This window comes from Gopherus flavomarginatus, chromosome 4, assembly GCF_025201925.1.
Source record: "Gopherus flavomarginatus isolate rGopFla2 chromosome 4, rGopFla2.mat.asm, whole genome shotgun sequence".
Lineage (NCBI taxonomy): Eukaryota > Metazoa > Chordata > Testudines > Testudinidae > Gopherus > Gopherus flavomarginatus.
In genome coordinates this window covers 185,158,271-185,302,449 of record NC_066620.1, presented here as the reverse complement: position 1 = coordinate 185,302,449, position 144,179 = coordinate 185,158,271, and positions in this window count along the sequence as shown.

Below are 144,179 nucleotides of genomic sequence, written 5' to 3'. Positions count from 1 at the left end.
GGTCAATAATAAAAAACCGCAATGCCTTTACTAACTGGGTGCAAGGCACTGCCATGCCTCTCACTTGCCACCTAGGAGTATGGACGCTCCTCCTTATACACTGGCTTTTTAACTTGGCTTTTCTGCTTATTACAACATGTTGGATAAACATAAGGTTTTTTTCTTTTTCTTTCTGGAGGGACTTAGTACACTGATTACACTGTTACACTCATTTAATAGTATCAGAGGGGTAGCCATGTTAGTCTGGATCTGTAAAAGCAGCAGAGTCCTGTGGCACCTTATAGTCTAAGAGACATATTGAAGCATGAGCTTTCGTGGATGAATACCTACTTTGTTGGATGCATGTGGTATCTACCCACGAAAGCTCATGCTCCAATATGTCTATCAGTCTATAAGGTGCCACAGGACTCTTTGCTACTCATTGAATAGTACCTTACTTCATGAATAGTTCCATTCAATTCAAAGGGAATTCTCATGGGGTAAAGAACTACTCAACATGATCAAGGTTGGCAGAATGGATCCCTTGGCCCCCAAGAATAAATGTCTCAAGCATTAGACCAAGAAAAAGTAAATGCTACCTTCGTTTTTGGTCAAAGATTCACCTGTTCCCTTATGCTTCATCCTTTTCTTCCCTACCTGTTCCAGGCTATATTCTTCCATTCTGAAAAGATTAAAAAGCTTAAAGGGAAGCCCATATAGGCAGCACTTATGGCCCTGTGTCTTTAAAGGACTGCCGCCTCCTCTAGCCAAGACTAGCTTCCCAGGAGTATGCTCCATTAAGGTATATTGCCTGTCACTAGCAGCAGCTGATGCTGAGCCTGTTCCCCTCTCCCCTGTCATACCATCCAAGCCTTAGAGGAGCAGCAACAGTGGCCAGGGACAAGAGTGACTCTCCACCACAGCTCTAGTCTGGCCACACACACCCAGGCTGTGAATTTTAGGATACCACTCTCTGTACCTGTGGCAACAGCCAGGGTAGGAATCTCCCACTCCAATGTGTCTGTGACCTGGAAATCCCCATATCCAGGAATGGCTTTTTGGGGTCTCTGCCCCTTTAAGAGAGCCTGATGTAATGCCACTGTGCTAGTCAAAATGGCTAGTGCTGGCCTTGACCGATCTTTCTTCTTTTGAAGTCAAATGCAAAGCTACCATTGATTTTTTCCAAACAGGAATTTACATACGGTCTTTCACAAGGCAGATCTCTAAATAGAATATACTGTGCACACATTCTGAGGGGTGTCTTTAATTTAACAAGATTGGCACTGTTCGGGGATACCTGCACTTCTGATCCCCTCGGTGGTCTCTCTCTGAGTGCATACCCTCCAAGTGTTAGGCCTCACACCGTTACCTAGATGTTGTAGAATTTTGTGATTCTTCCACTCCTGGATGGGGAGCTGGACTACAGCCCCTGTGTATCAACTCTGACTGCTCAGCAAGCCTGACTGGATTTTAACACACAACCATTTCCATGCATAACTGTCTTTCCTAAGGCTTAGGTAGGCCTAACTTCTCCCTAGCATCCCTACTTTTGAGCAATGGGGTTCAGTCTGCTTCCCCCCCAGTCCTTGTGTCTCCCTTGTGTTTTGAAGGGCTCTCTGTTTACCACTCTCAAAGTCTCCTGCCTAAAGGCCCCCTCTGGTTTTTCAAGTAGAGCTAGCCAGAAATGTTTTTCCCATTCTGCATCAGGACAAAACTGAAAACTTTGAAATGTTTCAGCAAGCAACACCTAGAATAGCCACCTTTTACTTAGTGTCTTCACCACCATGCTCTAGAATTAGTCAGTCTCTGTCTCTCTCTGCTCTAATGAATATTTAGTAATTTATACATAGGGCCCTAACAGATTCACCATTTAAAAAATATTTTGCATGGTTTCAGCTATTTAAGCCATACCATACCATGCCACCCTTACTTCTGTGCTGGTGCCTGCAGAACTGGGCCCTCAGTCAGCAGCTTTCACTCGCCAGCTGCCAAGTTTTTTCTAGATTCTGCTGTTTCTATAAATCAATCGTATCATTCTCGCCTCATAATAAAATTGACATTTACCTGCCTGATGTAATCAGCAATAGGGTTTTTGCTCTCTCCTTTTCCCCCTCCATTATCTCCTAATGCTAAAAATCACAATTTAAATTGCATTTTATCCTTTACAGACCTCTGTTTCAGTTCATTTTAAATGATTAATTTACTTAAATAGCCTTCAATTTGCCTTGGAACTTTTTCAGCTGAACTTGGTAGGAAAATAAAAGAATGCATGCGATCTATTTAAATAATTGCCCCTTAACATCTCTTAAACTATGCAGAATAGTTTTCTAAGCAGCTGTAGTGCCCAGTACTCATTTTCTTCCTATTTTTGTCCTTGTCCTCATTCTTGTAACTGAGCACACTGTCATCTGGTAGAAATATTTACCAGTTGGATCTGAATTGGCCTGGTAACAGTGAGAACACATCTGGAGTCTAGACTCAGCGGCTCTATGGGCAGGGTCATATCTCTGTGCTACATCAGCCCCAGCGCCTATTGCTGTTTACATAGGTGGTGTGCTACATCATCTGTTTCAGCTGTCAGACGGATCAAGCCCCCCACTCCCCCATTCCCTTCATTCTGGAGAGCCACCAAGGGAACAGGGCCCTCTCCTTCTCACTGACCCTCCTCCTTCCAACTATTATCAGCTGGAGACAGGAAACAGGGGACCTCTGGCATACACAAACAAGAGAGAGCGAGGAAAAAAATCCCCCAAACCTATAAATTGTAGCATTATCAGTATATCAAAGCTGTTCTGTTTAAAACTATTGGATTCAATTTAGAAGAGTACCTTTGTCTGATATATAAATGAGCCTGCATAAAATATGTAAGTGAGAGAATAATCTCCTGATATATGGGAAAGTATTTTCTAAATTAATTAAAAATCTATATGCTCTTCCCCACTCTCCAAGGAAAAACATTGATGCCCTGAATCAGGAAAGCACTTAAGCATGTGCCTAAGTCCCATAGCTTCAAAATTAAGCACATGCTTAAGTGCTTTTCTGAATTGGGGTGCTTGCCTGATGTGGGGTGCTTAAGAAACAGGTACATCTCTGTCCTGCTATAACACAGTCATAGGGAGCCAAAAATCCCTACTGCATTATAGCTGAAACCCCATTATATTGGGGTAGGGGCAGCAGGGCTCTGGCGATTATGTAAAGAGCTCCAGGCTCCAGCTGCTGTGAGGAGCCCCAGGCCCTTTAAATCGCTGGTGGAGCCCTGCTGCCACAGCCCTGGGGTAGGGGCAGCAGGGCTCCAGTGGTGATTTAAAGGGCCTGGGGCTCCCCGCAGCAGCCGGAGCCCCGCGCCCTTTAAACCGCTGGTGAGCCATGCTACCGCAGCTCCAGAGTAGCTGCGGCAGGGCTCCAGTGGTGATTTAAAGAGCGGCGGCTGTGGGGAGCCTAGGCCCTTTAAATTGCTGGTGAGCCCTGTTGCAGCAGCCCTGGGGTAGCAGTGGCAGGACTCTGGCGGTGATTTAAAGAGCTCCGGGCTCCAGCCGCTACAGGGAGCTCTGCTGCCGCAGCCCCGGGGTAGCGGTGGCAGGGCTCCAGCGGGATTTAAAGGACCTGGGGCTCCCCACAGCAGCCAGCGCCTCGGACCCTTTAAAGCACCGCAGGAGCCCCGCTGCCGCAGCCCCGGGCTAGCAGCGGCAGGGCTCCAGTAGTGATTTAAAGGGCCCAGGGCTCCCCACAGCAGCTGGAGCCCTGGACCCTTTAAAGCACCGCTGGAGCCCGGCTGCTACTGCGCTATATGCGAATCCATGTTATCTTGGGTCACGTTATAGCGGGGTAGAGGTGTATAAAGGAAACTTTGAAATGGCATAGTAGTAACTTATTCCACTATTGTGACAAAGGGGTTTCATGTGTTTTGCCCTGGGTAGCTGCACTTTGGTGTTGACTAAGGTAGTTTCTGTTTGTGTGCAGTACATAGTTCGGGAATCTTTGGGATGAAAGCCTTTATGTAAGCATAAGAGGGTATGTCTACACTGCAAAGAAAAACCCATGGCACCAAGTCTCAGAGTCCTGGTCAGCTGACTTGGGCTTGCAGGGCTCCAACTACAGGGCTAAAAGCAGCCGTGTAGAAGTTCCCATTCAGGCTGGAGCCTGCACTCTGGGACCCTCCCCTCTTGCCGGGTTACAGAGCCTGGGCTCCAGCTGAAGTCCGAACTTCTACACTGCTATTTTTAACCCCATAACCTGAGCCCCATGAGCCTGTATCAATTGACCTGGGCTCTGAGAGTTGGTGCCGCTCTCCAGCTGCCCAGCTCTGAAGACAGCGCCATTGCCAGCAGCAGCAGCGCAGAAGTAAGGGTAGCAGTACTGCAACCCCCTCAATAAACTTGCGACCCCCCCAACTCCTTTTTGGGACCCCTTACAATTACAACACTGTGAAATTTCAGATTTAAATTTCTGAAGTCATGAAATGTGCAATTTTTAAAATCCTATGACCGCAAAATTGACCAAAATGGACCGTGAATTTGGTAGGGCCCTACCTATAGAGCTAACACAACAGTGGGAGGATTGTGCTGAATACTATTCTGGCTTATATGCATCAGCAAAGTTGAAAACTAAGTTCCAATTGCAGGGCCAAATTCTGTCCTCATTGTTTACAGTTGTCCACTCTCATTAAAGGCAATGGAGTTGCCCACACGAAAATGAGGGAAGAATTTGGCTTATAGAATCATAGAAATGTAGGGCTGGAAGGGACCTTGAGAATTCATCAAGTCCAGCCTCCTGCACCGAGACAGGAGCAAGTAAACCTAGACCAACCCTCAGGTTTTTTCCAACCTCTTACTAAAAACCTCCATTAATTCCACAACCTCCCTTGAAGCCTACTTCAGAACGTAACAGCCCTTATAATTGGAGAGTTTTTTCTAATATCTAACCTAAATCTTCTTTGCTGCAGATGAAACCCATCTTCTTTGCTGCAGATGAAACCCATTGCTCCTTGTCATACCTTCAGTGGACATGGAACAATTGATCACAATCCTCTTTATAAAAGCCCTTGCCATATTTGACAACTGTTATCATACTCCTTTCCACTCCATCTTCTTTTCTCAAGGCTAAACATGCCCAGTTTTTTTTAACCTTTCCTTACAGGTCAGGTTTTCTAAATCTTTTTCATTTTTGTTGCTGTCTCTGGACTCTCTCCAGTGCGTTCACTTCTTTCCTAAAGATTCCTAAAATATTTATTTTTGGTAATAATGTAAAAGTCGGAAATAAGTCCTTTCCAACTTGGCTTCCAGATTCCAGGAAGAATTTGCAAAACTGGCAGTATTAAAAAAAATATGTATTTGTAAATGGATTCTTTTGTCTCAGTGACTCCATGATTAGTTTAACTAGATGCTGAGTTAGGCTATTGCTGACCATTTTGAAAATCCCACAATGTCATTTTACTAGTAATTTTTTCAAAGTGCATTTTTACAAAGAACCTAATTGGTTTTTGAGATTGAGGATAAAGAATTATCAACTTTACCAAAGACTTTAAATATCAGTTGTGAACCTTCCTTTCAAGAACACTGTGATTTGCAGCCACCAACCAAAAGAGCTGGCTGGACTCTTTGCAGAACAGAAAATCTCTCTTATTATGAAAAGCTAGATTGTTTTTTACTTAGACATAATGTGAATTTTATTGTATAGTCATCACAGTATTTCCATGAAGAAGCATTGCAATTGGCCACAACAAATAGGCACTCAAAAAAAACTTCCACTTCCAGAAAGTGGAAGCAGACGTGTTAGAAGTTATCGTATAAACTAATACGCAGTAGTTCTTTACCTTATATGTGATATGATATATAATTGGCAGAAGTAATATAACAACCTACAAAATTTTCCAATGACATGGAGATCATATCATTACTAAGAACAACTATCGTGACTTGCTTCCTAGTAGAATTTTAATATCACTAGTGTGTTTAAATTAGAGATTATATGAACAGGGTAGGAAAACTTTGAGTACTACCAAATACAAGGACATTTGGATTTGGAATTAATTTTCTAGGTACTTGTTTATCTGTATTTTTTGTGCACTATATATGCAACTAGTTAGTACTGCTAGTAAAACATAATTAATCATTAAGAGATGTAAAAATGAACCTATTGTGGATACAGAGATTGTCAATTCACTCATGCTCATGTGCTTTTGTAGTTTATTCCTGACTTTAGTAGCAAGTATGAGAAATCCCCAGGATCAGAACCATGCCTTTTACCTTTGCTTATTCATGTGTACCAATTTCTCCCAGATGTATATGCTGATTGCTTTTCTAGCTAAATTAAACATAAATTTAAAACTAATTTGCCGGTATTCTAAATGTACTAAATATGGGCCTGATCTCTGTCTCTGTATCTCGTTCCCTCCAGAGAAACTTTGAGAGCTAATAAACATCTGTATTTTTTTTCTTTTTAAGTAAAATATTAAGCACGTATGATATGAACAAATGATGTGTGTGTGTGTGGGGGGGGGGAATTTGATAATGGGTTCTACAATCTAGCAAACAAAGATATAAGAAGATCGAATGGCTGGAAGTTGAAGCTAGACACATTCAGATAGGAAATATGGCGTAATTTTTCACCAATGAGGTTAGTTAACCATTGGAATGCTATACCAATTATATTAGACCAGTAAAAACCAGCAGGCTCTTATTAAAGGGGACAAGACAAAGATGCCACATTTATTATGATAACAATTTGATTTATGACTAATAACTAATATCTTAATTCTTATACACACACATTATACCTAATACCTATACACACACACACACACATTCACACACACACACACACACACACACACATCCATCAGATGTTCTGCAGCTGCTGCATAGTTACCAGTCCTGAAGATAGCTTAAGTTCATAGCTTGATTTTGTAGCTTGGGTTCGTAGCTTGTGGCGGCTAACTGGCCAGGAAAGCCAGGCACAAGGGCAAGCTGGATCTCTGTTGGGCAAGCACTGATGTCCTTCCATGTTGGCAGCAGAATGTTACCCAAAGTCTCTCATCTCACCCTTCTTTTTTATAGGCTTTTAGTTTGGATTCAAAGTCTATAGGTCTTGCTGTGTCACGCTGCCTTTGGGTTTAGATTGATCACCCATCAATTGCAGGCGTGACTTTCAGCCTTGAACCTGGCTTTGATCTCCTTCTGTTGTTCTGTTGTCCTTTTCTTTTTAGGGTGGATGCTTCTTACTTTGTTTAGGGCTGTAGTCTAGGTCTTCAGCCGTTAGTATTTGAACTTTATCTCATCAGGACAGGCTGGGGCTGGAGGTTGATTCCGTCATTCATACGTACCTCATTCACACATCTAAACTAAACTAATAAGATTACAGCAGGGTTTGCAAAAATGAAGGTTGGAGGAAGCTTTTACAAAATGGAGTGAGTGTTTTAAAATGGGGGTTGAATTACAATATGGAACAGAAGTTACAGTGTAGGCAAGTGTAGTGAATGGTGAACAGAAGTTACATTAATAAAGTGAACAATTAAAAACAGTTTCATTTATCAGTTCTACAGGAACAATTTACCAATGGGTCATGGTGGATTCTTGATCACTGGCAATTTTAAAATCAAGATTGAATGTTTCTTTTAAAAGATCTGTTCTAGTTCAAAAGGAATGATTTTGGTATAAGTTCTATTACCTTTGTTATACAGGAGGTGAGAGTAGGTGATCACAATAGTCCTTTCTGATCTTGAAATCTATGAACCAATGAGAATCCCTCTGATTAAAAAAATCCATCATGCTTCAAATAATTCAAATGGGAAAAATAGTAGTTTGGCATGAACTAAATGGGAGATTTTCTGCCATATACACCTCTGCCTCAATATAACACTGTCCTCAGGAACCAAAAAATCTTACCATGTTATAGGTGAAACCGCGTTATATCGAACTTGCTTTGATTCACCGGAGTGCACACCCTTCCCCCCTCCCCCCCGAAGCACTGCTTTACCACGTTATATCTGAATTCGTGTTATATTGGGTAGTGTTATATCGGGGTAGAGGTGTAACATGCAAAGAATTCAAAATTCTACAAACCACATCAGCTCCTTAAGTAACATATGGCCTGATCCTTGTCTAGCTGAAGTCCATGAGAATTTTGTCTCTTCAGTAGGTGTAGGGCTTGGAAGTTAAGGCTCAGTTTGGCCTTTAGTAATGTGAGTGCAGCTCCTGTTAAAGCTAATGAGAGATGTGCTCCCATAATTGTGGACAAGTATGAGCCCATATAATTTTTATACCCTCTGGTAAAGATGGTAGGAGCTTATGAAAGATGCTGGCCTTGCATTACTCATCTCAATTTTTTGATAGAACAGGTTGATGTTTTCTGGTTTAAGATTAGCGTATGCTATCCAAATTCTTGTTTGAAATATTATAGCTAGCATTACATACCATAAATACTCAATTTACATGATTTAAGATCTAAAATATTCTCACTGGAAGATCTGAATCAAATAAGAGAGTAAATATGTGGCCTGGGGCATAATTGTGAAAACAAAGTATCAGAAAATAATTAGTTCAGTTTTGACTTTCCTTAGCAACTAAATACAAAACATCCCAATTTACATAATCCACAGATTTTGCTATTTTCCACAAAATTGAAAAAACTGATCTCTGCAATAGATGCAAAATGCAAGTTATTAATATAGGACATATGTTATAGCACTGTTGACATCTGAACTGTTATTAGAATTTTTAGCTCCTCGTGCTTTCCTAGTTTTACTTGGGGATGAATCAGATGAGAGTGAATCTTGTATGCATATGAGTAGAAACATTTATACCTCATGTCCTGGGGAAGAAAAATCATTTTGTGCAGATAGGAAAAGAGAGAACCCCAAAAGAGTGAATAAATGAAATCTTTCATAGCGTTCACTGTGTCATTCTGGAAAGTGGGATATTATATATTACATGCACAAAAAATAGAGGGAGAGAATAAACTGGAGAGAGACTTCTTAGTTTGGAAACTGTTCCTGGCACATTAAGTGAGAATCAGTCATATCTATTTTGCTCCATTTTATATATGTAATTAACACATTTGATGACAAGAAGCTGGATTGCAATCCAGTTGCAGAGAAATGAATTTGTTTCTTTTGTAAATATTCCTATTATTTTTGCACAAAAAAGATACATAAAGTCCTAAGAGCAATGATAATTAAGCCAAATGTAATTAAATAAACCCAGTTTATATGCACATTGAGACAAACCTGGAAGTTCCTTCTTAATTGGTATTTAATACTTACTAAAGCAGCCCCTCTTCCCCCTGTTTAGACCAAATCGTGTCCTTGGTTCTAAGTGGGCAGAAAGCCCATCCAAATTGCCATGATTTAGCTGGGTTATGCATCCACAGAGAGCTACGTGAACCTGAGCGTGGAGGGCCTGTTCCACAATATCTGTGGAGCTACTCAGTGATTGCTCAGCCTCACCCACACCACTGGAGCCAGTGATTCTGCCCACTATCACCACTACATGGCAGTAAGAGGGTGACATCTCTGGAGCAGCACTTTCCCTGAACATAGACAGGATTTTCTCAACTGAGCAATAACTTGAGAGATATTGATGGGAGCCTGAACTACTGGCAGACAGTTCAGAAACAGAACAGTTTCTTCCAAAGATCTCACCAACCCAATCAGAGCCAGGGAGACAGAACAACAACCCTTCCCCCTGGCTAATTTTGAGAGGGCACAGAGAATCTCCATTAATGATGAGCCCTTCTGCTTGTCCTGCAGCAAGTCACTCCAGAGGGTTGACTGCTGTCCCAGAGCTTCCATGCATCATGCATGGATTGCAAAAAAGAATCAGAAGTTGTGGAGGGGAAACAAACTTAATTTGCATGTTTTTCCTATCTTCAGCAGCTCCAGGGGACCAACGTGAAGAGCAGCTGAGGAGTCTCTCTGCTTCTCCTCCCAAATTAGACTAAGAATCATTCAGACCAATGCCAAGCCATCAAAATATGTGAAGTCCTGTGAGAATTTGTGTCATTAACTTAAAAGAGGAAGAAGTAAGTTAAGATATAGTCAGGAATATAGGATTTGGTCCAATGGGACTTTTATTTGAAGAAACATAGAGCAAAGATTAAGATCCTAAAATTTGACTCACCGATTTAAAGTATAATATATATTGAATGATGTTTTACTCTTACAACTGGGAAAAGTTTATATGAATTACCATAGTTATTAATTATTAGGCTTTTACGTGGCCACATAGTGCAGTAGGTATATATGAATTATGTCATTCTTTAGAGTTAGATTAATAACCGAATTTTGCAAAGTACCTGAGCAGCTTTGAACTATGCTTTATAAGCATAGAGTGATCCTCCTCAGATGAAAGTTGAACAGGAGCTCTTTCATTTTTCAAAATATAAAAATTCCTCCCTTTAGAAATGTGTCTTTTTATGAATGAAAAACTGTGGAAAGTGATGACATTGCAGTGTAAAAGGGCACCATTAAATTTAATCAAAACATTAAAGAACACAGACACTTTGAACTCACTATGCTGGCTAATGTGTAACCTAATTAGATGTATTAGTTGTTGCTCCTTTTATTATGTGGTGACTTCTTCCTGCAACACCTAAAGGACTTTGAACACACAATCTTTGTTTTCTTTCTTCTTTGTCTGGTTTAAAGTAACCTAATGTCTCAGCCCCCTGCCCCAAGTGTGTGAGTGTTGAGTCATGTATTTATGTGGCGAAGGGGGCATATTGCATTTGAAAAGTAACTTTTGCTGGTGAGATCTGAAATGTTGTTTTCAGTATATGTAATATCAGGCATATTATTTCATTTTTAACAGACCATACTGTTTCAGCGAATCTTGAGCTTGCGATTTTCTTCAGCTCTCTGATTGGTACCTTTATTGGTCTCATGACCAGGGCCGGCACTTCCATTTAGGCGACCTAGGCGGTTGCCTAGGGCGCCAGGATTTGGCGGGGGCAGCATTTTGCCAGGAGGGTGTCAGGCTGCTCCAGTGGACCTCCCGCAGGCGTGCCTGTGGAGGGTCCACTGGTCCCGCTGCTCTGGTGGAGCATCTGCAGGCATGCCTGCGGCAGGTCCCCCGGAGCCACAGGACCAGCGGACCCTCTGCAGGGACACCTGCGGGAGGTCCACCGGAGCCCTGGGACCGGTGAGTGGCAGATCGCCCCCCACGGCGTGCTGCCGTGCATGGGGCGGCGAAATGGCTGGAGCCGGCCCTGCGCCTAGGGTGCCAAAAACCCTGGCACCACTCCTGCTCATGACATCTGCTAGTTTGACAGCATTGGAACCTGAAATTAGTTATCCACCAGATGTGGGCAATTCAGAACAGGCTCTAGGAGTTCAGGGTGCATGATAGTCCTCCACTGTTATCTAAGTTCAGCTCTGTTCTGTTGGGAGCACTTCTAGAAGTGAGAGAGGGTTGTTCTCTCTCCATGCCTTTTCAGCCCTTATCCTTTCTTACAATACTGGTGATAGTATTATTTATGACTATGATTATTATGTTGTTGTAGACACTTCTCTGCTTGGAACTAAACTGTGGGGAACCCCCAACTCATTTCATATTGGCCATATAGTAGTTATCCAATGAAAGCTCCTTGAGTCTGAACCCTTTGTTTAGAGATTGTTTCCTAATACCTTGACCTATCTATCCCTGTCCCCAAACTACTACCAGATAAGTAAAGCTAGATTAATGTTTCGGAAAACATAAGAATACTGATGCTCTGTAATCTTTATCAATTTCTTGAACTGATATAACTCTTTTTGAAGGTTCTGAAATGTTTGGTTAACCTTTTTCCATTCTTTTCATTTTTGCATGCTTCTGCACTTCTGGTTTCCGTCAGAGACCAGAAATGTAAATGCCAAAATACCACAACAAAGGAAGTGCTCAAGATATTTCTGGCTTGATTTAGAAGCAGGAAGTATTTAGATTCTCATGATATTTCCCGCTGAAATTTTGCAAAGTGAAGCACTTCAGATAATCATCTGAGCTGTTGGGTCTCTTATGAATTAAACTCAAACTCAGAAGAAGCATTAGAGCTTAGCCCTTCACAGCTGATCAGGTTGTCCACCTAGGGGAACAGATTCTCAGCTGACACAAATCACCATAACTCCATTGAAATCAATGCTGATTTTACAATAGTTGAAGATCTAGTCCATGATGTCTCTGTATGTTGGTCCCATGGCAAGTCAGGCCTTATTCTGGTGTTTAGAACCAATGGGCTACATTTTGGAAAGCTGTAAGCAATATGCATATGTAAATACTGGAAAATGAGTTCACATATACATGCCTGAGCATCTACATATAGATTGAGCCCTTAAAAAAACCCCAAACACTGTGGCATTCTAGTCTAATGGTACAAAACTCTACAATATATAACAAGATCATACTGTTATGGACCATTATTGTAACATATTTTTTCTAAGAGAGATGTAAATAGCATTTTCAAACCAAGTGTGTATACAGTGAGTGATGATAAAAACTGGATGTTTACCACACTGTGATATTTATCTTTAGCACAGTATCTACATGATTTCCTAAACTTAATATGGAAAATACTGCAAAAACTGTACTGTATTCAATTTAACTGCTCAGTAGGTAGAGCAAATGAAGAGCAAACTGCTCCAGACTGGCAAACACAGCTAAACATTAATAGTAGCATTGCAGCCTTTAAACTGGATAGTAGAGCAGAATGCAGTGTTATTTCAAGGAAATTATATAATACTGTATCCAAGGTTGTGGCACAGAAATGACTATTTCTTATTAGGAAACTAAGTTCATTTCACATTCCTCTTCCCCACAGCCATTGTTTCATCCACATGTTGCATCTCGTTACAACTATATCTGTAAGATCTTCTGGGCAAGGACTGACTTTTTATTTTATGTCATATATGTGGAGTTTAATAGACTAGTCAAATAAACAATAGGTGAGATTTTCATTCCACAATGTAAAGAGAATAAACAGATTTATGGAGATGATAAACTAAGATTCAGAATTAAAATAATTGCAAATCCTTGATCAATATAATCAAATATCTCAAATGTGGGCACCTAAAATTAGATATTTAAATCAATATTTGGACCGCAATTCAGGAGTGCACTTAAATATATCAAATCACATTGACATCAATGGGACTACTTGTATTCTTAAATTAAATGCATAGATGCTGCTGCTTCGAATTACTATAATGCCTAGAAGCCCTTTTCTAAGACCCCATTATGCCAGGAACTCTATAAACACAGAACAAAAAGACTGTCTCTACCCCAAAGAGCTTACAATCTAAATATAAGGCAAGAGATAACAGATGGATACAGAACTAGACAGGGAGCCCACGGAAACAACGAGACAGTACTGGTCAGTATGATAGCCAGTGATCTTAGCCCACGAATGGCCTAACCGTTGTCAAGAATCTTTGGCATCACAGAAAAGGAAAGTTTTAAGAAAGGTTCTGAAGGAGGATAATGAGTCCATTGTTTACAGCGAGCTCCTCCCAAGTGTGAGGGGCAGCATGGGAGCAAGCACAAAGGTGCTAGTTTAAACATTTACAATGTGTATGATGGAAGCTGGCATCATGGGTCAGCTGGAGGCAGCGGTCAACCTATTGGCAGTGAATGAGAGGTGATAGTTGGGGCGGAGAAAGAATATAAAGGGCCTTGAAAGTGAAGACAAATAACTTATGTTTGATGTGAAGAGAAGGAGTCAGTGGAAGGATTCAAAGAGAGGGTTGACATGGTCAAAGCAACAGGCTAGGAAAATGATCTTTGCAGCTGCATTATGAATGGATGAGAGCGGGGCATGACTGCATTTGTCAAGACCAGCGTAAAGGATTTTCCAGTAATCCGGGTGAGATGATGAGAGCCTGGATGAGCATTTTAGTGGTGTGGATGGATGGTATGGAGAAAGAATCTGTAAGATTTAGCCATAGCCTGGATGCAAGGCTGATTCTATGGGCCCGAAAGAAGAGTGGTTTATCTGGGTGCCAAGCTCCGGGGGACTCCATACTGCTGTGTCAGTCACCCATTTTTAATTTTTTTCCCTACTGATTGGCTAACCATTTTTTGTTTTTTTGTTGTTTTTTTTGCCCTCTATTGTGAGTGGGGGTTGTTGAATAAAAACTACTCACATGCTTAAATTAGGCACATGTTTAAACACCTTGCTGAATCGGTGCTGTGGAGAATTGTGATTTGGATGGAAAATTGCTTATTCAGACAGTAAAAAATGTGTTAAAGAAAACAAAATATAGCAATAAAGATGAAAGGCTCGATATCTAGTCCTGCTGGATGTATAAAAACTACACTAACATGAGGACTGGCTACCCCAACACTTCTCCTATTTGATTGTTCTTTCCAGAAGACTCAAATATGAGCAAATATCCAACTTACAAATACAGCTGAAAGGCAAAAGAAATAAAAATGTTATGACAGAGATATGAAACTGCTGCCCAGGCTGGTAGCCAGGCCACCTGAGACCAGACAATAACAGCTGGAAGCTAGCAAGAGAAGCTATGCCACAGAAGAGACATAATCCTATTTTGGGGAAATGGACAGTGAGAGGTACCAGAGAAATTGCTAAAATGTACTTTAAGTGCCAAGGATATCCCAGAAACCCATAGATACAAGAGGAAAAGGTGTAAACTTGATTCTCTGAAGAACATCAGAGAACAAAACCATCAATATTGTTTCCAGCAGCCACATTATAAGCAGCAGCTTCACTGAAATTGCCAAGCCTAAATTGCTGGCTAAAATCACATCATAACCAGCCTGAAGTGAATCTTGTTATTGTCAGTGTCCTGAGCAAACCAGCTAAATACATACAGGACTGAAATAATAATTATCTCAAAGATATGTATGCCCTTGGATTAATTCTGGCATGGTAGCTAGTGGGGGTCATATAAATATAGGTATCAGGTTACTGGCATGGAAGTGAGAGGTTGCCATGTTGGTAGTGAAGTGACTACACTAAATTGCCTGTGTTAAGTCTCTGAGCTTATTCAGTGTGAACTAGAATTTTTGTCAGAAGCCTGAGCAGGGTCAGACTGAGCTGAGTTATAGTGCGGTTAAATTAAAAAGTGTGGCACTTCCTTTCCTAATAACCCTAATTCTTAAATACCTAGTAAACTCTACATCCACTACACTGCTTCTGTCATTGTTCAAGTCCCAGCCTGCATATAATTGAATTTGTCTTCTGTATAGTCTATTATTTTGATTTACCACAAGTGAATCTCATTTTCTTATGATCAATTTGATCAAGTCTCTGAAACATATTGTTGACAGTCAAAGCCTCTTAATCCAATAAAAATAGCCCAAACAACACTTTCTGAGCCTCAGGTGCTAAAGTTGAGGGATGTGAAATTGTAGGAATAACTGGTAATTCACTTTTACATTTCTGGGACTAAATACTTTTTTTAAGGTGTTGAAAGGTCCATTGTATTTCACTGAAAGTAGAAATCACACATACCAAAGACATGAGATTTATCCCATGAAATAACACAGGCTGCAGGATCAATGGCATCTTTCCTCTCCATATTGTACCCAAGTGCAAGAAAAGTACCAGTTTAAAAAAGCATCACATCCAACAGTTTCTAAGCAAAGGAAACGCCTGATCTTTTTAGAGTTTTAAATCTGTTGTTTTTCCACTAGGAAGAGGCATATGTTAACTCCAAGTCCAATTCAGACTAGCTGTAAAATCATAAAAATGTCTCAGAGAAAAGTCATCAATAACTACATGATATTTAATAACTTGTAAGCCCTAAAAGCCATCTGCATTACATAGAGGAATGAAACAAATGAAAAAGTGCTCTGATGCAGGAAGGAATGAGCTGTTTTAATCTGTTCTCTCCTCCTGTGTTAATGTAGGGTTGCTTGTGACTTGACACGGCGTTACTTATAGTCATTAAAACCCATCATGAGAACCCTATGCTCCTCTTTTTGTGACTGTATTCTGGAGCCACCATTTCAGTCTGTTCACTTAGAGAGTCTCAAGAGACACCCACAGGGAGCCTTCAAATAATTCGATTTATGTTGCAATATTTCTAAGGGAATGGATCTAGGCTCAGATCCCAGATTTGCCATTTGTAACATAAAGGAGATCAGGTAATAGGATTCTCTAAGGTTGTAATCACTTTTTTTTTTAAAGTGTTCTTGAAAGAGAAGCTGAACTATGGCAGGCTGTGGTAGGAAAGGAAACATCTTGTTTACGAATGTCAGCCAGCAATTAGCAGCATTTAAAGAGTGGAACCACAACTGCTGTTTTTTGTTAGTTTTGAAAACCTCATCTCTTTCTTGTGGCCACGTTTTGAGAGGCAAAGTAGACAGCAAGACTCTGAAACGAGTTCACAAATACTTGATTTCATATTTTAAAATCTTGCCTAAAACTGTCACCCCCCCTCGTGTGGATCACAGATGGTGAAGAACTAATTTGTTACTGTTTGATAACTGCTTTTATGTATCAAAGCTCTTATTTACTACTCTGTGGGGGGAAATGACAGACTAAAAGCAATTGTGTGTTTTTCTTTCAGTTTTTCTTTAACCACTGTGCTCCTTGGCTTTCCCCTCCCAGCCCCCTCCCCCGCCAATATGTTTCTTATTTGAAATATAGCATTGTGAATCTTTTACATATGTTGGTTTTCATTTAACCCTCTCTTTTGGTTTTCAAGAATGCATCTGGTCGAGCAGATCAGCTGTAATCATGTTTATAATGAAAAGTAATAACACTCAGGAGTGTCTCTCGGTGACAGCATATTACGTTTCAGTATTAAAAATGCAAATTGTGACTTTGCTTTTGAAAATTTGTCAGGAAATGTTTCCAAGTGCTAGAACAGCTAACAGGATAGTTGAATCTTCAATGCCTGCATTTTAGAAAGTGACCACCCTTTTCTCTAATGTTGGGGTCTCTAATGCCCGCAGGCTTTCTAGTAGGCCCACCCCCACACTTCAAAAAAGAGGCCCTCCTAGGTATGTTTTTCAGGATATCATATCTTTTTAAATCTTTGACCCTGAGAATTCATGAACAGCTGAGTTTTTCTTCTTTGTTATTCCTAGTGACGTGCAAGCCAGTCTTGTGATTTTACCTTTGAGACTTCTATTGTTCTGGTGGAGGGTTGTGCCTGTGAGTGTGGTAATTCACTGTACCCCCTAAAACTGGGAGATTAGTTTGGGCATAAATCTTTACCTAACCAAACTATATAGTTTCAAGTTTGATGCTTAATAGGGTCAAATTCTGTGTTCACGCTCCATGAATGAATGAGATCACACAAATATAAGTCAGTGGGGCAACTCATCTGCTTAAAGTTCAGCATGCGCTTAAATACCTTGGGGAAATTGGAGCTGCAGTGCAGAGTCTGGCCTTTTAAGGTTAATGGAAAACTACTAGATTCGCCAAGAAACTTTTAGACACCTAGAAAACCATTGGGATTTACAAAGCCTGGTGTAGGTACCTAGGCTTGCAATACAATGAATGGGAAGAGATAGGTGCCTCTGAATGGGATTCTTAAACAGGGCCGGCTCCAGGCCCCCGCACGCCAAGTGTGTGCTTGGGGTGGCATGCTGTGGGGGATGCTCTGCCGGTTGCAGGGAGGGCGGCAGGCGGCTCCAGTGGATCTCCCGCAGGCTTCCCTGCGGAGGGTCCGCTGGTCCCGCGGCTCCGGTGGAGCATCCGCAGGCACGCCTGTGGGAGGTCCACCAGAGCTGCAGGACCGGCAAGCGGCAGAGTGCCCCCCGCGACGTGCTGCCGTGCTTGGGGCAGCGAAATGGCTAGAGAGGTACATATGCTGGAGGGTAGGGATAGGGTCCAGAGTGACCTAGATAAATTGGAGGATTGGGCTAAAAGAAATCTGATGAGGTTCAACAAGGACAAGTGCAAAGTCCTGCACTTAGGATGGAAGAATCTCATGCAGTGCTACAGGCTGGGGACTGACTGGCTAAGCAGCAGTTCTGCAGAAAAAGACCTGGGGATTACAGTGGACGAGAAGTTGGATATGAGTTGACAGTGTGCCCTTGTTGCCAAGAAGGCTAATGACATATTGGGTTGCATTAGTAGGAGCGTTGCAAACAGATCAAGGGAAGTGATTATTCCCCTCTATTTGGCACTGGCAAGGCCACATCTGGAGTACTGAGCCCAGTTTGGGCCCCCCACTACAGAAAGGATGTGGACAAATTGGGGAAAGTCCAGTGGAGGGCAATGAAAATGATTAGGAGGCTGGGGCACATGACTTACGAGGAGAGGTTGAGGGAGCTGGGCTTATTAAGTCTGCAGAAGAGAAGAGCGAGGGGGCATTTGATAGCAGCCTTCAGCTACCTAAAGGGTGGTTCCAAAGAGGGTGGAGCTAAGCTGTTCTCGTGGTGGCAGATGACAGAACAAGGAGTAATGGTCTCAAGTTGCAGTGTGGGAGGTCTAGGTTGGATATTTGGAAAAACTATTTCACTGGGTGGGTGGTGAAGAACTGGAATGGGTTATCTAGGGAGGTGGTAGAATCTCCATCCTTAGAGGTTTTTAAGGCCCGGCTTGACAAAGCCTTGTCTGGGATGATTTAGTTGGGATTGGTCCTGCTTTGAGCAGGAGGTTGGACTAGATGACCTCCTGAGGTCTCTTCCAACCCTAATCTTCTATGATAGGCACCTCTCTCTGCTTGGGTTCTCAGCTGCGAACCCTGCACCTATACTGTTTTCTTGTAGCTCAGTTGTTAGGATACTCATTTGAGAGTTGTCAGATCCCTGTTCAAATCCCTTCACCGCTGCAAGTGAAGGGGGCACTTGAACTAGGGGCTCTCCCATCCCAGGTGAGCATCCAACCACTAGGCTAAAAGTTGTAAGAATGATCCTCCTCCTCTCTTCTCTCCCATTTTGGGTAAGCTCCCTTATGGGAGCATGGCCCAATAGGTGAGCTCTGATCATGCCTATCAAATTCGGCTCTGCAGATGAGTTAGGCAGAAGAATGCCTATCTTCCTCCAGTTTGTTCATCACTCTAGGGCTTATGGGTCTGGTCAGCTCCATGAAGTTGTAGTGCGCATTTACAGAGGCAGAAATTTCAGTGGGCCTAGGGAAATTTTTACTGCAAAAATTTTGGTGCTGAACAAGTTACGCACTTACAGAGTTTGGTGTCAACTGACCAGGCATTTTATGAATCCCAGCCACTAGAAGATTAGCTATTGGGCTGAAAGGGCCCATGCCCAGGGGTCCTTGCCAATTGCACAGCCCTGGCATGCCCCGACCCTGCTCCCTGGCAGGAGTGCTGGACGGGTGGAGCAGGGGAGGCCCCTGCACCTCAATCCTGCTCCCCATCAGAAGTGCTGGGTGGGTGGGGCAGAGGAGGCCCCTGTGCCTCAACCCTGCTCCCTGGCAAGAGAGCTGGGAGGGCAGGGTGGGGGAAGCCCCCGCATCCCGACCCTGGTCCCTGGCAGGAGCACCAGGCAGCAGGGGACATTTTGAAACAAATAGAATATAAAAATGCGGGGCCCAATTTTGTCTCCCATGCTTGCATTGGGTAGTACCTTACTGCTCAGGTAGCCCTACAGACTTCAGTGGGATTGACTGTGGAGTAAAATGCTATTCAATATGAGAAAAGGGGGGGGAGAGCAGAATCTAGCCTATAGATAAATATATACAAGAAATATCCCTGCAAACACATTCACACAGTCCAGTGATTAAGCAAACTCTACCGCTACCATATACAAAACCAAAATGAACTCATTAAAATGTAACGAGAGAGACAAACAAAACATAGAACAGAGATAGAATGCCCTTTTAAAGAGGAAACCATCATTATAGAGCCCTTACAACAAATATAGTAGTAGCGCTTATTTTCAATATAATCCATAAATTGTTTCCATATGTTTTCAAATAAATCTTCTCTGTTGTGTATTTTACAGTCAGTCTCTCAAGGCGGCAGTCTGAGTAAGACTAGCAATTCTCTCCTCCTTTTGTACGTTTCTCAGGATGAAATTCATCCCTGGCAGTGGGCCAGTACAAAGCCAATGCACCACGTAAGTCCCACTTACGCCTATTGGCTTCAGCAAGAGCTGCGCTTATGAAAATCAGGCCTGGGGTGTATACATTTGGCCATGCAAAAAGTGAAGCAGCCAGTATCGGTGGCCCCTTTTGAAAGTGTTGGCCCGAGTTTGTCTGTTATTTTTGCTGTATTTTAGATCCACCATCATTTTGATAATTATAAAGCCTGGAAACTGTTTTATTTTTTATAGTCTTTGACATTATAATAAAGTCTCCAATTTTGCAACCCAAAACATCCATGAATCTGAGTCTGGCTCCAACAAATCATCAGATTAGTTTAAAAATAACATATTTTGTATACTTTGTAGTTGCCTTCTAGTGTTTGAGCCTTTAAGATACACTGGGGCCACATCTTCATGGTGTTCTCCTCAAAGGTGAACTAGAAACTTACTTTTTTACATGGCAGCTAAGATTCCTCAGATATTCACATGACTCCAGGAGCTAGGGCTTAAAGAAAGACATCAATTACAGTGAGACTCACAAGAGAACTGTGAGACTTGGAAACACAGAGTCTCACATATATTAGTTACCTAGAAGTTTATTTAAAAAGCGAATATAGAGAAAAGATCACAAGTCTCTTCTGTTCTCTTTTGGCATCAGACGAATTCCTCACAAAGGTCAAAGGAAGAGCTACACTAGCACAAAGTTTAATCAAGACTTGAAGTGATGCATTGACCTAATGGAGGCTCTCTGTATAGGAGTGTCTTTAACCCTACATGGAAAGGAGCAATAGCTTCAGCAGTAGTGGTCTATGAGATGGCTCTATACTCACAAAAGAAAAGAACGTTTCTTTACAAAAGGCCCGATCATCAAGGGGCTTTGCCTATTTTGCTTATTGTGAACATATCAATATTTGTGGGCAGAGTTAGGGCATAAGGCAAGAGTGGAGGGTAGTGGTGAATGGCTTAGTGCAGAAGGGCTGTGGGAGGGACTTGAAGCTAGGAGTGCATGGGTAGGTGTAAGAATTAGAGACCATTGAGGGAATGAGAAGACTGGTTCCAATATTAAGACAGACTGTGGGGTTCATTGAATCAGGGCAGTGACTGAAGAGGCAGGCAGGAGGAACAGACCTGCATCAGGTGGAGAAGCAAGCTAGCTGATGTGGGTCAGAATTAACAGCCTTCTCTCCCCAACATGTGCTACAACTGTGTTGAAGAACCATCCTCTCCTCACCTGCATCTCTATGTCTCATTTAACTCTTAAATACAGGGAACTCATGGATACACATATCCCAGACAATATCTTCTCAGCAGCCTCCAAGCTTTGATCATAACTTCACCCACTTTGTTTGATTTTATATATAAATAATGGGTCAGAAATTCAAAGTCAGGTCCATGTAAATAGTTGCATATGCCCAATTTCTGTGCACAAATGACAGATATGCAAGTGCAGATCAGATAGTGCACATATAGAAGGACTGCTAGATGTCTAACTGGCCACTGTATAGGTTACTCCCATCAGTTTGCATGTGTACATCTGTGTATTTGCATAAAAAAATTTAGGAACTAAATATTTGTGCTTGTGAACCTAATATCTTTTGAGATATACATAAAATTTGACTATGACCCTTCTCAATTCACCAATCTATGTATATGGGGCATGCATTCCCCTTGCTTTTGTTAGTATGTGTATGTGGGTGGGTAGATGGTGGGTGGAGGGTACGTGAGGTGTAGTGGGGTGAGTAGTTGGCATCTGCCCTTAGAAGAGATTGCATGAGTTTCAGAATCAGGGAGGATGTTCCATGTATGGAATTAATTGTATGTGAGTCTAAATGTGACAAGGATATGGCAATAAGGTTTTTAAGGCATGTGATAAATGTCTGGAAATGGGTACATACATGATTCAGTGGATCTTGAAATAATGTACAAAACTTTGTCAATCTCCCTGATGTTACTGTTCTGAAATCATTTGACTCTGCTTTTGCTTTTCTTACATGGCTTGTGACACCTTTTCAAGTAATACATCATTAGTGTGTCTTATTCTGATGGTGTATTCCTTAAAAACCGGCAAAGAGTTTTTACTCACAAGGTATCAGATTCAATTTAAGTACAGGATTTAGGGCATGCCAAGCCAAGGTACTTTTTGCCAGCTATTTGACATCATGCACAAATAAGGTTTGAATTCCTGCTCTGAACAGCTCATTTAGCTTGTTTGAATATCATTTAGACTAAGGTAGCTTTATTTTTTGAAGCTTCAGTAGTGTCAAGTGTTGACTTTGACAGATTTATTGAAGCATTGGTTCTACATTAAACATATGTCTTCAGACACAGTCTGAATATATGCACTGTAAATGTGAAATCTGAAGTATGGAAAGTCAGCTACCCAACTGGATAGGAAAAGTACAATACATATGTGCCATAAACTATGGCCAGTGATCCTCAAATGCACCGAAGGGAGTGCAAGGTTGTTCCAGCACAAGTGTGAGCACAGGCTAAGTATTGGCACTAGTTACAGTATGAGTGCCCTTCCTTTGCCATAATTACTCCACCTCGATGAGAGGTGGGAAGCTATGTCGGCAGGAGAGTGTCTCCTGCCAACATATCATAGTGGGCACTGCTTTAAGTCGATGTAACTTGCGTCACATGTAGGGTGGCTTTTTCACACCCCCAAGAGACATAAATTACATCAACTTAAGCAGTAGAGTAGATAAGCCCTATGTGTAGTCCTCCATTCTAAATAAGAGATAAGTGTCAAGTAGAGCTGGTCAAAAAAAATTTGACAATACAATTTCCCATCTATTTCACTAAACCAATTTTTTCATGAAATCATATCAATGTCAACAACATTTTGGTTTGAAAAACAAACTGGAAAAAATGTTTAGAAAATGTCGAAATATCCTGTTTGACATTTTTGTAATGGCAAGTTTTGATTTTTCATTTAGTAACAAGAAGTTATTTCAAAATTAACTTTATTTTGTAAACATTTCCATTGGCCCAAAACAAAACTGTTTTTGCAATTACATTTTGTGAAAATTTTCAGAATTTTGGGGGTTTTTTCTTTAAATTTTTCATGGGACAGAAAATCAGTTTTCCAGCCAGCTCTAGTCTAAACCCCTTGTGGGCCCATTTGTTTACTCTCATGAGTGCATGGTAAGAGGTGAGTATTTGGTCAAAGAATGGGCATGTCTTAAAAAATGTGTGTTTATATGCAATCCCCAGCATGAAAATAAGGCACTTGGCTGTTATATACCCTTATTTGGGCCCACTCCTGTTACCATAGTGGAATAAGTTGGTGGCTACATAGTAAACTCTCATCACTGGCCTGGTTCTTAGACTGCCAGGGGAATAAACTCCATGCAGCAACCCCAAAGACATTTTGCCGTAATCAAAAGTCTAGAATTCAGTTTAGAGTACAATGAAAACTTTACAGTGAATAATTTATTTGGATTTAGCACTTTGGTGTTTACAGATAGATACTGAATTTTATGAATTTGTTTACTAGTCACAAATGTTTGACAAATCTTTTCATGTATTTGCAGTATTGTTGTAGCCATATTTCATCCCAGGATATTAGTGAGACAAGGTGGGTGAGGCAATATTTTTACTGGACCAAATTCTGTTGGTGAAAGAGAGAGACACTTTTGAGCAACAAAATACAAACAGAGCTCTTCTCGGAACTGTGTCTCCTTCACCAACAGAAGTTGGGCCAATAAAGATATTGTCTCACTCACCTGGTCTCTCAAATATTTGTATGGATTTTCAGGTTAGAAAGTACCATTATTGTCATCCTGCCTGATCATAATGGTCTCTTCTGCCATTAACATCTATGAAAATATTTGGCAAACTGTTGCAAATAGTGAACAAGACTTGTGAATTAATATCCAATCTGTGTCACTGGTCAACCAAGTCATATAATAGTTTGGGGGTTTTTTTGGTCTCTTTGGTTTTGTTTTTATTGAACAGTTATTTGAAAAACCGAAAGGTTAATGCCCCTTGAGTTTTGAGATGCCTTGGGCTGTGTAACAAAACAATCGTTTCTATGACAAATAGAGGGATTTTCACCAGTGCTCAGCTTTGGCCTAACTCTGCTTCTATTGACATCTTTGGGAGCAAAGTTATGCCCACAGTAAGGATTTTTGAAAATCTCACCTGCTAAGGATAAATGTATTGTAAAGATGGGCTACAAATTCTATTCTGGGTTTTCTTGAGGTAGAGCAACTGATTTTTACAGTGGTTTTACTAAAGGCAGGTCTACCCTAGAAGAGCTACATCAGCTCAGCTGCGCTGATGCATTTGCGCTGCTGTAGCTTGTCTGGTGAAGATGCTCTATGCCGATGGGAGAGTGTTCCCCCATTGGCATAATTACTCCACCTCCGCTAGAGGCGGAAGCTATGTCAGCGGGAGAGCATCTCCCAGCGACATAGGGTCGGCGTGGACAGGGCAGGAGAGCGTTTTCCAGCGACATGGGGTCGGCATGGACAGTGTGGGAGAGGGTCTCCCAGTGACATAGGGTCCATGTGTACAGTGCGGGAGAGCATCTCCCAGTGACATAGGGTAAGTGTGGACAGGGCAGGAGAGCATCTCCCAGCGACATAGGGTTGGTGTGGACAGTGCGGGAGAGCATCTCCCAGCGACATAGGGTCAGCGTGGACAGGGCAGGAGAACGTCTCCCAGTGACATAGAGTCGGTGTGGACAGGGTGGGAGAGCATCTTCCAGTGGCATAGGGTCGGTGTTGACAGTGCAGGAGAGCGTCTCTCAGCGGCATAGGGTCGGTGTAGACAGGGCGGGAGAGCATCTCCCAGCGATACAGGGTCAGTGTGGACAGTGCTTAGGTCGCTGTAACTTGTGTTGCTCAATGGGGTGTCTTTTTCACACCCCTGAGTGATGTAAGTTACATTGACTTAAGCGATAGTGTAGACCTGCCCTAAATTAAGTTTACATGATTGATAAGTTACCTAATTAAGGACATGATCAAGCAATTGAAATCTGCAGTCCAATTAGGTGAAACTTAATGCTCACACACATCAGATTGCAGGATCATGTCGTTAATTTGTATTCAATTTTAAAATGTTCCATAAATAATAAATAATGTTTAAACTAAATAGCAAAGGTTACAGTTAGCTCAGTTTCATCATCAGAAGGAAGTAGAAGTTATTTATTACTTGGGGCAAGTTGAATCATGATACTCATTAACAACTAACACTGTATAATTAATGATACAAAAAGAGAATCACATATTGAAATTCAAAATGTACACCTTCAGTGCTGTGCTTAAATTTTTTCAATAATGCACTATTTTAGTTAGGGTGGAGTCTTTTGTACTCAGGAGAGAATAGATGCAAGGGTAGCCAATGTGAAAAAAGCAAAGTATTTATGGCTTATTATTGGTATGCAAAAATAAAATACAATAAAATCGCGTGGAAAATGGAACAAATACTTCAGTGCTCCTGTTTTGCTTTTATCAGTTGTTAATTTGACAAATGAATGTTTCAAAGATCTGGCTCTGGCTTTTGCTGCGCTGGATCTGCTGCACCATATGTTATTGTGCTGGGTAGTGAGGGTGTTGCATAGCTCATTTACTATCTCTGATATCAATGTAATTTTCTGCACTTATTCTGTGCTAATGATGAAACTATCTTTTTTCTTTTTTGGCATTCTAAAATGATCATCTCATATTTTTTCCATTTTACATTGCTATGTGATGTTTACTTGCTATATCACCAACACAACAAAGGAAAGGCAGCTTTAATTTAATGTTGTGTAATGCAAACGTGAGTTACTGTATATCCCTTAACAGCCCATCATTAATTTCCCTTGCATGCTGTTTCCAGGTTTCATATATTGCTGGTTGTTGTGATAGTATGTAAAGTATCAGCTGCTGTTTCGCAGCTTGGATGTTAAAGGGTCCAGAAGGAGAGATCAAAAGCTGAATTTCTAATATTGCCTCTAATGGAGGAACTATTACTTAAACAAGCGGGCTGTAGATTTCTTTCCTAACAGAATGTTGCTTTTGCATTGCCACACTAATAATCTTGCACCATACAGGACATTTTCCAAAACAGATTCTATTCCCTGTAGGATCTTATACCACTGTCTTGGATGGAATCAAAATTCAAAACTCTTCAGAACCACCAGGAGCTAATAGATTCCCTCCCTCCCCCAATTTTGAATGAAATTAAATTTGCACAATTATGGTAAATCAAAACAGAGAAGTGTTTTAAGATTATAATAGAATCATAGAATATTAGGGTTGGAAGGGACCTCAGGAGGTCACCTAGTCCAATCCCTTGCTCAAAGCAGGACCAACACCTACTAAATCATTCGAGTTATCTTGCCTAAATCATCCATGTTATCATGCCTAAAAGCTCATAAAACTCACCCTTATCAAGAAGTCCTCCAAAATGCTATAGGGACAAAATGAGAGGGGCTGGGGGAGGGAGAATAAAAACCTCACCAATTTTGTTCCATATCAGAAAAATTGGAAAAATGAGCATTATAAAAAGACTCCATTGATGTTGGTAGACCAAAATATCTGACATCCTTGTTTTCATGGCTGGAGATATAGACTATAATTCTTGAAGAGTAGCCCTTTTTTCAGTCATTATTATTGCTTGCTTCAATAGCACTATCAATGTACAAATAGAGATAAATGTACTTATAAACATAAAGTCCAGGAAGATGCCTAAAGACAAGCTCCCATGTCCATATTTAGGCACTTAGCAGCACTTTTTGAAAATCATATGATTTATTTAGATCTCCACACAGGACCTTAGAAGTCTAACATTAGGCACTTATGAAAGTCTTCGCCAACAGATTGAAATATGCTAGTACAAAACAAAGAACAAAATCGTGCTCCTAGGGGTATGTAAATTAAACACCTAAGTGGTCCAGTACAGGTAGTGGACAAAAAATTATCATCAATAAGATGGGTAGGAGAGATGGCTTTTCCGAAAATATATGAAGAAGGGGCTAGATATATGTTAGCTGGGAGGCTGTTCCATGAGTGTGGCATGAAGTCAGACATAGGAGAAAAAGATAAAGACAGTAACAAGGAGAGAGGACTGGGGCTGAGGACTATTAAAAAAAGACAATTTCAATAATTTATGTGTAATTTTTGTCCTTTTGTCTTAAATTATTGCCTCTCCTATCTCTTGCAGCTTGACATTTCTTTAAATCTCATTACCTTATTGAATCCCCCCATTCTAGCACAGCTCCTATTGAATTGAATTAAATAAAAGTTTATCTGGATTAGGATAGACCCCATGGGAGTTAGAAAACCTGACACTGAGAAGGAAATACAGATGTCTTTCCTAAGTTAAGTGTGCAGACATTCCTTGTTTATATAATATAGACTTTCTCTGATATTTTCCTGTGGACATATCTGCTGTGTAGAAGGATAATTTTCCCTCAGAACATTTCTGTCTTTGCTATAAAAGTGAAATATTCTGGAAATCTTGTTTTTCTATTTTTTTTCCAAGTTGCAAATTTGATACAAAACTCACTGGCCCTTTTTTGCTGTTTAAACCTGGTGCTCAGGGGAATGTATGTGATAGGATGAAAATCTGGGTCAGAGCATGAAATTCCTTTTATTTGTATTCGTAAAAAATGCTCTCCACACATCAAAGGGAAGAGGTGTGAAGCAGTAAAAAAGAGAAAAGAGAGAAAAAATCAGACTAAAATACTCCCAGATCTTACATTTACTTCAAAAACACACTGACAATACTTGAAATGTGATAATTTTGCTCCAACCGTCAGAAGAAAAAGTTTTCAGTATCATCCTACCTATTATTTTTGCTCATTTCTTAAACCAGAGAATGGGAGAAACATTTCCAGGTATTCAGTGCCTCTTTTATATTAGAGACAGGACCAGGCTTTGTGCTCTAAAATAATCCTGACATTTCCAAAATTTTGGGGACTGGATTTTCACTATGTATGTTATGGCACTCACCATGAGATGGCAAAAAGCACACAAGCGCACTACAATAAGAAAAGGGATAATCAAACACCAAAAATGCAGGAACCACCATAGAGCTGTGCCACAGCTAGCCTAATATTTGAATATTTCTTTGGGCAAAATTGCAATTTGTGCCTCTTGCTGGCACTGCACTGGCCAAATATTGGACACATTTTAATGGAAATCTACTTCCTAATCTCTTTATCGTCTCAAAGATGGAGTGTGTTGGATGATTTCAATGTCCAGGCCAAAGATGATCTGACCTTTAAGTTAAGAGCTTATATGCACTATGACAGTTGGTTTCTAACTGAGCCCAGATACACTGCATACACTTAAAAAGTACCCGTTTGAGATATATTCCTGCTATGTAAAAATGGGAACTACCAGTAAAACTGGTATTAGCTCACAAAGCAGACACTTTTTTTTAATGCCTTGAAACTTTTTATTAAGGCAAAGTTGCAATAAAATGTTAGCATATTCCATTGTGCATCACTTGTTGAGGAACAGGCTGTTATTCAAAGATCCTGGCTAAACATTCTGGCTTGCTGGTGGGGGAGCCCTCTTTCTCTGAGTACGCTAGAAAGGGTGAGCACATTTCTAATTCTATCTGCTCTTTTGGCACTTTTCTTATGTACATACAGCTTCTCTCTTCCAAGAACACTCCATATTTTACTATACTGCAATTCCATTGGAGGAGGGGTCACATTGTTCCAGTAATGCACAACGCAAAGTCTAGGTGCTAACAATATAAAAGAAATTAGTTGTCATATTCAGGATCATCTTATTGGGCATGGATTGAAGATAGATGGAGGAGTGTTTCTGATACTTTTCTCTTGCAGAAATGTACATGGAGGGTGGCAGGCTTTGACTCTGCGGAGAGTTCTGCAACATTGGAATGATCTGGTTCTCAGCTGCTCAAGGATTTCCCTAACACAGAGTATAAAAATAAGAAATAATCATATAATAATCATTCATTTAAAGTGGGGTGGGGTAGGAATTGCCATACTAGCCTACACCAATGGTCCATGTAGTCCAGTTTTGTGTCTCTAACAATGGCATACACCAGTTGCTTCAGAGAGGTGCAAGAAATCCTGAAGTAGGTAATTATGGAATAGCCTGCATACAGGGAAAATTTCTTACTATTCCCATCAATTAGAGGTTGCCATATCCCCGGAAATCCTGAAGTAGAAGGGTTTATATACTTCCAAAATCTTATTAATGTAACTCATATAAATTCTCCATCCATTTTTTAATCTTGCAAGCTCTTGGCTTCAGCAATGACTTATGGCAGCGGTTCTCAAACTGTGGGTCGCAAACCCCAAAGTAGATCGCAACCCCGTTTTAATGGGGACACCGGGACTGGCTTAGACTTGCTGCAGCCTGGGGCTGAAGCCCAAGCCCAGGGAAGTGGGGCTCAGGCATTGGCTTCCTCTCCCTCCCCACCGCCACAGTGAAGGGGGCTCAGGTGGGCTCAGGCTTCAGTCCCCTCTCTGGGGTCATGTAGTAATTTTTGTTGTCAGAAGGGGGTCACGGTGCAATGAGGTTTAAGAACTCCTGTTTATGGCAATGAGTTCCACTGGCCAATTATGGTGGCATGTAATGGAGATGGATAATTGATGGGATGATACATGACTAAGTAAATCCACTAGTTATTCCTACTCCTGTGGAGGCTGAGTGCACAGACCAGCTGCTATAGCAGCCCTCACACTGTGGTAGCAGTTGTGGGGCAGTTTCAGTGCTATCCTACTGGAGTAAGGGAAGAGATTCTTTCTGCTGAGTCCCAGTGAAGATACTCAGAGCTCAGCTTGGTATTGAACTTGGAACTCAGTTTAGGAATGGCACCCTTGCCAGGATTTGCTCCTAACAAACAAAGAAACTTAAAGATTGACCTTGACTGGGGGGCAGGGGTGGTGAAGGAGATGAGAGGCCTGCTCCCTCATTGCTGCCCTGTCTAATGGCAATAGACAATCACAGCTGCAGTGCCTGGGGGAGGAAAGGGACTGCTCCCCCTTGCTTCCTCAGTATGCACAGCACCTTAAATGGGATGGAGAGGATGCAGGACCATGGCTTCACTCAGGCCCAACACCAGCTGAGGGAGCAGGTGTACCCAAGAGCTCAGGGATGATTGTGCTTTCCTGAGACACAAACCTTCCCTGAGTGCCCCTTGGGAACTATGTACCATCCTGGATGCAGGGCTGGGTCTAAAGGACGTAATTTAGTTTAACTCTTCATATGTCAATAAACTCTTTCACTAATAACATTTCATTAGGATTTCACCTGAATGCTGCTAAAACCTGGTGGATGCACATTAGAGATGCACTTCACTATGGTATGTGATGGGATACAAAGCTATTCATGGATAAAATCCTCTCGTTCATCCAGGTGCAGAATAGTTAAATGTTGATAGAAGATGGATTGCTATGATTTGCCCTCTCATGATTTGCATATTAATTGTGTGTTTCCCTTTGCCATGCATGTCATTTCCACATTTCTGTTTGTGTTCGTACTGGTGCTGATTTAGGCCCTGATTCAGCACGTAACCCCTGTTAAACTTGAGGCATGTGCTGAAGTCCCAAGAGCAAGTCAAGGCCTAACTTGTATTTTGTATTTAAGTTGAAACCAATAAAATCTAGTTACAAAAAAAGGAACTTTCAGAATCTGTTTATAATACAGTATTGACCCTACCTTCCCTATTGCAAAGCCATATTCTTTCTCCAGTGATGCCGTATGGGAACACAAGATTGCAATTGTGCCCCAAGAGCATGGCAGCAGCACTCATAATAGTTTCTTCAGTTTTTTTTTCACATTGCTTTGCAAAATGATGCTGCCATATGTGCTGTTATATTTAAACAGCAGATGCCGTGCACTCACAAAGTTGAAGAATGCAGAAGTACAATCCCATTTGCAAACAGGTTTTCTGGGGAAAGCTGACTTTCCTTGCAAAGCTTTGAATTTATCTCATACATTTCATTACTAATTACAGCAGCCCATATAGGATGCATTTGTACCACTTGTGGTTTCTCTCTTGGGGCATTTAATAGATTGGTTATCTAGCTTTTATGTTATATTGTTCTCTTCACAGTTATAGAGCTGTAATACTTCTCTTTTGCAATAGCACTAGTGTACATGAACACAGAGGAAAATGTTTTATTTAGAAGAGGGTTTGGGACACAGGTCCTGATTTGTATTTCCTCCGGGGGACAGCTTGACCAAGGTCTGAACCATGGACAGGTTTGTATCCTAAACCAGGATCATAATCCAGATCAACAGGCCAACTATCCTAAATATACTGACTGTCTGTACATACTGAGAGTCATGTAATGATTTAAATCCAAGTTTTCAACACTAATGCTAATTGTCTTTAACCCTAATAAGTTTTTTGTTTGAAAATGATTAGCTATTTTAATTAAACAAGAAAACTCAAGGCCTCACCAAGTCAGTGGAAAATCCTTGTTACAGAGTAGCTGGTCTCTGTGGGTAGACTGAGCCCAAGCCCCTGGAATGGAGCAGGTGAACCTAATCCAACTAATTAAAGAGAGCTTGGCTGCACAGGGCCTATAAAGGGCTGCTAGTAAGGAGGTGGGAGGAAGGGCTGAGTAAGAGTTATGCTGGAGCAGTGCTAACTCTTGGGGTAGATCTCTGGAGTAAGAGGGCTAGGGGCTCAAGGAGGCAACTCTGCAGCTCTAAGAGGGCAGCAGAGGTGAGGAAGCTATCAGGAGCTGGAGTGCTAGAGATCCCTAGGAGAGGGGGTCCTGAAGCCTGGGGACCAAGTATTGAGTTAAGACTGCATACTGTGTGTTACTTTGCTTTCCTTGCCTGAGACTGGGCATGACAGCACAAACTTGGAATTGGGGAGCAGTGGTGGCCCCTGGTGACAGTCTCCCATTGAATTCATTTCTAATATAGCCTTCTAGAGTTCATAAATAGATGTATAAACTGAGAGTGGAAGAAAAGACATGGTAGAGATATGGAACCTAGAAGGAATGTGTGCATCACATAGAACCTCTGCATCAATAGGCAGTTTGTATGGAAATGGGCCAACAGAGGTAGGAGGTCTTACATTAAATATTAACTTTTATTTAATCTTGTTGACTCTGGGCCAGTTTAATTTCTCGCATAACTTCAGAGACTTCAGTGGTATTACATAAGGGATGTATTTGGCCCTTTGTGGTCAATGTATCTGTGAGGGGAAAATAATTCTTCCTTGAAAATGGGATTTTCACACAAACATCCATAGGTTTGTTGTATAACTTACACATTGTCCTCAAAGCTGCCTGTGATGAGGTGTGCTTCTCCACATGGACTCTGAAAGTAGAACTAGGCCAGATGGGCATAATCAGCCAATTTAGCTGCAAACAGGGCAGATATAGATTGGGTTGAGGGTGCTAATTAGATGGTAGCTTACTTGTGAGGGAACAGGTGAGGTTTCTATAAAGCTAGGAGTCTGGCAACAGTGAACCTTAAAGAAGCATAGTAGGAAGAGAGCAGTAGGGTTGATGAAGTTCCAGTCCTCAACTGCCCTAAATGAGAATCCAGAGAAGAGGGCAGACCTTGGTTCCCATACCATCCACTGCAGAGTTGTGCTGCTTATGGCAGTGAATGGGAAGACTGCCTGAGTCACTGCTTCTTCATTCACTTCAGCAGGTGCCTGTGTCCATCTGCTTTTCCTGGACAGCTCCTTCATAACTACCTGCCTTCTGGAAAGAGAGACCTTAGACCTCTGGACTCTTAACCACAAGGCTAGTCTTTTCCTTCCTGTGTTAATCCATCACTAGGAGAAATCCTCTCTTCTCTATTTATCCAGCCAGAATTCCTTTGTTCCTGGGCTTTTGACCCTGCTTGTCAAAAAACAGGTCAGAGGTCAAGCCAGAACCCTCAGATTCTGCCCTTGGCTCTGCCCTTGTCCCATAACAGCCCTCAAGAGTGGACTGACTTATCTTGAGCCATTGTTCTCTTCCTGTCTGTTTTTTTCCCCTCACAACCTGCTATTAAAATAAACCAATATATACATGCAGTAAGCATCCCAACAACAAGGCGAACATACATTATTCATACGTTATTACAGAGTAGCACTGCATCCATCACAATAGGTACCCATAAAAACCAACTCATGTATTTGGGTGCTTATATATGAATCCAAGTCCCAAATATTCAAAAGGGTAAATTGATTTTTTGGATGCTGCAGTTATTGGGTGTCCAATCTGAAACCCTTTAAAGAGGCTGATTGCCAGAAGGTAGTTGCAGAATACTTTTTGAAAATATGATCCCTTTATGATGTTTCAAGCTGGGCTCACCCAAGGGAGGCACCCACCATCGTGTGTTACTTATGAAAATGTTAGGCTCTGGGACTTAATTTTAGGCATCCCAGTTTGAAAATGTTCATTAGGCTTCCAGTTTCAGCACAACTGTTAAAAAGAAGGCAATGTGAGGAGAGGGACACAACAGAAGAAACTTTTATTCCCTGCTCATTCTTTCTTTATGCAGACTCTATGAAAAGTCTATACTGCCTCCTGTGTATTAAAATGTATCAATCAGGTGTTTTGCCTGATAAAATAGAGTAATGAATTTTCCTCATGACACATTCATACAGTGAGTGTTACAGCAATTGAGCAGCTAATTTCTTTAGCATGTGGCACTGTGGCAATCACACTTTTTAGCAAGACATGTGGAAGTGTATTTATCTAATGTTTTCATGACCAGCTCATAAAAGCTTATGTTCTAATGTCACTTCAGAACATAATACCTGGAAAGAACCATGCACCTTAACAATACTCAACATCTATGCAGTTTACCTATGGTAATGAGTAGGGATCCTAGTGTTTTGTGATTAAAAAACTCAAAATACTCTGATAAAAATCCATGTTTTTCCATGCTTAAAATGAAATGCTGAACTTCAGTTTCCCTAGCCACAATATATGCAGGTATCAGTTGAACACAATGTTTTATTGATATACAGTAGAACCCCGTTTATCTGCACCTCCATTAGCTGGCTATCCATATTAACCAAACCACCTGCCACTTTGGGCTGAGAGCAGCTGGGGTTCTGGCAGTCAGCCCTGGGTGGCTGAGGCTGACAGCCTGAGCCCATCCCCCTGTCTTAAACAAAGGTATAGAAAACTCTTTTCCAATTCTAGTGATTATCTGAATTTTTGATTATCTGATCTGGCCCGGTCCCCATTAGAGCAGATAAATGGGGTTCCACTGTACATTTAAAGCACATTCAAAAATCAACCACAAGAAGGGGAGGTTGTGTGCATTGAATAAGTGACACTGGTACTTTCAGTAAAATGTAGTTAAAATATATATGTTAGCTACAGTGTTACTTTTTCACAAAATGTAAAAACTAAAGATTCTCTGTAAAAATGCAAATTCCACATTTTTTCTGGGGCAAATGGATTTCTAGGGTCTCTGCTAATAAGCCAGGAGATGGTGGCTAAGTGCAAGCAGCCGAGTCCTGGAGGATCAATGGCCTCAAAGGGCAGGAAGCCAGAGCATTCCAGGACAGTAGGGAGGAGCTGGGGGTAAGAGGGAGTGTGCATGGTGGGGCCTTTGTGGAAGAAAGAAGGTTGGAGTTGCTCTGAGTGCAGGAGAGTGAGCCTAGGGAACAGGACTATCATGGACACTGCTAGACTGGGACTGATGGGGAACACTTCAGACTCATGCTTGTGTGTGTCCTGGGGGCAGGTCTTGAAGGCCCAGTAGCTGAGGATCAACGCACTCACCAGTGGTGGTCCAGACTAAGCAGCTACCTCACCAGGCCAGTGCACCTCAGCTTTCTGTGCACCACAGTGGGATTAGAGGCCTCAGATAGGGTGGGGTAAATGTTTTAGGCATCTCCAGAGGTGGGGAAAGGGATTGTGCTATTGTTCCACTGTTGAATTCCCTTCAGTCCCCCATTCCCTTCAACCTGATGGTTGGTACCCATTCCCTTGTCTAATATTTGTTTCTATAAATGGTGTCAGAACTCCTCACTGTATGATTGGGCCTTTGTGTCTGGAGCTTCTGGACTCACATAAGGGGCAGGGGGGACGGGGCTATGCCTGCTCTGAGGAGAAATAAGTGCAGGCTCACTGCCTTAGGACATCTACCAGCACCTGTACCCAGCACAGAGCAAGGAGAGGTTTGGTACCATATAATGGTGCAATTCTCTGCCTGTCTCAGTGACACAGCAAGACTAACAATGCAAAGATGATCTCATTCTAGCTGTTTCCAATAGAAAGATGCTGGAACTTGATTCTTACTGCTAGCATTTGAGTGAGAAATGCAATTGTTCCTTATAAAAAGCTGTTGGATCAACACCCTGAGTAGGGTACCACCTTGCAAACATACACAAGGACGTATACTCTCCTCTTCCTAGTTTGCTTTCTTCCCTCATTGTGTTCTCCCTCCTCCTCCTCTACTTATTTTGTGATGGTATCCTGATCCCTCTGTCCTGCCTTCTTTCATTGCTGACCGCGGTGACTCTGCTGCAACCTTGCTAGTTCAGCACCACTGGGAGCAGCATTTCCTGTTGATCACTGTCACTCTGATATTTCCAATTAGAGACACTGTGTTTTGGGAACTAATAATGGGATATGGATCCCTTTCACCTCTAAAATCCCCTAGATTAGTAATAACTGAAATGTTTTAACAGCTGTTGGCTGTGTATGGTGATCTGGGGTCTGTGAAATGAGTTGGTGGTCTTAGTTTTGTTCCTAATTGAAGGGTCTCCACATTATAAAGAACTTCATTGCAATAGATGTTCATTGACTTGCAGTCTCAGAAGAGTCAAAGATCTTAATAAGCGATGGAAACGGAATCCCTCTTGTGCTTGGGAGGGATCTTTCCACAGCAAGACTGAAGTACATTGATGGAACAGTGTGGGAAAGAGAGCCATGCCAATAGACAGATGGGAGGTTTCATAATACCATAAAAGAGACCAGCTCTTACATGGGATGGAGGATGGGAGCAAAGATAGACAGGAGTTAGTCACTGTCTCCTTCACAGCACCCAAACTCCTCCCCTCTGACAGAAACATTTGTTGGAGCTCCATGGAATTTACCCCCTGGAGTTTTTTGGACCCTCTTTCTCTCTCTTCCTCCCTTCCTCTCTCCTATGGCATACTGAATGGTTGATTAGTGCAGCAAAGACACCAGCACTGGTCTGATGGGAGAATATTTGGTTCCCTGTTCCAGCTGAAGGGTACTATAGGGGCCATAGTGCCTGATGGTAAAGAAAGCAGGAATGCATGAAAAACAGAAGGGGAAAAAGTAGAAGCTTGAATGGAAATCTTTCCTGTGCTCAGTGTTGGATCTGGGGTGCTGGTTTGTGCCTGTTACAAAGACAGAATTGCTTAAGTTCAGAAGTTCCCGTTTGGGATCTGGCTTAGGCCCCTCACTAGTAAATAGCTCATGCTTTAGAATGAAGGGGATGAATTTTTTACCTCTTTACTCAAATTTGAGTTCTTAAGAACCACACAAACCAGTAAAATAAAAATTTTAAAAAAGTCTCAACAACAACAAAAAGATGATCTGAGTAACAGTAATAAGCTTTGAGAAAAGCATAAGTCCTCAGCATTTCTGGTTTATCAACAGAGACTGAAATACTTGCACAGGCTTGCTTTTCTTTCCAAACCCGGAGTGCTGCCCTAGTAAATGACAAAATCCAGATAGTGTGTGGAAGCAGCAGGATCCCAAATTAAACAACTGGGAGGTTGATAAATGCTTCCAGTAGCAGATTTAACTACAGATGGAAGCATTTGTCCATTCAACACACCATAGTCCACATGTTGGGGGGCTTCCAAACATCTCTCTGCAACATTAATTTCATAAAAACTTCCATCAAAGAGCTCCCATCAGAGTCTGTGCCTTTTTTTGAGTATTTCTGTGCTACAAAGTTAGACATTAAGGGTATCTGCCCTTCGCACCTTAGCATTTTTCTGCTAGTAAATGGGAATCAGATGGAAGGTATCATTATTTCCACAAAGATTATCAGGCAAATGAATTCTTTTATAATAAATTATTTTTTTTAAAAAAAATCTTTTCTAAATGTTATCTATGTGGCCATTAAATGCAGTGAAATGGAGAACTTTTGTTCCAAGCTGAAGTATTTCTAATTGTTTTGCTGTCCTTGGCCAGAGAACATACTTCACAAACCAGCACTTTTAACAAGCAGTTTATTAATATCCTGGACACCTGATAATTTTGTTCTTCATTCTTCTTCTTCTGCAGGTTGTTCAATTTTTTTTTTGTAAAGAGCTGCACTGATGTTTTACACTTCACACTGACACAATAATTACATACCTGGCATTAGGAAAATAAATCTGCAAAATTTAGAGTATTTATTAGAGTATCTCTAAGCATTGGAAATGATGTATTTATAAATGATTGTCCTTGAGAAGTTAGGTGTTGGAGTTAACATGTGGTTGCTCTTGCCTAGATAGCATCCCTCCAAGAAGCTGAAGATTGTTAATGTACTCTAACATATTTAGCCATTAAGGAGACTGATTTCAAAGAGGATATTGTTATTGAAAATTGAATATTGAACAACAATCTGACTGGATAGTTGTGTTCCTCGTTAAAATATAGTTGCAAAAGATTGCTGCAGTGGAAAATTAGTCATTTACCAGCTGCTAATGAAAAATGCCCAACCATTATAACTTGTCAAGACTTACGACACAAACTATGTTTAGTTCATCTATGTGGCCTCATACCCTTACCTGGCTTGGAGTGGAATTTAACAATTCTCCTATTCTGAGACAAGGATCTAGGTCATACATCCCATCTGTGCCAACCATTTCTTACCACGCAGGCCCAACTGGACATTTGTGTTTCTTCTTTTGGGAGCTTGTGACCAGTGCTGTACAGTGACAAGTAGCCTTCTTAAAACAAGTAGGTTTATTTAGCAAATGGACCAAAGCATCAGAGAATTATTTTAACAAAACAAACAGCCTACATGCATATGTACTCACCTAATTTTAGCCTTCACTACATCTAAATTAGATGTATTTCCCTCTTGAATTACAGGAACAGAACAGGCCCAATTTAGATTATTTTAGCAAGCTCAGGAGCCCTCGGAGATAATCTGGTCTCAGTTTGCCTTCCAATGGATGTGTTTGTTTCCCCTCTTTGGAGAAGCTCTCTTTTCTCAGAGCCCCATTGTCCGTGGGTGAGCCATTTGCTCCATGGCAGGGCCTAGGTGTTACATCTTCCCTGTGCCTCAGACCATCTTTTCCCAGGTTATCTAAGGGCTTGTCTACATGAATGTTTAGTTTTCGGCAGATTATGGTGTGAATCTACCCTTCATTAGCTTACTGAGGACTAACTGTCCATGTAGATCCTGCTGATGCGCATTAACTGTTAGTGCACTTTGATTTGGTTCACTGTGAATAGGGTGACTGGACAGCAAGTGTGAAGAATTGGGACGGGCATGAGGGGTAATAGTGCTTATAGAAGAAAATGCCCCAAATATAGGGACTGTCCCTATAAAATAGGGACATCCTGTCACCCTAACTGTGAAATTGGACTAGATCAAAGTGCATTATCAAACTGTTAATGCTTGTCAGCATAGTCCACATGTACAATTAAGCTGCCGCTGGCTAGTGCAGTGTAGAACTAATTGTTCATTGAAACAAGCCTTGAGATAACATTTCTGTGATAGCTGCTCTATTGTTTGGCACTGTGTCTATGGGGGCATATGCTAAAACTTTCTGCTCCCCCTGACATTCTAACACAGCACCTCAGCAATTTTATGTCTAGACCATATTTTGGAGTACAGACCAATATTTACCAGCAACCATTCCCACATCCATCATAGATCAGCCAAAAAATGTGGGTCCCCAAAGCTGCTTGCACAAAAGATGATGAACCTTTCAGAGCATGTTGCATTGCCAGACAATCCATTCCCTCATGATAAAAATGATACTTTGTATTTAGAGAGCACCTTTAATCAGAGGATCTCAAAGCATTTCACAAACATTAACAAACTGATCATCACAAACAAGGAAGCAGTAATATTTTCATTTGACAGATATGAAATAAGCATAGAGAGGTTGTGGATGGGATTTTCAAAGTGGCCTAAGGGTGTTAGATATCCAACTTTCTTTAAAATTCAATGGGATTTGAGCACCTAACTCCCTAAGGCTCGGTCAAAAACCCCAGTCTAAGTGACTTCCCCATGGTCATATAAGAAGTCCATGGCAGTGCCAAGAAAAGAACTTAGAACGCTGGACTCTTAACCACAAGGGTAGTCCTTTCCTTCCTGTGTTAATCCATCACTAAGAGAAATCCTCTATTCTTTAAGTTAAATAGCAGAGGATTTCTCTTAAAGACACAAAGAAACACGCTTACTAATTCTTTGGTTTCTTTGTTTCTTTGAATGTCCTTCCTGTGGGTGACTAAACCTTAGTTGCTATCTCTCAAAAGAAACATATGCTATAAAATATACCTGTAACAAAATAGACATATGGATAGCTACATTTTAAAACTGTGGCCAGTGATTAGCAATCTATTAGATATTCACTGTGATAACATTAATCTTGATGAATAAAGTGCATTCAGAATCACTTAAAATTGAGGGAGGGGGGACTTGCCTTCTCAGTGGTTACACAATAGAAAAAAAATCACTGTTCTATCTTTTGCATTTTTTATTGCTAATTTTGCCATAGGAGGAGATGAGTTTTCACTAGTGAAAACTTATTGCAGATTCTTTGTAGCAAAACCAGAAGTTAAGCATCCCTGCACAACTTGAAAAGTAGTTTAAAAACCTTTCCAAAAAGTTTGTGGTGATTACCTATAAGTAGGGCTTCCTTGGCTCATACTTTGAACCTTTACTTTTTCTTTTTACAACAATTGAAAAATATATAAAGCACCCAAAACACATTTTGCTGGATCATCACTATTCACATATCACACTGAAGATGTGCAAAAATATACATATTGCTTGTATGCTGTAAACAGTCAGTAGATTGTGGTCTGTTGATTGCAGACAGTTTATATTGGCTGGATTGGGCTTGAGCTGTCAACACATAAAAAGAGAAATGGACAAAAGGGGTTCTGAGAGCAGATGTTGACATGAGAAGCTAGAATTCTGGGATCCTCAGCCTGTGGATGTGGAAGCCCAGCTGGGAGAGAGAGACAGGCTGCATTCATAGAGCCCCTCTGAGATCCTTGCCCCATGCAGGTATCCAGCCATTGAGAGACAGGAAGATGAAAGGCAGCTCCACAGATGTCACCTGCTGAGGGTTCAGCTGTCTGTCCAGAAATGTCATGTTTGGCAGCTGGTGCAGAATCCCTCCCACCAGTTCTGGTGCACAGATTCTCACAGTATTCCAGGAAAGATGCTTACCCTACGGCTTCCTAATGAGACTACATTAAAGAGAATTTTTGGCTTCTGTCTGTAATAACACATTGACATTAACCTAGCTGTCCATTTATTATACAATTCTCTGAAGATCAGTCACTCTAACAAAATGAATTTTAGACATATTCGCCAAGCCAGATCAGCCTGGGTATCTATCTATACAGCTATTGCTTCTACATTCATGCCGTCAAAGTGATTCTGCATTCCTTTGTGTATGTCTAAGTTCCTGATGCTGCAATAAATTCAGTAATTAAAGGGGAAACAATATAGAGAGAAGATTAAGTTGAGGTATGCAGCCACAAAATCTGTATCATGACAGGTTTCAGAGTAGCAGCTGTGTTAGTCTGTATCCGCAAAAAGAACAGGAGTACTTGTGGCATCTTAGAGACTAACAAATTTATTTCAGCATGAGCTTTCGTGAGCTACAGCTCACTTCTTCGGATGCATAGAATGGAACACACAGACAGGAGATATTTATACATACAGAGAACATGAAAAAGTGGAAGTACGCATACCAACAGGAAGAGTCTAATCAATTGAGATGAGCTATCATCAGCAAGAGAAAAAAAACTTTTGAAGTGATAATTAAGATGACCCATAGAAGGTGTGAGGAGAACTTAACATAGGGAAATAGATTCAATTAGTGTAATGACCCAACCATTCCCAGTCTCTGTTTAGGCCTGAGTTAATTGTATCTAATTTGCATATTAATTCGAGTTCAGCAGTCTCTCTTTGGAGTCTGTTTTTGAAGTTTTTTTGTTGCAAAATTGCCACCTTCCAGTCTGTCACTGAGTGGTTAGAGAGGTTGAAGTGTTCCCCCACTAGTTTTTGAATGTTATGATTCCTGATGTCAGATTTGTGTCCATTTATTCTTTTGCATAGAAACTGTCCAGTTTGGCCAATGTACATGGGAGAGGGGCATTGCTGGCACATGATGGCATATATCACGTTGGTAGATGTGCAGGTGAACTAGCCCCTGATGGCGTGGCTGATGTGATTAGGTCCTATCATAGTGTCACTTGAATAGATATGTGGACAGAGCTGGAATCGGGCTTTGTTGCAAGGATAGGTTCCTGGGTTAGTGTTTATGTTGTATGGTGTGCGGTTGCTGGTGAGTATTTGCTTCAGGTTGGGAGGCTGTCTATAAGCGAGGATTGTGTGTTGGCATACTGTGGGGCCATGCGGGTACCCATAGCAGTGCCACTGACTTGAAGGTATATATTGTCCCCAAATGTGAAATAGTTGTGGGTGAGGACAAAGTCACAAAGTTCAGCCACCAGGTTAGCCGTGATATTATCGGGGATACTATTCCTGATGGCTTGTAGTCCATCTTTGTATGGAATGTTGGTGTAGAGGGCTTCCACATCCATAGTGGCCAGGATGGTGTTTTCTGCAAGATCACCGAAGGATTGTAGTTTCCTCAGGAAGTCAGTCGTGTCTTGAAGATAGCTAGGAGTGCTGGTAGCATAGGGCCTGAGGAGAGAGTCCACATAGCCAGACAATCCTGCTGTTAAGGTGCCAAGGCTTGAGATGATGAGGCGTCCAGGATTTCCAGGTTTGTGGATCTTGGGTAGCAAATAGAATACACCTGGTCGAGGTTCTAGGCATGTGTCTGTACAGATCTGTTCCTGTGCTTTCTCAGGGAGGTTTTTGAGCAGATGGTGTAGTTTCTTTTGGTAATCATCAGTGGGATCAGAGGGTAATGGCCTGTAGAATGGGGAGTTAGAGAGCTGCCTAGCAGCCTCCTGTTCGTATTCCAACCTATTCATGATGACAACAGCACTCCTTTGTCAGCCTTTTTGATTATGATGTCAGAGTTGTTCTTGAGGCTGTTGATGGCATTGTGTTCAGCACGGCTTAGGTTATGGGGCAAGGGATGCTGCTTTTCCACAATTTCAGCCCGTGCACGTTGATGGAAGCAATCTATGTAGAAGTCCAGTCTGTTGTTTCGACCCTCAGGAGGAGTCCATGCCGAATCCTTTTTATTATAGTGTTGATAGGAAGGATTCTGTGGGTTAGTATGTTGTTCAGAGGTGTGTTGGAAGTATTCTTTGAGTCTGAAACGGCGAAAATAGGATTCTAGGTCACTGCAGAATTGTATCATGTTCGTGGGTGTGGAAGGACAAAAGGAGAGGCCCCGAGATAGGACAAATTCTTCTGCTGGACTAAGAGAATAGCTGGAAAGATTAACAATATTGCTGGGTGGGTTAAGGGAGCTACTGTTGTGGCTCTTTTTGTGCCATGTAGCAGTTTAGACAGTTTAGTGTCCTTTTTCTTTTGCAGAGAAGCAAAGTTTGTGTTGTAAATGGCTTGTCTAGTTTTTGTAAAGTCTATCCATGAGGAAGTTTGTGTAGAAGGTTGGTTTTTCATGAGAGTATCTAGTTTTGAGAGTTCAGTCTTAATCTTCCCCTGTTTGCTGTATAGCATGTTGATCAGGTGGTTTCGCAGTTTCTTTGAGAGTGTGTGGCACAATCTGTCAGCATAGTCTGTGTGATATGTAGATTGCAATGGATTTTTTACCTTTAGTCCTTTTGGTATGATGTCCATCTGTTTGCATTTGGAAAGGAAGATGATGTCTGTCTGTATCTGTACAAACATCTTTATGGCTGACTTAGAACAACGCTTCCTTAGCTCTTGTTCCCTAATGCCCCTACTCTACTTGCGCTACATTGATAACATCTTCATCATCTGGACTCATGGAAAAGAGGCCCTCGAGGAATTCCACTGTGATTTTAACAATTTCCATCCCACCATCAACCTCAGCCTAGACGAATCCACACAAGCAGTCCATTTCCTAGACACTACTGTGCTAATAAGCGATGTTCACATAAACACCACCCTATACCGGAAACCCACTGACCGCAATACTTACCTACATGCCTCCAGCTTCCATCCAGGACACACCACACGATCTATTGTCTGCAGCCAAGTTCTAAGATACAACCGTATTTGCTCCAATCCCTCAGACAGAGATAAACACTTACAAGATCTCTATCAAGCATTCTTAAAACTACAATACCCACCTGCTGAAGTGAAAAAACAGATTGACAGAGCCAAAAGAGTACCCAGAAGCCACCTACTACAGGACAGGCCCAACAAAGAAAATAACAGAACGCCACTAGCCATCACCTACAGCCCCCAACTAAAACCTCTCCAGCGCATCGTCAAAGATCTACAACCTATCCTTAAAGATGATTCCTCAGTCTCACAGATCTTGGGAGACCGGCCAGTCCTCGCTTATAGACAGCCTCCCAACCTGAAGCAAATACTCACCAGCAACCGCACACCATACAACATAAACACTAACCCAGGAACCTATCCTTGCAACAAAGCCCGATGCCAGCTCTGTCCACATATCTATTCAAGTGACACCATGATAGGACCTAATCACATCAGCCACGCCATCAGGGGCTAGTTCACCTGCACATCTACCAACATGATATATGCCATCATGTGCCAGCAATGCCCCTCTCCCATGTACGGTGGCCAAACCAGACAGTCTCTATGCAAAAGAATAAATGGACACAAATCTGACATCAGGAATCATAACATTCAAAAACCAGTGGGGGAACACTTCAACCTTTCTAACCACTCAGTGACAGACTGGAAGGTGGCAATTTTGCAACAAAAAAACTTCAAAAACAGACTCCAAAGAGAGACTGCTGAACTCGAATTAATATGCAAATTAGATACAATTAACTCAGGCCTAAACAGAGACTGGGAATGGTTGGGTCATTACACTAATTGAATCTATTTCCCTATGTTAAGTTCTCCTCACACCTTCTATGGGTCATCTTAATTATCACTTCAAAAGTTTTTTTTCTCTTGCTGATGATAGCTCATCTCAATTGATTAAGTATCAGAGCCGTAGCCGTGTTAGTCTGGATCTGTAAAAGCAGCAAAGAATCCTGTGGCACCTTATAGACTAACAGACGTTTTGGAACATGAGCTTTTGTGGATGAATACCCACTTCATCAGATGCATGTAGTGGAAATTTCCAGGGGCAGGTATATATATGCAGGCAAGCTAGAGATAATGAGGTTAGTTCAATCAGGGAGGATGAGGCCCTGTTCTAGCAGTTGAGGTGTGAAAACCAAGGGAGGAGAAACTGGTTTTGTAGTTGGGAAGCCATTCACAGTCTTTGTTTAATCCTGAGCTGATGGTGTCAAATTTGCAGATGAACTGAAGCTCAGCAGTTTCTCTTTGAAGTCTGGTCCTGAAGTTTTTTTGCTGCAGGATGGCCACCTTAAGGTCTGCTATAGTGTGGCCAGGGAGGTTGAAGTGTTCTCCTACAGGTTTTTGTATATTGCCATTCCTAATATCTGATTTGTGTCCGTTTATCCTTTTCTGTAGCAACTGTCCAGTTTGGCCAATGTACATAGCAGAGGGGCATTGCTGGCATATGATGGCATATATTACATTGGTGGACGTGCAGGTTAATGAACCGGTGATACCATCAGCCATACCACACCTCAGCTGCTAGAACAGGGCCTCATCCTCCCTGATTGAACTAACCTCATTATCTCTAGCTTGCCTGCATATATATATACCTGCCCCTGGAAATTTCCACTACATGCATCTGATGAAGTGGGTATTCACCCACGAAAGCTCATGCTCCAAAACGTCTGTTAGTCTGTAAGGTGCCACAGGATTCTTTGCTGTTCAATTGATTAGACTCTTCCTGTTAGTATGCATACTTCCACCTTTTCATGTTCTCTGTATGTATAAATATCTCCTGTCTGTGTATTCCATTCTATGCATCCGAAGAAGTGAGCTCTAGCTCATGAAAGCTCATGCTGAAATAAATTTGTTAGTCTCTAAGGTGCCACAAGTACTCCTGTTCTTTTCACAAAATCTGTAGATAGCCCAAAATTTCAGCAGGTACATTCAGGCCAAGTAATCACATTCCAAAACTCATGGCACCTAAACTGGCCACAAAATAATGATTGCCTGGGGTTGGGCCACGCATTGTCTCATCAGCATTCATAATTATAGTGCCAGAAGGAATGAGAGAACAAGATTGTAAAGATAAGAAAGAAAGGTGATAACAGCTTAGTAGTGAGAAAGCAAAACAAGTTGCTTCCTAATTTTGTTGTGAACTCTTTCTCTAATTTTCCCCGTTCTCTTCCAAATCACTCTAATTAGAGCAATGGGCATATGTTGTGTACTTCACACTTTTGGCCAAAATCTGCCTCTTCAGCATGGGAGTGTGCAGGATGCCATTTTCCATCTTGTGCTTTGGCTCAGAGGTTGGCCAAAATCCCCACCCTACCCTCACTGAGAGGAATGTTAGCACCAAAAGGGATAGAATGACTCTGGGGTCCTGACTCATTTCCATACAATCTAGCAGATCAAGGCTGGTGCTGAGAACAGCAAATGCTGCAATTTGTTATAAGTAGTAGGAAAGGGCTTGTGTGTGTCTTCTGTGCTCCCTGATGCATTCTGCCTGTCAGCTCAAGCTCAACCGGGATAAAACAGAGTTCTGAATCTCCCCTCTGCCCTGTCCAGTCCTCCTCACTACCTCATTTTTCAATCACTGAAGATACTGCCACCATGCTGCCTGTCAGTCAGGTCCATAACCTGGGCATCTTTTTTGACTCAGACATCTGTCTAGGTCCTCATATCCAGGCTATGTCTAAATCTTGCAGAGTCTTTCTGCTTAACATCTCTAAGGTATGGCCTTTCCTATCCATCCACATAACTAAGGCTTTCATCACCTTGCATCTGGCCTCAACAAATACAATCTTTCCATGCTCATATCTGTTCAGAATGCTGCTTCAAAGATCATTTTCCCAGCCCAGTGCATAGACCATGTCACCCTTTTCTAGTCATCTCTGCACTGACTCCCTCCTCTTTATACATATCAAACATAAGCTGCTTGTTTTCACTTTTAAGGCCCTTCACTGCCTATCTTCTCCCTTCCTATTAGCTCTCATTTACTACTGAGATGTTGGTTCTTGCCTCCAACTGGCCCATGATGCCAGTGTCCATCACCTAGTTGCTAAAGTTTCTAACAGGCACCTTCATGCCTTCTCCCATGCTGCCCATCACATGTGAACATCTGCAAATCTGTCTCCTCTTTTAACCTTCTTATACCTCTCCTTTTCCATTATGCCTACATAAACTTGAGAACAGTTAGGCCATTGCTTCTTTGAGACCACTGCCAATCATGTTCACCAGCATTGTTTTTTTGTTTGTACTCCCCGACTATCTATCTGTATCCATCTGCATCTCTTGTTTTATACTTAGATTGTAAAGTCTTTGGGGCAGTGTGACAGTACTCTTATGTTCACCATTTTTACAAGATCATGATACATTTTGTACGAAGTATGCTTTGTGAGGTATCATTTGAAAACTCATAATCCACTGAACATTATTGTCTTGGTAAAATATATGTATCAACATTGCATGTAAAGTTATAAGATTCTACTGCATAACATTGCTATAGCATGTTCCAAGTTTAGAAAAACAAGCATAAACTAGTTAATCAGACACAAAAGACAAATCAACAGCCAAGCCAGGTGTCAACAAAGTCAAGTGGATTATCACTGAGTTAAGCAGCCATTCTTTGGCAGGAAGGAAGGTGTGAGCAAGAACTTTACATATTAGCAATGGAAAATAGTGGGAGTTCCCATGTAAACAAACTGTCTGTCACCTGAACCGTGGAGATAATCATCAAAGATGGGAGAATAGTATAAGAATGGAGAAAAAAACAAGTCAGATCACCTCTCTCCTCCACTTCTCTCTGCTCACAGCAGCAACAATTCCTGAAGAAACACTGCACTGAGGGAAGGATCCGGACTGGGGAGAGTTTCAGCCAGTAAAGACTGCTGTAATCCTATGGTGAGAAAAACCTTTGGCTTTTAAGTTCATTTAGCTTGTTAGTTAGGTATTAAGTTTGGTTAGGCATTAGTTTGAATATTATCTTTTGTTCTCTTTGTGACCAGTTCTGACTTTTATGTGTCATTACTTGTAATCATTTAAAATCTATATTTCTGTAGTTAATAAACTAGTTTCTTCTAAGCCAGTGTGTTTGGATTGAAGTGTTTGGAAACCTCCATTTGAGATAACAGGATTTGTGCCTAGCATTTCCATTGCTGAAACAATGGACTTTCTGTGAGTTTGTATTGTCCATGGGCAGCATCTGATGCTCATTTCTACGGGACAAGGTTGGGGCTGGGAATTTGCTGGTGTCATTCTGTAATACAAGTCATGAGTGGCTGGCTAGAGCATTTATGTAACATAGATGGGAGTGATTTACATGCAGGCAGCAATGTGTGAACTGTCCAAGAGTCGTTATTCTCGCAGCAAAGCAATGTAAAGGCACCCCAGTTTGTAGAATTGAGGAGACACAGCTGTTCAACAGTCCAAATTGTATCTTGGGGTCATGTCACAGGCAGAGACCATCTCTTTGTTCTGTTAGTACAGTGGCTAGCACAATGGGGTCCTAGTCCATGACGAGAGTTTTTATGTGCTACAGTATTCGAAATTATAAATAATAATAATAATGGCCAGTAAGCAGAAATAATGTCACTCACACATTTTTAACAAAATTAAAAAGAAAATCATGGTTAATACATGAATGATCTTGCAAAGAAATTATGATTATTTTATTTGATCCAAGACCCCAAAGCCCATTCACTCTGCATTCTCAATGACCCATTCTTTTATTTCTCCCAAAAGCAGCTGAGTGCGTTTTTTCAGGCTACCCCTATACATGAAGTGCTTATTCTACTTCGATCTACTGTGCTTCATCCATCAACTCGTTTACATTCCTCCCAAAAACTCACTTCCACAAAGGCTAGAATGTGAACCAATAATATTCAGTATCTTGCAGTTTTTTCTTCATACATATTTAATATACATGTAACATGTCATAACAACAAAACTTAACAGAACCACCACAAACACTTATTCCCAAACAGAGTAACTGCATGGTCAAGTTACAACCTTCCTCACTTCACCCCCACCCTAATGTTGATCACCTTAACATGTATTTTGTGTAAAAGTACTTAGTAGAGGTGCTTGAAAGTTTTCTGTTGAAACTTTTTCCAATGGAAAATTCCTTTACGACCAAGACAATCATTTTCACAAAGAAATTGGTTGAATTTTTTGTTTTTCATTTAAAAAAAATCAAAATTTTAAATTTTTCCATGAATTTTCATGAGCAGACCCATTGATTTCAGTGTGATTTTAAATATGTGTTTATGTGCTTTGTTGGCTACAAATGACTTGTGTAAGTGCTTAAAGTTAAGCATGCTCTTAACTGCTTTGCTGAAACCATGAGCTTAAAATACCTGTAAATATTAAATACACACATGGATGCCTACAATGGAAATGTAGGTGCCTAATTATGGATAAATATTTGAAACTGTGCCCAAATAATTAAATTCTCCATGAATTTTCTCATAGATGTAAAGGCCAGAAGGCTCCTGTTTTGTTTTAGCTCCATGATCTTTGTTTATTTTCTCTTATCTTTTCAATATGTTCAATTGGATAATTTGTTAACTAAGATGGCAGGGCAACCATCTTATTTTAGCCATGGAATAATACATTTTAAGAATTTTTGAGGGTCCTTAAGCAACCTTTTTAAAGAAGAGGTGACTTTTCCATAGCACCAGTTCTGCTATATTGGTGAACATTAAAATTGGCTATCACCAGCAGAACTATGCCAGATGATAGTGTGGAAAAAATAACGTTAGAGGGTAGCAAACGTATCCTGAAGTACATAGCTGATAGCCAAAAGCTGATCCCTGAATAACTTAATAGCACACATCAAACTGAGAAGAAGATTCCAACATAAAGGTCACAGTCTAGAAATGTCCAGCTAACAACAAAGTAAACCAAGATAAGAACTGAGGTATAGGGTAGGCCCAAAAAAGGAAATAACTGTAATTCATCCTGTCTTTTAAAAATTGTATAGCGATTTGGAATACCTTGATTTGCACATACCCAACTTGTGATACCTTAAAGGTGTTTGATTTTCAGAGGGAAGGACTCACTATTTTCTGAAAATCAGGCCCCATTAAGGTGTCTTAAGTTAACACTCCCCTCCCAATCAACACACTCAAAGTCACTAGTCACTTTTGAAAATCTTGGTCCATGAATTTAGGGTAAATAGAGGCCCCAAGAATGTCTAAGAAGTCTAAAACTCTTCAAAATAATTGAAGATTCACAGAATGCAAAATTAAAAACATTTGCCAGTAATCCCTAGATTTTGATTATTTTAATTTTGATATTTTCAGATTTCCCCTTCCCCACAGATTTAATCAGTTGTAATAATGGTACGATTATGCATGGAAAAGTTTGAGAATCTCTTCATTAGCAATAACCTATGGAATATAGAAAATATGCATCCAGAAAGTTTGCCAGCTTTGAAAAAGTAAAGGCCTTGGTTCAAATATAATATTATGTTCTCTACCCACCAGGTTAGATTTCCATCTAGTTAAGAGGGGTATTTTAATTAAAGAACATAAAATTTAAATGGTTTAGAAAATGTCAACATGGGTTCCTATTTTTAGCCCAACACAGATGATAGAACAAGAGGGCATAAATGAAAATTAAAGAAAAACACATTCAGAACAGATGTCAGGAAGCATTTTTTTTTCAAGCAGCGAATCATAAATGTGTGGAATAGCTTACCAGGCAAGATAGTTAAGGCAAAAACACGGAGGTCATTAAAGAAACAATTAGAAGACATCATGGTGTAGACTGCAAAGGGAATGAGACATGATGAGCCAAATGTCCTCTACTCACTCCAAAATCTTCTCTTGGTCTCATGTGAATCAGGAAATCTGGAGAAATACTAGAGGCTTTTCTAGGCTCTATAGTAGGTCCTAGTTTCAAGAGAATAACTTATAATTTTCCTTTAGACAGACATCAGAGATTGCATGTATTGCAATATAACTTTGCATGTATACAGCAAGATCATTATTCAGGAGGCTTTAAGGTAGAATCACTTCTATTTAAATATACTGTGTATACAGTATCAATATTATTATATGAAGCATTCTCTGACAGTAATGAGGCCTTGTCTACAATGGAAGAGTTTTGCCAGTATACCAGCAAATCTTCCTAGTGGAGAGGCAGCTTATACCAACAAAATAATTATTTTGCCAGTATAATTTGCATATAATATGCCTGTGTGGAGAATAAACCTTCTTAAAGGAGACTGGATGTGACAGTGGGTTTGGAAGCTGGGGAGAAGCTTTGCCCTGTGACCCATGGTGTAAAATCACAGTAGTTTGGGTATAAAATAGCAGATCTGAAATAAAATATGTCTAGAAAGCTGCAGATGCTAAAATATCCACAGGATTTATAAATTAATGAAGGCTAGAAGTGAACTAAAATTAAATGATTCCACTATCCCAGGGCACCACAGTTATTGCCCATGTATATTGCTTGACTAACCTTTGAAACAGTAAACACTTGGGAATTAAGGGGCACCACATTGCGACTTCAGTGCCAGAAGTACTTCTTACCAGATAGGATCATTAAAGCTTGCAGTGTTCACTGCTTCAGAAGAAGACAGAGTAGTTGATCACAAATAGATTTATAGAAAATGAATTATTTTATGTCTCTATTTTGCACTGGGAAAATGTGCCAGTGTATTTTGTTATAAAATAATTGAGCCTTTTCAAACTCTCTTGCATTCACCCTTTTGTTCAGACATATCTAAATGTATTTTTAACCAGTTAGTCTGCAAATACCTTTGTTAGAAATGAGCCCATCTTCTCTCTCAGCACCTCTGAAAAATAGGCTACTTTTATTTAGCTGCCTAATTTTAAGCATCCAAGTTTAAAATGTTGGCCTGATAGTGGCCAACCCTGCATGCTGGTGTCAGGGAATAGCAGGGGTGAAAGTAACTTAAAGGACTTACCAGTACTCCAGAGTCTTGCGGAGGGGGAGGGGTCTCTATCAGAAGAGGTGGGGCTCGAGGATTTAAAGGGCTCGAGGATTCGGCTGAAGCTAGGAGCCAGGCCCTTTAAATCACCCCTGGAGCTACCAGCTGCAGAGGCGGCTGGGAGCCCTGGGATTTGGGCAGGAGTGAAAGTAATATATATTTCTTATATGGTCCAATCGCAAGCAACCCACCTCTCCTACATACTTCATGGATCCTTCCCATTGCATGACATAGATAGAGAAAATAAAACTACTATTACTACTACCAGTACTGTCTGTAATAAAACTTTACTATTGGAACAAGACCGAAAAAGTGAAAACTCACTGTCACATTTTTCTCCATGTCTTCCCTCCTTCACCAGCCAGGCTACTGACACTAGGCTGTGTGCTTTCTCCCTGCCTGGCACTCAGCAGCTGCAGGGGCTTCCCTCTAGCTTGCAGCAGGGAACAGGGAGACTGGCTGAGGGAGGGAGAAGTCTGCCTCCTGCATAAGAACAGTTTAAACTCAGCTGTTCCTTGCGCAGTTCAGTAACATTTCAAAGAGGATCTGCAAGCAGTTTGGACATCACAATCATGATCCTCTGCTGGGGAGGGAATGGAATAGATTTGAACTTGGAAATGGTTCCTGATTTTGATTGTGTTTTTTTGTGTATAGGAGATCCCCTCATCACGGGGGCAGAAAAGAACTGCCCCTGCCATGGTCACACACACCCTCCTTCCCCACACACAACAACTGGAGTGAAATTAACAAGGATGCCAAAAACGGCTCCTAACCCTGGGGCTGAACTGTGCAGGGAACAGCTGAGTTTAAACTGTTCTTATGCAGGCAGCAGCAGCAGGCATCCCAGCTAGTCTTCCTACTGCAAGCTAGAGCCTAGAGGAGAACCCCTGCTGGAGGAGGGGGGAAGGAATGCAGAGCCTTGTCTGCAGCCTGACTGGAGGAGGGGGAGGGAGGAGACGAGAAAGCAATGTGACAGTGAGTTTTCCCCTTCCACCTGCTTTTATTAGCTCTGGATTTAAGCTGTGCAGCCAAATGCTTGTATTGTTGTGTATTAGTATTGCAGAGATCCCCTCATCCTGGAGGCAGACAAGGACTGCCCCTGCCATGGTCAAACACACCCTCCCCGCTCCCTCCAGCTACTGTGAGTGAAATTAACAAGGATACCAGAAGCCACTCCTAACCCCGGGGGTTAACCACTCAGGAAACACCTGAGTTTAAACTATTCTTATGCAGGGGGCAGGCTTCTCTCTCCCTCAGGCAGTCTCCTTTTCTTACCGGTCCTCCGTACTGGCCCATACCAGCTTACTTTCACCTCTGGGCCAGAAGGGACCATTGTGATCACCTAATCTTATTGAATCAGTGTCCCTTATCACTGATTATTGTGCTGGGAGTGGGGGAAGCAGAGCTGATACATTCCTCACTCATGCAGGTGAGTGACAAGAAACAAGTGGAGTTGGGGAGTGGTGAGAGCTTTGACTCAGTCCACTCGCTGTGACTGGTGGCATAGTTCAGCCTACATGTTGGGGAATGTACATTGATACCCACTGAGCAACAGGAGGACCAGGAAGGAAATTGTGACTCTGCCTCCTAGGCTGCTCCATGGGCAGCCCCTTTTTATGGGGTACCTCACAAACTGAAGATCTAGCTCTGTGGAATTAATACAGTATTTCATCAATAATCATGCTCGATTAAAGTCCATTTTTGCAAAGAATTATAATTGATATAAAAACTTTTGGCTAGCAGTAGTTATTTCCAGGGCTTCCCCCCCCTCTGCCCGAACTTACAAGGTGTTTAAACAAAATTAAATACAAGCTATATTAGAAAGTATGCTTTCCTTAAGTTAAAATAACATGTTTCATGAATCTAGAAGAGCTACCAAGGTTTCTTCAGTTTTTCTTCCATTTATGGTAGGCAAATTAACTCTACTGTGCTAAACAAATGTAGGCTGAAAAAGATTTGGGAGACATGGTGGATAATCAGCTGAACATGAGCTCCCATGCGATGCTTTGGCCAAAACAGCTAATGTAATCCTTGGTTGCATAAACAGGGAAATACCAGAGTAGGATTAGAGATGCTATTTTATCTCTGTATTTGGCACTGGTGTGACTGTTGCTGGAATACAGTCTCCAGATCTAGTGTCCAAATTCAAGAAGGATATTGGTAAATTGGAGAGGGTTCCGAGAAGAGCCATGAGAATGAGTCTACCACTATAAGGAATGTTTTCTAATCTTTTAATCAAAGAGCTCAGTCTAGTTACCTTGACAAAGAGAAGCTTAAAGGGTGACTTGATCACAGTTCATAAGTATCTATGTGGGGAACAAATATTTAATAATGGGCTTTTCAGTCTAGCAGAGAAAGGTCTAATATGATCCAATGGCTGGAAATTGAAAGTAGACATATTCAGACTAGACATAAAACATACATTTTTAACAATGAGTAATATATCATTGGAATGACTTAAGTCTTGTGGTGAATGTTCTGTCACTGTCAATTTTCAAATCAATATTGGATGTTTATCTAAAAGAATCTATCTAAAAGATAAATATCCAGGAATTATTCTGGAGAAGTTTTGTGGCCTGTGTTATAAAAGGAGATTAGACTAGATGATCACAGTGATCCCTTCTGGCCTTGGAATCTACAGATGTAATTTACAAGGGGAAACACTATGTTACTGTGACTGGATTGACAATGGTGATCTTTGATTGGTTGATTGTACATAGCTAGTGCTCTCAAGAAGAACCAGGGGATCCATGAAACATATAGACTTGAATAAGTCTCTCAGACGTATGGAAAGAAGCATATGTATACACATACACAGCAGAGCCTGGGTCCAATTAAAATGTATGTTGCTAAATATGACGTTGCAGCAAAATAGAAATACAGTTTCATGCATAAAAATACAAGAATTAACAATAAGGTTTTAATTGTTTTTAAGGGGGTAGGGAAGAGAATATACATTAAGGTTCATCGTAGAGCCATGCCCATTGTGATTTACTTATTCTAAATATTGTGGAAGTTTAATAAAACAGAGACTAATCTATCTTAAGCTATTGACGCTGTGTTTGTTGGTTACATAGCTGAGCATTTTTTTTGGAAGCTGGAACTTCTGGTTTTAGTTCCAATGTTAGTTAATTATATGTTGCATTCACGTTGCAGTTCACTAAGGAAGGTGTAGGACTGTCTGGATATGGAATATTTAAGGATTAGTGATTCTTCCAATGGTTTCTACTGTCAGATAATGACCAGTTGGAGGAGCTAAGCACCCAAGGTGGAGCCAATTGTTCTGTGATTGGGAAAGACCTTCAAGTGACTCAGTGCTGTTGATTCAATTATTGAGAATTTTTTCTTTTGTAATTTAATTTATTTTTTGAATGTTTTTAAAAACTCTATGTCTTAATATCATTACTCGGTGCTGCCAGCACACTCTGTTCAGAAGCCACAGTCTGCTCATCCCTGCTTTAATTTAACAAGAAATTGTTCTGTTTGGAGCAATGCAAAAGCAAAGTATTTCATGAAAATGTTATTTTTAAGTAAAACATTCCTCTGTGAAAGAAAGATGTCAGATTTCATTTCAAACAATAAATCATGAAAAATTTGTTTAGGAACAAATAATAAAAAGGAAGTATGCTGCTCCAAACAACCATCTTTTAACTAATCAGATTTGTGGAGTTTATGTGTCTTTTAATAGCCTTGCTCTAACATACCCTGAAACATTTGACTCATGTCCACATTTTACACACAAGCTGTTGTGACCTCAGACATAGTTCTGAGCTAGGGCTGATTCATAAGCTGCACTATCCGTGGAGTGGCCACCAGAGGCACTGGGACTCAGACTCCCCTCTGAATCACAGCCACTCCCCACTTCCTCTTTGCTCTGGTGTGGCAAGGGAAGATAGTAATGTACCACTTGCTTATACCAGCAGTGAATTATGACAACCAATGTACCTGCTCAGCTGAACTGGCACGTGAGTAAAGGGTGCATCATGGACATGCTCCCCATTCCCTGCACATCTGCTGTCAGGCAGGAGTTAGCAGGCAATAGCTTTGTATATTCCTGTGTGCCTGGACCCAAGGTCTGGGTAGTCTATGTAGGGGTTTCATCCAACTCGCAATCTAGAACTCCTGCTCTGTTTTTTCCATTCATCATGCATGTATAAGGGTTTATTTAAACAAAAGCCCTACAGAGAACAAAGAAGTGCATCATACATGAAAAAGACAGGGCAATGGACTTCCACATTGAGTGTACCTTTATAAACCATCTTACAAGGGCTGTGGAGTTCCTAGTTAACCAAACATAACTGCATGCTCATTGTGTGTTAAATACAAATGAAAGGTCTGCGGAATAAATATGCAAGAGAGCTGAGTGCCTGTTGGTGCATGGCTAAGGTTTAGATGTTTAAAAAAGAAAACCAAAAAAAAACCAAACCCAAAACACTTCACAGGAGACCATCAACTACGAGACCCACAACACAGGAGCATGCTGGATCAGAATAGTGGTCTATATAGTCCTGTGTGCTGTCTGTCAGTGGCCTGAACTGGATGCATCAGTGGCCTGAACTGGATGCTTCAGTGGAAGATACATGTAGGATAACCTTGTTTTCAGGGAAAGACTTTTTTTTCTTCCCCTCCCTAGACTCCTGCCTCCACCTTCCAATAGTTGGCTTAAGACCTAAAAATCTAACCTTCATTTACACCTGCTGCAGTCATAAACTTAGTTAACCCTTCCACTGCTAAAATGTCACTTTTCCAAAACTGATCTCAGAATAAAGCTGTGTTTTGTAAAACCCAGCATCTTGGGGCAGGAGGAGAACCGGTGAAATATTTGTAGATCTGTATTTTGGTATTTTAAAGGGACTCCATCAACTTCAAAAACCACACTCTGCCTGAAATTTTTAGCCAGGTATCATTACAATCAACACCTAAGTTTGCTAAAATGGAAAGACATTAGAGAAAAATAAGATTGTTCCTCCTTACTTGGTCCCTGAATGATGACCAATGGGAGGCAAGCATGTTTAAAGTTACCATTGACTAACATAAACCAGGAGGATTTAAGAGGAGATTTGAAGAACAAAAGTGAGAGCGGAGAGGCAGGGGGCCAAATGATCTGCTCTTCTCGGTGAGGGTTTTTCATAAGTTACTCCATGGTTTGTGGGGGAGAATCCCTCCATGTAGTTGGAACAGCAACAAACCCCTGGTCGTCAGCAGGTGGGATTGATCCTGGGACCTCTGGAGCTTAGTTCATGAGCTTCTGCAGCATGAGCTAAAAGCCAACTGGCTTTTAGCTAAGGCTGTAGAGCAGACTCATTTACTCGGTCTCTAAGTGGTCTCGGTGACACTAGATAGGACAGAACACCACAAACAGAAGGTGTCAGTTACATAGGTACCAACTTCTTCTTTGCCCAGTGGGGTGCTCGAGCCCCCCTGGCCCCACCTCTTCCTGCCCCTGCATCTCCCCCATTCTGTCCCCTTCCTTGCCTCTTCCTCTGAGTGTGCCACGTCCCTGCTCCTCACAGAAAGTCCTAAGTGCCACCAAACAGCTGTTAGGTGGCAGGGGGATGGGAAACGCTTGGAGGATGGTGGAGGAGTGGGGACATGGCACGCTCAGAGAGGAGGCAAGGTGAGGGCAGAGGGAGCTTGGCTGCCGGTGGGTGCAGAGAGTCCACTAATTTTTCCCCGTGGGTGCTCCAGCCCCAGCACTTCCATGTAGTCTGTGCCAATGGGGGGGTTATATACTTTTCCTAGCTGAGGAAGCACATCCTGAACTTCAGAGACTTCCCAGTTGACATCCCAGATAAGTTCCCACATGTAACGCTGACAGACCCCTGGTCGTCAGCAAGCAGGATTGAACCTGGGACCTCTGGAGCTTAGTGCATGAGCTTGTACCACATGAGCTAAAAGCCAACTGCCTCTTAACTAAGGCTGTAGAGTAGACTCATTTACTCTCTAAGTGGTCTCAGTGCCACTAGATGGGACAGAACATCACAGCTAGGAGGTGTGTGGGTTACATAATCTTCCTGTACGTTGTCCAGTTCACTGCCTGGCTATTCAGGCATGTCTGTGTCTCTCTTCATCTGAGCTTTCTGCGTGTGAGAGCTGACCACATCTCTGCAGTCAATTGTTGTGTCTCGCAGCTAGTAGTCAGAGACTAGAGAGTGGAGGTAACAAACTAGCAGTGTCATCCATCCAGTGGTTGGGTTGCTTGTGTATGTCCTGCATATTACTACAGCTCAAACATGACACTGATATATTACAGATCCTCAGCTGTGGAACGTAGTGTACTCATGGGGAAATTCTGTCTAAGTGCAGAATTAATGTCCCCTGCAGATTCCCTTCCTCCACCCCCCGCACAAAATAATTGATTCTGATGAGGAGGCAAAGGGAAGCTGTGAAAGGGGTCATGCTGCACACCTTTCACCCACCAGCATCTGATGTGGCACCAGAAGAAAGGGCAGCTGGCTCATGGGTTGGAGCAGCCAGCCATGGAGCGAGAGGGGGCAGTGGCTGCATTCCTCATAGCATTCTGCTCGTGGGGCCCAGTGAAGAGGCATGGAATATGGGGGTGACAGAATGGGACAAATGGGGCTCTGGGGAGGTCACAGACTGGGGTTCAGAAGGGCAAGTGGGGGGGACAGGCTGGGGCACAGGAGCTAGTGGGATGACAACATTGAGCCAGGGGCTGAATGGGAGTGGGGGTGCAGGGACACATAGGGACAAGAACAGCTATGCCTGGTTGAATGGGAGAGACAAAGGGTTTCCCAGGGTCCGCATGGGGAAGGTTCCCTAACAATCCCTACCCCCCCCCCCCACCAAAAAACCTGTTCCATACTTCTGCCACCCACACCCAACAACCCTCCAGGTTCACTCCCAGGCTCCTTCCCAGCAATTACTTCCCTCTCCCTCAGCTCCTCCATTACCTCTGACTCCCTTAAGCCTTTGTGCTGCTTCTGAGATGTGCAGAAAATACATTTGTTTATTGTAGTTTAAATTAATTATTACTCAAAGTTCACTATTAATATGCCTATTAAGGAATCTGTTTGTCAAAAAAAAAATTTCCTGAATCTTGTTTGTTGTCTGTATTGTTAGAAACATACTAGCTGACAGGTATTTTGAAATAAATTACCAAAATAATTGAAACTGGTGTGATTATATTGTGTTATTTTAACAAAAATATGCAGAATTTTTTAAAATATTGTGCACAGACTTTTTAATTTTGGGGGCAGAATTCCTCCAGGAGTACTACTGGTTCATAGGTTTGTCCTCCCTCTGGAGAAACCATGAGGTACTGTGGTAAATTTATCCTAGCAGTAAAAAATGGGGAGGAGGTGAAAGAGGCACTTTAACAAAGCACTTAACCAGGTTTAACTTTATAAACCATGCTTAAGTCTATCCATATTCAGTAAACTCAATTTTAAACGTGGTTAAGTCTCATTGGAGTCAGGTCCAGCTTAAAGTTAAGCATGTGCTTAAGTCCTGTGCTGAATTGGGGACAGAGAGAAGGAAAGAGTATGCCCACTGAGTAAAGAAAAGGAATGAAGACTGAGGACGGAGAGAAAACAAAGGGATAGAACATGAGGGAGAGAGAAGGTAGGGGAGAGGAAAAAACCAACCCATATACCAGTGGTGTTTAATTTAGAATATTAGACAAAATAAGTTCTAGTTTTGATTGTAGTTCTTTTTTATTATTCATAAGCTGGGAGATGTATAATGAACCAGAAACGACTGAGTTTTTGTCCACTTCTAGACTCTAATGTTTCCATTTCTGCAAACCTCAAACAGAGGTGGGTAGCTGATACTCATGTCCTGGCACATCTTGCCACTAGAATAAATCCCCATATGTGATCCAATTCATTATGATTTTATATGCTTTAAAGATTTTTTTCTATCAATACTGTTCACAATTTAATTACAATAATTAACATAGTTTTCCAATATTTTTTTTGTGCATTTGATTATATGCCTAAAAATGTTGCAGCTGTGTTTACCTATATGCCTTTTGTCTCAGGCTTCATCTGAAATGAGAAGTAAATATCATTTTATATATAGTTTTCTACTTGCTTTGTGAACTGTTTTTCATGATACCCCAGTTTAGCTTTATACACATTCATACAAAGGATTGTGTATCTCAAATGAGGGTGCTTCTGGGACAGAAATCAGAGTAGGCAGAAATTCCCTGGACAAATTGGGCAATTCTTCAAGTGGTATGAAAATACATAATCTTCATAAACAATATAGATATTTTATGTTATCCAGAGAACTTTGCAGGAAAATGGAAGAGGGGAGGGCATAAGTCTTTTTCTATCCTCATTCAACAGAGGAATTAAAATCAGGGAGATTCAGACCAGAAACCAGTCTTATTTCCTGACACATATCTGAAACCAGTGATGTATCTGTTGCAGGTTTTTGAGAACGCTACGAAGGGGCCAATTCTGTCACTCTTGCTCATATGGAACACTATATTGTTCCATGAGTGTTCCTGGTATGTGTGTATAGTGGCAGAGCTGGTCCAATAATATTAAACAAATAATATATTCACTGAATGTTGCAATATTTTTCTAATAACTCATTAAATGAATATATATATTTTTGTTCATTATTTGTCCAGTGGAGTAAGATTACATTGATAGCAGGAGCTCGCTTATCACAAAGACCATTTTTGTGAAGGGATCAATTTTTGGACACTTTGGGGAATGGGAATAGGCACTACATGGTTGTTGTGGCAGGGAGATCTCTCCCTCACCATCAGAACATCAGCTACCATATGTAGTCCATAGACAAGCCAAAGGTTTGTAGTCTAACAGCTGCTAACATGAATTTCTGGTGGCATAGGAGTCTCTCCATAGCTTTCAATGGGACTTGGAATGGGCCCATAGTTTCCAGAGTGCTTATTGAGATTTCCTCCATAGAGATACCGAATCCAATGTGGCCTGCTATATACTTGTCTGAAAGTGGGTGTTTCATCTACGCTACACTGTTGCCAGACTTTTCATGCAGCTACAACACAGCGGTTGGGGAGAGAGATGAGAGTTGCAGGGTACCCCCTCATAGAGCAGATTGAAAGTTTATGGTCATCATCTAAATTGCAGTACAATCCACCTGGAAACATGAAGTGCCAGCTATGCACAGGAGAATGGTAGAAAACAGATATTAAATTAGGACAAGCAGAGGAAGTCATGGAATTGAAGAGAGAGTGAGAAGAGAATGGAAGATATACATGAAAATCAATAGTGGGTCTAGAAAAAGTTCCTAATTTGATTATCTCAGTTTTATTTTTAAAGTTTGTAAACCAGAACTAGAATGTATTGGATCTTTTACCTTTTGGTCTTCAGAGACTCAAATACAGAATTTGAGTTTTGTAGCAAGTGTTATTGCATTGTGAGTCTGAGACAAATGCTATAGTCAGGTTGAGGGCACAAGTAGAGTCCTTAAGCATCCTGAACCTTATCCAAAGCCCATTTAAATTGATAGGAATCTTTCCAATGATTTCAATGAGCTTTGGATCAGGCCTCTGTTAACATCACCCAGGTGTTAGTGTCACCCAGTTGCCATTTTAAAAGTTTGGGGTTTGGTGTACAGATACCTCAGCCTGATTAGAACAATGGCAAATTTGCCATTAAAAATCCTTTATATTTTTTATTAAAGGTATGGAAAAGGATGAAAAAAACAGTTAAAGCATGTAAAATATTAAATAAAGCTTTCATTTTAACATTCCTTGTTCCTTTTGCTTTAGCTGGAGAGTTTGTAGAAGCAGAGACCCCTTTGTTTGACCATCTTTTAGATGGTATCAAAAATGGTGGTAATGGCCCTTTTTAGGGAAAAAGGGAGAATTTAGTTCAGATGGGTTGGAGCTGTTGTTGATTGTTTCTAAAGTCTGATCTTGTTTCCTAACAAGACACATACAAACAAATGGGGAGAGAAAAGAACAGCAAAGCTCAAAAATGTAGTCTCTGTCTCTGGCGTTGACTTTCACTTGCAGTCTTGCTGCTGGAAAAACACGGGCAATGGCATATAGACTTACCAGCCCCTCTGAGACTTGAGAAACTTGTACCAGGGTCAGGCAGTTTAGAGCATTACATCTGCTTTTCTGGTCAAAAGCTCCAGAAATATTGCAAAATATGTAGTCTTGGCTGGCTGGTCAGACTCTCATTAGACAGAAGACAAGAGAACAGGAAATAGAAAAGAGAAGGAAGAAACATTGGGAAAGAAAATGACATGTGGGTGGGGGGATGTGCGTAAGACACAGTGTCTCATAGGCAGCAGGTTTAAAACAACTTGTGGAACTCCTTGCCTGAGGAAGTTGTAAAGTCTAGGACTATAACAGTGTTTAAAAGAGAACTGGATAAATTCATGGAGGTTAAGTCCATTAATGGCTATTAGCCACGATGGGTAAGGAATGGTGTCCCTAGATTCTGTTTGTTTGTCAGAGGGTGGAGATGGATGGCAGGGGAGAAATCACTTGATTACCTGTTAGGTTCACTCACTCTGGGGCACCTGGCATTGGCCACTGTTGGTAGACAGGATACTGGGCTAGATGGACCTTTGATCTGACCCAGTACGGCCATTCTTATGTTCTTACGTTATGTTCTTATATCTCACATCCCAAGTGGTGGTGCTGATACCAGAAGTCCCTCTCTCTAACCCATTCCAGTGAGGACATCTCTCAGGATTAGGGTGAAGAAGTAGACGGTAGGAATTGCATGCATGTTGGAGAAACTCCCTCCAATAGCTAACTTTGCTCCCAAAGTCTCTTCTCTTGGTACCCCAAAAGGGAGTGATCATTATTTTGTTCACTAATTTGACTTAATTTACAACACACCAATTTTGGTTCATTGATTTATAGTCTCTCACTGTTCTTGTTTACCACGCATGATTTTAACAGTACTTGCACTATATTAGTAAGCCTTTAAGCATTAATAGACTTCCTTAAGCCATTTATTTTTAAGTTGATCAGAATTTAATTTTTGGGCTCCTTGTTTGGACTAATTTAGTCTTTGTATCTTCTGCACATTTTCCCATCAACATCCATTGTTACAGGTTGACATCTTATGAACTTAAACTTTTTAGAGTTGAGCTCAGAATTATTGTAAATTTTTAGGCCCAATTATGAGAACATCCCCTTCAGCCTGTGATGACTTCCATTTGATTTAAGGTGCAGATTTCATAAATATGCCTAAGGAACTGTTTACAATGAAATTAGTAACTCTTGTGATTGTCTTGGGTGTCTCTTGAAATAGCCATACAAGAGATTAAATTTATACAATATTTCCAATCCAACCATTCAAAAATCATGAGTAAAGTTTCAAAATCATGAGATTTAAAAAAAATAATAAACATTAGTTTAAATAACTTCTGCTTTCTAAGCCCATAGGGTGTCCTTGATTTGTGTTTTCAGGCTTTTCTCCACAACCATGAGGGCTAGAAATTGACTTAAAAAAATAAAGTTGAGATTCTCATATAATCAAATGCCTCCAGGAGCTAGAATTTAAAGAAAAGCACCAAATATTCTGAGCATGGTCAAAACAGCTGATAAAACAATCTCTTCGCTTTAGAAGGTGTCCCAAATTGTTCTCACATGTTTAGAGTATAGCCTGTTGTTAGAACATCATCTCCATTAAGCAACTGGGTTTGCTGGTCCTTTAAGACAGGTTTCACTGTATGACTTCTAATATTGAATTGATACAGTTTGTGTTTAATGACAAACTAAATTAAATGTTATTTAAGCCACTTAATTTTAAGTGCATCTGTTCTTACTTTTTGGGCTTTGTTGAAAACAATGCAATATACTATGCCCATAACATTCAGTGTGTCCATGCCATATGCTAAGGTGATGTGAACACTGTGTATTTTGACCCATCTCAGTGCACAGTATCGTTAGTCAACTAATAATGTGGTGTAAATATTGAATGGTTTTTAATCCACAGTATGTTTCTGAAATCTTGCCTTTTGATTTGTTTTTTTTTTGCACTGAAAGTTAGAGGCCAAAATAGGTAGAAAATGTTTTGATAGTTGATAATCATGGTCGGAGGCCCCCCCAGTTGGATTTGGGTTAACTCACTTATGTGATGTACTGTGGTTTAGCCTAACCTTTCCATGAAAGAAGCCTTTCTGCTTAAGCAATGGATTTCCTTCCTTCAGAAGCTTACTGATGTCTTTGATTTCTTGTATCAGAGGGGTAGCTGTGTTAGTCTGGCTCTGTAAAAAGCGACAAAGAGTCCTGTGGCATCTTATAGACTAACAGACGTATTGGAGCATAAGCTTTTGTGGGTGAATACCCATGTGCCTGACGAAGTGGGTATTCCCCCACAAAAGCTTATGCTCCAATACATCTGTTAGTCTATAAGGTACCACAGGACTTTGTCGCTTTGATTTCTCAGGCCCCCTGGCCCCCTTACTTTTCTCTTTGACCCCAGAAAAAGCAACATAATGTCTATGACTTCAGTTGAAAACTGAGCAAAAATGCTACAAATGATGAATCATAGAATCATAGACTACTGTATCAGGGTTGGAAGGGATCTTAGGAGGTCATCTAGTCCAACCCCCTGCTCAAAGCACGACCAATCCCCAACTAAATCATCCCAACCAGGGCTTTGTGAAGTCTGACTTTAAAAACCTCTAAGGAAGGAGATTTTACCACCTCCGTAGGTAACCCATTCCAGTGGGTTACCATTCATGAAAGATTGGAAGATTCATGGAAGATTGGCCAAGTTTTTCAAAAATGCCTCAATTTTTTGTTTTCCAGTTTGAGACCTCAAAATGGCCAGATCTTCAGATCACAGCACTTTCTGAAAATCAGGTCCCTTTAAGGTATCTCCAGTTGTGCACCAAATAAGGAAGCACCTAAAGTCACCCACCATTTTTGAAAATCTTGTCCATTCTCAAGAGAATCAGGCTCCAAACTTGACTTCCTCTTTAACAGGTAAGACTTTTTAAATGCCCTCCTGATCCTGAAAATTGATCAGTTCTCCAAAGTAATGGCCTTAGTTAGCCCCAGTCTCTCCTGAATGCTTGTGGAGAAAATAAGAAAGGACTTGTGTCATAAACAGATGGTTAAGAGTTAATGTCTCTTTTACCTGTAAAGGGTTAAGAAGCTCAATAAACCTGGCTGACACCTGACCAGAGGACCAATAGGGGGACAAGATACTTTCAGATCTTGGTGGAGGGAAGTCTTTGTTTGTGCTTTTTGTTTAGTTCGTTGTTCGCTCTTGGGGCTAAGAGGGACCAGACTTACACCCAGGCTTACCCAATCTTTCTGAATCAGTATTTCATGTTTCAAAATTGTAAGTAATAGCCAGGCAAGGCAGATTAGTCTTATGTTTATTTTCTTAACTTGTAAATGTATCTTTTGGCTGGAAGGATTTTTATCTCTGTTTGCTGTAACTTTGAATCTAAGGCTGGGGGGCGGGGTCCCTCTAGTCTATATGAATCTGAGTACCCTGTAAAGCATTTTCCATCCTGATTTTACAGAGATAATTTTTACCTTTTCTTTCTTTAATTAAAAGCTTTCTTTTTAAGAACCTGATTGATTTTCCCTTGTTTTAAAATCCAAGGGACTGAGTCTGAACTCAGCAGGTATTGGTGGGGGGGGGGGAAGGGGGGATGGTTAATTCCTCCTTGTTTTAAGATTCAGGGAATTTGGATCGGTGTGAAGCCTCTCAAGGCAACCCAGGGAGGGGAAAGTCTAGGGGGAGAAGAAGGGGGATGGTTAATTTCTCCTTGTTTTAAGACCCAAGGGGTTTGGGTCTGGGTTCCCCAGGGAAGGTTTTGGGGGAACAGAAAGTGTGCCAGACACTAAATTCTGGCTGGTGGCAGCGTACCAAACCTAAGCTAGTAATTAAGCTTAGGAGTGTTCATGCAGGTCCCCACTTTTTGTACCCTAAAGTTCAAAGTGGGGGAAAAAACCTTGACAACTTGATAAGTATGGAGGTAAACATACGTTAGAGATGGGAAGAGGTGACCGAATGGTGTTGCTGTAGAGAGTGGATGGGTAGTGGCAATGGAGTGGGTGCGGTAGCAAGGGGAGGAGGGTGAGCATGGGAAGCAGCTTGAAGGCAATAGTGAGAGGTAGATGATAGCAAGAGAGAGGCTATTGTGGACTAGGCGAGAGGGATCAGAAAGGATGGGGGTTACAGTGATAGAGCAGCAAGGTAGTAAGCAGGAGATATTGACAGGGGGAAGTAGGAAATTCACGTTGAAGCAGAAGACTATTGGAATGGAGATTGTGTGAAAAAAGGAGTGACAGTGGGGGAAGGGACACTATCAGAAGTCTTGTCAGCCAGTCTTGGCATTCTGCAGCTGTTTCTGGCCAGCCAGAGGAAGAGATTGGGCAGTGTGCCTGCCATGCCAGCTGGTTGAAGTTGTTTGCCAACCTGCAGGGGGCACAGTTGGTGGGTGGAGAAGTTGCTTCCCAGCTGGCTGAGTAGCATCAATGCATTGCAGCACTCTAGGAATGCTAAAAGTCTCTTAATAACTTCTGTACCGGGACTCCCCACCAACATCAAAACCAGAACACAAGATATTTTTGGAGTTAGGGGTTGAATGTTGTAAGTCCACTGAAGATTTCCCTGCATGTTATTGGCCAAGACTTTGGACCAACCAGCATAAAAACAAACCTCAAATAACTCATGCCAGGTTTTAAACCAGGTTTATTGCTTGCTCAGAGATAGGAGATTTCTGAAGTTTTTCTGTCAGAACTATGTAGACATCCAGATAGCTCTGAAATCTAGATGTACTGAGTAAAGTTGCTAGTGCTTTATCTCAATGCTGGGACTTAGGCCAGCATTTTCATTCTTGGCCACCTTAAGTGAGGCGCCTAAGGGAAAATCAAATTTATTTAGGTGCCTTAATAATAAATAATAAGTAATAATATATCTAACTCTGATAGTGATTTTCATCAATAGATCTCAAAGCACAGTACAAAGGAGCTCAGTATTACTATCCCCATTTTACAGATGGGGAAACTCAGGCATAGGGGCACAGTGACTGTGAATTAGAGTGCTTAATTTTAGGCAGCCAAGTTTGGAAAACTTGGCTTTGTGCAGAGTAATGGGAGAGATCATTCTCATCTGCTGTATGAAAGCAAAGTTTTTGGATTTTTCAATACCCTCTGCTCATGTGAATTACGTGTACAAGCCTTGCTAGGTCCCCTATAAATGTTCATGTGAAAATGTAGTTCTTGTCTGAAAAGTGATTCTAAAAATGGTTAAGGGGTATGTTGGAGGAGGGCTCCCATATATACTGTCTCTAAGTGATTGTATATACCAAATGGGCTAAACTTACAAGTAAATATATTTTTTTCCTAACTGCCAGCCTCAAAAAATATTGTGGGACCCAAACAAGAAGCTGGGTTCTTTTCTTCTCATGTTTCCTCATCATCCGTATCGAAGATGTTGAAGGCCAAACTGTGTCCTCAGTGACACCAATGCAGATTCATTGACTTTAGTAGGTTCGCATAGGTGGGATTGGTTAGAATTTAGTCAACAATTGTGTTGATGCTCTACTACAGTGGTCCCCAACCTTTTCGTCTGGCGGGTGCCAGATGAAGGACCGTGGCAGCAGTGGAGCATCCACCGAAATGCCGCCAAATTTCGGTGGCATTTTGACTGCAATGCCTCTTGATGACATTACTTGTTGGTGGCAGGTGTCGTTGTCGAGAGGTGTCGCCCCTGAATTTCTGTGGCATTTCGGTGGCGACGCGTCTCAATGACGCCACTTGCCGCTGACAAGTGACGTCATTGAGAGGTGTTGCCGCCAAAATGCCACAGAAATTAGGTGGCATTTCAGCGGATGCTCCACCGCCAGCCAGGACACGGGTGCATTTAGATGCCCCCGCAGGCACCATGGTGCCCACGGGCACCATGTTGGGGACCCTGGCTCTACTAGAACAAATACAGTCCAGTTGCCTGTCTCTTAGTTATGTTGAATTTGAATTGTTACTAGGAATAAAAAGCATGAAAACTTAATTTTTGTCAGTAAAGAAATCAGAGTTTTAAACAGATAATGGGGAGCAGATCTATTGAGTAAGAAGCTGCTGTTCTACACAGTATCTTCTCACACTTAGTAAAAGAAGGGAGAGCCTTTAGTCGAAGTTTCTCTCTCCCTTTCTTATTAGCTGCCTGCTTGGTGGAGGAAAGGAAAAAAAATGTTAACACTTCAGAAGCATGTTTCTGTACTTTGTGGTGGTGTTTTGACAGACTGCTGGAGGTGATAGACTTTCTATCTGTCTTTCTGTGGCCTTGGCATTCTGTTTCTTCTGCACACATCAGTGCACAGCAAAGAGGGTAGCAGATCACTACCACAGTGTTTATATTCTCTTCTTGAGGCAGCAATCTTCCCCTCTCGTTGCATAGGAAATTTAGCTCAATCTTTGAACCTACTCAAACGTTGAAAATTTGCTGACTGAACATAAATGCTTGAGATTTAATTTCTCGTCTGCATGTTCCCAGACAGCTATATGACCATTTTGAGACTGCCTTAAGATCTAGCAGTCATTATGTCCCATTGACTGGTTTAAAATCTGTACAGACTGCAGTTTGATCAATATGAGAATGGGAAAACTCCCAGGGGCAACTACCTTAAATATTTTCAAGATCAGTACTGGTGACAGCAGGTTACTCCATGCTATTGTCTGAGTCTTAGACCACATGTTAGATCACTTCCTTCCCCTTGGTATATCATAAGCTACAGTCATTTTACATGTTTATTAAATGACCGACTAATGCCAGTTACAATATTTTAACGCTTATGTACCCAGTTTCTGATGAACTTGCAACCCATGTGTAACTTACATCCCTATTTAAGTCATTGATGAATTTATTTTAGAGACTTCCATGAGATCTGCAGTCAAATGCATTGGGTCAAATTCAACCTTGGTGTGCACTTCTCAACATGGGGCTGGATAGATATAAACTATCAAAGAACAGTTCGTCAAGACTCCCCTCCTGGGCTCGCCCTAACTTCAATGGAGAAAAGTCAAAAGAAAAAGGAGGGAGTGGCCCAGAAAAGAGTAGGGATAAGAAGATAGATGTCAGATCTCTCTCCCAAACAACCTTTGCTCAAATACAGCTCCTTGGAGTCTGAAGATCCTTCAGCAAGTTTATACAGAACTCTTTGTCCAAGAAAGAGAGAGAAGAGGGCAAGTTTTTTTCTCTTGGCACACACTGCATATTATACCAATAAACTAATCCAAGCACTTACCAAAAGGTCCATTTTGGTCACGTTTTGATGCCTTGTGGATTCTGGGGATTGGGATGATTTAAGGAGGTGAAGAAATTGCTTTGTTTACTTGGTCATTCCTTGTATTCCCTTGTCTCTATTCCTTTCAAATACACTGTGACCCATAGAATTTTGCACAAGCTCCTAGTGACTGAAATGTCTTTCTTCATATAGTCTGACAGGTTCATTTAGTATTTAGAGACTTGTGTAAGCAAAACTGTATTAACCACTTTTGGGGTAGGGTGGTATCCAATGTATGCACTTCCTGATGGCAGCTAAAGACACTGCATAAAAATACAACTAATGGATTATATCAGATCCTGTCATCAATGAATAGACAATGCTGCTACTGAAGTCAATGCCCACGTATCTAAATTCCTCCTACACAAGGCAAATGTAGGGAAGTTACACTTCTGTAAGTTATGACACCCTGTCTGAACTGTTTGGGCTTCTCTTTGAGAAAAAACACCCATTGAAAGCTAGATTAAGTCCACAACTGCACTATGGAACATATTGTGTGCTGAAAGAAATCAGAGCTGTGAGAGAAGGTGTAAACTCTGTAAACAGGATGCACAGTCAAAGGGTTAGTTTTCTGAATCATTTAGAAAAGGGATGACAAGCAAACTATGCTTGATTTCTGTTAGGAGTTAAAAGGAGAAGTCAAAGGCATTGTAGCCATGTTTTACATGAGATCGCTAAGGTTGTCGCAGGCAGCCTTAGGATACCTGACACCTCTGTTCTTCCAGTTCCTTTTGGAGATACGTAATGTATTGGACAGTCAGTCATGACGCACTGCATTTATAAATTCTTGGATAGTATTCTCAGAAAAACTCTATCACCATGTTAGTAACCACTTCAAGTGTGGCTTAGTCACCTTTCCGGTCCCTTCATTCCCTGCCTGCACACTCTTCTTCCCACTATGCAGTTTCCTATCTATCTCAGAAACCTTCTCAACTCCCACTCTCTTGCTCCTGCTGTGGTGCTCCTCTACTATCCTCTCCATCCCCACAGACACTTGCCCACCCAGTGCCGCTCAAAGCAGTGCCCTTACATTAACCTCTGTAAAGTAAACAAGAGAATCCACCTTGAGGAGAAGAACTGAAGGAGGGATGTGTGCTCGGGGGGAGAGGGAGAGTCCAAATAGGACAAGTAGAGAAGTGGGTGGGAGGGAAAAGAAGCAGAGAGTGACCTGATGGGGAAGGAGCAAGGAGGACTGGGGAGTGAAGTAAAGCAGCACACGAGGAGAAGAAACAGTGAAAGACAGAGAGGCAAGAAGGGAGGAGAGAACTGGGTGAAAGGTATTGGGAAGGGGAAAAACAAAATAAAGTACAAAAATAAAAAATAGAAGACAGCCCACAAAATATCATGAAGAAAGAGACAAGAAGGAAAAAAAGAGAAAGAGATGGGAGAGGGTCAGAGAAAAGATGGGGTAACCAAGCCAACATGTGACATGAAATTGATGAGTTACCTGGCAAGAGACTATCACAAGCTCAGTAACTCCAATGATAAGGATTGAGAATCATAGTCCTGGGCTGAGACCATCAAACTTATTTCACTTTTGGACTCTGTATAATTCTGACATTTATGCTATGCTCATCATTATGGTATGTCCATGGTCCACTCTTCCACCTGGTCCCTGGTGTTTCACTTTGAGATATGAGCAAAGATAAAATCATCAGGGAGGTTATCAGCCTGATAGTGACAATAATCAGTCATTCCTGTTGGCCAGATTCTGCTCTTATCTGTACATATAGCTCCCATTGAGTTCCATGTGCGTATCTGAGGGCAGATCTGTCTTGATTGTGCATAAAATTAACACAGAAGGCCTATCCATTGTCTCAGCTTGCATTTTTATTATTTGTAGCTTATTGTGCAACTAAGCATGTATCATTGGTTAATTAATGCTGCCAACACTGTGCTCCACTAAATAATTGTTTAGCCTAGAGTGGAATAAAATACTACAATGACTAATACAGTATCATTATGTAACAGAAAATTAAAAATCTCATAATTTGATTGTAAATCTCAGGTGAGTTTTTTATATAAAAGTATTAACCTCAAGTAGCTATAAACAGGTAAATGTTTTATTCATCCAACTGATAATGAATAAATGCTTATGATATAAATTCTGTATAATTAATACTCCTGGGATAAAAAAAAAGTATGCTAATAGGTTGTCAGTTAATTAAGGAAGTAATATGAGGTAACCAAAGGTGATTAGAGCATACCTTGGGACTATAAATAGAAGTAGTGTCTTAAATAAGTCAGTTTTTTTGTTAGTTTTAATCTAGAGGAAAAGCAAAATGCTTTATGGGGAAATAAAGTGAAGATGTTAAATGAAGAAAGAGCTTGAGATAACAGGTTTTTGTGCAGCCCATATATCTATCTTTGTTATTTTTTTTTATATTTGGTCTGTCCTCAAGATAACTGTAGCTAGAATAAAGTCTGTAAGAAACATGACAAATTAAAAATATATCAAAAAGGTCTAATTCTGCAACAACCCTTCCTCATCTCTGCTCACAGAAGGAAGGGGGTTTGTAGCACAGGGCACTACATTTTGCAGGTTTGTTACTTGCCAGTACTCTGACTTATCAGTACTTTTGGCCTCAGCCAGAATTTTGTATGTAAGGTGATCCCTCCACCACTGCAACACCATTTGAGGCAATTGTGTTCAGGACATTCTCTAATCAAACAGAAATAACGCAGAAAAAGATGAGAAGCATGGCATTAGTTGGCTTCAGCTCAGACCTCTCCCTGTCCTTACATCTAGGTAATGACTAAGACTTTCAGAATCTTTTTGCATAACATCTCTATGGTATGGTCTTTCCTGTCAACCCACACAACTAAAACTCTTGGCAAGACTCTTCTCTCATGTCTTGATTACTGCAACATCCTACTCCCTGATCTTAACACATGCAATCTTATCCATTCAGAATGCTGCTGCAAAGATCAGTTCCCCAGTCCATTGCTTTGACCATGTCAGCCCTCTTTGCATCCCTTCACTGGCTCCCCATTGTTTATCACATCAAACATAAGCTACTTGCCTTCACTTTCAAGGCCCTTTGTGGCCCATCACTACCCTATCTATGATCTCTCATTCAGTATCTAAAGGTCAGCTCCTGCCTCTGATCAGCCCACAGTGCCAGCCTCCATCGCTCACTTGTTAAATTTTCAAACAGGCACCTGTGGGCTTTCTCCCATGTTGCCCTTCACTCTGGAAGATCTCCCCATAAACATCTGCAAAACTAACTCATTATCCTCCTCCAAAACTCTCCTTCGCTGTGAAACAGTGCTACAAAAAACTTCATATTTAGCCTGCTGGTGTGCTGAGACCACTGCTTATCGTGCTGACCAATATTGTCTCACTGTTTCCTTGAGCTCCCCTGTGTGTTTCCACCTGTCTCTTGTCGTATATTTAGATTGTAAGATCTGTAGCACAACAGGGTCCTGGTCCATGACTGGGGCTCATAAGTGCTACAATAATACAAATAAATGCTGACAAGGTGCTACTACTGCCGCCATTTGGGCCATCTAGGCATAGGCCTGTGTTGATGTGGTAGAGGGCTGCAGTGCACTAAGGGGAGCTCAGGCAGGGATCCTGCCTCCTCTTCCTGGTGCATCAGGGGACTGCACAGGCCACACAGTCCTTTAGGAAGGCGCAGCCTGTTCCCTTTGATGTGCCTGGCCTACTCTGCTAGTTTAGATTTTGTACACATCAAAATAAAAATCTATCAACCTGTATGTGTGTGAATTTATTTTTACAACAATGTACATGACAACCTATAGAAAAAAAGAGATGCTACTTGTGAGCTGCTAGCCTAAGGGGATAATACACTGTTCTTTAAGAACACAACAGGTACGCAGTCAAATAGTCAGGAAGCGATGACTGAAATCAACCATGTGATGAGCTACCAATTTAAGTGGTCAGAAATGGAAGTTCTTTCAAGCTCCAAATATGTCCCCTCAGCTCTCGTTAGTAGATGGAGGAAGGCAAGTAAATAATATCTAGGTATCAAATAAACCCAGGTGAGAAAGAAACCCTTAAAGATAACAAAGCTTCTATAAATTGAAATATAAAAGATCATCTGAGACACCAGCCTCAGTTGCTTTTCAGTTTATGGGGCACAGTGAGCACATTCCAAATGATCTCAGCTCCCCAAATTAGTTCTGCATTTCAAATACTGCTTCTGCACAATCTGCATTCTTTAAACAAGGGAATATGACCATATCTGTTTTCTTCTTGTACAGTAAGAGGCTGAAGATGAGAAGCACCAAAAAATTTGCCAACCTTAAATATGGAGGTTTAAAATTACTAAATGTAAAGCTCTATCAGTGGGATTTTAATTTTGCTCAGCCTTGCAGAGTCTGGCAGGCTGATGAAGTGCAATTGCCACAGGTGAAAACAGAGCATCAATTAACACACACATTGAGTCTGGCACTTACCAAGAATTCACCCTGAAACATCTAAAGACAAATAATTCAGTGATGAGACACACCTGGAAATCTTGGAACAAAACTTCAGTTACGAAAATCAAACCTGGTCAAAATTTTCTGTTGAATATTGAACAATTCTCCTACAATCTATTTTTCTGCATTGACTTCTATATTGTAGCAAAAGCTAATTGTTACATACAAGAAAGTTATTCATATTAGTGCTGAAGACCAGAACAGCTATTCAACTCAAAAGCTGTATAGAGGATCTGTTGACCCTATGAACAAAAGGGCCTGAATCAAAGCCTCTTGAAGTCAATGCACCATGGATCCACAGAGGGATTTAGGCATTGCGATCCACAAAGCCTGAGTTAAGTGCCTAGGTTCCCTACACAATGCATGAGGAGGGAGGCGCCTAAGAATGAGTCCCCAAAAGCCAGCACATTACGCAGGGAAAGGCCTCTGCTACCCAATGGGAGAAGATAATGAGAGGGGTATATCCTAAAACCCCACTGTGACACTGCACCCCAGATTAGTCATAGTAATATTACTATGATATGATTATAGCACAATTATGTATTTTATACAAGATGGGTCATGCGAGATGTAATTGGAAAAGTTATGATTTGCTAAATATGATTATCCTATTTTTATGCATATATCATTTTTTGTATTTAACGTTAGAAATATTGACTATGTATCTGAATTTCAGTTGTGCTTACTCTGGGTGACACCCACAACTAGCCTTTCAGGTACAACAATGAAGAAGCCAGATAAGGCTGATGGCCCATCAGCAAAGACAATGGAGTGTGGAATGGCTTAACCTTCCTGTGGGCATTTTGGCCAGCCTGTAAGCAATGGCTGCTATAACACTGCAAAGACATGTGACTAGGCCACATTATTCTGGACTCCATCTTGGGATGTCAGTATTTTTCCACAAACTGGTCTGGGAACCATGTTCTGAAATCAGGGCTGCAGGCAGGTGTTTATCTCTGCTAGTGATCCATCACTAGGAACCCTTCTCCTGGAGTCAGGAGGCTTAGGTTCTAAACATTTCTTGTGAGAATGAGTTAGGTTGCTGTCTCACTCCTCATAAAATCGCCAGAGCAGATTTGGGATGGGGTGGTGTCACCAACCAACGTATAGTCCAGAGTTTAGAACACTCACCGGGGATTCAAGAGACCCAGATTAATTCCCCTCCTCTGCTTGATGGGGAGAAAGGATTTGAACAGGGGTCAACCACCTCTCAGGAGAGTTGCTCTAATGGCTGAGTGCTCTTTCTAGCTCTTTCTCTATATACAATTAAAGCACCTTGGAGCAGGTGGGTGCCTAATCACTGGATTATAGAGTCATTCTCACTCATGTTCTGTCTCTCTCTGGCCTAGTGACTCTCTAAATATTTAACTGAAGCGGAATAGCTTCAACAGGAGAGATTAAGGGAGTGTCATGTTAGAATACCCAATAGCTCAGTGCCTAGAGCACTCTTTTGAGATGTATGGGAGACCCCATTCAAATCCTTTCTCCTCCTCAGGCAGAAATGGGAATTCACCAGGGTGTCTCATATCCCCAGTGAGTACTCTAACTATTGGGCTACAAGTTACAAGGTGGACGGCACATTTTAAATGAGACCTGATCCGGTTGACGGCCTCCGAGAACGTCTGTCAGTCAGGCCCCCGGGGTGAGATAGGCAGGGAAGTGCCTATATTCCCCCAGTTTGTGGAGATAGGCATCTAGGGGCTTTGAGTGAGTCAGGAGTGTGTATTTTCAGAGGCAGAAACCAAGGTGCCAATGGAAACCTAAGCACCAAATAAGTTTAGGTTTCCACAGAGCTCTGTGGCAACCAAGCAGGAATTTGGTGGATCACAGTGATGCCTAAAACTGGGACTTAGGCATTTAAGTCTGAGGGCTATGGGGACTGAGTTCGTTTGTGACTCTGGGCCTGAGTGTCTTTTTCACTGTCTTCAATAGACTTCAGAACAAACCCCTACTTTAATAAGCAGGATTAAAGCCTTCATACATGTATAAAGATGTTAAGGGATTTCAAATCTCTGTATCAATGTAGGAAAAAAGAATGGAACCTACCTTTACCAATACTTAGATAAGATGTTTGCCCCAATACTGCTCCCTGGAAGTTAACAAGGATTTTTCCATTGACTTCAAAAATGAGAGTAGGAGAAAGCCCTTGGCCTTTACTTATAAGGTGATCCATTATGTGAATTTATTTTTTAGATTCTTAATAGAGTATATTGTTGGCTGGAGACTTTGACTGGGATTTCAAAAGCACCCAGGGTTCGCCTTTCTCGCTCCCACTGAAATCAATTGTAACATTCCCATAGACTTCAGTGGAAGCAGAGCTAGGCCAACACTGAGCCCTTTTGAAAATCCGACCTTTCATCAGTCAAGTCTGAAAGACACCAACTTGAGATCCTCCATATCTGATTCTTACTTTCATACATTTGGGTTTGGAATTTTGGAAAAATATCTTTGACAGAATTAAATGGATTTTAAAGAGAACAATGACATCACCATTCCCTCTTGCTTGTTATTTGAAAGCAGCTTATTTAGATGAGTTTTCAAAACGTGAAATAAAATTGCTGAAAATAAGACAATTCATGATGAAAAATATCCTTGAGTCACCATAGAGCCAATTCACCACCATCTGGCTGAGAAAGGAGATACAACAGAACATCCTTTATTATGAAAGAATCATCCAGAGAATGGAAGACAGTAGACTTTTTTTATGGTATTTTGAATCCCTTCCACATTGGGACAAAATTGTTTAGGCCCGAATTCAACAAAGCATTTAGTACCTATCTTTAAGTTTAAAGGACTTTAAGACCCACTTGAATGACACTTAACATTAAATGCATGATTAAGCTAATGCTTAAGGACTTTGCTGAATAGGGTTAGTCTTAAGAAATGTGTAGAAAGCATGTGCTTAAGTGCTTTGCAGAATCAGGGCCTTAAATATATGCTTGTCCCATCTATAGTCCTAATCCTCTTCTTGCTCTTGATTTAAATGTTTTTTTCTTTATTTACTTCTCTTGGGCCTGTTTTTCAGAAGCGCTAAGTACCCAAAAATCCCAGTCAATTCAAGTGGGGATATAGGTGCTCAGCACATCTAACAAGCCCTTTATTATCATCTATAAAGCACAGTTCTCTAACTCTTACTTCCTTGAGTGGTCCCATATATTTCAAACTCTACTCAGATGAGTAAGGGTTTATCAGATCAGGGACAACATTTCTACGTATTGTACCAGAATGAATATGTCCAAATTGTTCTTTTCCCTTATCCAAGCTTCAAAACACAAATGAATATTTATCACCAGTTACCAGGAGCTAGTTCCATGAGGAATTTGCTATAGCAAGAAATTTCAAAGAAGTTGCAATGTATAAAAGCAAACTACAATAATTATATTAGCAGTACTGCTCTGATTATGTGGTGTATACATTTTAAACTTACAGTACTTAGAGACTCAACTCATTGAATTAAAATGCTATCAAATGCTGAGTCAGCACCAAGCACTATGTGAAGTTCATCAGGACCTCAATTACAAATGAAGCAGTTCACCCTCTTCTAGTTAGTTATTCTGAAATGACTCTCTTGGGGACATGAAGCTGACAGCTCAGGATGTACTTCAGACAAAAGAGAAGTTTAAAAAGCATGATAATGTGAGACCACTTTTGCTGTGAGAGCACATCCATGTAGACATAGCACTTTATAAATAAGAAGCCACTGTAAACAGTGTCAGATCCTCAGCTGGTGTAAATGATGTCCATGGAAATATACTGGTTTACTCTAACTTGGGGTTAGATTGGGGGCCTTCTGTCTTCTAGGCTGTGATGTATAGAATGAAACTGGGGATTTGGCCCAAAGAATTCATTCAGATTTTGTGCTAAGTTTGGTGAGCAGATATCAAGTTGTGTCCAAGACAGATTTTGATTTTGATTTTAATCTATATTTTAATTGTGACAAGACATTGTAGAGTATCTCTCCTGGGATGGTCCTAGTAATTCATCATGCTCTGAAAATGTTAACTCTACTATTTCCTCAGCTTCATAGGTGCAGTAGTGTATCTAGGCTATATCTTGTTTTTCATAGGTTTGTTTTGGAAGGAGGGGGAAATGAAGGGAAGAATAAACATGGGGTAGGAGTAACAAAATAAAAGAATATTTAAATGATTTCAAATGGATTGTAAAGTGTTGAATCATAAAAGATTGGCAAAAAAGCCCTCTCCTCATGAGGTCTGGCTAATATTAGGAATTATTGCCTCAAACGCTGCAGGTGTGGATCCATTTCTTTCATTGCTTGCAAATGGGGTTGCAACTGCCTTTGACAATGTAAAAACTGCACAATCCCCATGCCCCAGGGCAGACAATGATGTTGGTGAGATGCTGATTTTAGGATAGAAAATTACAATGGTTATAGTAAACAGCACCTGGAAGTTTACTAATGATTTTTACAATTAACAGCAGCACTGTGGTCTGATTATTCATGCATGCTTTCTATGAAAGAAAAGAAAAGAAGCAGATGTTGAAAAGAATCACATGGATTGAGTGATATATATAATATAAATTTTTTGGTAACCAGAGGTTGAGCCTCCTTCCTGTTATCAGCTTCTTCTGGAAATAATAAACAGACAAAAAATATATATAAAAATAAAGAAAGCGCTTGGAACTCTTTGATCCCTTATTAATAAAATTAATAAAATATCTGTGTGCTTGTGCATACACATATGCAGCCTTTAATCTCTGTGGTTTGATATGTACCTTTGGCACATAATAAGCTACATGGACATGTAGTTCTCTTTTCTTAAAGAACTGGATCTTCTGTGATAACATTCAGAATGTTGGCTGGATCTATCCTCTGAGAAGTCCACCAGGTATGCACCTGCCAGGTTAGTTAATTTCAGAAAGCTGAGATTTTAAAACACACCACCATCTGCAACATGAGTGTAAAAGTACTATAAAGCATACTTTTACCTTGTATATTTTCCCTCTCTCTCTCTAGTCATCATTTATTTTCACAGCTGTTCTCAACCCATTGCCAAGCACAGGCCTCTTCAATTCCTTTCTATAATTTGAATCTTCGTCAGTGTTGACTAAGAATGGGTGAGGCCACTCACAAAAAATACAAACTCTTTTCTTTTAACCCTTTGAAAACTTCTGGAATTTTTAGAAGGCTTTTAACTGTTCTATTAGTTTGTTCTTGTTAATTTGTACATACTTCAACCTTTGCAGGTTCCCTTAGGAACCAGAATAAGAAAAGTGTGTATGTGTATACACATACATCATGCATAATACGAATGAGATTGTTCTCACTGAATTTCCATAAAACTAATGTGGTGTAAGAAAGATAAGAATTCTCCCCCAAAAATGCTGGGCCAGATTCTCAGTTGGTGTAAATCAATGTAGCTTCATTGTTTTCAAAGGAGTTATGCTGATTTGCATCACACAAGGTTGTGGCTCTGTTCTTACTTGACTTCAGGCCCGATTTTTGCACACCCAAGAGATTCCAGCAATATCAGAAAACTTCACATAATCATGTTCACTTCTGAGTGGTAATCTGAAGCAAACCCAAACTCAGAATCTAATCTTTATCTACTAGGTACAACAAAGGTATGACACATAGCAGTGCTGGTAAACAAAATAATTTGATTTCTGGCTTCAGTCACCTGACCTGCTACAAAGGTTAAGAAAGATTCCTGTCACATGATGGGGTCAGTATCAACTAATGGATGTGGTCACTGCTACACTTGCTTAACGGGTAATGTGAGCTGATGTAAAACTTATCCTAATTTATCTCTTAATTATCCTTATGCCAGTAGATGAACGTATCATGCACATGAGTCTGTTGTGCTATGCAGGGTCGGCTCCAGCTTTTTTGCCGCCCCAACCGGCGAAGAAAAAAAAAGAAAAAAAAGGAAAAGAAAAAACCCCAATTGAACTGACGCCGAAGAGCCAGAGAGGGACTGAAGGACCCACTGCTGAATTGCCGCTGCAGACCCAGACTTGCTGCCCCAACAACAGATGGATATGCTGCCCCTTTCTATTGGCTGCCCCAGGGACCTGCTTCCTTTGCTAGTGCCTGGAGCCAGCCCTGGTGCTATGGCTTGAAAGTTCTTTGTTAGACCTCTTCCTATCTCCAGCCTGGATGTGTGACTGTGACCATATTGGGACTCTGGTTTTATTTCTTAGCTGCTCAACACAAAAGTAAATATGATTGCACTGCACTACATTGCATTACAGAAAATCCATGGGCTTAATTAGTCTTCTTCTTCTTAATTAATGGTCTTCTTGGACCATGAAAAGCAGCCGTTCAAACAATTGTGACTTTCCCTCTTCATGTCACATTCTAAAATGCCTTCTTTGGGGGATGTAATCACTGCCACAGATCAGCACTGGAGCATAGAGGCTGCCTATTACAAAAAGTAAATCTCTTTTCTTCCGAGTCTTGTGCAGTTCTATAAGGATCTCTTTTTAAAAGTCTCACTTTGATTTCTGCCTTCCTGTGATTTCTCCCTCCTTTCTTGCTACACCCACTTGATCTTTTCATTGCTCATTCAAACCAAACCTCTTAATATTTTTGGGTTTATCTATCGCATGTGTGTGGATATAAATATATGCTCTACTGTGTATATGGCACTTTATATGCTATCTGTCTAACACATGCACAAAGTATATAAACATATGTCTGAGAGATGCTGAAAGAGGCTGTGTCATTGTTTATGGGGTCACTGGTAATAAGTCTGGCACAAAACCATGTACTGATGCCATTTAGAACCATAGTCCCTTGCAGGTTCAGGGTCTACCCATCAGTTCCATATTCGCACCAACTACTGGCGATACACCCAAAGAGAATCTTTCACAATTTGTCTAATATACAAGAGGCAGAGTTGAACATTTCATGCAATAATTCAGATATCTAGACTTCCACTTGCATATTCCACAGTGTACAATGTTACAGTGTATGTACTGTAAAGTGCTATTTCCATGTTGTCAACTTTCATATCATCAAGTCTTGTGATATTTTGGTGTTTTTCTTAAAGTGTCAGTTTCTGCTGTCCTGTGATAACATGAGAATCTTAGGTGTCAGGAAGTTTCCAGACCTCATGGTTATGGAGAAAAGCTTGAAAACATGAACCCCGAAGGCCCCCCCCTACCCTAAAAAGACACAAACTCTGATGATTTTTAAGCCAGTCATGATTTTTGAATGCTTTGGTTTGGCAATACTGAAGGTTTATGGCTGCAATTCCACTTATGATGAAAATAAGGTGATTGTCTAGTTGTTCCAATTTCAGGTCCTAATCCTTTGAAATGCTGAGTACCTTCTGTGGGGTGTTGAGCCTCCTCAGATCCCTTTGTGTTGTGATGTTTAGAATTGTGAACTTTCTGTTAGATTTTTCAAGTATCCCCTTTTAATTTGCTGGGTAATATGAATTATGACAAAGTAATCAAGAGGTTGTGAGAAAGACAGTAATTGCAAACAGAAAATGAGCCCTAAGAGACAAGTTACTCTGGGTCTCTTAGGACCCTCTGTCAAGCCCACTACTTAACTATAGTACAGTATAAATTGCAACAAATTATTTTGCCTTGCTAAGAAATGTTATTACAAATTTCAAGTTATTTTACAAAGAAAAATGCGGCCAACTGATATGTTGTGACATCTCACTCCTGGCAGATTTTGCTCAAAACACCACTTCCTGTCAGTCGGCAAGTGCTGGGTAATGCTAAGTGGGTTCTGCTAACTCTGAGTCAGATGGACCATTTCCCCACCTGGCTAGAAGGAAGGTGGGTGGCTCTGAAGAAGAAAAAGAACATCTAGGATGTGAGCAAAGCAGTCCTGAAGGAGGATCCTTAGGAGCAACCAAGCCTCGGGACAAAGTCAGAGTTGAACTAAATTATTGTATTGTTCATTTTTTGGTGCATAAAGCCCAGTCCCAGGAAAGGGGTGAGTTTGGATTCCACATAATGTGTGGATGGTATGGCTGGAGCAGGTGTGGAAAGGTGCTGTTACATTTAATAGCACAAATATCAAGGACAATTACTAATAGGGAGAATACATTCTGTTATTAAGTCTCTTCCTCTCTCTGAAACATGGGAACTAACATATTGGATCAGGCCAATGGTTTATCTAGTTTAGTATCCTGCCTCTGACTGCCGCAAGCATAGGATGCAAGAAACCCGTCAGTGGAGAATTACAGAATCACTTGCCTTTAGGTAAGTTTCTTCTTTAGCCCCATCACGATTGACTTTCTTAGGTCAGCCACAGGATAGATGCAAAATTGTATGGATGCTGAGCAATATGGGGTGAGAGGAGGTAGGCTTTACTAGGTAAAATTAAAGATTTGTCTGGGAGTGATCATTGTATTTGGCAAGATGGACATGCACTCCTAACGTTGGATTACTCCTTTAGCTAGGTCAGTGCCACCACTGTTTCTCTTCCTGGATGTGGGAAATTATCCATAGTGGTAGTTAAGAACCAAGTCGGAAGTGGGAGACTGTAATATGTATTTTGTGTGATTATTTCTGCAGTCTTTGAAAGTACTTTTGAAATGAATTTAAAACTGTTTTAGGGGCTAATCCTGCAAGGTCCTGAGCCCTGTTTAAGACCTGACCCTGCACAGTCAACAAAAATCAGCTGAAGTGAATGAGAAGTAAGGCTGCTCAGCACCTTATTGAATTAGGATCTTTATTAACGTGGGGTTTGAAGATGACAACATTTCAAAAGTGAAGTGGTTTTTTTTCCCGTCTCCCAGGTGGGGGGTGGAAGTGGAGGAGTGTCTGCTTTGGAACTGATTAGATCACAGTATGCAAATAAACTGAAATATGTCATACCAGAGCTATGCAAACTGTAACAAAAGAGACAAAAGCTTCATCTTTACAACGCAAAGAACTGAAAAGGTCAGAGACAATATTTAGACTGACAAAATACATTCTAGCATATTTCACCCAATTGAAAAGACTCTCTTCTAACCATCAGAAACTATCATTGAAAGAATATTTTAAGATCTTTGAAAACAAATGCAAATGATTAAAATTACCAGCTTAGCATGCTTTGTTTTTAGGTTTCTGATCATCAATATTTTCACTTCTTATGTCAAGAATAGACTCTACTGTCTTCAGTTAGCTCACCACTGGTAGCCATCTAGCACCCATCTATCACACCATAAAGAACAAAATGGGAACAACAAAGACTAGTCTGAATACAGTTGAAAATAACTTGTTGCCTCTTGTTGCCATATTACCTTGTACTGTGTATCTGACAGATATAACCAACTAAGTGTGGATCGGTCAGATGGGGAAACTTCAAGGAACAAGCTATGTACAGCAGGAAGTGGTAATGGTAATCCAGTATATGGCATTCTTCCCTCTGAGTCAGATCTGAACCTGTGCCTCAGTCTTGTATTAGGTAATACTGAACTGCTGAGGTTGCTGTTTTTCAGCTGAGATATCAAACCATGGTCCTGATCTTGTTCTCATTAAAGATCTCCTGGCATTTTTCAAAAGAAAAAGAGTGTTAGCCCCAGTGTCTTAGGCAAATTACAACTTGAGTAATTATATTCTACTTAGCTAAATTTCCTTTGCAGTTTCGATGGGATGTTGTTTTTCCTTCTCTTTCCTAAACTGTTGTGTTGTATTGCTGTGTATTGTGTAACAGCTACTATGTTACACAGTAGTTGTAGCTGCATTTCTGGAGTGATAGAAGTGATCTTTATATAGCTTGTGTATCAAGTTGTTAAGTCCGCAAAGTGCTTTGGGATCCTTTGGTTAAATAAAAGATCATGTTCTTAGGATGTATTTGAAAAAGTGAGAGCAAAACAAGTCTTTGTCATGCAATGATCATTTTAGCACAAAGTTTTTTCTGCTGGGAAAAATAAGCTTTTCCTGTGGCAAGTTGCTGTGCACCATTTGCATTTTTTTATTCTAATCTGGCACTTTGTTAATCAAGTGATGATACACGAATATTGAATACCAATACCTATCAAATATTTGCAGAGGGGTTCAGCTGAGAAACTGCTTCCAGGCTTATTTTTACCATTTACATAATTCACAGAATAAGGGAAAGTGGGAGAGAGGGGAAGGTACTAAAAATTTGTAATAATGCACTTTTTTATTGAGATACCATCTTGATAATGCCTGGTCCTTATATAGTGCTTTTCATCACTAGATCTCAAATGGTTCGTAAAATGGTTTATTGTTGTGGAAGTCATCCTCAAATGAAAAATGCGTTCAATTGCCTGGTACCAGGTTTCCCCCACTGAAATAATATGATAGACCACCACATGTGACAAGATGTTGGTCCTGTCATTTAATGTCCTGCTGGACAATGCCCTACAGTGGTGATGATGATGATACAAGCTCCTATACAGAACAGAACAAAGAATAGACTAGCATTGATCAAATATGGTAGATATTAGATTAAATCTTACCTATGGGCTCAAGCTATCAAATTTAATCAAGATCCTGATTTAAATACCTCACGCTCTAAATTCAGAGGTGTTTTAGAAGTGGGTTTTGGGTTTGATTTGGCCTGGCCTGTCACTAGGTGAAGTATTTGATACATGGAACCCTCACACCATGAAATGCATAAAAGCAGACACCTGAGCCATTGGTTCCTGAATCCAGTTAGGCTTCCTTTAGTCTTGCAAATAGCCAAGACCTAGCGCACCAGTAAAAATGTGCACAGTACAGAAAACTGGTTACAAAGAAAGGAAAGCTAGACAACTCAAGTGCAAATAGTCTAATGAGATAAAACCTCACCATCCAGCCTTCCCCCTGAAAATCCCCATTGAATGGATCCAATTCAGTTACAAAAGTCACAGGCCCAGATTGTCCCCTACACTTCAACAGTCGGTTCCTAAAGGATCACCCAGCATAGGAGGATCATAGACTCATAGATTCTAGGACTGGAAGGGACCTCGAGAGGTTAGATAGGTTAGATAAATGTCTATCAGGGATGATCTAGACAGTATTTGGTCCTGCCATGAGGGCAGGGGACTGGACTTGATGACCTCTCGAGGTCCCTTCCAGTCCTAGAGTCTATGAGTCTATGAGTCTATGATCCTCCTATGCTGGGTGATCCTTTAGGAACCGACTGTTGAAGTGTAGGGGACAATCTGGGCCTGTGACTTTTGTAACTGAATTGGATCCATTCAATGGGGATTTTCAGGGGGAAGGCTGGATGGTGGGGTTTTATCTCATTAGACTATTTGCACTTGAGTTGTCTAGCTTTCCTTTCTTTGTAACCAGTTTTCTGTACTGTGCACATTTTTACTGGTGCGCTAGGTCTTGGCTATTTGCAAGACTAAAGGAAGCCTAACTGGATTCAGGAACCAATGGCTCAGGTGTCTGCTTTTAAAGCCCCATAAAGTACAAATGCATCTATTATACTCATCAGTTACCCCAAGTCCAAACTAACTAAGATCCTGACCCTGCAAAGACTTGGATACAGGTTTAATTTAATGCACTGTGGGCATGAACCTATTTCCATGCACTTGAATGATGCAGAGTCAAGCCTCACAGCCTTGATCCTGGGCTACTGAAGCCAGTGGGAGTTTTGCTATTCATTTCAATGGGAGTTGGATCAGGCTCTATGAGAGGTGTCACTGAAGTGTAGAAGACTACTCACAGTATACAAAATTACACATATGCGTTAGTCTTCTCAGAATTGGTGCCACAGTGTATCTGCAGTGGCTGTTGTCTGATATGGGAAGCCCCTGAAAGGAATATTTATTTCAGTAAAGCTCTTTCATTTATTCTTACTGCTTTGCTGCATTACTTACTCAGGCGTTATGAGGCTCACTGTATTCATGTTTGTGAAGCACTCTCTCAATGAAAGAAACTATGCAAAAGTAGGGAAAAGCACCCAAAAGGGCCCAATCCTGCAATGTGTTGAACATCTTTTTTTTTAGTTTGGTGTTAGCTGAGGGCATTTGGCTGCCTGGGTGCAGGGGTCTCCTCGTGCACAGCTGATGGCAGGATTGAAGACTTTGGCAGTAAGAGGAGACTTGTTTTTGCCCGTGCCCTTTTATGGAGATGCTGTCCAATGTTTTTATTTGCTTTCTATTGTGCCACTCACTCTTCATTTAACTGATCTTCCATTTGCATACATTCCCCCAAATAACCCATTATTTTCATTGTAATTTGTATCTTAAAAAAAAAAACTTACCAGAGCTGTTGCCATGAAGAAAAATAATAAAAATTACTTAGAAGTCTATAATTACAACATTAGCCTGTAATTATTACAAACATGATACAATACTGTACAAAGCAAAAAAATAGGAACAGGATTTCTGGTGTGTACACACACACACACACACACACACACACACTCCTTGTTAAGTAACATCATGCATCTGCCTTTAAATAAGAAAAGCCAGAGAATCCTGAAACAAGTCTTCCCACTCTGACTTATGTCCCTATTCTGGATAGCAATGATACATGAGATCACAGGCTTTTCTGAGAACCTTACAAATAGCTAGGCCCAGTGAGAATTAAAGATGAAGTGAGAAGTCCTCACTCCGACTCTCTGGTAATCTTTTGTATTTAAAAATAGAGAACAACACAACATGGACTAGAAGGTGATTGTTCCTCCCCTAGCCATGAAGGATACTTACTGCTGCCTTACAGCTAGTAGTAGCAATAACATTGCAGGTAAAGAAACAGTTGCAATATGGAATCATTCTTAATGTGTCACTACAGATGTATTTAGAAGGCCAGCCATGGATTGTAATTGAGCAAGGATCCAGGGTCTTCAAGCTGGCAATGTGTGAAAACTAAGTCTGCTGGGGGGTGGGGAGGGTGATGGATTCTGTTTATGGTAGTTATATGGCCCCATTGCTGTAGTATCTGAGCACCTCCCAGTCTAACAAATGTATCTGTGCAATGTTCCTGTGAAGCAGGGAAGGGCTATTATCCCCATTGTACAGATGGTGGCCTGAGGCACAGAGAGGCTAAAGGGACAGATTTTTAAAGGTATTTAGGACCCTAAAGATATAGATAGGTGCCTAACACCTCCCTAGATGCTTTTGAAAAATCCGATTAAATTCCTAAAAATCTTTAAAAATCTGGCTCCAAGTGACTACCCAAGGTCACACAGAAAACCTGTGGTGGAGTAGGAAACTTGAACACAGGTCTTCAGTGTTCCAGGCTAGTGCCTGGACCACAGAACCGTCTTTCCTCTCTGGGAGGAAAAAATGGGAAATATTTTCAATGACAAATTATCTGGGGTTAAAATATTTTGTGGAGTTTTCCATTTTTTTTAAAGTGAAACAACATTCTTAATTTCAAACCATTTAATCAATTGTATAAATTAAAAAAAAAGTCAAAGGGAGGTAAAAAAGGGAAAGGGAGACAAAAGCCAGAGCATTACTTTTGATTCTTTTTGGTTTGATTAAAAAAGTTTCTAATTGTAGCAATGGGGAGGGGTGAAATCCCAAATTTCAATCAGCATAGAAGCCACTTTTCATTGGTGGGGGGCGGGGAGCAGAGGGAGGATCATGGAGGAAATGTTTTCTGCCAACCCTAGCGAACACCAGATAATTGAGCATAAAGGTTGCACTGGGTGTCAATGGCAAAACCAAGAGCAGAAACAACGTTTCCAGAGTCCGATTCCAGGGCCTTAACCACTTCATTAAAGAATCTTGATGAGTACTGTGCAGATTACAATTTCCATTTTTTCCCACAGAGTTCTGGCTTGCCCTGTACTGACTGCACATACGAGGCATAAGACATCTTTTTACACTAATATAGAGGAAATAGCAGCTTTTCCAGGATCAGTGAGAAGGGAGTGGACAAAACCTAGATTCTGACCCCCCTATTGCCCATGTATTAGCCTGTACAGCTGAGTTGGCACAGAGTGGGATGTAATCTACTACCGGTAAATGCCAATGGCAGATTGTTTCTCCCCTGGAGGAAGGGGAAACCAGGAAATTAATTGTGATTTAGGGTTTGGCAATAGTTGTTGACAGATAGTAGATTCCAGAATAATTCTGTGTGTAGGCACGCTACTCTGGAATAAAAGTGACTATTCTGGAATAATTACTTCATGCTCAAAGTGGAGTAATTATTCTGGAATAAAATCACATTTGCTCTGGAAGGAGCCTGTCCACATGGGGAATTATTTCAGAATAGCTACATTGTACTAGAATAGCTAGGCTGGTCAACTTCTTTCATGTAGACAAGCCCTTACTCTACTTCTAAAGCAGAGTAATTATTCTGGAATAAAGTCACTTTTTATTCCCCAATAGTGTCCACATGGGAAGTTATTCCTGTATAGCTACAGCAGACTAGTTTATTCCACTATAGCTATGCTGGTCAATGTCACCATATAGACAAGCCCTCAAAGACCTTGTCCTCACTGCACGCTAACCATGGGAGTAATCAGTGTATTAGACTACCTAGTTCTGCAAGACCACATTGTTGACGTTAGTACACTCCTGTCATGCCCTGCATCTGAACTGTCACTGTGTGTGTGTGTGACAAACAATACAAGGCTTGTATTCCAAAATTCACAGCGCCAGTTATTATGTCACTCCATTCACAGGTTACTTGGGATTGTGGGAGGAAATGTTCTAAGCCCATGAAATTCATTGTGTGGCAATAAATCAGCTGCTGTGTGCTGTAGGTATGGTCCTCCTCTCCCTAATTATCAGGACTGAGATCTGCTGCTTTTTATGGAGGGAGTGTTGTTTTCCATGCACCTGCATAAATTGCTTCCAGGAGATGTTGGCAGGAGTTTCAGAGGATGTTTTGGGGCTGGAGAAGACAGAGACAGCAGCTTGCATTTAGGAGTAGTACAGTAGCAATTGAGTGAGACCATGTGGCTTTGGAAGGCATGCCTCAAGCTGATGCTGTTCCCAATGGCAGATGGCCCTTATGCAGACTGCCACTTCTGCTCCAGGAACACAAGCAACACTGGTGGACCACATTGTGAGGAAATCTGGGATGATCAGCAGTGAGCTCAGAACCCTCATGTGAAGAGAGAGACATTTGCACCCAGATGAGAGCGCCAATAGTGGTCCAGAAGTATATTCTATCACCTTATACAAACTGACAAGCCCAGATCTGCACCAGATCTGTTGTCAATCAGTTTGGGGTTGGAATACCTTGAGTTGACACAGTGGTCATTGCAGTTTGAAAGGCAATAAATGATGTGCTGCCCCAGGCTTGTCCAAATTGGAACTATTGTTGAAATAATTGCAGAGTTTGTACGGATGGGCTTCCCATACTGTTCTGGTGCAGTTGATGGGAAATATATAACCTATTACTTTCCCCGCATTTCAAATGAGCGAGTATATTAACAGCAAAAGATACAACTCCATTGTGCAAGCCCTTGTGGGCAATGGTGGCATATTCATGGGCCACTACACTGGATGCTAAAATAGTGGGCATATCAGCTGCCCTGACTTGGTGTAAGTGTGACCCAAGATAAAGCATTGTCACTCACACTAATGATTTCTACAGTCCTTGTGTCTGTTCTCTTTCTGGCTTTTGTGGATCAGGAGTAAGGTGAAGCTGACAACGTGGTGTTCCCTGACTTAATGACTGTCTGTCCCAGGAATTGTCTTACATATTTGTCATATATGATAATGTGGAGGTGATTCCATGGGGTGTCTGACTCCTGGAAGTTTGCCCCTGTGGCTTGTGACCTTGAATGTCCGTATTAAATGCCGTGTCTTGCTACTCCATCTCAAGGTGATGGTAGACATATTCTGAAAGCAGCTCCTTATCCTCCTTCCTTTGCTTCTAACTCCGAGTGCTTTTATGACCATCTGGAGCACTTCTGTATACTTGTATTATCAAGTCATCCCTTCTTCTTTGTCACTTTGCTCTCAAATTCAGAATCCTGAGTGTTCTCCTAGTTGTTGGGCTAGCCCTTGATGAGTCTAGAGCTGTTACACTTGTTCCTGACAGACAGTGGGTGGAAAAAATAATTGATGGCTGCCCTTGAATTCATACAACTTTATTCTCAGTGCACAGTCCCAAATTAAAAGTAACCATTTTATCTCAAAGAATGCTACCATCTTTGCATTTTCAGTCTGCCATCAAATGTTTGCAATTGAGAACTCTTCTAAAGGTATTATCCCAGGAGAAGAAATGGTGAATTAATTTTACCTTCCAACTATCCAAATCACTTTTGTGAGGATGGATGATGGCCAGTTACTAGAAGACATAGCAACAGTGGCCATTACGTTGCACTCTTTTCAGACTACTGCAACCTTACAAGCAAGTTGTGCTACTTCAGGTACCAGAATGGAAGAAAGGCCAGTTTTTCCAGGCATTGGGGTTGAGACCTTCCATTTACACCAAGGAAATCTTTCTGTAGCTTGTGACTGATGAAATGATAAGAGACTGGATGGGATTGCAAGTTACAATGGTGGTGGAGGGAGACTAGCCTTAGCCAGGAATTTTGAAGACCACCTGAAATTTCGAATTTTTCACTCAATATATTTTATTACTCTCCAAGAATGGTGCAAAATCAAATAAGTTATAAACTTGCTTCTGCAGCATAGGCAGGCTGTCTTAACATGGCAGGGGTTTGGGTTGGTAGTGAGAACTTTCAAGCATACTTTTATGGCAATTTACATTTTGGCCGGGATGTGGACACAAGCCTTTTTATTTTCACAGTAATGATTTATTTAAAGAAACACTACTGGATGCAACTGTGATAAAGTGCTGGGTCACAATTTTTCCTGCCTTCCCATCATTTTGAGTGGCATGATTGGGGTTGGGGGTGGCGCTGGAGGGTCAGAGGCAGTGGAGAAGGCCAACTGTAATGGCATTGTCTCCATCCCCACTGAAGCTGAAGGTAGGATTGTATGTTAAGAACCCATCCAATCATTTTGTAATATCCTTCATAATTACAAAGATGGCAGCCTCCTTCTTACCAGCCTGAGATGCAGAGTCCTCTCCTGCTTCTTTGTGAAAACGCCACCATGTTGGGATCTTTCTGGGATGCATAAGGGAACAACTCCTATGAATCAAAACTGAACTCATCTCCCAGGCTAGGGCCAACACATCTCTCTCTTGGAACTCTCCTTCTCTTTGCTGGCTGGCTGGGGCAGCCTGTGTCGCATCTTTGCAGACATCCAGATTCCACACCCATTCTGGCTCCATAGAGGAGTCCATGCTGAAATGGGGCTCTGTGCTCATGTGGATGCTCACGATAGTGTTCAATTCATTGTAAAGCCAGTAGGTAGTTGGTGCACCACTAGATTTCCTGCTCTTATCCTTGTCCTTCCGCTATCTCACCTGCGCGGCTGTCCAGTCCCCTCGATCCTTGACTGGCTCGCAGCTTCTTACACCTTCTTACCATTCAGTGTTCTTCTTTGTACTGTTAAAATTGTGGATTTCGCTCACTTCAGCCCAAAGCTGCACCAAGATTCTGGTGTCAAGTACCAGGAGGTAGCCGTGTTCGTTTGTATCCACAAAAACAATAAGGAGTCTGGTGGCACCTTGAAGAGTAACAGATTTATTTGGGCATAACTTTCGTGGGTAAAAAACCTCACTTCTTCAGATGCATGTGCCATTTTTCTGCTGTTTCAAACACTGGAGATGGGCAAGCCTGGAGAAACTGCAAGCAGCTAGGCAAATGGATGTTGAGCAGAGGGATATGAAGGTAAACCACTTCTGGTCAGGGATCAGAGGATAGGTAGATGGCAAGGTATTCCTCAGGAACCGGAAGACATGGGCTTATGGGAATTGTATTGGAGGAACACAATATCTTGATAGTTGTGTCTGCCTGGGGTTGCACATATTTCCTGCATTAATTTTGTGGTAACAACATATGATAAAAGCTACCTCATGATCTGCCCTAGAGCTCTGAGCATGGCTGCTGCCTCGCTGTGTGACACGGACTGATAGCATGTGGATGAGGGAGAAAACCAGGACTGGGCACAAGGTTAGCATGCAGTGAAGACAAAGCCAGAGAAGGTTCATTCCCTAATATGATCTGGGGTAATGTAGCTATGTTTTGCCCCTTACTGAGGGCAGATTGTGATTCAACAATCTTACCCAAAATCCCTGAAGGAATTTTTTTTTAACCAACACTTAGAATCTTAAACACTGGTATTGAAAGGAGAACTTGCACTGAAGATACTGATTAGTGTAGACTTCGTTTAACCAAACATGTTTTTATTTCATGTGATAATAGTAATTAAAAAAAACAGATTTGAGAAACCTGAGCAGATTAGTTAAAGAGCATTTTAGGATTATAAAAGCACTTCTAGCTGCATCAACCAGATGCCATTTAAAACACTGCTGTTTGGATTAATTAACTGAGTTCAAGACGCCACAAATATTAAAACTGCTAGTTAAAACCACCCTACGTCCCCTTGTATTTTGTTATTAAAATCCTGGCCAATTAAAATAGCACACTCAACCAATCACAAGTAATACTCAATCTAAGATTCATGTAGATGTTTTATGGCAGCAGTGAAGAGATTTTTAAAGTGTACACTGTTTCAAACATCTTTCACATACATGGTATGCAGAATGCATATACATATATACGGTGTATTAAAAGGTCAATATTAATTGGTTTGACAGAAATGCTGCAAATCAAGTATTTTAGCAAAAAGATCATTATAACAGGATATAATTGATTTTTAAAGCACGATCCTGGTTAAGAAACACAGAAATAATATGCTTCAGGATTTACTAAAAGAGCAATTCTGTCTTTCTAATAGAGAGATGCAATTACTTTAAGACTGTAAAATTATTTGATAAAAGTAGCTTTTAAATTACTTTCTTTCACTGTAGCAGAGATTGAAATCACTTTACTGTGTACAATGTAAATGCATTTCTCATCACATTAATACTGTTCTAACACTTTGATATAAAAGCTGTGGTAGAAATGCTATATTTGTAAATCTGGGTGGCCAATCCTGTATTTTATCCAAAAATGAAAACATTTAAATACAGATTAAGGGCTATATGATATTGTACATGAACCTGTTTTTGTATATGTATAGTGTGCAATATATATACTGGCTCTGTTGCAAGCTGATGGATCCACAACCAAGGTTACCTTATGGGTCTCCCAGATCACATTGTTGTCAACCTTAGAGGTAAATCCTCAGATCAAGTGGTTAAAGGACACGAGGTTCAGAGATGCCAAATGCCTCCTCTTCTTTAATTGTCAGGTTGCAGCCAGAGCCAAATCAAGCTTAACTCAGAGGTAGTCTCCTTTAAAATGATGAGGAAAAAGTACTGGGGAAAACACCAGCAGTTGTCACTGGAAATAGCTGCACCCTGACAATTTTTATTTTGCTTTTGAGTTTAATTAAGACTAGGGAGAAGCCTTGGGGCCACGACTCTGACAGAAGAGTGAAATGGTAGAGGAGCCCTGGAAAGGTGGAAGACATCATATTGATGACTAGTGCCAAGTGGGACGTTGCTGGCCCAGAAAGGGAGAGACTTTAAAATGACCTGTTTCCGGACACCAGGTATGAAAATTCAGGACAGGGCATGGGGGGTAATAGGCACCTGTATAAGACAAAGTCCCAAATACCAGGACTGTCTCTATAAAATCAGGACATCTACTGTCTGGAGAGCCAAGTCACTAGAAGAGAGACCACTTCAGGACCCGAGTGGTTGTAGCCAGCAGGCATTAGATGAGAAAATAACTGCAATTCCATGTCCAGCCTGAAGGGGTGCTTTAGTGAATCCACTCTTCCCTTAGCCCATCCACCCTGATGCTTCTGAACGAGGGGTGAAGCTGGTGCCTTGTTTGGATCCATATATTTATTTCAACAACAAATTGTGCTTTTTAAGAGAAAACAGGGAGATGGGTGTGGATGATTTTGTTATTGTTCTTTATCAAGAAACTACAGAGGGGGCTGGGGACAGTGTGGAACAGTAGTTCTGCAATAAAGCAGAGAGCCAGACACACAGGACAGCTCTAGCTCTTCTGTATTCTTATAAAGTATGAAAAGAAAAACAAGACTTTGTTATTTTTTCACCATTGTCACATGACAGCCTCTCCCACCCCATCTGCTGCTTCTCTGGTCAGCACCAGCGCCCAGCCTGAAATATTGGCAAACAATCAGCAACAGTGACGGATCCCAAGAAACTTCAAGGATATCAGTACTCTCACTGGTGACTGTCCACAAAGAGAGAGGTTGTTTTAGAGGGAAAAATTCAGATAGTGTACAACAGCTTAAGCGTTAAATCTAACACACAGTATTGGGAACCTTTGCAGCTGCAGAAAGCCATGGATCCTTCCATTTTTCAAAGAATGACCTAACTGGAGGAAAGATCAATCTACAATCGAAGCCTTTACACTATCTGACAATCTTAAACCAAAGCTGAGAGTTGTCAACTCACTAGGGAAGAAAAGCTTATAAAAATCACAAGCTTTCCAGTCATTTCTAGTGGGGAGGTCTTGGCTGGTGTTTAAGTCCAGCATTTTATAAACAGAGATAAAATACGCTAGTGTGTAGACACAGATTAATCTCTACATTGTGCCTGTCTGTTTGGGTTTTTCAGTTGAAATTTAAAAAGTAAGCAATGTTCAGTAAAGGAATCAAGGGGATGTCATTAACACCCGCCATTAGCAAGTTCTCTTTGACACATCTTTATAGCTGACACTGTGATCTTATTCTGGGTGCTCACATTAGGTGAGGGAGATCATAAAAGTGCTTAGAGGTATGTCAAGATCTCCTCCAGAAGTAACATTCCATCGTTGAAAATGGTACTTCGAGGAATTCTGTCATGGTACAAGGCTGGCATGGCACTATAATGTCATTTATGAAACCCAGGTGGTGCTTCTGGGGATGATGTTACAAAACATCTGGTTTGTGGACACATAGCAGTGTTATTCCAAGCCTGAGCCTAAGTAGTTCAAGATGAAACTATAGCAACTCTTCTAATGGGAAACCAGTAAGGATGGGAAAACTGATTTAGATAACGTAAGCCAAATGTTCTCACTTCCCCTCCCATTTTCAGAACAAAACTCAAATCAACTATTTTTTAGCTTCTGCAGTGTTCTTAAATTAATGTTTTTCTTTATAGCTTCAAAAAGAATGTCCTCAAATGCATATCAGCTTTATGACTCAAGAGATTCGGTTAATTTAGAAAAGCGCTGGAGAAGTACACAAACTTTAGATATTTATCTGAAACAAACCCCAGAATGTCTGAAATCACTAGCATTTGGTCTAAGGAAAGCATATAGGTCTTCATCATACTGACAGCTGAATTTCAACAAAGGCATTGTACACAGGTATTCTGAGGGTAAAGCTTGCGGGGATTATGCCTCTGTATCTGCAGAACAATCACAGATGAATAAAAGACAAAAGGTACTCAAGCAGGGGAAAACCTCTATCTCTGCTTTCACTCCTAGCAGTTCATACGACAATGAGATGTAGATAGCAACTTCATTATCAGACACATGAAAAGTGCTTTTCAAATTATATGTTTTTCAAGCTATTCAGTTCAAACAAAATTAGAATTATTATTAATTAAGAGCATGTGAATAAATTTGAATATATTACTGGTTTTTGCCTCTTCACTGTTTGTTATCTTCATAGTCTTGTTTTAGGGAATTTCATGGCTATTCAGCAATCCTATTTGGTGGGTTATCTTGGTGGAAGAAGAGGCAGCAGAAGAATTAGAAAAGGAAGATGCTCAGTTAATTAGGAAGAGTATTAGTTCCTGCTCCTAATTAAAATCAAACTAAAATAAGAATTTGACAGGTGTTTGGCCAAAATGAAAGCTTTAGCTACTTTTTCACTTTTGGGGAAGTGAACGAGGGGGAGAGAGAGCTTGAAAGGCATTTTGAGGACATTTTATAATAGCTTTTATCTTTTATTCAATGAATTCTCTTTGACAGTTCTTCTGAGACAGATTTTTTCTCCTCTCAAAGCTCTGCTCATACATTTCATTTCTTTCCTTATAGCATAGGTCAGTTGGGATTCTTTCTTTTTACTTGCTTTTCATTTTTGTTTTTCACTTTTTACAATGCTTATTGTACTTGGGTTTTTATTGGTTTATGTTATTACCAGACTGAAAGAGCTGAACCAGGGCCTATCCTGAAGGACAGTTCCTGAGAAAATGCTTCTGATAGGACATCTCCACAAGGATTCCATGGTGGACATCCTTCCTCATCATCCTGTCTGGGAAGGGTGCATGATCTCAACCCCTGGAAAAAGTGACATGACCCTTCCCAAACCTGGTGAATCCCCACAGATCCACATGCGATGAGGGCAATGCTTTGAGGACCCTGTGCCTCTACATGAACTCCAGCCTCCAGTGCCACCGCTTCTCCAGCAGGGCAGCTTCAAGTCACATTATCTTTTCTGTGGATACTCAATGGGCCTAGATTGGAGACAATGTATATCTCCCCTAATCACAGCCCAATGCTGCTTCAACACCCACAAACAGTACGACTTGGTTTTGGGGATGTATTTATTGTGACGGGCTCCCACCAGGGTGCCGCCTGGAACTGGGTTACCACTCAGCCATCTGACCCACCAGCCTGGGGTCCCTCTCACACTGTGCTGCTGTGACAAGATGCAGACCCGCTCTCAGTCCTACACTTCCTCACCCAGCTGTCGTTACATGCAGGCTGTGACCAGCCACTGCATGAACTGACAGTATAGAGGCTACAGCCAAAATAGCTACCAGCTTCCCAGCGTATGACCCCCACACTGGAGCATAAACCCAAAATTATACCATTTTGCACTGCACCACGCACTGTACAGTGTAAGCTCATAGAGTTTGCCCCTCCCTCAATGTGGAGAGGAAATGCACCAGCCCCCTGAGCTAAGATTCCCAAGTACTTCACTCCAAACTTACTGGTTTAAATTAAAACATAAAATAAGTTTATTAATTAGAAAAAGGTAGATTTTAAGTGATTATAAGAGATAGCAAACAGTTCAAAGTGGATTACTTGATAAATAAACAAAAATGAAAACTAAGCTTAACATAGGTTAGAGATAGGATTTGAATTAACAATCTCTAACCCTGACTGATGATACAAGCAAACTGGCAGATTCTCAAGGTACAAGCTGCACTTGCTTTACAGCTTGGAATCCCCCAGGTTTTTCATAAACAGGCTAGAAATCCCTTTATCCTGGGTCCAGCACTTCCTCCAGTTCAGTCTTTAGTCTTCAGGTGTTTCCAGGCGTCTTCTTGTGTGGGGAGTGAAGAACAGATGGTGTTCTCCCTGCCTTATATAGCTTTAGCATATGGTGGGAACCCTTTGTCCCAAACTCAGTTTGTGGAAAAACACTGACATCCCAAGATGGAGTCCAGAGTCATGTGGCCTGGCCACATGACCTTGTATACCATGCTGAGTCATAGCAGCCATTACTTACAGACTGTGTAGAGCATTCTCAGGAAGGTTAATTTCTTCCAGGGTCCATTGTCCTTGCTGATGGGCCATCAGCACGGCCTGGCTTCTTCATTGTTCTTCATGGCTAGTTGTGGGTGTCACCCAACGTAAGCACGATTGAAATACACATATATAGTCAATATTTCTAACTTTAGATACAAAAGTGATACATGCATACAAACAGGATAATCATATTCAGCAAATCATAACTTTTCCAATGACACCTCACATGACATCATACAAAATGCATTATAATTGTGCTATGATCATATCATAATAATATCACTGTGAAGACTATGGAGTGCAGTGTCACACATATAATTTTGTTTAGTGTTATAAGGGTTTTATATATAGTAGTGATACACATTAACTACCAACTTCTAAGGGATCCCAGGCAATTTTTCCATACAATCAAGTGTAAGGTCCTTTTATCACAATTCAGTTTTGTTTCCAAAAGCAGGGAGAAATAGAAATCTTTGAGGATCTATCAAGATTTATGGGGAAACCCCACTGCTATGGAAGGTCTTCTGAATAGTTTTACTGTATTTAATAAAAATACTTTAAAACTATAACATCTTTCAGTGATGGAGTATTCACCCTACATCACCCCTGAAGGGGTTAAGGTGAATAGGTGTGCCAATTAACTGCCTGGGCTGCCCCTGGAGGAAAAGCCATGGAGCAATGAGGACTAATTAAAGGATGAAGACCACCTGGACAGGGACAGGCTGGGATGTATGAAGCTGGCTAGGTGAGGGCAGAAAGGGGCTGCAGGAGGGAGGAGGCCAGCTGTTACTTTTTCTGAGGCTGGAGAGAGAAGGGACCTTGGCTTGGAGGGAAGGCATATCTAGAGGAGAGTGGTGAAGGAGTGTGATGGAGGTAATGTAGAAGGCAGTCTTGGGAAACAGCAGCATTGTATGGGACAGTGCAGAGCTTAGCTGCTGGTTGCAGGGTCCCTGGGCTAGAACTGGAGAAGAAGGTGGGTCTGGGTTCCCCTGCCAGCCACTAGGGAAGTGGCACCATTGAGGGGCAGTGAATAGGAAAACTCCCTGGGATGGTTGGTACAGAGATACTTTGGTACACAAATCTCATGGAAGGGTGAAAACTACAGTGATCTTGCTGGAAGGCCAGGCCCTGAAGAGGGAGAGTCAGATTGACTAGGTATTTGCAGGAAGGGGCATCAGACTGATAGAGCTAATCCCAAAATGGCGCCACAGGGAGGTATTCCAGTGGTGAGTAGAGCATCTCTTGGCACTTCGTTAATAAGAATTAATATGCAGCAAAATAATTGCATATTATGAGAAATCATGCTCACTGTACAAAATCAGTAAAATAAATTAAAATAGCATCTGGTACAATCTATAGTTTTTATCTGCAATTTTCTTAGCTAAAGTGGTTACTGCAAACATTATAGACCTTCTTATATGGGAACATAGCAACTGCCATTCTGAGTCAGAGCTGTGGTTCATACAGGCTTCTAGCCTGTCTTTGACAGTGGCTAGCATGAGGAACTTCAGAGAAAGTTACAAGAGAACCCTCAATGGTCAGATGTGGGATAATTGGCATCCCTGGTAAATTTCATCCTAATCCCCAGTTAATATCTTGACTCCTGAAGGACAAGGTTGTACATCCCTGTGATGGGGTGTGCATACCCCGCACTAGGTGAGAAGGGGATAATCCCACACTATGAGTGGATGAAGTCCTGCCCCTCAGACTGTGCTGACTTTGCTTCAACTGCTGGGCTAGTATAAAGGAGATCAGTTCACCTCACTTTGGGCTGGCCACTGAGGAGGTGAGGAGGAAGCACACTTGGTGGAGACTGCAGCCTCTGACTCAGGGAACCAGAGATTCCGGGGACCAAACTGGAGACCTGTTACCTACAGTCAATCAGCAGGAGTCAGAGTTCCAGGGAGCTACCAACACCAGGGACCTGGAGACTCCGACAATATATGGATTACAGCTTCAGGAAACACGGTAGGAAGTGGCCCAGGACGGAGGAGTGAGTGGTATCTCCCACCTGTGTAAGGTCAGCATATTGTGGTAGGAACCCCGCTAACTGGGTGGCAAACACATTGACCACTGACAGGGCCCTGTGCCAGGACCTGGTGGAGTTGAGTGGCCCAGCTTCCCTTACCCTGGCTGGCTTCCAGATCTGGCCATTGAGCCACCCAGCCCCGAACCCTGAGGGAAGCCATATTAACTCTGATCTGCGGGCCATACTGCTGTTAGCCTAAGATTGGTCTGGTAGACTGCAGCCATGGTGGAATCATGACCCCAATCTTGTTCCCAAAGAGGGATGGGGTGTGCATACCCTGAAACAATCCCTTACAAATCTTTCATCAGCATTAATGATAACTGGATATTCATGTTGTTCTTATAAATGTCCAGTCTCTGATATTTGCTAATACTGTGGTCTCAATTACATTCTATGTCAATGAGTTCCATGGTCTAGTATGTGTTGGGTGAAAAAGTATTTTATTAGTGCTGAAAAAATCCAAGCCATCTCTTTATCTCTCATCTTAAACACTGACCCTGTAGCTGAGTGGTTCCTTTCACTTTGCTGGAATGGAGTTCCAGTTTATATCCCTTTAATAAAAATAAAGGCTCCCCCCCCACCCTCGGGTGATGAGATAGCAAGTGTGAAAAATTGGATACTTTCTTTTTCGGGGGTGAGGTAATAGGGGCTTTGTCTTACACACACAACTAACATCGAGACTGTCCTCGATAACATTGGGATCTCTGGTGACCTTCCCCCTCCCTCTCCCTCATGGTGAAATTAAATTCACTGCTTGGGAGACAGGGTGAAATTTTTTCCTTGTGCATAAAACAATGAAATTGATTGAAATTCTAGTTTCAGTCACAAGTTTCTGAAATAAGAGGGTCATTTCAGACCCATTCAGTCACTGAGACCATTTTGAAGTGACCTTTAAATGTGTGTTCCCTAGGGTAAAATTATTATAGCTGTTTGAAGTTTGTAGCCAGTATAAGGATTTCAGATCAGGGATTTTGATATTGCCTATCTCAGTGAGAAACAAATTGTTGGCCCTGACAAGCTTCTGTCAGCAGACAGCTGGAAAGTCATAAAGAGATTAGAGAGGGCATTTTATTGGCAAGTGGAAGCTTTGACTTCAGCTAAACTCATCTGTGGTCAGTTCAATGAACAGCTGGAACTCAAGAGTATGACTCATTGTCTAATACTTGATGCAAGGTAGGAAAGTGCCAGTAGATAAACCCACTTTTACAGATACCATGTACAAACTCTTTGAAATCAGTTTGCTTCATCTTTGATTCTAAGTGTCAAAAAAAAAATGCTTTGTGGTTTTGCAGTAAGGAACAATATACGTCTATCCTGGAAGCCATGTTACTAATTTCAGCACTACTGATGCTGTCATTATCTTCTCTGTTCAGGTCATCTTTGGACCCTAAATGTTATTTCTTCAAGAAACAAAAGCCTGTGATAGACTGGGGGAGGGGAACAAACAACATTTAAAAAAAATTACTTTCACAGCTTTCCCATTAGTTCTGGGAAAACATAATAAAGCCACAGCTGGTGGGCACTTATTTTTTTTTCTTAGCATTTAATAATAGAATTAATTGGTAAGTGGAAAGCTTTCAACCCTTTTTCTGCTGTACATTGCCCTCTGCTATCATTATGAATAGACGTTAGAATCCAAGCTAATTGTAATTTCTAAAGTAAAGAAGAAATATACTTGAATCATCAAAAATCAACTTTTATTGTTTTTGTTTGTGTCAGTGACAAAGTTTTAATGTGATATATCAATAATCTCTGGAAAAGGTGTAGTTAGCATGAGAAATTCAGGCCCCTGATAAATTCTCTGTTGTACCCCTCCAATGTACACACACTGTGTATTGAACTGTGATTGTTTCCTTGTGACATCACTCACTTGAATGACATTTAAGTAAGTTTTGGGGTGAGAATAGCTCTGTAGAACAGTAACAAAAAGAGTCAAAGTTAGCAATGTTAAGAATGATGAATTGCAGTTTCAACTGTCGTCGTCTACAGTAGTTCATGCTGATTAATCCATCCTCATTAGACATTTATCATTCAGTCACTGTGCTTTTGCAACAGTATTCTAATGCTGCAGTACATACCTAGCCAGCTTCATATTAGGGGTGGTGAACTTATTGTGATAAAATGAGAACTGGTCTTAATTTTTGGCCAGACCTGTAACTGAACCAAAACCAAATGTTCATCCGTCATTATTTCAGACATAGATCTGAGCTCCTGTGCTTTCCAAGTAGGGTCTTAACAAGGAAAAACCAGCAGGTGCTCAGATGCAATGGTGATGGGCATGGCCTAAGCGCGTGAAAAGATCACAACTGGTAATATTGGAATTTTCCCAGCCCCCTCAATCTGCATGCTTCTTTGTATGGTGAATACCTAGTGGTGGTGTGCTCTGAAATGCAAGCTAATCTTTGTATTTGTTAGCTGAATCCACACAAATAGCCCTTTAGCTGGTAAAACAATTCACAGAAAATCTCTTGCTTCATCAGTTTTGATTTCTATCTCATTACACTTCTGCCTGAAGATTTATGAATCATTTAAAATTATTTAAGAATATTTAAAAACAGCATCTAGCAAATTGTCCCCTTGTTTTCTGTGCAGATGCAGGGGAGAATGTCTGTCTGTAAATATACTATATAATGTTTACAAAATTAGCTAATCTCCCCTCCCTCCCCGATCCTATTACAGTTTATCGACTTGTCACCCCAAACTGGTGTTATGCAATTATACAGCCTGAGAAGATGAGTGACTTGAGGTTTTTAGGATTAGATTTTCAAAAGGCCTATTGATTGACCTGTAACTATTTCATGCCTGTGAACCATGACAGACTTGTCACCCTGCCCCCAGAAAGTCTTGCAATATAATAGATAACACCCTATTCCTGCTGTTGTTATTGCATAAACTAATAGATTTCTGCCTGATACAAATCAAAAATTATTGAAATGAAGTGAGTGAAAATGTCATAGGAAGGCTCTGAGGAGTAAAGGCAAGGACCTAAGTAAGGAGCAAGTCTGGAATGCTATTGGTCATCCCAGTCATAGATTATATAGATTGTGATGGTTACTAATAATGCCTAGCTCTTACGTAACAGTTTTCATCAGTAGATCTCAAAGTGCTTTACAAAGGAGGTCAGTATCATCCCCTTTTTTTTTTTACAGAGGGGTTAAATGAGAGATACAGTCGTGAAGTGACTTGCTCAAAGTCATTCAGCAGGCTAATGGCAGAGCCAGGAATATAAACCAGCTCTCCTGAGTCACAGTCCAGTCTTTGATGCTCATCACTACACTGCCCTACAATTCTAAGGGAACCTGTTACACTGAAGTGGTCTTTTTTAATAGAATGTAACCTTTCATTATAACAGAAGAGGATCTGCTTGGCAAGCTATACACTCCCCTTCACCATGGGAATGTTCATAAGAACTCCCTTCATCTCCCAGTAACTGTAGTGGCAAAAGGGTAACCTTGGGAAGTCCATGTCTTCCTTTTCACTGGGAAGCAGCTCAATGATCAGCTGAGGTCTGCTTCAAATCCCTATTATAGCAGATGCAGCAAGAGTGGGAACCAACTCTTTCCTCTTATCTTTTACCCAAGGGGCAGTGGCACTTATCACCTTGTCCATCTCCTTCTTTGCGTACCCTGAGCAGAGGATGAGCAAGAGTAGGTAGGTGGACACAAGAAGGGGAAATTTTGGGTAGGCATTGGGGGCTAATAGCACTCAAATGGACTCTAGTTATGTCCACACATCACAAAGTAACAGGAGTGTCAAAAGCCCTTCAGTGTTGGCCTGTCCACAATCAGCTGGCTGGCTTGAGTTTATAGTACTTGAGTTCAATTAGGTGCAACACTCTATAACTCAAGTAAACTTTGTATTGAAGCAGGGGTGCTGGAACAATTGGCATAGTGAGGGTGCTGAGAGCCATTGAACCAAATTGTAAACCTTGTATATAATGCAAACCACTTCAAGCCAGAGGGTCTGGCAGCACCCCTAGTTCTAGCACCCATGCAGCGGAGATGGTCTCTTAGACTGCTATAGCTATAGCACACCAGTGACGGTCTATATCAACCAAATAGACCTTTTTAAGTCCCAATTGTTTTGAAATATTTTAAATGGGATGATGCTCTTAGTGACTCCTCCTACTACTGTACCTAACTATGCAGGACGAGGTTACGTAGGTCTCTCAAGGACCATTTTTTGCTTTATCAAAAAACAAAGCAGGTTTTTTTCTGGTTATATGGCTGAAATGTGAAGCTGGTAAAAAGAAATTCTGCTTGTCGTGTTACGTTTTTATTTTATTTTGCTCTGCTTCAGACATAAGCCAACGTGACTGATGTAATCTGGCATGATATTTCTCAGTGTGAGAGACCGATATAAAGTTAGATTTCAGACTGAATACATGTGTGAACATTACCCTTCTCAGCTGCTTCTAAGCAGACACTGATGGTGGCATGAGAACTTCCATGTTAGCAGGCGATAATGTGAAACATTTTTTCATTAACCTTGGCTTTTTATTGTTTTGTTTTTGCTTCTGCCTCCCATTATTTCCAGTCAAATCAATGACGGACTTGGTACAGCCCATGTTGTGCTGGCGAGGAACACAGTGTATCCTGGCTGTTGGCTGAAATGTAAAAAAAAAAAAAAAAAAAGAATTGGTGGGCTCCTGGTCAGTGTGTAGTGCACCGTACTCCATTAATACATTGTTAAATTGAAGGCTCAGATGTGCTTTCAGTAACCACTGACATTTTATCTGAAATAAGGATGAGAAATTTCACTTACTACAAAGCAAAGCATTAAAAAGGGTCCTTATCTAGGGGACCAGAATATGGATATTAGTAACACCGCCTGCTTCTTTTTAAAACCCTATTAGTGTCAAGTAATATGTTTCTCCAATGGTGCATGACATTCACTAGGCTACAAAAATATTGAGACTGAACTTTCCTAGGGAATATTTTAAGATACACAAAGAACTGTCACCAACTAAAGAAAATGTAACCTTTGATTGGCAATAAAATACGTATTAGCTTTGTTTCTAAAATTGCTTTAGTGATCTGTTCCTAAGGTGGATGTGTGCATGTGCATACACACACACATGTGGCCATCCACCCTCATTCACTAAGATGTAAACTTACACTTTTTGTCTGAATTTAGCATTTATGAAGCATGGGCACAGGTCAAAATCTAGTGTTTATTTTCATACCGCACGTTATACAATGGTGAAGGGATATCAGTCTCACATTGCTGTGTTAATATATACCAACCTCTTGCACAAAATATTAATTTTATTTACATAGCATTTTAAGTCTGTAAGGCATATACAACTGTTCTGTGTTAAACAGGCTCCCCCCGACCTCCCCCCAAAGCTTGCATGCTAAAAGGCACAAGCAAGTGTGATACAAACACATGATGTGTGATCATTAGAATTGGAATGCCTTGTGAACAGAGGTACTGACTCCATGGGTGCTCTAGGGCCAAGCACATTAAAAAATAGGGGGTGCTCAGTGCCCACCAACCACAGCTGTTTGGTGGGGTCCAGGGGCTGGCTGCTGATCAGCTGTTCGATGGCTGATGGAGGTGCTGGGGGAGGATGGAAAAGAGCCAGCAGCGGGCGGGGGGAGGCCTTTGGGGAGGGGGCTGAGAGGAGCAAGGGAAAGGTGGGCAGGAGGCTGGAGGAAGGGGCGGAGCAGGTGTGGGAAGAGGTGGAGCGAGGGCAGGGCCTCAGGGGAAGGGGCAGAGTGGGCTGGGGTCTCAGGGCTGAGCCAGGGTGGAGCACCCAGCGGGGAAAAAGAAAAGTCAGTACCTGTGCTTGTGAAATAGGTATGTTTTCAAGGGGACAACAGGGAGAAAACTTAGAATGCCATACCTTAGATGGGAGGCTGTCCCAAGCATAAGGATAGAATGCCCGATATTAGGAATGGGCGAAGGAAACAGAAATATCAGTCAGAAAAGAAGTGGGGGTAGATAGTGGGACTGTGTAGGACATGATGGAGGGAGATGTAACTGTGTGGAGTTCTAAAGAGTTTTGATAGTGATCTTAATGATGGAGAACAAAGAGAACCAGTGGCGGATTAGCCACTGGGCCAATGGGGCCCTTGCCCAGGGGCCCTCAGTAAAATAGGCGCTCCCGTGCCCTGACCCTATCCACACACCTGGTGCTCCCCCCAGGTGTGAGTGCTTGCACTGCTCCACCCACCCCTACACCAGGCAGGCAGAGTGGGGTAAGCCCCTGTGCTCCCACCCTGCTTTCCTGCAGCAGCGCTGGGTGGACTGGCAGAGTGGGGTAAGTCCCCGAACCCACTCCCTGGCAGGTGCTCTAGGATGGTGGAGTGGGGCAAGATCCCATGCTCTGACCCCATTTGTCTAGTAGGAACACAAGGGGTGGGGAGAAATGCAGGTGGAAGGGGTTTGGGGGGGGCTCCCACTTGCTCTGGCTCAGATCCCCACAAAACTCTAAGCCACCTCTGGAGAAAACCAACACTGATATTCAAGAATGATGGGTAAGACATGAGCAGAGTGTCAGGAAGGAGGAATGATCTTTACAGCAGCATTTTGGATGGCCTGGAGTAATGGAGGCAGGTGATAGAGTAGGAGGTTGTAATGGTCAAGAAAACTTTTAAAACGTTACATATAGCACATCCCAGTTAAGGTAGAGGAGGAGGCTGGAGTTTAGTATCTCTGCTAACTGACTCGTCTAACAAAGACAGTATGTATTTGAAGTCATATACTATAATGCATTGACTTCACTGTCAGTGTCATAGCACTGGATATTTCATTTAAGAGCTATGAAATATCCAGTAGAGCAGGGAAGAGGTGGCATGGTCAGACTGCACCTTTGCCACATCAATCCTTGGCTGCATTTTCAGTACCTTGGGACTGTTAGCAGCTGGTATAAGTGACCCTGAGGCTATACTAATGTGGTGCTGGGGTATTAGCTCTGAGCACAGTGTCACCAGTTACCTTTGCTCACAACTCCCGCCTGACTTGTACCATGTGCAGTTAAATGATAACAAAGGATGAGGTCCTTAAAATTGCCAAAGGAATTCTGAAACAGCATAACCGATAGTGGCAGGAAGTGAAACAGAATGTTGTATGTATATTATTATTTGTTTGTGTTTTTAATTTTTCAGTTAGTTCAAGTTGTCTGTCTGTCAAGTACCAATCATCACAATAGATGGTCAATCCCAACGTTATTCTGGAGGTGGAGGAAAGAGTCCAGCATGACCCCATGCTTGCAGTGCAGAAGTCTAGAGGATTGCACTAGTCTCCCCACCTCTTTTGTTCCCACTCAGTCTCTCAAGTACAAATTAGAGAGGCATGTGTATAATCAGTCAGTGAATTTTTAAGACATGACACATCCAACATTGCCTACATCTAGCCCAAAACTAGCACATGATTCCTTCTCCCATCACACACGAACTCCTTTCTTACATAACCCTCTTCATGAGTGATTTTGTTGTTTTATTCACCCAGTGTCAGAGACTCAGAGTTGCCTGTCTCAGACTCTGAGAGAAGTTAAAAAGACTGTCATACATCATAAAGGCTCCCCTTTGTTATGAGTGCTCTGTGGTTGGTTCTAATTAGAACAGTGATTTACTTAAGGAAACAGGAGGAATTAGGTGGTTCCCAGCCTTGTAATTATCTATCCGCTGTATGAGCCTCAGGAAACCCCCATTGGTAGGAATTTTCCAAACCTGTCCTTCAAATGTCCAGTTTTACATTTAAACTTTCAAAATATTACTGATAATCTCCAACTCCTACAAAGAAAAAAATCTTGAGAACTAATAAAATCACACTCCTGCTGTCTGATAATTACAATTGTGCTTAGGATACTACAGAGCAACATCTCGGCCATCTCATTCAGAAGATTTCAAACAGCACCTTGTATGTTAATGGCACCTTTCATTTGAATTTCCTTTCATTTCCTCTCAAATTGCTTTACAAACACTGGTTGAGGCTCCCAATACATCTGTGAGTTAGGTAAGATTTATGTCCTTTTTACAGATAGTGAAGCTATAGCACAGAGAAGTTCATGTGATTTGCTCAAGGCCAGGTATGGAGTAGGTGGCTGAGGGACTTCAGTATTTCCATACCTACATTATCAGATACCTGGGGGTAAGTAAGAATTGATAGCCTGTGTTTTTCAAGCCTGAGAGCTCACCTGAGCTTTTGTAGCCTATAGCAAAGTAATCATAAATATTGCACGTTGAGTATCACAATGAAATAAAATCAATTCCATTCCACCCACTGCTATATAACAGCTGGTGGTTCTTCATAAAGAAATACGCAATCTGCATTCCTACTTTTTCAGTGTGAAATTGACATATCCCTTGTTGCATTTTTCTAACTTCCAAATGAGCTCTATTATAAATAATATTGCTTGATAGGAAGAGCACAAGTCCTCTAACCTTTACTATCCTGCCAAACAACTGCTTAGGATGATTGTTTCTATTTTTAAGACCACCTACATTAGCTGCCATCCCTCTTGCCATCTACATTTGAGATTTGAAAAACCTTTTGCTGAAGAAAAGGACAATGCTCTCATCCAAGCTTGATGAGAGTACTTAGAAGCAGAAGCTGCCGCACAGTAATACATCACTGTCTGACAACACTCTAACCCCATTGTTTTCACTCTAATGTTGAATCAGTTTTTCTTTTAAAATGATCTCCTTTGGGTGCTGAAAAGAGTCTATCAGTATAATGCTGGTTGGTTCGACTTTATCTACATAAGAAAATGTAACACATGGGTCATCTATCAGCACTGCCATTATTATGTCAGGTGCTACAAAGCTTAGGAAGTTACCAGTTCCCTAAATCCTTTGTATTGCAAGCTGCTCTTGGAATCTCAGAGACTATCTTTACTATACATATGGTTGTGAATTTGTTAAAAGTGAATGGCCTCTACTGGAGGGTGAATCTCAAAAGGTTTGGTTCAGATGAGTACAGAAAAAAAAAATTATCAGTAACCCCTTTAGTATGTAAATCAGGTTAGAAATATCATGAGACTAGGTGGTCTTGTGAGATTTGCAGTATTGTCCTGGTTTTGGCCAGGCTGAAAATAGTGGCAGAACTTTTTCTTAAAGTATTTCAGCCAATCCATTACTGCTTCTTATCAAAACCAAGAAGTGTAGAGGTATGTGAAAATTCAAAATGCAAAGCAAGGAAAGGAAAGGTTTGAAAATAGATAACACACTGGGGCCTACTTCACAAACCAAGAAAAAGCCTCATATCTCTGAGAAGGTGAGAACCATATGTTTGTGTATATTCTTTATATTCTCAGTTAAACCAGAAGCGGGGGAAATAAATACATAAACCCTCCCAGCTCTGTTACAGCTTTCATTATTTCAGATCTTTCCCTTCATAATGCAAAGTAAACTAATTATCTAATTAAGTTAACAGGTGTCAGTCATTCAAACATAAAGAGCTACTAGATAGGCCAGAACTGGGGAATTCTTTTCTTTAAGTGTCTGTGCTTAGTTTTAAACATAATGGCATTAAAACAACTGATTGAGGTCTTTAAAGACATCAGGGCTCAGATCAGTACTTGAGGCAATCACTTGAGGCAATTAGGCTTTTGCCTCACATTTCCTGAAGAATCCTCTCTGTGTGGCTTCTTATGTCTTGAAGGGTTACACTAAGGCCATGTCTACACTTACAGTTTTGCAGCGCTGGTAGTTACAGCTGTGTTAGTACAGCTGTATAGGGCCAGCGCTGCAGAGTGGCCACACTTACAGCAACCAGCGCTGCAGTGTGGCCACATTTACAGCACTTGCAGCGCTGTTGGGAGTGGTGCATTGTGGGCAGCTATCCCACAGAGCACCTCGTCCCATTTCGGCGCTGTGGCTTGTGGGAAGGGGAAGGAAGTGTGAGTGTCTTTCCGCTTCCAATTCCAACGCCCCGTGGTGCTTTGCTACACATTCCGAGCAGTTTGGCGGCATTGTGAGTCTGCAGCGCTTTTTCTGCGATTTTTGTTATAAACGGATCCTGAGCAGCTGACGACCTTATTGATGAATGTTGCCAGCACATCGCGCATGGCAGTGGAGCTATTCCTTCAGCTGCAAAGTGAGAGTGAGAGTGACAGTGACAGTGAGGAGTCAGACGATGATATTGAATCGCCTCACTGTGAAGACAGTAAATTGCGTGTGGCAGTAACAGACGTGCTCAGCTCCGTGGACCGGCGCGTTTGGGCTCGGGAAACCAGCACTCAGTGGTGGGATCAAATCGTCCTGCAATCCTGGGATGACGAGCAGTGGCTGCAGAACTTTCGGATGAGAAAAGCCACTTTCATGGCACTTTGTGCTGAGCTCGCCCCTACCCTGCGGCGCAGGGACACGAGATTGAGAGCTGCCCTGCCAGTGGAGAAGTGGGTGGCTATTGCAATCTGGAAGCTGGCAACTCCAGACTGCTTCAGATCGGTGGCGAGCCAGTTTGGAGTGGGAAAGTCCACCGTTGGAATGGTGCTGATGCAAGTTTGCACAGCCATTAATCGCACCCTGCTAAGAAGAACTGTGACTCTTGGGAACGTGCAGGACATTGTGGATGGCTTTGCAGAAATGGGGTTCCCTAACTGTGGAGGGGCAATAGATGGGACGCATATTCCTATTCTGTCACCACCCCACCTGGCATCAGAGTACGTTAATCGCAAGGGGTATTTCTCCGTGGTTCTGCAAGAGCTTGTGGATCACCGTGGGCGTTTCACTGACATTTACTCAGGATGGCCTGGAAAGGTGCACGATGCACGCATCTTTAGGAACAGTTCCCTGTTCAGGAGGCTGAGGGCCGGGACTTTTTTCCCAGACCGCAAGATCACAGTAGGGGATGTCGAAATGCCCACTGTGATCCTTGGAGACCCCGCTTACCCCTTAATGCCATGGCTCATGAAACTGTATACAGGGAAGCTTGACAGGAGCAAGGACCGGTTCAACTACAGGCTGAGCCGGTGCAGAATGACTGTGGAGTGTGCTTTTGGCCGTTTGAAAGCACGCTGGCGCTGTCTTTATGGGAAGCTAGATTTGGTGGAAAGCAGCATCACCGCTGTTATATCCGCATGCTGTACCCTCCATAATATTTGTGAAGGGAAGGGTGAAAGATTCAGTGAGGAATGGACCTCCGAGGTTCGACGCCTAGAGGATGAGTTTGCTCAGCCAGAGAGCAGGGCTAATAGGGAGGCCCAGGAAAGGGCTTCAAGGATTAGGGATGCTTTAAGGGAGCAATTTGATGCTGAGAGCCAACAGTAATGTTTGATGCATTTGATGTGCTTTGCTTTACCTTGGTGTATAATATTTACCACTTACAGCAATAATATAACGTAGTGAAAAAGAAAAAAACCTTTATTCAACATACAATACATAACAGGCAAGGGGGTTGGGGTGGTGGACTGTACATTCACAGGTTTGAATATGCCCTATTTTGATCACTATTCAATGTCTGCTGCACTTCAGGATTACTATGCTGCAGAATAATGCGGGTGGAGTGAACAGGGTAAGAATTATAGTTATCAGGGCTGGTAGGTGATCGTACAGGTGTTGGGGGCAGCTGGGGATAATAAGGAACTGGCTGCTGGAGAAAGTTGTTTTGTGGAAATACTGGGGAACAAGGAAGAGGGCTTTGGGAGGGCTGTGGATTACCACGGTACATATTTGTCTGCATGGCTACAAGAGACTCGAAAGACTCAGTTTGGCGAGCCAGGAGGCTTATCATCTGCTTTGTGGTTTTTTTGGCAGACAGTTCCTTTCTCCTGCTTTCTGTTTGCCTCCATTCATGTACACTCTTTCTCCATTCATGTACACTCTCTCTCCATTCATGTACACTCTCTCTCCATTCCTGTGTCTTCCTACTTTCTCTGTTGTAGTGGCTCATAACAGATTTGATCAATTCCTCTTTTGATTTTCTAGGATTCCGTCTCAAGTTCTGCAACCTATCTGAGGCAGGTGATCCGGCTGCAGTAGTCAAGGTCACTAGAAAAAAGAGAGATAGAACCATGTAATACACAGAGGCTACATTGTTTATTATCACACATTGAAGGACTTTTTAGACTTTTGGTAGCATCCTTCTCACTTACCTCACATAATACAGAGAGGGCAGGCAAGCTAAGTCATGGCGAGCAATGGGGTGAGTGGTTTTGCCCCTATTTCCCCTTGGGAGTGGGAATTGACCAATGGGTCACTAGGGTTCATCATCAATGGGTACAGGAGGTAGCTGGTGTCCTGAAGAGGGGACAGTAGTGAACAGGAAGGTGTTGAGCTGCTTGGGGGGGGGGGTGTTCTTTGGTCCGCGTTCACGCCGTCCTGCTGGTGAAGGGGGGGGGGGGAAGCACCGCGGTGCTGGATGCCTGCTTGGAGGGGGGTGCATAACACTGGAGCACACCGCAGAGCTGGATGCCTGCTTGGAGGGGGGGTGGGGAACACCGGAACACACCGCTGAGCTGGATGCCTGCTTGGAGGGGGGGTGGGGAACACCGGAGCACACCGCGGTGCTGGATGCCTGCTTGGAGGGGGTTGGGGAACACCGGAGCGCACCGCGTGGCTGGCTATGTGCTGGGGGGGGGGTTAACAACAGAGCGCCATGGGCTGGGGAAACGCGAACCTGGCACCCTGCACTCAAGTATCCCTAAACTCTCAACAGGGTTTCCTACTGCCAGACATATCACTGCTGCGTGTTACCTGGGAAAAGAGGGAGGGTCTTCTACAGGAATGTGGATACCGCCCTGGCCCCTATGCAGCTTGCCTGTGTGCAGCCATGGTCCCCCCACCCCTCGCTGCACAGTGGATCGGACGAGTTAGCCTGACCGGGACAGGGACCACGGTGGCTCTCCCGATTAACTTGAGAAAGCAAATTGCAAACGCTCTTGCTGAAACTTTTCAAGAGATTACTGAGGCAGATTACAGAGACGTGATAGAGCAAATCAATGGGCTATTCCACGTTTAGGCATGCATGCAGGCAGCCATAACCAAAACCCTCCTCTCCCAAAACATAAAAATCTACTTACCCCGAGCACGATCCTCAGCTTCTTCCTCACCAGCAACTTCCAGCTGCTGCGACTGGCTAGCCTCCTCCTGGCTTGAGAAGAGCTCCTGGCTGCATGTGTACTGGGACTCTGGGGTGTCTCCCTCCACGCCAGTAGCCTCACTGTCGCTGTCCTCTACAACCTCCCCCACTTCTCCCTGCTCTGAACTCTCCATCGTGCTCCTAGGATTGGCAGTAGGGTCACACCCAAGTATGGCATCCAGCTCCTGGTAAAAACGGCAGGTCGTGGGGACAGCTCCTGAGCGGCGATTTCCCTCACGAGTTTTGCAGTAAGCACTCCTCGGCTCTTTAATTTTGACCCTGCACTGCAACGCGTCCCATTCATGGCCCCTTCTCATCAAGGACTGCGATATCTGCCCATAGGTATCATAATTTCTCCTTCTGGAGCGCAGCTGTGCTTGCACAGCCTCCTCTCCCCAAACACTTATGAGGTCCTGCAGCTCTGCTTTGGTCCATGCTGGGGCTCGTTTGGTGCGTGGAGGCATGGTCGCTGAGTGATTGAATGATTGATTGCACTCCACACCTGGCTGAGCAAACAGGAAGGGGATTTTTAAAATTCCCGGGGCATTTAAAGGAGGGGTCAGGTGAGCCCAGGGCAGTGGAGTTTGCATGATTACCAGAGAGGCTTCTAAGGTATGCTGGGATACCTGCTTATGCCACGGAGGTCAATAAAAACGCTGGCGGGTGTCTACACTTGCTGACCAGCGCTGGATCACCAGCGCTGGATCCTCTACACCCGAGGCTCAATGGGGTGTACAGCCAGCGCTGCAAACAGGGAGTTGCAGCGCTGGCCGTGCTGTGCAAGTGTGTACACATCCTAAGTTGCAGCGCTGTAACCCCCTCACCAGCGCTGCAACTCTGTAGTGTAGACAAGGCCTAAGAAGATGTCTACAGTTTACAGAGATACTGACAAGCTGTTTCTTAGTGGTGAGAGAGACCAACGGGCCTAGCTGTAAAATTTGGGTATGATTAGCATTTATAAAAGGTCAGCTTGTCAATTACCTTCTATAAAAATATTACGGTATTCTACAGTAATGATCAAAAAGTATTGCAGGGATTTTTATAAGCTTTGAGCCATTAGTGTCAAATACTTTGGCGCTTTTAAAAGCAGTGATGAAATGTGTCTTTCTTATGAGGCCTTGGGATGAAATACTTATTCCTGTCTCAGTGCAGGGGGAGAGACTAAATGACCTCTTGAGGTCCCTTCCAGCCCTACATTTCTATGATTGTCTCTCCATAATCTATTTCATAATTCTCACCTTCTGTCATACTTTTTTCTACAAATATATCTGTGTGGCTGTTCATGAGAATATTCCCAGTTCCATAAGTTCTTAAAGTCTGACAATCCTATGACTCAACTTTAAACAGTAGTTCATCATAACTGACAAAAATAAGATCCGAGCCACATCAATACAAATCAAGCCTTTTTTTTTTGGAGGAAAAACATGCAAACATTTTAACAAATATTGAGGCTGATATTTATACCTTTCTTTCAGAATCAAAATATTTGAGTTTTTGGTTGTTTTTTGGTGAAAAATATCTTTTTTTTTAATGGAAAGCAGGTACTTTTTGTAGTTTTGGTTGAAAATTTTCAACCAGCCCTAGCCATAACAGCCAATAGGAGAGAGAAAAATGCTGGTCATCTGTTCAGTAGATATTTCTACACTGCTAGGTATATAAGAGGTGGGTCCACCCAGTAGTGTTTGTCAGAATATCCAAATTGACAGATTTATATTAGGGCTGTCGATTAATTGCAGTTAATTCATGCGCTTAACTCAAAATAATAAATCATGATTAAAAAATTATTTCTGATTCATTGCACTTTTAATTGCATTGTTAAACAATAGACTACCAATTGAAATTTGTTAAATATTTGATAGTTTTCTACATTTTCAAATATATTGATTTCAGTTACAACACAGAATACAAAGTGTACAGTTTATATTATTTTTATTACAATTATTTGCACTGTAAGAATTATAAACAAAAGAAATAGTATTTTTCAGTTCACCTTGTACAAGTACTGTAGTGCAATCTCTTTATTGTGAAGGTGCAATTTACAATCAGTTTTTGTTGTTGTTACATAACTGCACTGAAAAACAAAATAATGTAAAACTTCAGAGCCTACAAGTCCACTCAGTCCTACTTCTTGTTCAGCCAGTTGCTAAGACAAACAAGTTTGTTTACATTTACGGGAGATAATGCTGCCCATTTCTTAATTACAATGTCATCAGAAAGTGAGAACAGGTGTTTACATGGGACTTTTGTAGCTGACATTGCAAGGTATTTATGTACCACTTATGTTAAAGATTCATATGTCCCTTCATGCTTTGGCCACCATTCCAGAAGACATGCTTCCATGCTGATGCCACTCTTTAAAAAAATTACTGTCAATTAAATTTGTGACTGAACTCCTTGAGGGAGAATTGTATGTCCCCTCCTCTGTTTTACCCACATTCTGCCATATATTTCATGTTATAGCAGTCTCGAATGATGACCCAGCACATGTTCATTTTAAGAACACTTTCATTGCAGATTTGACAAAATGCAAAGAAGGTACCAATGTGAGATTTCTAAAGATAGCCACAGCACTTGACCCAAGGTTTAAGAATCTGAAGTGCCTTCCAAAATCTGAGAGGGACGAGGTGTGGAGCATGCCTTCAGAAGTCTTAAAAGAGCAACACTCCAATGTGGAAACTACAGAACCCGAACCACCAGAAAAGAAAATCAACTTTCTGCTGGTGGCATCTGACTCAGATAAAGAAAATGAACTGCTGTGGATTATGATCTAGCAGAACCCATCATCAGCATGGACACATCCTCTGGAATGTTGGCTGAAGCATGAAGGGACATATGAATCTTTACAAGCCAGATGCACTAAATATCTTGCGGTGCTGGCTACAACAAAGCCATGTGAACGCCAGTTCTCACTTTCAGGTGACATTGTGAACAAGCATTATCTCCTGCAAATGTAAACAAGCTTGTTTGTCTGAGTGATTGGCTGAACAAGAAATAGGACTGAGTGGATTTGTAGGTGCTAAAGTTTTACATTGTTTTATTTTTGAATGCATTTATTTTTTGTACATAATTCTACATTTGTAAGTTCAACTTTCATGATAGAGATTGCACTACAGTACTTAGGTGAATTGAAAAATCCTATTGTTTTTTTACAGTGCAAATATTTATAATAAAAAATATAAAGTGAGCACTGTACACTTTGTATTCTGTGTTGTAATTGAAATCAATTAAACTGTAGAAAACATCCACAAATATTTAAATAAATGGTATTCTATTCTTAACAGTGATTAGTCATGTGACTTAGCATGATTAATTCTTTTAATCGTTTGACAGCACTAATTTATACACAAATATTGTGTATTCTGCCATGATTTTCTACCTTCTATGGTATAAGTTGAACATTTGTTTGAGAAGTGGATGTGGTGATAGTCACACTTAGGCAACATTAAAGGGAAGAAAACTGTCACCATAATGAGAACAGAAGCAGGAGATATGTAATGTCTTGGGTACTAAGGTTAGAGCAGGGGAACTGCCCTGAAGAATGTGCTTCAAATAAGCTGTCTGGGATCAGTGTCATGGCTGGGAAGAACTGGTCCACCAGAGAAGTGCTAGGCCCAGTAACAGCAGCATATTGCAAGTTACATTTAATTCTCCTGCTCTGAAGCACCTTGAAGACTTGCACAATAAATAGAACTGAACACAGCTTCAGCACTGTTTGATTTTTCTTTGCAAATTATTTGTGTTCAATCAAGGAGCAATAATAGTGCAGTAATTAGGAAAACGTGTATGGAAATAAACAGAGCTAATAATTTTTCTAATTTAAATCTACAGTGATAAATATTACCTTTAGATTAGAGACTGCATAATCAAATTGAATGGAAATTGAGCTGCTCTCCCACCTAAAGTTTTAATGCCCAAATGCACCAAAAAATGGCGTATGTCCTGTCTGTGTGCAGGTGTCATTTGTATTAACAAAGGCATGTCAGCATGCAAATTGGTTATGTGCTGTGATATAGGTAGGGCAATGGGGAGTGGAAGGCACAGCTGAACAGAAGATGAGTAAAGAGAAAGCAGGTGCTGTTTGATGTTGACATCCACAAACAACTTAAAATCTACTAGCCAAAAAACTGCTTTAACAAACAAGCCATTATGTTTTTTAAGGAAGACTGGACTATGCAGCAGCCAAATATTATTATTATTTGTTATTTTATTAATTAGGAATTGAGTATTTTCCATTGTTTTCTCAAACAAAATTATGAATCTAGTGGGTCCTAATTTAAAGTTAATGGAACAATCTAAAAATAAACAATAAACAATTTTGGGTAAAATTCCACCATAATATTCATAATATTTATCTTAAAGTGACCAGCAACAGTAGGTGAAATACAGCAACAATAGTATCTGAACATCCTCTCACATGTATAATTCTGCTCCAATGTGCATTTTCTGCTCTTGATGGGAAACTGTAACCATTTTTTCTTAGACAATAAGTTTGAAATTTCAATATGCAAGAAACATCTCTCTGCTGGAGTGAAGAAAGAGTAGTTTTGGGCAGGGGCACCTATTTTGTTATGTTTGGGAGCATGTGAATGAGTGCAGCCAGGGCTCGACCCTCTCCGGGGGAAGCAGGGGAGCCACACCGGCTCACTACACCCCGGTGGGTCCTGGGAAATAGTCCGGCGGTCCTTGTGGCAATTGCCTGCTCCGCGGGGCAAGGGGGTCAGGCCCGGGGCAGGGCTGAGCAACAATACCCGTTAGGCCCTGGCCCTCGGTCAGGGCATGGCAACAAACACGGAGTCAGTAGGCTTAGGCCCTTGGGCAGGGCTGAGCAACAGTAGCAGTTAAGGCCCTGGCCCTAGGACAGGGCGGGGCAACAAGCACTGTGTCAACAGCTCAGGCCCTTGGGCAGGGCTGAGAATAGCGGTTCTAATAGGCTTTGGCCTCCCTAGGCCAGGGAGAGGGGGAGTCTGCCTACCTGGGTCCTGACATCAGTCTGTGCAGGGTCCAGGAGCATGGGCTTGTCACTGCCGGGGGCTGGTTGGTAGGTCCGGCAACTCCTCCGAAGAGTCGGCCCAGGGTAGCTCCAGCAGTTCTTCTGGGTAGCGGGCACGAGGGAGCTCTGGCAGGTCCTCCGGGTAGCAGGCGCGAGGGAGCTCTGGCAGGTCCTCCAGGTAGTGGGGTCGGGGAGGCTCAGGCCAGCCTGGGCGGCTGCCCTGGGTCACAGGGGGTTCCCAGTCTCGAGTTCCCTGAGGGACGTCTGCTCGCTCCAGCTGCTGGGGCCTGACTGAGCGCTGAGGGCCGGCTTTTATAGTTCTAGGTCGCCGCCTGACCCTTTGAGGGGCGGGCTCGGAGCTCCGTAGCTCCGCCCACTCTGGGCTCCAGCTGGGCTCTTCCTCCTCTGGCCAGGAGGAGCGCCACACCAGATCACTACACACACCCCCCTCAAGTCTGGCTCCCGCTTGTTGGGGCCAGGCTCTTCCATCCTTCCAAGACGGGACATGAAGTTTGCGTTTGCATGTTCCTTACCAGCCTGATGCTGGATGGTGAACGTATAGGACTGTAAGGTCAGATACCATCACAAGAGACAGGCGTTATTATTTTTCATATTCATCAACCATTGGAGGGGGGCATGGTCCGTGACTAGCGTGAACGGGGCCCCAATGAGGTAGTAACGTAGGGCGTCACAGGCCCACTATATAGCCAGTGCTTCTTTCTCAATCACCGTGTAGTTCTTATCTCAGGGAAATAATTTACGACTGAGATAGGACTGGATGGTCCTCTCCATCCACTTCTTGAGACAGGACGGCCCTCAGCCTCACCTCTGAGGCATCCGTCTGGAGGCTGAACCTCCGGTGGAAATCCAGGCTGTATAGGACCGGCTCCTGGCATAGGCACGTCTGGAGTGTCCAGAAGGCATTTTCACATTCTGGGGACCACTGTATCTGTCGGGGGCTGTTCTTGGTCAACAGTCCGGTTCAGGGTGCTGTGATGGAAGCAAACTGGGGAATGAACCGCTGATAGTACCCTACAAGCCCCAGGAACTGCCGGACATGGCGTTTTGTGGTAAGCGTTGGGCAGGCCTCCAGGGCTTGCACTTTTCCAACGAGGGGCTTCACTCGTCCTCCCCTGATAGTGTACCCTAGATATGTGGTCTCCTGCCATCCGATGCGGCATTTTTTGGGGTTGGCCGTCAATCCCGCCTGTCGCAGGGACCGCAGGACCACTGCTACCCGTTCCAGGTGGTCTTCCCAATTGCAGCTATAGACCACGACATCGTCCAGATAAGCCGCTGTATAGTCTCGAAGGGGCAGCAGTAGGCGATCCATTAGCTGCTGGAACATTGCTGGGGCTCCATGGTGGCGGAAAGGCATCCGTGTAAATTGATAGAGTCCCGTCGGAGTGGCGAACGCCGTCTTTTCCTTAGAGGGATCATCAAGTGGGATTTGCCAATAGTCTTTACTGAGGTCGAGGGTGGTGATAAACTGGGCCTCCCCAAGGCGGCCCAGCAGCTCGTCCACACAGGGCATAGGGTAGGCGTCGAACCGTGAGATGGTGTTCACCCGCCAGAAATCTATACAAAACCGGCGTGTGCCATCGGGCTTGGGTACCAAGACCACCAGCCTACACACTCACTGTGGGATGGCTCGATGACTCTCAAGGCCAGCATGGCCTGCACCTCTTCCTCCACCTCTTGGCGCATTCGATATGGCAGTGGCCCGGTCATTTCCCGGATTACCTTCCCCGGCTCGGTCTGGATAGAGTGATAGACCAAGGTCGTGTATCCGGGTAGGGCTGTGAAGGTTTCCTGGAACACCTACAGGAGACATTTGGCCTGCTTGCGCTGCTCTTCCGTTAGGGTGTCACTGAGCAGGGGAGCTGCGAGGTCCTCTGTCTGGGGCGTGCGGGGACCCAGCTCCAGCTCTGGCGGGTAAGGGTTAATCAGCAGCCCCTCCCAGTCTCGCCACGGCTTCAACAGATTTACGTGGTATCGCTGGGTCTTCTTACGCTGGTTGGGTTGGTGGATCTCGGGTCCAACCTTCCGAGCTACCTCGTAGGGCCCCTGCCAACGGGCCAGCAGCTTTGACTCGCTCGAGGGCAGGAGGAGCAGAACCCGGTCTCTGGGTTCAAAGTCACGCACCTGCGCCGCCTGGTTATAAGTCTGTTCCTGCCGGTTCTGAGCAGCCTTTAAGTTTTCACGGGCCAGGGCTCCAGCCTGGGCAAAATATTCTTGTAGTTGGAGGACATACCTCAGGAGCCCCTGGGTAGGACAGGGGGACTGCTTCCAAGTTTCCCGCATTAAGTCCAATAGGCCCTGTCATAAACAGATAGTTAAGGGTTAATAGAACAGGAGTACTTCATGTCTCTTTTGACTGTAAAGGGTTAACAAGATCAGTGAGCCTGGCTGTCACCTGACCAGAGGACCAATCAGGGGACAGGATACTTTCAAATCTTGAGGGAGGGAAGTTTTTGTGTGTGCTGTTAGAATTTGGTTGTTGTTCTCTCTGGGTTCTGAGAGTGACCAGACGTGCAACTAGGTTTCTCTCCAATCTCTCTGATACAGTCTCTTATGTCCAGAATAGTGAGTACTAGGTAGATAAGGCGAGTTAGGCTTATGTTTGTTTTCTTTATTTGCAAATGTGTATTTGGCTGGAAGGAGTTCAAATTTGTATTTTGCTGAAAGGATTTTAATTTGTACTTGTATACTTAGGCTGGGAGGGTATTCCCAGTGTCTATAGCTGAAGGACCCTGTAACATATTCCATCTTAAATTTACAAAGATAATTTTTACTTTTTTTCTTTAATTAAAAGCTTTTCTTGTTTAAGAACCTGATTGTTTTTTTATTCTGGTGAGACCCCAGGGGAGTGGGTCTGGATTCACCAGGGAATTGGGGGAGAGAGAGGTTAATTTTCTCTCTGTTTTAGGATTACTTTCTCTCTTAGGGAGAGTCTGGGAGGGGGAGAGAGAAGGAGGGGGAAGGTGGATTTTCCTCTCTGTTTTAAGATTCAAGGAGTTTGAATCACAGTGATCTTCCAGGGTAACCCAGGGAGGGGAAGCCTGGGAGAGGCAACAGTGAGGGAAAGGGTTTACTTTCCTTGTGTTAAGATCCAGAGGGTCTGGGTCTTGAGGGTCCCCGGGCAAGGTTTTGGGGGGACCAGAGTGTACCAGGCACTGGAATTCTTGGTTGGTGGCAGCGCTACAAGTACTAAGCTGGTAATTGAGCTTAGAGGAATTCATGCTGGTATCCCATCTTTTGGATGCTAAGGTTCAGAGTGGGGAATTATACCATGACAGGCCCCGTGGACACCATCCATACAACAGCCCAAATGGGGAAAACTTGGTTGAAGACTGGGGCACCTCCCGGATGGCTAGCAGCAGGGGAGGGAGCAACTGGTCCCACTGTCGTAGCTCCTCTGGGGGGAACTTCCGCAACATCTCCTTGAGGGTCCGGTTGAACCGTTCCACCAGACCGTCTGTTTCTGGGTGGTAGATAGAGGTGCGTAATTGTTTTATCCCCAGGAGCTTGCAGACCTGTTGTAGCAGCCTGGAGGTAAAATTGGTGCCTTGATCAGTTAGAATTTCTCAGGGCAGGCCCACTCGAGCAAAGATCTTCACCAGTTACCCAGCGATGGTCCAGGTGGTGGTGCTCCACAAGGGGATGGCCTCGGGGAAACGGGTGGCATAGTCAACAATGACCGGGACATACTGGAACGAGGCAGCGCTTTTCGGGAGCGGGCCCACCAGGTCCATGGCCACTCATTCAAAAGGTGTCTCGATTATAGGCATGGGGACCAGGGTTGCCTTGGGCATGCGCTGAGGAGCGGCTAACTGGCACTCTGGGCAGGAGCTACAATAATTCCTCACCTCCTGGTGAATACCGGGCCAGAAGATCCGCGTTAAGATCCGAGTGAGGGTCTTCTCCTAGCCCAGATGCCCAGCAGCCAGGATGTCATGTGCCAACTTCATCACCGCTCGCTGGTGACACTGTGGTACCAGCAGCTGTGTTTGAGGTTCCTTCGTGCGGGAGTCATGGTCGATCCGGTAAAGACGGTCCCGGCGTAGTTCGAAGTGGGGCCACTGGGTTACGCGCTGGGGGTCGATGATGTTCCCATCAACTGCTGCAAGTTGTTTATAGGCCCGGCTTAGCGTAGGGTCCGCTCTCTGGTCCTGGCAAAAATCAGTATGGAGGAGGGGGTTGACCCTGGGATCCAGCGGGGGATTGTCGATCCCTTCCGCCCTTGGTTCCAGTCGCGGGGTTCTGCACCTCTCTTCTGGTAGGGCCTCCTGACGCTCTCCCTCCAGCGCCGGGGTCGACCAGAGGACCTTCTCGAAGGTGGGCCAGTCCCGCCCCAGGATCACCGGGTACGCCAGTCGAGGGGCCAAGCCAACGATGAATCATCGGGTGACGCCAGCTACTGTCAGCTGGACCCAAGCACTGGGGTAAGGCCAGACATCCCCATGGATGCACTGCAGGTGAATTGGGCCTAGGAGGGGATCTGCCTGGGGTCCCAGAGTCTTGCGGATAAGCGTCTGGCCGCAGCCAGAGTAGATCAACGCCCGGGTGGCATGGTCCCCGACAACTACTGGAACCGTGAGCTTGGGGACCTGGGGTAGCCGAGCCCGGGTGTCCCCTGCACAGACCTGCCCGAAGCTGCAGTCCATTTCCTGGCAGTCCCGCTGCAAGTGTCTGGACTTCCCACAGCAGAAACAGGGTCCGAGTTCCGGGTGACCGCCTCGGGAGGGGGCTCCCTTCAAACTCCTAGGGGGACTCTGGTGGACCCTCATGGCCCCCAGCACAGAGGCCGCCGGTCTGGCCCGGGGGGCAGGATCCGGCCATCTGAACCGGGACCCCGGGAGGGCATCCTGCCCGTGGCCAAGGCTTCGTGGCCTGGTCGGGGCGTCTCCCTTCCGGTCCAAGTTTGAGCGGTTGGGCCCGGGGTTTTGGGGTTGGAAGGTGGGCCCCACAGGCATTTTGGCTGCGAGAAAGTCTTCCATCAGTGAGACGGCCGTGGCCTACGTTGTCGGCCGATGGCAGAGCACCCAGGCCCGTCCTCTGGTCGGTAGGGTGTGCACAAACTGCTCGAGGAAGACTTGTTCCGTGACCTCCTCTGCCGTCCTCATTTCCAGCTGTAGCCATCCTTCAGGGCTTGGGCCACCATCCGAGGTCAGGTGCCCGAGGGATATGTTTGGCTCTGGAACCGCTGTCAAAGTCTCAGGGCTGACATCCAGGGCGTCCAAAATCACAGCCTTTACTCAGCCGTAGTCCCTGGCTTCTTCTGTTGCCAGCCTCTGGTACGCCGTCTGGGCAGTCCCAGTAAGGTACGGGGCCAGAACGGTGGCCCATTGGTCCCAGGCCCACCCAGCGATGAGGGCCACCCGTTCGAACGTGACCAGGAACGCCTCGGGGTTATCGTCGGGGCCCATCTTTGTTAGTCATACTGGGACTGCAGTGCATGGAGTCCCAGCGCCATCCCCTGCCGGCAGTTCTACAGGGTGTAGCAGTGCGGTCACCAGCTGCTGCAGCTGGGCTCCGAGCTGCTGGACAAGCTGCTGCTGCTGCTGCTCGAGTTGGGCGGCATCCCGCTGTTGCTGCTGTTGGAGCTGGGCGGCTGCCTGCTGCTGCTGTAGCTGGGCAGTCTGCTGCTGGTCCTGGTTCTCCGCCAACAGCTGAAGCAGGCGCTCCATCTCCATGGTTCACTAGGGTAGGTCTACCCCTCCGGTCCCTTCTCACAGGGGTCAAGGGTCCAGACGTCCCCACTTCTGGTACCACGTGTGAACGAGTGAGACCGAGGCTCGACCCTCTCCAGGGGGAGAAGGGGAGCCACACTGGCTCACTACATCCTGGTGGGTCCAGGGAAATAGTCTGGCGGTCCTCGCGGCAATTGCCTGCTCCGCGGGGCAAGGGGGCTCAGGCCCAGGGCAGGGCTGAGCAACAATACCCATTAGGCCCTGTCCCTCGGTCAGGGCGGGGCAACAAACGCGGAGTCAGTAGGCTCAGGCCCTTGGGCAGGGCTGAGCAACAAGAGCAGTTAAGGGCCTGGCCCTAGATCAGGGCGGGGCAACAAACACTGAATCAGCAGCTCAGGCCCTTGGGCAGGGCTGAGCAACAACAGTGGTTCTAATAGGCTTTTGCCTCCCTAGGCCAGGGAGAGAGGGAGTCTGCCACCCAGGAGTTGGGTGGCAGGGGGACGCAGGCCCTCCCACTCCACTGCGTCCCAGCCCGGGGCCCTAGCAGCAGCTAAGGATCCGCTGCTTAGTCAGTGGGGATCCTGGCCGCAACACACTGACATAGGCTCCGGTAAGGCTGCAGCCAGACTGGGGTCGGCTACCCCCAGGCTACTTCCATACTCCCCTCAGGGCCTACCTTGGTCCTGACGTCGGCCTCTGCAGGGTCCAGGAGCATGGGCTCATCGCTGCTGGGGCTGGGTGTTAGGTCCAGCAACTCCTCCGGATAGTTGGCCCGGGGTAGCTCTGGCGGTTCCTCCGGGTAGCGAGCACAGGGAAGCTCCAGCAGGTCCTCCGGGTAGCGGGTGCGGGGAAGCTCCGGCAGGTCCTCCGGGTAGCGGGCGCGAGGGAGCTCTGGCAGCTCTTCCAGGTAGCGGGGTTGGGAAGGCTCCGGCAGCTCTTCTGGGATCGGGCCCGGGGGAGCTCAGGCCAGCCTGCGTGACTGCCCTGGGTCACAGGGGGTTCCCAGTCTCGAGCTCCCTGAGGGACGTCTGCTCGCTCCGGCTGCTGGGGCCTGACTGAGTGCTGAGGGCCAGCTTTTATACTTCCGGGTCGCCGCCTGACCCTTTGAGGGGTGGGCTCGGAACTCCGTAGCTCCGCCCACTCTGGCATCTGGCTGGGCTCTTCCTCGTCTGGCCAGGTGGGGCGCCACACCGTATCACTACAGTGCACAATGGGACCCTAATCCCTGACTAGGACCTATAAAGGTTGCATTAGGGAAGTCACAACAGATATACATTAAACTCTTTGTTCTTGAAGGTAGTATGCAGAATTGATTTAATAAAAAGATTACTCACCATCCACTTAGTAAGACAAAAACAATACGTTTTGTTTATTGAATTTTGCAGTAAGAAATACAGTAAACCCAATGATCCGTTATAGTATTTTTCTTTATGATGCCCACTCCTTGCTAGATCTTATCTATAGAGCTAGAATTCTATAGGCCCATTCCCCTTTCAACAGAAGTCAGCACAGCATTGCTAGTATTAAGGATTATTACCCCCTGAATCAAACACTGAATTTGCAGACCAGCTGGCAGAGGAAGGGCCTCAAACCTGAAAAAAATTAGTGATTTCATAAGTTATATTATTTTAAAGATTGCCTGCATAGTTTGTATATTTTTACCTTCCTTTCCAATCTATGGAAAGGCAGATTTAAGGTTATAATAAATCCTCACAGGCCCCAGGGAAAAGGCAGCACAGACCTGTATTATGTTACTCTTGGGTAATTCATATGACAACAAACATAACAGTATTTTGCAGTCAAAATGGAACTGTGAGTGGTTTATAATACAAGTGAGTTTAATGGATTGTATGTAATACAATGGAACATTATGGAACATTTCAGCCATGGAAACACCACATTTGACAAACATAAATATAAATAACCCCAACCTGTATTAATCTCTTCTTCTGTCCTATATACCTATGTATGGGATGTCCTCTCTGTGCTAATTCAAATTCCTTTTGCAACACATTGACTCTTCAAAGCTTTTCAGTGATAATGCTGAATTGATAATCCAGATAACAGGGTTATAAAAAGGAAGAGAAAACCACATCATAATGAAACTATACCCTCAAGATGTGCAGAATTTTGTGTCATAATTGTAATCCTCACAGGGCCATATGTAGTCTAACGGACTGGAGCATGAGACCTGCGTTCTATTCTTGAGTCTGCCACTGACTTGCTGTGTGACCTAACTTCCTTGAGACCCAGTTTGGCCTTCTGTAAAATGGGGGTAGTAAGGTTCATGTATCTTTGTGGCACTTTTTAAGATCTATGCCGTTATTATAAAATGTAGTACTAACCACAGATGCCCCACCAAACCATAAGATTTAAATAATCATAATACCTTCTTTCATGTAGCATTTCCCATCCCTCGATTTCAAAGTGCTTTTCAAAGAGAGGTAAAAATCATTATCCTCATTTTACAGAAGAGAAAACAGAGACACAGCGAGGTGAAGTGACTTGTCCCAAATCATACAGTGAGTTAGGGCTTTGAATGAGAACTTCTCTATAGGATAGGAAAGTATCTAGCTAATAAGTCTAGGGTCTAGAATCCATGTTATGATTTTATTTTATATATAACCATTTGTTTCCAATACTTCTACTTGCTGTCACTTGAATCTCTATGCTTTGTTAAATACAATTTTACTTGTTTTCAATATGAATATATCTAAGTGCTGTGTGTTAAGCGGAGAAGTGATCAGAGGTGTGACTGGTAAGCTGAGTAGTGCTTCTTTGGAAGCATTGAACCTGTAAGTGTCCAGTGGACCAGGGCTGGAGACTCCAGAGGGATGCTCAGAGGGTTCAAGGGTGGAGTGTTACAATCACTAACCTGCAGAGCAACAGCAGAACCTGCATAGGCCTGGTGAGGAGTGTTTGTATTGCCCATGACCAGTGGAGTTGGGAAGCTGACCCTTGGCAGGCACAAACAAGGCTTTCTCACATTTTATGTGAGATAGCTTGTTCCTTTTTAACTTGTCTCCAGTTCACAGGGGTGGGATTGGGAGGGCAGCAGGTGATCAAAATCACATCAGTAACAAAGGTGTATTTCTAGAGAACAGATTAGAACATCATTTACATACATACAGGAGTTCTTCTTAATGTTGCTATTACGCAGTCTTGCAAATTAATGAATCCCAACAGCTGTACCACACTCACAAGTTGTAGTTATCTCTATTGTATACAAATGCAGAGAAAGCTTAAGCTGATTGACTGTGCGAGTTCTTCATTTTCAAACAATCTAATTTTTAACCAAAGCTAGATCATAAATAGGCATGGCATCATGCAAGGAATATTTTCCATGCAAAATCAAAATAAAAAGGAAGAGATTCTGCCATCCTTACCCACATTCATAGACTCCAAGGCTGGAAGGGACCATTGTGGTCATCTAGTCTGACCTCTGCTATAACACAGGTTACAGAACTTCCCAAAAATATGTCCTGGAGCAGATCTTTTAGAGTAACAGCCAATCTTGATTTAAAAATTGTCAGTGATGGCGATTCCATCATCACCCCTGGGAAATTGTTCCAGTGGTTAATTACCCTCACTGTTAAAAATATATGTCTTAATCTCCAGGCAGAATTTGTCTAGCTTCAATTTCCAGCAGTCGGATCATGTTATATGTTTCTCTGCTAGCTTGAAGAGCCATTATTAAATGTGTTCCCCATGTAGGTACATGCAGACTGTAATCAAGTCACCCGTTAACCTTCTCTTTGTTATGCTCTATAGACTGAGTTCCTTGAGTCTATCACAATAAGGTATAATCCTTTAATCATTCTTGTGGGTCTTCTCTGAACCCTCTCCAGTTTATCAACATCCTCCTGGAATTGTGGACACCAGAACTGGACACAGTTTTCCAGAAGTGCTTGTACCAGTGCCAGATACAGAGATAAAATAACCTCCCTACTCCTACTTGAGATTCCTTTGTTTACACACCCAAGGATTACCTTCGCCCTTTCTGCCACAACGTCACATTGGGAGTCCATCTTCTGCAGATTATTCCCCAGATGCCCCAGATCTGTGTCACTGCTTCTCAGGATAGAGTTCCCCATACTGGAAGTATGGTGGTGTGATGGGAGTGTAGGAACTCCGCACTGAGGAGGAAAAGGTTTGAGGAAGTTCTATGTGCTAAGGTAGGCTTTCCCCTTTGGCCCTGCCAATCACACATGGTAGGGAGGAGGCAGGGGCTGGTCTAGATATTTTGCTTCCCCAAGTACGGCAGGCAGGCTGCCTTCGGCGGCTTGCCTGCAGGAGGTCCCTGGTCCCACGGATTTGGCGGCACGCCTGTGGGAGGTCCGCCGAAGCCGTGGGGCCAGCAGACCCTCTGCAGGCAAGCTGCCGAAGGCAGCCTGCCTGCCGCCCTCGCAGCAACAGGCAGAGTGTCCCCCGTGGCTTGCCGCCCCAAGCACGCGCTTGGCGTGCTGGTGCCTGGAGCTGCCCCTGGGAGGAGGGCTTTAAAAGTAGGAAGCTACAATATGCAAGGAGGGAAGTCCTGAGAAGGGAGCAGCTAGAGTGGCTCCTGCAACAGCAGCGGGAACTCTCGTACCAGAAACCCCCCAGCTCTGTGAGGAATCTAGCCAACCCCAGGGGCAAGCCCCATAGGGAGGGACTGATTCAGCCTTAAGGACTACAACAAAGCTGCTACCCAGGCACCTCTGAAGTACGGTGATGCCTTGGACTCTTTTATTTTTATTTTTGGGCCCCAGGAGTGTCTTGGTTAGTGGACCTGAACTTTTGCTTTTCCTCCACCAAGAAGCAAAGTAAGCAGGCCCACAAGGGCAGGGCCACCACCAGGAGTCAGAGGCTATAGCCTGTACTAGGCCAACCCCATGATGGAAACTGGACATGGCAAGAGGCCCCAGCTCAGTTAGGGAGGCACACAGGGAGACTTTTTACATATGACTTACATTCTTTGTTTATAGATATACATATACATTTAGGCATGGTAAAACACAGAATGTCTGCCTGTGCCCAGCTTACCAAGTGATCCAGATCTGAATCAGTGATCTGTCCTCTTCATTATTTGTTACTGAGAAGTTCCTCTGAAATCAGTGAGTAGGTCTGATGAAATAGGTATGAGTAATGGAAACAGAATATTGCCCAGTATGGTAAGAGGGCGATTTATTCTTTAAGTTACAGACATGCAATGCAATAAAAGTAGAACAGTCAAACAATACACACATATAAGTCAACATTCAGCTGTATCTGAATTCACTTTAATTAGTGTATTTTAATATATTGATTATTCATTTTATATTTGTATCTTTCACATTATAGTACAACGTTGCAATAGATCCTTCCAAGTAATTATCTATTACTTATGGCATTTGTTTTTTTTAGAGTGTAGATTTTCCATCCTTTTTACTCGTGTAGTTAAACACCCACAGTGGTGACATGATTTCGTTGTTATGACTCAGGAACGTGGCCTAGAAGACAAAGTAAGAGAGAGAAACTGCTGGGGGCTGGGAGGAAGAGAGGGGGAGAAGGAGGAGAGGCAGAGGCAATAAAACAAAGAAAGTTCATATTTCTGTGCCCCTACCATGTTATTCATTTACCCTCTCCCTTACTCAGTGATCTAGGACTTGCCATTCCCTTTGGATATATATTTATACATTTATCAAACATGCACCTATTGCATAAGATTCCAGGTGGCTTTTCAACAGTTAAAGCATATATTAATACCAGAAGTTCATAACAAACTGCCAGCAACTGGCAGGAAGCAGACAATCTCTGTATTAATTACAACTAACAAAACCATAAATTGAAAGAACTGTATTACACAATCCTTTAGACATGAGGCACCTTTTGTCCAAAAACGTATTCAGGCAAAAGTCTGGATAAATAGGTGCATCTTGCACCATGCCTTGCAGGTCAACTAACTTGGGTTCTGGTAGAGCAACAAGGGGAATGAATTCCAGAGTTGTTGATGCAGATACTCTCTGCTTTGGCTGAGAAGGGTACAGTACAATTCAGAGAATGGGAGAAAAGGTAGTTTTCAGACACTTTTGTGCCTCTCTTTATCCTGGATCATCTATTCATTGGCTGACATTAGAGCAGCCCAAAGGCTTTATTATGGTGGTTCAACCTATGCGGTGGATTTAATCACTGTTAGCTGAAATGATGCTGAAGGTGATAGATCCTTATCTACACTTAAAGTACACCAGGTTTAGCATTGCTTCATCTAACGTGATTGCTGCCAACAGTGTTTTGACATGATTAATTTTTGTGGTGTAGACAGCAAGGCTTAAAGGAATAAGTGAGGGCTGTGATCTTGGTTTAGTTTCAGGGTAATTTGAGGCTCCATTGCTCCTAGAATTTCAATTGAAACTGGTGGCCTGTAATTCATTTTTTCTGCCCATGCTTGTTTTAGATGCTGGCTGTGTCTTTTTTCTCTCAGATGTGGACCTGTATATTTCCTATGAATTTCTACTTCGGATGTTGGGTTGTAAAATTATTAACTAGAAATAGGGCTCACACTGGACAGTTGATGTCTTTCATTCATTTGCATTCATCGTAGTTTTGTTAGGCTGTGTTTAAAAGAGAATATTTTATTTTTTCCTCCTCCCTTCTAAGAGAAAGGGTAAAGAAAAGTTTATAGGTCCCAAAAACACAGCACCTACAGATAACGAACATACATGGTGCGGTCCCCTTATTTCCTCATCATTATCATGTACCTTTAACCATTGTTGCTTTGGAAGCATTTTGTACTGCAGACAAACTTTTCTCAGTTGACTCTAGCCCTTCTTCGCCTAAGAAATTATTAGTTTTAAACCTAACAGCAATTTTGATATTAAATTCTCAAGTTGAGCTGTTTGACTCCAAACTGGATGCTGTGGTGCCTAAAACAGTGTCTTTGGAAGATGTTATTATGTTACAAGGTAAAACTAATGAACTTCAAATTATATTTGAAAGTTCTAAAATGCTGGAATAATCCTCTGTTGGAAATCGGAGGTTTCTGAAAACTACATTAAATATTCTACTCTTAGAATAATAGCTCTATAAGAAAATATAGATGGGTTTTGTTTTTATTTAAAGCTCCTGTTCCTTCTGGGAAACAGTATTGGGGTAAGACTTTAGAGAGACATCATTGCAGATGCTTTTTGTCTCTCTAGACCTTTTTTCACTTTTTCTAATTCATCTTTGATCCAAAGGTATAATCAATTTATGACAATAACTGATAAGCAGCAGGTAATGTGAAAACTGTGGAATCACCATATGTGGTGAGGCGGCTGCCCCACCCCCATGTAAGAGGGGACTAGAGTAGGCCAGAGAGGCTGCACAGGCCAGCAGCCAATCAGGAAAGGTCTTACTGAGAGCCAATCAGGGCCAAGATTGGAGACAGCCAATCAGGGCTCATCTTGGCCATAGATAAAGGCTACCGGGAAGAGCGGCAGGCAGTCTGTCCCAGATCTTCATGGGGGTAAGTCTGTCTCCAGAGCAGGAGACCAGCACCTGGGACAGCACAGTGAAGCGCAGCGCTGGGGGGAGTAGAAGGGCACTCAGGCTGCTACCTGCCAGGTAGCAAGTGCTGAGGGAAGGGCCAAGCTGGTGCAAAGGGGCTGAAGGGGAAGTAGCTCAGGGACAGTTTGACAAGGGGAGAGGAGGAGGGCAGGGAGTCTGCTACTGAAAGGGTCCCTGGGTTGGGACCCAGAGTAGTGGGTGGGCCTGAGCCCCCACCCTTGTACTGCACCTGGCCATGCAGTAGGATGGCTGAAACAAACTGGAAGCGGCCCTTGAGACAAGGGGCTAGACTTTGGAGGTTGTGGTTGGCCACTGGGGCCAGTGCAAGGACTGTTACAAATTTCCACACCCCCCCGGAAGGGGGTGAAGGTGGACTAGGGGGCACTGCTAGAGGGCAGTGGCCTGAAGAGGATGCCACCGAGCGGGGAGCAACTTGGGTCCAGACATCAGCGAGGAACAGATGACGGATGGGACACCATCGGCAGAGGGCGTGCCCCACAAACTGAGATAATTTCTGGAGGTAACCAGTGGGAGGCGCTGCAGTGGTGAGTCTCAACCCCGTCACACCACAGTAGTCTGTCATATTCAGGAAAGAAAGCATAGTATCTTTCTGGGTGTTGCATAAACAGAAGTAAAGCCATTGTTAACAGAGGGTCTGGTTCTGATACCCACATTCATAACAAACAATACTATTTCTTAAGTAGATTTTTTTCATTGCTTTGTTTATGAATCATGAGAAATACAGGAGGCACTGCAGCATTTGGCTGTTGCATTGTGATGCTTGAATGTTCATTCAAGGTTAAAGCTGCATTGGAAGGAAGTATCAGATGATGAAATGCTGTATTATGCAACAAAACGTCTTACTATACAGCATCCAGGTTCAAATAAATATAACTAGTAAAGACCTGATTCTGCAACCACTTTAAGCAGAGGACTTCCACTGAAATCAGTTTCACCAGTTTGCAAAGTCCTATGTGTAAAGTCGCTTTGAAGACACTTTTGCTAGCCTGCTACTGTATCTCAAATGTAGTGGTAGCTGGAGCCCACCCTTGGATTGGGCACAGCCATTGCTTAATTAATTATGGAATCAGGTCTTGGGCATCCGGACTAAGTGTCCACAGAAAGTGGAAGCATTTGCTCTTCCAGCCTGTTGTTCCTTCCCTATGCATGCTCATTCTGACACTTGAGCATTCTGTGGAATAGTTAGGTGGCCTGGGATATGCTGATAGGTAGATTGAATAAGATTCTGATGCTGTTACATACAGTATGCAAAACAAGGTGTTGGTCATACAAGTAGTTGCTTGTGTGTACAGCCAATATTTGCACACACACTTTGCATACACAGCTGCATATTTTGCATGCACTATTACCGCTACACTTTATTGGTATAATTTGAAATAGAGGGTGCTCAGCACCTTCCAAGACCAAGTCCTAAATAGACTGGTACAAAAAGACATAGTGCACTGGTTAATCAGAGTAGAAAAATTAAAGTTAGCTTTTAGGGCAGCTGAGTGTTAAATAACATTAGTCTGTTTAGCCCTGTGCCCCTCATTTCCAAATGTAGAGATTCCCTATGAATCCAACACCCAGATTCTGCCTTCATGTCCCAAAGATTTTGTGTTGATGTGACACGGCCCTGAAGTGACAAAGCTGACATCTTTCATGGGCTGACTGGGTATTTCTGCACTCCAGCTAGAAGTGCAGAGTCTGTCTTCCCGCACTGAGAATCACTCCTCCCAGCTACAGTATAGACACCATCATTATTTTGGCTGTCCCTCTGTTGGCCGTAGGCTATGACTGAGGAGAATTTACAGAAAACTGAAAAAGCATGTAGAAAGTCTGCCTCTTCAATGGCAAGAAAAATGGCACTTCTGAATTACTGTGAAGTAGGCTCAAACACATACTGTTATGATATTGTGTGTTAGCTGTACTTTCGGGTAATACAATGAGTAATGTAGAAGTAAACTTGTCAGGGGAAGGATACACAGTTAGTTGGACTTGCCTATTTAAGGCTAAATGGCAGTACTACAAACTCCTGAATTTTTGGAACATTCTCCCTATTTTACACTTAGGTTGTTGTTAGAGCTCGATCAATTTATTAAGCCAGCTCCTTAGTGTCTGCATCTGTTCCTCTTGTCAGATGGGCAAGTTACACCTCCTAAATAGGAAATTACAGCTTGATCCTGGACCTACTGAAATCAATGCTAATCCCCCTCATTAGCTTAAGTGGATGCAGAATTAGGCACACAAGCCTAGATCCATGAAGGAAGATAGGCTTCTAAGTCCCAGGTTTGGTTCCACAGCTATTCACAAAACTCCTGCTGAACCCCTCGGCACCTAAATATTCCAAGTAAAAATTCTCTAGGCCTATGTTTCTGCCTTTGGGCATGCACGCTGGTGTCTCCCTCTAGGCATCTGGGTGTTTATCTCCCCATGTAGAACCCCAGAAGGATTCACAAACCAGGAAAGAGGCATTCGGCTGCTTAAGTCATGCAGGGCCCGATCTGGTAGGTGCGCTCAAAGGCTACCTCACAGATCGGGTCCCATTCAGAAGCCTGCTGGAGGAAGAGCTGATGCCCACCTTAACTTTTAGCCCAGGAATTAGAGAACTTGCTGGGATGAGGGAGACCCAGGCTCAATCCCCTGCTCTCTGCCAGAGGAGGAAGAAAGATCTGAACAGGGGTCTCCCACCTCTCAAGAGAATGGCCTAGCCACTGAGCTATGGGATGGTCTGATGTGGGCTCTCTCAGTCTCTCCTGTGGAAGCTGTCCCACTATGGATACTAATAAAAGTGATTGGAGCAGGGGGACTGGAGCCAGGGACTTCTACCTCAAAGATGGGTGCCCTAATAACTGGAATACAGAATCATATTATCACTCACACACACACATATGCTCTCGCTCTCTCTCACTCACTGTGACTGTTCCACTGTGGCTACTGGATCAGACCCCTCAGACAACTTAGATGGCCAAACACCTGTATTTCCCTGGGTTGTGGATCATTCTGGGGCATAGGTGGGAGATTGCTGCTTCCCTACAGGGAAGCACCTGTGTGCATGCTCAGAAGCATAGACTCCTATGGAACTTTTACTGCCGAAACTGAGTGAGTTTAGATGCTTACAGGGTTTCAGCAGGAGTTTTGTGCATTTATGTGGTCCTGAAACTGGGACTTAGGCACCTGAACCAGAGTCTTAGGTGCCTAATTCTATATTCTGCATTCAGGCCTTAGTTAGTAGAGGAATTCATATGGGTACATTTCCCAGGCTTTTCACAGGGTTAAAGTCACTGAAATTGGTCAGTTAAACCCCCATTCAGTGTCTTGAGACCTGATCCTGTAAGACAAAAGAACGCACAGATCCTCTTCATCACTGAGCCTTTGGGCTGATAGTTCAGCCAAACTGAACTCAGCAGACAAGAGAGCGCCCATATCTAGCTAATTTAATTTTGAATAGCTTAGTTAATTAAAATAATATCTGTGAATCAGTTAATTAAAATAAGGAAATCTGAAACTAGATTTTTTTTTAGTAATTCATAAAATGTGGACTTTGCAAAAGTTTTGAAACCTAATTCAAGCTTATTACAAATTAAGAAGTGAACTCAAGCGTTATTTGTGGCATTACAAGAGGGTACTAAATATCTCCCCACAACCCATCTGTGAGTCTTTTTTATCTGACAGGCAGTGGAAAAGGTGGAGATGGGTAGGGAAAATATAAATGATTACACTTGTTTGTGAGTAGAAATGGCATGTGAAGTAGAATCCTTCTTATTGAAACTTCTGATTTCCTGGAAGTCTCATAATCAGGTCATGCTCTCTGCCTTGCACCACAGCAGCAGCAAACTTTCTTACATATACTGTGTATCCAAATACACGCTGGGGGCTTGACCCAAAGCCCAATATTGCCATGTTCCAATTGGATAAATGTAAATGGGAGTTCTTCTATAGCCACAGGACAAACATTCTTTTTTTTTCAAATATATACAGTATTAAAATCCTAATGGACACTTCACAAACCTTGACGAATTATACTAAAGGTAATGCTGAAACAGAAATCACTGGCTAATATGCTAAATTCTGCCTTCACACCTGGATTCACCATGTCTTCCAATTTACTTTGTTGATCTTTTTATTGGTCCTTGGGTCATCTGTTGGAGGTGGTATATCTTGCTATTTACAGTTTGATCTTGGCATTGATGATTGTTCTACATATAAGACATGGAAATATTCTATCCTTATTGGTTTAAATGCTTAGCTCCTGGATTCCCATGTATTAAATGTTAAACCCTAACCATTGACTAGTTCACATATGTATGGCCATGGGAACCTCCTGTTTATGTCCATAAATAATATGACCATAATAGATTACACTCGTGTATATTATTTTATTTCCAAAAATTTACACAGCTGCAAGTTCTGCTTATGTAAAATTCAGTGCTGTCGCATTGGATAGTATAGAAAAACAAAAACTAAAAACGGGAAAATGACAGGTACAGTCTGCAGCATAAGCATTTGTTGACTAAGGATAGAGAAAAATCACACCAGTCAGTCTAAATAAACCTTGTTAATTGCATCATATGGGCATATAGAAGAGACAACAGAGAGAGTGATAATATTGTCTTTAGCAATACCATCAGCTGTCTGAAACATGGGGACAAATCCTGTTTGCCTTATTAACACTAGACTCATCTGTAGAAATCTGGGAGTCTAATTTGTGTAAGTACATCAATCAGGATTTGACTCAGTTTATTCATAATTCAGTTGTTGAAAAGGAAAGCAACTGTAGATATTCAGTATGCATATGTGTGCATGCACACACACAGAGTGACTCGTATTCTCTTTGTCTTTCTCAAGCAAGTAGTCTCACTAGCTTCAGCATGTAAGACTACTGGTTTGAGGAAGGTGAGCAAAATTTCACTGTGTGCAAGTGTGTACACTTCTTTAGAATATCTTCTGTAGAAACCACAAATTGTTCTTCAATAACTTGAGAAGCAGGTAAATTTGAATCAAGGAACATCTTAGCCTGATCATAATCTGAAGGATGGAGACAGTCCAGTATTTAATTCCATCTCAATCATTTGTTTTTTTCAGTGGAAAAACAATGGTTCTTCTGCATCTATTGCGACAAATGCTGTGTGAAGCAATTTCAGGCTTTGTTTGAATTTAGGTTTGGTGATGGCAGCTATAGAAATTGGCAGTTGCTGATCTAGATTCATACTCTCTTATTAATCCTCATTAAGTACTCTATATATGGTTATTTTGCAGGTATAAGGTGCACTTTTTCTACGTTAAGATGGCTCAGACACAACCATGAAAGAAATTTCTTTTAGTTCCCATACCTTGACAACACTATTGACACAAAATTTTCTTTTACTCCAAGTAATCTCCAATTTTTCCTTTTTAATTGATTTTCCATAAATTCCATTTTATGATTAAGAGAAACATTATCTCTAATTAAGGCAGTTGAAAGCTGCTTAGCATTATCCAGTTCCTAATTTAATCCTCGTGTTTTCCACTCACTATTTGAAGAGTCTCTTCAATCAAGACTTTTTCTTTCAATCTGAAAATATGACCTAAATCTCCAATTTAGCAACAATATGGTCTTCCAGCGCCTTAGTAGCCTGCCAAATCCTATGTAGTGACTATTCTCAAGATGAGATGAATTACAGTGTCTCCTCAACGAAGTAAAACCCCTGTTCTATGGCAAGGGTATCCCAGGGTCCTGGCAGAGAAATACTTAACCACAGCCTGATCCCTGAAATATTAGTGGCAGACCACAAATACAAATCCAGCAGTCTTTGGGACTCTACAGACCATTTAAAATGCATTGACAATTTAGTTTTTTTTCCCAGGTTTTCCTGCATTCATGGTACATGTAGTTAGAGAAGAAAATCTGCTTCTCAAAAAAAATCACTGCAAAATGAGGTCTTCACTTTGTAGCATTTTTAAAGGTAAACTCGTGCTCCATGATCCCCAGAAACAAGTTCACACAGTACACCCATATCCTCTGCTTATGACAGAATGAGTTTGCTGCTGTGCTATCATTGTTGGGGAGGTTCCTCTTCTGGGCTGAAGAGTTCCTCTTCTGGGCACTGATATGCACGATTTTTTTCCTGAGAATCACTGTTCTACATGCAATCAGGAAACCAGAATACCGCCGCCTCCTGCAATGTCACTAGCCCTGCCAGGTCAAAGGGAGCACATGGTATTTTCCATTACCAGCACTTTCAGCTATTCTTTCTCATTCTGTGTATTCTTACATGGAAAGGAACATAAGACTGTAGTGTGAACAGAATGTAATGCTACATTCTGGGATTTTCTCAGGACCTGAGATGTTACTGTGTTAACTACTTGGTAAAGCTATGAAAGTGTTCTAGAAAAACAGTTTGGATGAAGATTTACGTGGTGCCATATGGAACAAATGGATACTTTCCACCAGAATGACCTTTGTTTTTGATTAAGAGAACAACAACACAAAAAGGAACCAAAGTAAAGCCTCCATGAGAGTCGTGTGTGTGTGTGTGTCCTTTAGGACAGTGAACCAAGGAGGACACAAAATTGCTTCTTAACTCCACAGACAGCAAAGACCTTAGAGGATTAAAATTGCAGTTCACAGAAAACAAAGGAATAAGCAATATGTAGTGAAATCCTGCATACGTATCTGAGGATTTCATTTTGCTGTTATGCCATTTACAGAAAGTGCAACTTCACATCGTCAAAGCATCATTTTTTCTATCAAAACCGGGTGTTATAACAAACTAGCAACTGGGAGAATACATGTTTGAGACAAAGAGAGGGAGACACTGCTACTGCAGACTTGCTATGCCCATACCTTTCCACAATTATGGGTCAAACTTGTTAAAAATAGATGCACAAAAGTGGGACACATGTCCAGTGATCACCTCCCTTTTACAGAGACAACTGGTATAACAGCACAAATAAAGACCCAGTAATGTTTTTAGGAACCTGTGTTCTCACCTATATGTGAGTAGTTATTGTAATTATACATCCAAATGTAGGTGCACTATTGTCTGAATAATTTTTGCATAAGCAAATATGCTACTTTCAAAGAATGGGTTCTTAAGGTAAGTACTTAGAACAGAGAAACATAATATCTCCTTCTGTACCTATAGCTCAACTTTATTATTTCCACATAAAGACCTAATTCAAACCACAGTGATATGCTGTGGGAAGACCTCCCTGACATTAGTGGGCTTTGGATCACACTCAAAATTTCTAAGGTTAACTGGAGAAATGAAAAAGTTCCCCAAGAAACCTGTTTGCAGTGGAATGTGCTTTTTAATTCTAATGATTTCCAGCTATTTTTATGTACAGCAGTTAGTTTTCAGACTGATGAGAAGGAGTCTTATTTGTGCAGATGGGAAATGCTTATTATGCTAATAGTGTTCTGCATTGTTAGCGGAGATTATTAGAAAGAGATGTTAGGAATGCCTCCAGTAAAATTAAGTAAGTGACAAGGTAAAACAAAGAGATAAATGACAACAGTGATTAGGAAGTGGATTGTGCTGAATACAACAAGTGCAAGGGAAAAACAGAAAGAAACTTGACTTCTTACAAGAAAAGGTTGGTCAATAATGTCATCTTTTTTAAACATAAAAAGTAGTTTAGCTAAATGACAAAAAACTCTGCCAGTTCACGAGTCATTGATTCTAAATATGGGAGTTAGACTACAGTGTAATATTTAACCTGGAGAAAGCGCGAGGAAATGTCAAAATGGTCAGTGGGGAGAAAAACCAGAACACCTGAAACCAAGGAAACCACAGACACCCTTGTGTTTTATATAATATATTCAGCCAAATATCTGTATCATGTACAGCCAGCTACGTATTTTTTACATTTAATCCAATGAAATGTACCATTCATCTCTCTGAAGTCTTAGTAAGTCAAGAAAACCCAAACACTAGAGGCAGGTGTGCTGGCTCAACATACTCTACCAGTCGTTAGAACAATATTTAAAACTGTTGCTCTTTAGGTCCATTTGTGCTGTACCTACAACTCCTGTTCCAGCCATTGCCGGGTTTATAATGGTGCCAGTGGAATACCCATACTCAGAAAGTGCCCCGGCCTGCTCCCTTGCACTGTGCCCTGAGACACTGCCAGCCCGCTGGCTCCTCCACCATCCCGCTCACCACTTGCTCCTCTCGGCTTGCCCACTGGCCAGCCAAGGGCTCCTCTCTTCCCCCTTGCCAGACCCCAGTTCACCTGTGGCTCTGGGCAGTCTCTGCTTCCCACCACCTATGGGGCCCCACCTGTCTCCCTGGAGTTGAGCCACCTGGGACAGGTGCAGAAGCCTGGTGAGTCTTGGCCAGTTGTGGGTGAGGGGGACAGTGTGGGGGGCTTGCGTGAGCCCCTCCGGGCAAGAGGGTCCTGAGGGAGCCCAGCAGGGAGGGACAGGCCCTGACTTAGCTGATCGCAACACTCCCCAGGGGCCAGAGCAATTCCCTGCCCCACAACCAGTCCTGACCGTGCTGTCAGCTCAGGACTGGTGAGTGCAACCAGGAGGCAGGACCTGGGGGAGTGGGTCTCTAGGAGGTTGGGAGGGGGGGGCGGTGCTGGGCTGTGAGGGAGCGGGGAAGATCTGTGTACGTTGGGGCACTAGGGAGTGGGTGGTCTGTGGGAGGTGCTGGGCAGTTGTGGTAGGGCTGTGGGTAGGGGTGGTGTTGTACAGGGTGCTGTGCATTTGTGGAGGAGGTCTGGCAGGAGGCGCTGGGCATAGCGGGTCTGGGGAGCCTCTGGCCATAGGGAGTCAGGGGTGGGTGTTCGTGTTGGATGGGGGCCTGTGTGGAGCGGCATGGGCTCGTCCCCGAGGGGAAGAGGCACGCTTGCTGCACAGGGTCACCTTGTTCACTAAGTGTCTGTCAACGGCTGGTTTGTAAATAGTTCCCTCGCACTGGGCTGGGCAGAGCAGGCACTGGATATAAAAGCAGTGGGAGTAGCTCCCTGGAACAGTTAAGACTGGGAGACGGTTTTGAGCTGAATTTGATGTTTGCTTATTGCGTATTTCTTTGTTAATAAAACCCACTTGGAAGGGGAGTAATCTTGGACTTTACATACTGTGAGGATGTTCCTTGAGAAGCAAGGAGAGAAAGGTGCCTGCTTACATATCACAGGTCACTGTGAACATGTGACCTTAACACTTCACTCTAGTTTGGTTCCCTACGTAACGCAAAGTTCAGTTCAAGGTCTCTCTCTACGTACGCTGATATTCAAACACTCTTGAGTTTAGAGCTCGCTACCTGAGAGATTACCTCTCCCTTTGTGATATGGCCTCCCCTGACAATTCTATTCCACCAGAACAATGCAGCTGTTGACCAATAAGGGAAGTTTTTGTCAGAACTAGAGACTGAACTTTTACAGGAGCTGGCCTTAAATTATGGAACTCACTCTCATTAGAGACAAGAATAATCATGGAACAAAATTTTCAGAACTAAATGCCAAACTAATTTCTTCAATTCAATTTTTTCCTTAGTAATTTCTACACTCACACCCACGCTCATATCCCTTCAAATTAATCAAACTATTGCTCCTAAGATGGACTAGAAGAAAAAGGGAGAGAAAGATTGTTAGTGTTATTTCTATTTTTAAATGCTCACATGTTACAGTGATGAGAGCCATAAAATAGATTAAAAAACATTTTTTCCCCATTATTCTGCTCTCTCTAATTGCAGTGCTGTCTCTTTAAACATAACCCTCCCCCAAATCCAGAGACTTATTTTGCAATACTTCAAATAACAGGACTGTACAATGCAAATCAGGGAAGGCTAATTCTGTAATGATTGGTGGCTGAGTTACCTCTGATATCATAAATGCACCACCATCCCACACTTTCAAATTGTGTGATAAATCAAATCAAGTTATTAAATATTTGCAAGATTTTTCTCCTGTTTTTTTTTCCTGTGTGTTTCTCTAAGGAGACAGTCCCCTCTGTCCCTTGTTCACACTTGCCAAAAGAAACCCCACACATTCAGGAGGGCTCAGAGCAGTGGGACATTTTATACTAAATAAGATTTCAGTGAAGGCATATTTTTCTTGCAAAATCTTTAACATGGCAAAAGATTTTAAGAAGGCTATGCACATATCTCAGGCTCTAGACGGCACTAAGTAAATGAGTTCCTAGTGTTAGAAAAGATTGAGTACTGTTTTCAGTGTGTATGTTTAAAATCAGTCTGGTATGCGTGTGTTTAAAGTAACGAGGTAGACATCCGAAAGTTAATGTTTTATTAACAGAAAGCCTAAGGATACCAGGGTTCATCTCACTGAAATTGACAGCTATTTTGCTTCATTAGGAGTGATGGCCCACCCCAAGAGCAAAGGACAGGCAAGTATCCTGTTCCTCCTTCATTGAGCAACTTCAGGGGCTCAGAGCTAATGGCTTGGCCTCTTGTTCAGCTGCAAAGCTGTCTTTTTGTTTGTTTGAGGAAGTGTACCATTGAATAAGGAGGTGAAAGAAAGGCCATTTCTCTTTTTTCCCCCTAGTCTCAGAAAGGTCAGGAGCTGGCTTCATCTGTCATGCTTAATCAGCTGATGAAAACTCTACTGACGCCTGAGGTTTGTGTCTCCTCTATTTTAGGCATAAATCTTAATGGGAGAATCATTCTGTAATGTGTTACTTCCTGAAATGTGGTGCTGCTCTTTTAGGAGAGAGCTGGAGGCTTCTGATAGCACAGTATATCTGAAGCCCTCCCTGTGTGACACAGTTTTGTCTAGTGATATGTGACAGCTTCCCAATTGCATATGATAAGGCACGTGCACTCAGACTCCAGTGAGGGGTTCTAAGAAATGGAATGTATATAGGATTTGAATGAAAGGCAAATAATTACAGCAATTTCAATTAACAGGATGCTGCAGAGTGAAAAAAGAAGATGGGAGTATATTTAAATTGCCAAAATCCTGTTTCTCCCCTCCCCCCACCCGCTTTTAAATTCTAAATGTTAGATGAACCGGAAAATACTGTAGTCTATGCATCTAAGGCCTGGTCTACACTACGTGTTTAAACCGATTTTAGCAGCGTTAAATTGATTTAACGCTGTACCCGTCCACACTACGAGGCCCTTTATATCGATATAAAGGGCTCTTTAAATCGGGTTGTGTACTCCTCCCTGATGAGAGGAGTAGCGCTAAAATCGGTATTACCATATCGGATTAGGGTTAGTGTGGCCGCAAATCGACGGTTTTGGCCGCCGGGCGGTATCCCACAGTGCACCACTGTGACCGCTCTGGACAGCAATCTCAACTCGGATGCACTGGCCAGGTAAACAGGAAAATCCCCGCAAAATTTTGATTTTCATTTCCTGTTTGCCCAGCGTGGAGTTCTGATCAGCACGAGTGGCAATGCAGTCCCAAATCCAAAAAGAGCTCCAGCATGGACCGTACGGGAGATACTGGATTTGATCGCTGTATGAGGAAACAAATCTATTCTATCAGAGCTCCGTTACAGAAGACGAAATGCCAAAGCGTTTGGAAAAAAAGATCTACAGGCTACACAGTGCTGCGTGACAAGCGTAACGGGAAGCCAGAGGCTCAAATGGATGCTCATGGAGGGAGGGAGGGGGTACTGAGGACTCCAGCTATCCCACAGTCCCCAGCAGTCTCCAAAAAGTATTTGCATTCTTGGCTGAGCTCCCAGTGCCTGTAGGTTCAAACACATTGTCCGGCGTGGTTCAGGGAATAGCTCGTCAATTTACTCCCCCCTCCACGTGAAAGAAAAGGGAAAGAAATACTTTCTTGACTTCTTTCAATGTCACCCTATGTCTACTGAATGCTGCTGATAGATGCGATGCTGCAGCAGTGAAGAGCAATATCCGCTTCTCTCCTCTCCCTGGTGGCAGACAGTACATGCTTGATAACTGCTGAATACCCCTGACTGGCCTCAGGGGCACCTGGGTAAAAACAGGAATGATTCCTGGTCATTCCCAGTAGATGGGACAGAATGGCTGGTAACCGTCGTCATCATAGCCACTGGGGGCTGAGCTCCATCAGCCCCCTCCCTTTCTGATGTAAAGAAAAGATTCTTTACTGCCTGGACTATTATAGTAGCGGGATGCTGGGCTCCTCTCCCCCACAGCGCTTAATGTCCTGCCTGGACTGTCATAGCACGGGGAGGCTGCCTCCCCCTCATTTTACCTCACTAACAAGTCACTGTTTCTTATTCCTGCATTCTTTGTAACGTCATGACACAAATGGCGGGGACACTGCCACGGTAGCCCAGGAAGGTTGGGGGAGGAGGGAAGCAACGGGTGGCGTTGTTGCAGGGGCACCCCCCATGAATGGCATGTAGCTCGTCATTTCTGCGGGATCTGACATGGAGCAGCTGTACTCTCTGATACACTGCTTCTCTAGTTGTCATAACCTATTCCCAGATTTGGACCTTAGCATCCAAAATATGGGGGTTAGCATGAAAACCTCCAAGCTTAGTTACCAGCTTGGACCTGGTAAAGCTGCCACCACCCAAAAAATTAGAGTGTTTTGGGGCACTCTGGTCCCCCCAAAAACCTTCCCTGGGGACCCCAAGACCCAAATTCCTTGAGTCTTATAACAAAGGGGAATAAACCATTTCCCTTCCCCCTCCTCCTTCCAGGTGCTCCCTCCCTGGGTTCCTGGAGAGATACACAGAAGCAAGCTCCATGAATCTAAACAGAGGGATTCCACCCTCCCCGTTTCCAGCCTTGGAAAACAGAAGTACCGAGAGCTAATCTCTCTTCCCCCCTCACCCAGAGGGAATGCAAAGTCAGGCTAGTAATCTAACACACACAGATTTCCCCCTGACGTCTTCCTCCCACCAATTCCCTGGTGAGCACAGACTCAATTCCCTGGAGTTCCCCACTAAAGAAAAACTCCAACAGGTCTTAAAAAGAAAGCTTTATGTAAAAAGAAAGAAAAATACATAAAAATGGTCTCTCTGTATTAAGGTGACAAATACAGGGTCAATTGCTTAAAAGAAATATGAATAAACAGCCTTATCCACAAAGAATACAATTTAACACATTCCAGCAACTACACACATGTAAATACAAAAAAACCAACCTATCTTTTTGTACTTACAACTGGGAAACAGGAGATTAGAAAGGCAGGAAACAGAAATCCTCTCATAGCCGAGAGAGAGACAGGCACAAGACCAGAACAAAGGACTCGCACACAAACTTCCCTCCACCCAGATTTGAAAAAGTCTTGTTTCCTGATTGGTCCTCTGGTCAGGTGTTTCAGGTTACTTCTTTCCAGGTGAAAGAGACATTAACCCTTAGCTATCTGTTTATGACACTAGTACACTTGCCCCAAATTCTAGGCAGGACTGACACTATTTTTAGAAACCAAAAAGGAGGGATTGACTCAGGGAGTCATTCCCAGTTTTGCTTTTGCGCCCCCGGCCGACTTCAGCCAGGGGCACCCATGATAGCAGCAGACATCACAGAAGGACAGATAACTGTCATCTCATTGCCAAATTACACTGGCAGCAGACAGTACAGAACAACTGGTAACCGTCTCTGCTATCATGCAAAAGCAAATGAATGTTGCTGTGTAGCGCTGGAGTATCGCCTCTGTCCGCAGCATCCAGTACACATACGGTGACTGTAAAAAAAAAAAAAAAAAAAAGGCTGAACGGGCTCCATGGTTGCCATGCTATGGCGTCTGCCAGGACAATCCAGGGAAAAAGGGCACGAAATGATTGTCTGCCGTTGCTTTCCCAGAGGAAGGAATGACTGACAACATTTACCGAGAACCACCCGTGACAATGATTTTTGCCCCATCAGCCACTGGGCTCTCAACCCAGAATTCCAAGGGGCGGGGGAGACTGTGGGAACTATGGGATAGCTACGGAATAGCTACCCACAGTGCAACGCTCCGGAAATCGACGCTAGCCTCGGTACATGGACGCACACCGCCGAATTAATGTGTTTAGTGTGGCCGCATGCACTCGACTTTATACAATCTGTTTATAAAACCGGTTTATGTAAAATCGGAATTATCCCGTAGTGTAGACTTACCCTAAGACAGAGAGAACATTATAGTTAAGGTTCACAAGTGACAGCTGCAGTGGTAATCCACATGGGTCTGGGAAAATGGGGTTGTCCAATGGTAGTCTTTGCAAAGAAGGCAGGGCAGGGCAGAATCACTGCTCTTGTCACATGACCAGGACATGGGCAGTTGTGACTAATGGTCAGACCAGGAAATCAGTAGCCAGGAATCAGAGCTCAGGGTCAGAGGTCAGACATCAGAGCCAAGGGTCACAGCCACAGTCAGGAGTTGGAGCTGAGAGTCAGGAACCAGAGTCAAGGGTTGGAACTGGGTACCTGGAGTGAGGCAAAGCAAGGGAAAGACTGGGAACAAGCAAGTGTTATCATAGTTGTGGGCAAATGCCTTGAAGAGCTACTGAACTGTTGCTGCTGTTGGGCTTAAGTCTGCTGACTCTTCCCACCCATCAAGCAGTGTAGACAATCAGGCAACCTTCTACAGGCTAGCTGTGCATTAGGTTGCCCAGAGACTGGATCTGCTGAAGGCCTTGATCCCTGACAGCCCTGTTCCCTCTGCACTAGTCAGCACAGCTAGCAAGGCAAGGGAAAAGACTCTAAACCCTCCTTCTCCAAGCCTGTAGCAGCAACTGGGCTCCCCAGTTCCTTCCAGAGCTCCTGGTGGCAAGGTGCAACATGGGGAAGTGTATCTCCGCATCACCCCCAAAATAAGGCTTTGGCTATATGCATGATCTAGTTCCTAGTGTTCAGAAAAGAGCGGGTTCATAGGTTACTATTATCATGTATTATTATATTGAGGTAAGGCTCAACACTTACCATCTAGCTTGAATGAATAACAGCAGCTGCGAAGATGTGGTGGCATGGCTTCA